The sequence below is a fragment of the Microcaecilia unicolor genome, chromosome 1, assembly GCF_901765095.1.
Source record: "Microcaecilia unicolor chromosome 1, aMicUni1.1, whole genome shotgun sequence".
In the NCBI taxonomy this organism is placed as follows: Eukaryota; Metazoa; Chordata; class Amphibia; order Gymnophiona; family Siphonopidae; genus Microcaecilia; species Microcaecilia unicolor.
The window spans coordinates 497,999,253-498,143,431 of record NC_044031.1 but is presented as its reverse complement, the minus strand read 5'-3'; the positions used below and the strand labels follow the sequence as shown (position 1 = coordinate 498,143,431).

At 42.1% G+C, this 144,179-nt stretch overlaps 1 protein-coding gene across 1 annotated transcript; it reads right to left on the bottom strand.

The window, feature by feature from the left end:
- Positions 1-63,662: 63,662 nt before the first annotated feature.
- On the bottom strand, positions 63,663-129,243 carry UBXN2B (UBX domain protein 2B). The gene is made up of 8 exons (XM_030189488.1): positions 129,115-129,243; positions 118,812-118,900; positions 109,156-109,321; positions 99,189-99,281; positions 95,253-95,362; positions 80,912-81,049; positions 74,377-74,538; positions 63,663-64,046 (listed from the first exon to the last, which is right to left on the bottom strand). The coding sequence occupies exons 1-8, from the start codon at positions 129,241-129,243 to the stop codon at positions 63,884-63,886; spliced, it is 1,050 nt and encodes a 349-aa protein (XP_030045348.1). The 3' UTR covers positions 63,663-63,883.
- Positions 129,244-144,179: the final 14,936 nt, after the last annotated feature.

Here is a 144,179-nt window from a genome sequence, read left to right as displayed (position 1 = left end):
ACATTGAATTGACATGGAGAGAACAACTGAACACTTTGACCCCCTTTAACCATGCTGCGGTAAAAGAGGGCCTGCGACGGCGTCGGTATGTGGGTTTGCTGTGTGCCGAGGCTTCTTTTTACCACAGCGGGTACAAGCCATTAACTACTTGCTGCATGATCATTTTCTAGGGAAGCCCTTACCACCACCTATTTAGGAGGTGGTAAGGGCTCCCATGCTAACCCGGTGCTAATTAGGGCAGCGTGTGGAGCTGCCCGATTACAGCCAAGTAAGCCCCAGCACAGAAATTATTTTTTTAATGGTGCACTGGAAATGGCACATGTAGGGGGCAGGCACTACCTCTGGGCTACTGCGGTAGCCTGGTGGTAGTGCTTGATTGGCATGCACCAATGCCGCGGTAGATGTATTGCGGTGTTGTAAAGGGTCCCTTCATGCACTAATGGGTGCTGAAGGTTTGGAAATGTTTTCATGAGCCTAAACGATTTGAAGTCCATTCATGTTATTTTTAAATAGTTTAAGAACTACATTAGAGGCACTTGAACTCCTATTTCTCTGTGCAATAACATCTAAGCACTACATCATATAGTATTTTACCATTCAGTAATGAAAATTTCTGCAAACTGAATTCTACTGTTTTAACATCTCTTAGAGGCCTACTGAAACTGAAAGTTCACCAAAACTGTCTGAAAGCTTTTGGCTGAATCTGAAACTGCAGCTGAAACTAATTACCTGGTTTCTGCTGAAACCAAAACCAAAACTAAAAACTCAAGGTTGGTTATGTGAATGTGAACCAGTGCGGGTAGCTGGGGATTGTCAGAGTTTATGGTCTGCATTCCTCTGCTAAATCCACAGTATCTAAGCCAGGACATTTATTTTACCTCCAAGCAAAATAGCCTCCATACTCGAGGACCACAGCTAATGAAGATTGAAACTGAAAGCCACAGTGCTTCGACAGAGTCTGACTTTGTACCACACTCAGAGTGACAGCGGTCAACATAACTCCACAGAGAGGTTAATTTCCTAAGGAACTTATCATCCTAAATGTACACCCTTAAATTCCTGCTAATGTTTTGGGCTAATGACATTTACTTTTTTGCATTGGGGACAGGTCTGTGGTCATTGGTTTCACACTATCTCAATTCCAGCGCTCGATTTACACAGGCACGGCTACCACACTCCTCTACTTACACAGGCACAAAATAAACTGATGCATTCAGTGACAGCATATGCTCTGACTTCAGAAGCAACTCTTCACACAAGTTACTCTGCCCCATGATTCGCTTTAATCATCATTGGTCTGCTTTTCTTTTATCAAAATTGTTTCTTTTTTTTATTATCAATTTTTATACTATAAATTTATTAAGAACCCAGGCAGTCATGGGCCATGTTTCACACTGCTGCGTCAGAGCTGGTCCTTAAAATTTTGCTATAGCCTTTCACAGTGACTGCATCTCTCTTCCCTTCAGTCCTCCCCCACTCCGGGGACTGATGGCAGGACCTCACAAGGGAACTGGGACTGAAGGTTGGAGCTCATGAGAGGGAGGGGACCAGGAATGAAGGCTTGACTTCAAGGGGGGGGGGGAGGAGAAGGGGACCAGGAGGATGATGGATGGCTGGACTTCATGGGAGGGGGGAAGAGGACTGGAACCAATAGCTTACTTATGCGTGGCAGGCAGGTGGGCAGGCAGCAATAGCAGCAATGGGTGGACGGGCAGCAGCAGCGATGGCAGGCAGCAGCAGCAGCGATGGTAGGCAGCAGCAGCAGCAGCCACTATAGCAGGCCAGGCAGGCAGACAGCAGCAGCAACGATGGCAGGCCGGGAAGATAGGCAGCAACAGCAGTGATGGCATGCCGGGAAGGCAGCTACAGCAGTAGAAGTAGAAGGGGTGCCTCAGGGGAGCATGCTGATATTAAGCAGGTTCTCCAATAATGGCACTCCTCATTGGCTTCACAGCAGACAGCCAATCAGGAGAGCTCACCAAACAGCCAATCAAAGGAAGGGATTGAAAAGAGAGGAAGGGAAGAGAAGAGAAGGAGAAGGTGATGGTGGCCCCATGTGAGGAAAAGAAAATATAGAATACCAGGGTCAATTAATTTTATTAATCATGATTAATAAATAGCATGCTAATCACAATGTTAATCGCAATTAATGTGCAACCATATTCGAAACGTAGAAACATGATGGCAGATAAGGGCCAAATGGCCAATCCACTCTGCCCATCCTCAGTAACCACTATCTCCCTCTTTCCCTAAGAGATCCCATGTGCCTGTCCCATGCTTTCTTGAATTCAGACACAGTCCTTGTCTCCATGACCTCTACTGGGAGGCCATGCCACATGTCCACCACCTTCTCCATGAAAAGTATTTCCTTAGATTACTCCTGAGCCTATAACCTCTTAACTTCATACTATGCCCTTTCATTCTAGAGTTTTCTTTCATTTGAAAAAGGCTCACTTCCTGTACATTAATGCTACGGAAGTATTTAAACCCATCTCTCCCGTCTTTCTTCCAGAGTATACATATTGTGGTCTATAAGTCTGTCCTCATATTTTTCACAACAGAGACCACTGATCAATTTTGTAGTCACCCTCTGCACTGACTCCATCCTATTTATATCTTTTTGTAGGTGCGGTCTCCAGAATTTCTCTTTGGCTGCTGAAGAGGTAGCACTGCTACTGACCTGAATTAGGTGTTAATGAAGAAAGTAGAAGATTTGCAAAGGTTATTAAGGGAAATCTGATTACTGAATTAGCTTGAAAGGGTCTGTTTGAAGCAGCCCCCTTAGATTCAAAACTATATAAAGAGGAAAGGTCCCACTTAAATTTCTTTCTGAGAAGTTCTGAGAGAAGAGGACATTTCTCTGGTAAGTGAACATTATTTAGCTCTGTGCTTTGGGAACTTAAAGTTTAGGGTTTAAAGAGGAATTGTAGGTTATTGATAGGCAGAATAAAAATATTAAAAAACCAATCTTTATCAACTAGTCTCCATACTCTTTTCCCCCTAGTTTTAAAACTTGAACTTTGTACTACAGCTTTAAGAGATAGCCTCTAGCAGGCACAGCAGGGCCTAGTTTAGTCTTCAATCTCACCCACCCTCCCCAACACCCACCCACCTCTAGCACAACTCTTCATTTACAGTTATTCTAATTAGGATAACAAGGGAGGAGTGCTCTTACAGAGTTTTAATTACATTTCATTACTTTCTAAGAAGAATACATTAAATAAATCACACATTATACCATATAAGCTAAAGACTTTAAATATTAGACTTCATACCTTAGCAAGTTTTAAATTACTAAAAAACTGAAAAATACTAAGATGAAGACAGCAGTCCAGCAGTGAGAGGGATGTTATCTAGTCTTTTGCATTGAGTGTCACATGTATGATTATCTCCCAGTTGGTAATCAGTTATATGTGTGTGCCTGATGCAAATAGCTCCTAGCTCTCAAAGAATGGGTCTATTCTCTTGAGGCTAGAGTAACAGACTTGAAGGAGCTGAGGGAGACAGAAAGGTACATAGAGGAGACCGAAAGGGACGTTGTAGAGAAGTCTCATCTCTAGTCTGGCAGCCCCTGTGTTGCCTTGGAGGAGGGAGGTCTTCTAGAAGGACAGCATCACCCTGGTGAAGTAGGAAGTACTCCTGTAGCTAGGAACTGCCCACCAGGGATGCACTATCCTCTCGCATTGAGGATATGTCTCTGAGAACTTCTGCCCAGGCGGAAAGGTTAGGTCAGCTGTTGAAGTTGGTGATTCGATCATTAGGCATGTAGATAGCTAGGTGGCTGGTGGATGTGAGGATCACCTGGTCACTTGCCTACCTGATGCAAAGGTGGTGGACCTCACGAGTCATATAGACAGGATCTTATATAGTGCTGGGGAGGAGCCGGCTAACTTGATATTTGTGGGTACCAATGACATATGAAAATGTGGGACAGAGGTTCTGGAAGCCAAATTTAGGCTCTTAGGTAGAAAGCTGAAGTCCAGATCCTCCAGGGTAGCATTTTCAGAGATGCTCCCCATTCCACGTGCAGGACCCAAAAGGCAGGCAGAGCTCCGAAGTCTTAATGCATGGTTGAGATGATGATGCAGGGGTGAGGGATTCAGATTAGAAAGGGGGAGACTGTTCCGAAAGGGTAGGCTCCACCTTTACCAGGATGGAACCAGGCTGCTGGTGCTAACTTTTAAAAAGGAGATAAAGCAGCTTTTAAACTAGAATGGGGGAGCCAATATTCACCCAGGAGCGCATGTTTCGGTGTGGATTATCCTTGAAGGATACTATTGAAACAGGACATTTAGGGAATCCCAGGAGAAACGTGTCAACAATGCTGCAAGTAAGCCAGGTGTGTTTAAAGAGGGAGCAGGATAAAGGATGCACATTATCCTCTTCAACTTCTAAGCAGCTTGTAGATCAAAGGAAAAAAACACAATTTGAAGTGCCTGTATACAAATGCTAGAAGCCTAAAAAATAAGATGGGAGAGTTAGAGTATACAGCACTAAATGATGAGATAGATATAGTAGGCATCTCAGAGACTTGGTGGAAAGAGGACAATCAATGCAACACTGTTTAATTGTATCGCAATGATAGGATCAAATTGGATGGGGGGGGGAGGGGATTCCACTATTCGTTAAAGAGGGAATTGAGTCAAATAAAATAATCATTCCACATGAAACAGATAGCAGCATGGAATCACTATGGATAGAAATTCCATGTGTAAAGGGAAGGAGTATTCTTGTAGGGCTGTACTATCGTCCGCCGGGACAGAATGGACAGATAAATGAAGAAATGTTTACATAAGTACATAAGTATAGCCATACTGGGAAAGAACAAAGGTCCATCAAGCCCAGCATCCTGTTTCCAACAATGGCTATTCCAGGTCACAAATACCTGGCAAGATCCCAAAAAAGTACAAAACATTCTATACTGCTTATCCCAGAAATAGTGCATTTTCCCCAAGTCCATTTAATAATGGTCTATGGACTTTTCCTTTAGGAAGCCGTCCAAACCTTTTTAAAACTCCGCTAAGCTAATCACCTTTACCACATTCTCTGGCAACAAATTCCAGAGTTTAATTACACGTTGAGTGAAGAAACATTTTCTCCAATTCGTTTTAAATTTACTACATTGTAGATTCATCACATGCCTCCTAGTCCTAGTATTTTTGGAAAGCGCAAACAGACGCTTCACATCTACCCGTTCCACTCCACTCATTATTTTATAGACCTCTATCATATCTCCCCTCAGCTGCCTTTTCTCCAAGCTGAAGAGCCCTAGCCGCTTTAGCCTTTCCTCATAGAGAAGTCGTCCCATCCACTCTATCATTTTCGTTGCCCTTCTCTGCACCTTTTCTAATTCCACTATATCTTTTTTGAGATACGGCGACCAGAACTGAACACAATATTTGAGGTGCGGTCACACATGGTGCGATAAAAAAGGCATTATAACATCCTCATTTTTGTTTTTCATGCCTTTCCTAATAATGCCTAACATTCTATTTGCTTTCTTAGCCGCAGCAGTACACTGAGCAGAAGGTTTCAACGTGTCATCAACGACACCTAGATCCCTTTCTTGGTCTGTGATTCCTAACGTGGAACCTTGCATGACGTAGCTATAATTTGGGTTCCTCTTTCCCACATGCATCACTTTGCACTTGCTCACATTAAACGTCATCTGCCATTTAGATGCCCAGTCTCCCAGTCTCATAAAATCCTCTTGTAATTTTTCACACTCCTCTCGTGATTTAACGACTTTGAATAACTTTGTGTCGTCAGCAAATTTAATTACCTCACTAGTTACTCTCATCTCTAGGCCATTTATAAATATGTTAAAAAGCAGCGGTCTCAGCACAGACATTGCTGCACGCTGCCCGATTAATGCATGAGTAGCGTTTGACCCTTACTGCCTCCTAAATAGGTGGCAGAAATGGCTCAAGCAGTAATGGCCGTGCACTAACTTGGAAATTAGCACATGGCCGCTAATGACATCAATTGAAATTTAGCCCTTTTATGCCTACTGCGTGGGAAATCCACACGATAAAAGTAGCACAGGCCACTTTTTAGCGCACCTTAGAAAAAGGACCCTGTTGAGGGGGTTTATAGAACTCAGTCCCTCACCCTTACGAATAGTCCCATGGACAGCCTGAGCCACCTTAAGAGCTCTAGTTCCACCTGAGAGGAAGTGAGCCAGGAGGAGGGGTGGAACTGGAACCAGGAAGTATATAAGACGGGGCCTGACTGAGGTTAAGGAGGCCCAGGGAAGAAAGACTAGAAGCCCAGCAGATGGTGCTGCAGTTCCTGTGTACTAATTGTGACCTGGCTGAGGTAAGCCAATGTTACTGCTTATATAAGACTTGCAAGTCTTAAACTTACAGGCTGTGTTTGGGGTGTGGCAGCCCCACTAGCCTCAGACTGTTTGGCCTGCCAGCCAGAGGCCTGCTCAAGACTGATTACTGAACCGTAGAGACTTTTGCACCTGGCCAGTGAAGTAACAGGTCTCAGGGCTCAGCTAAATAAACCAGTTATTTCACATTTATATATCTGTCTGGCTGTGTTATTCACAGGGCCACCCCGCAACCCTCGCCCGAGGTATCACAGACCCCAATGTGAGTAAATAGCTATTCCACCTGTGCTCTATCCAAACTCTGCCCCTAAAAACACACGGGTCACATAAAAGTATGACCCTTCTTGGCACTTTACATACTTCTACATACGTAGCCTCTGGGGATAATTTTATAAAAGCCCTTTAACACACAGAAAAAGGCCTTTGTTTGGAAAAATCCTCTGTAATGCTACCCCCATCATTTCTAAAGGATAGTGCTGTATAGATACATATAAGATAGACAATCTTTGCTCCACAGAGCTTACAGGTTATCAAGAAAACATACAAAACAAAGAAAAAAGTCTAGGAGACTGTGGGGCCCTTTTATCAAGCTGCAGGATAAAGGGCCCTGCACTGGTGGTGGGGTCCGTTTTTCTCACGCGCAAGGGCCTTTTTTACCATAGCAGGTAAAAAGACCACAGGCACACATGGTCATGCAGTAAGAGAACTCTTACCACATGGCCATATGATGGGGAGCTCTTACTGCCACCCATTGAAGGGACGATAAGGTGACAGTAACCAGGAAGTGCGCATCGATGCCCAATTACTGCCGGGTTATTATTATTACTTGTTACATTTGTATCCCACATTTTCCCACCTATTTGCAGGCTCAATGTGGCTTACATAATACATAGTAACATAACATAGTAGATGACGGCAGAAAAAGACCTGTACGGTCCATCTAGTCTGCCAAACAAGATAAACTCATATGTGCTACTTCTTGTGCATACCTTACCTTGATTTGTAACTGCCATTTTCAGGACACAGACCGTAGAAGTCTTGCCCAGAACTAGCCCCACCACCCAAACACCAGCCCCGCCTCCCAATCTCGGCTAAGCTTCTGATGATCCGTTCCTTCTGCACAGGATTCCTTTAAGTTTATCCCACGCATGCTTGAATTCCGCTACCGTTTTCATCTCCACCACCTCCCGCGGGAGGGCATTCCAAGTATCTACCACTCTCTCCGTGAAAAAATACTTCCTGACATTTTTCTTGAGTCTGCCCCCCTTCACTCTCATATCATGTCCTCTCGTTCTATCGCCCTCCCATCTCCGGAAAAGGTTCATTGGCGGATTAATACCTTTCAAATATTTGAACGTCTGTATCATATCACCCCTGTTTCTCCTTTCCTCCAGGGTATACATGTTCAGGTCCGCAAGTCTCTCCTTATATGTCTTGTAACGCAAATCCCATACCATTCTCGTAGCTTTTCTTTGCACCGCTTCCATTTTTTTTACATCCTTAGCAAGGTACAGCCTCCAGAACTGAACACAATACTCCAGGTGGGGCCTCACCAACGACATATACAGGGGCATCAACACCTCTTTTCTTCTGCTGGTCACACCTCTCTCTATACAGCCTAGCAAACTTCTGGCTATGGCCACCGCCTTGTCACACTGTTTCGTCGCCTTCAGATCCTCAGATACTATCACCCCAAGATCCCTCTCCCCGTCTGTAACTATCAGACTCTCCCCGCCTAACACATACTTCTCCCGTGGATTTCTACTCCCTAAGTGCATCACTTTGCATTTCTTCGCATTGAATTTTAATTGCCAAACCTTAGACCATTCTTCTAGTTTCCGCAGATCCTTTTTCATGTTTTCCACTCCCTCCCCGGTGTCCACTCTGTTACAAATCTTAGTATTGTCCGCAAAAAGGCAAACTTTACCTTCTAACCCTTCGGCAATGTCACTCACAAATATATTGAACAGAATCGGTCCCAGCACCGATCCCTAAGGCACTCCACTACTCACCTTCCCCTCCTCCGAGCGAATTCCATTCACCACCACACTCTGGTTTCTGTCCGTCAACCAGTTCCTAATCCAGTTCACCACTTCAGGTCCTATCTTCAGCCTGTCCAGTTTATTCAAGAGCCTCCTGTGGGGATCCGTGTCAAAAGCTTTGCTGAAATCTAAGTAGATTATTTCCATAGCACGTCCTTGATTCAATTCTCCAGTCACCCTGTCAAAGAATTCAATGAGATTCGTTTGACACGATTTCCCTTTGGTAAAACCATGTTGTTTCGGATCTTGCAACTTATTGGCTTCCAGAAAATTCACTATCCTGTCCTTTAGCATCGCTTCCATTACTTTTCCAATAACCGAAGTGAGGCTTATTGGCCTGTAGTTTCCAGCTTCTTGTTGTGGATGAATAAGGTTCATGTGTTATAGACACATTGGGGAATCGTACAGAGGAAAAGTTGTGTAGAGTCTATTACGATCTTTGGTTTCATTGTGTTGCGAGGTTTAGGCACTTAGGTTGGGTCAGTTGGGTATGCCTTTTTGATTAGGTTGGTTTTTAGTGATTTCCAGAAGTTCAGGTGGTCGTACATTGTTTTCACAGCTTTTGGTAGTGTGTTCCACAGTTGTGTGCTAATGTAGGAGAAGCTGGATGCATAGGTTGATTTGTATTTGAGTCCTTTACAGCTTGGGTAGTGGAGGTTTAGGTATGTTCATGTTGATCTGATTGTGTTTCTTATTGGTAGGTCTATGAGGTCTATCATGTATCCCTGGGCTTCACCATAGATGATTTTATGGACCAAGGTGCAGATTTTGAAAGCGATATGTTCTTTGATTGGTAGCCAGTGTAGTTTTTCCCTGAGGGGTTTGGCGCTTTCGAATTTTGTTTTTCCAAATATAAGCCAGGCTGCTGTATTTTGAGCGGTCTGAAGTTTCTTTATGAGTTGTTCTTTGCATCCTGTGTAGATTCCATTGCTGTAATATGCATGGCTTAGTACCATTGATTGTATCAGGCTGCAAAATGTTTCCCTCGGGAAGAAAGGTTTCACGCGTTTGAGTTTCCACATTGAGTTGAACATTTTCTTAGTTGTAGATTTAACTTGGTTCTCAAGTGTAAGGTTACGGTCGATAGTAACGCTGAGGATTTTCAGGCTGTCTGCTATAGGGAGGGTGTAGTCTGGGGTGTGTATATTAGTGGGTTTGTTCGTGTTGTATTGGGATGAGAGGATGAGGCAGTGTGTTTTATCTGTATTGAGTTTTAGTTGAAATGCGTTTGCCCTTGAGTCCATGATGTTTAGGCTGAATTTGATTTTGTTGGTGATTTCTGTCAGGTCATTTTTGTATGGTATATATATTGTGACGTCGTCTGCGTAGATGAATGGATTGAGGCCATGGTTGGATAAGGGCTAGTGGCGTCATCATTAGGTTGAAGAGAGTCGGTGATAGTGGTGATTCTTGAGGTACTCCGCAGTCGAATTTCCATGGTGATGAAATGTTTGAGTTTGATTTCACGTGGTACGTTCTAGTGGTTAGGAAACTCTTGATCCAACTAAGTATGTTTCCACCAATACCGAAGTAGTCTAGGAGTCTTAGTAGTATGTTATGGTTTACCATGTCGCATGCACTGGACATGTCGAATTGAAGGAGGAGTATGCTTTTACCTGTTGCTATTTCCTGTTTGAATTTGGCCATGAGTGTAACGAGTACTGTCTCAGTGCTATGGAGGAGGTGAAATCCTGATTGCGATTCATGTAGGATTGAGAATTTATTTATGTAATCACCGAGTTGCTTGGTTACCATGCTTTCCATCAGTTTGACTGCTAGCGGGATAGATGCTACTGGGCGGTAATTGGTGAGTTCGCTTGTCTTTTTCTTGGTGTCTTTAGGGATTGGGGCGAGTAGGATGTTGCCATTTTCCTTAGGGAAGAGACCTTGTTGGAGTAAGTAGTTTAGGTGGGATGTGAGGTCTGCTATGAAGCGGTCACCATGTAAGCCATTTCCGGGGGTTTCTTTTTCCCCCGGAAATGGCGCACACTCGGGGCGGGACTACTACTACTATAAATCATTTGTATAGCGCTACCAGTCGTACGCAGCACTTCACAATTTAACATGAAGAAAGACAGTCCCTGCTCAAAAGAGCTTACAATCTGAATCAAGACAGACAGACAGGACAAATAAGGGATAATCAAGACAGGCAGACAGGACAAATAAGGAATAAGGTAGGACAGACAGATAGGACATAAGGGGAAAGGGACAACTGAAGAGAGGAAGACAAGATAAAGGTTACGAGCAGGTGGCAAGTTAGGAATTAAAAGCAGCATCAAACAGGTAGGCCTTTAGCCCGGATTTGAAGGCGGCCAGGAACTACTGCCAGTGGCTGCATTGGGCCGGCCGTATTCCTGAAAGAGTGAGCAATAAAAGGGCCTCTGTATTTTGATAGAGAAGTGGTAAAGGGCCAAATTGCCACTGGGTCATATCTCTTCACAAATGTTTCCTTATAGCTTACCCCTTTTAGTCTTAGAATCCTTAGGTTGCCTGGTATCTATCTGCAAAGGTTAGTCTCTTAATGGACCTGAACAGTATAGGCAGAAGAAAAGTTTTATCAGGAAGCTGTTAAGGACTGGAAACATTTTTGAGATGGAACTTGCCAAGAATACATAAAAGTGGATTAGAAAATTCTGCTTTTCATATTTTTACCTCTCTAGTAAGTTTTTTTCCTCTAAATTGCTTCCCACTCAGCTCCTTAAAAAGCTTCACATGCATCACTTTTTCTAGGACAAAAATTTAAAAAAATAATTTAAAATGGATTTTTAAACTGTGTTCTTTTTCTACCTTCCAACTGATTTTATTAACCAATGTTTTGGCAGTAGTTCTGCGTTCCACTTCTTTTCATTATCTTTTCTGCTATTTTGACAATCTGATCTCTAGTAGTCCCGACTGAAAGGTAACAAAGAGGCAATGACATTAGATATCCCCCTTTCAAATAATTTATTGTATTCATTTTATTTTATTATTTTATAAAACTTTTCACCTGCTGGATCATCCATATAATGTTTCTGGTGAGATAACAGCAAATAAAAGCATCACAATATACAATAAAAATATAGCAACAGATATAATTCTATGACATAATTAATTTTAGACTACCAGACCATTAGCATAACATAAACCAGAGTAGCAATAATGCCAGATTCATCATTACAGAACAATAACCAGTGGCTACTCAGTCTGTCATGAAAATATTATTTTTTAAATATCATTTTTGTAATTCACATATCACATCATCAATGCTTTTTTTTTGTTTTATGCTAACCTGCACATTACGAAATAATTTCAAAAGCACACTACAAACAAAAGTAACCTCTCATAACAGACAGAATAACCTTTTGTTTTGATCTGATTTTTTTTAGGGCACGTTGACTTAAGTTTCGACCTTCTTGTAGTAGAGTAGGATGTTCATACTACATCTTTATAGATAGGTTTTTTAAAAAGTACTCTTATTCCTGTAGAAATTTTATTTTATTTATTTATTGAGATTTATTAACTGCCTTTATTAAGAGATTCACCCAAGGCGGTATACAGCAGGTACAGTTTATATAAAACTTACAATTCTGATACAGCATAACAATTTTGTATGCGTTCTTGAATCCTGCTATTATCCAAAAACTAGTTTTGGTTCAAAGTGGCTTACAACTACATTTTGGTGGCGTTACATTTGAGTGAAAGGAGATCTGTAGTTTGTGTAGTTAATTCAGTAGGGTTTGTGAAGAGATAGGTTTGGGGACGTAATTGGTAGTTTTATAGTTAGCTGTAGAATTTTTTGAAGAAATAGGTTTTCATTTCTTTCCCGAACTGGAGGAGGTTTGTGATGCTTCTTATGGCTTCTGGTATTGAGTTCCATCATTTGGAGCCCAGGTAGCTAAAGCCTGCTGTGTATATTTTTTTGTAGGTAGTGTTTCTACCAGGGGCATAGCCAGAACTTACGGTGGGAGGGGGCCAGAGCCCAAGGTTGGGGGGTACATTTTGAGTGCCGCCCTGCTGCCCCCCCCACCGCCACGCCTCACCTTGCTTTGACTCACCTCCCCCTCTGCCACCGCCTCGCGCCTCCTTGCACCCCCTCGCCTTCTTGTACCCCCCTTGCCTTGCAAATACCTTTGCTGGCAGGGTCCCCAACCCCCGCCAGCCGAAGCCTTCTTCAGCACTGTCTCCGATGCAGCCGCGTTCCTGCCCTGCTCTTCTTGTCCTCCTGTCCTGTGCACGCTGACACTCCTTCTCAGTTTCACGTAAAGGAGCGTCAGCATGCACAAGACAGGAGGAGCAAGAAGAGAAGGGCAGGAATGCGGCTGCGCCGGAGACGGCACTGAAGAAGGCTTCGGCTGGCGGGGGTTGGGGACCCCCACCAGCCAAACCAGGGGCCCAGACATAATTTGTGGGGGCCCAGGCCCCCGTGGCCCCCTGTAGCTATGCCCCTGGTTTCTACTCCTGGTTTCTGGGCTTACGTTTCATGGGGATAACTCGATCATGTCCAGCATATATTCAGATGCCATTCCAAATACTATTTTGAAGATTAGGGTGCTCGCTTTGAAAAGTAGCCTTGCCTTGATTGGTAGCTGGGGTAGTTTTTCTAGCAGTGGGGTCGCTCTCTCGCATTTTGATTTCTTGAAGATCAGTCTTGTTTGTATAGATTTTAGTGTGTTTTCCTTGCATCCTACATATGCTGCATTACAGTAATCTAGTTGTGTTAATATCATTGATTGGACTAGTAACCTGAATGGGAGCATAGTCTCCCATTAGAATGATTATGGTGCTCTTTTCATCTACACAGGGCCGGTCTAACCCGGTAAGCAGGGTAAGCACTGCAGGGGGGCGCCTGCCTTCAAAGGCGCTGCTTTGCAAGCAATCAAGCTCTGCTGAGGCTTTTGTTTTTCAGTATCTAATCTCTGCTGCTCATCTCAGTCTGGCTCCAAAGCTGTCAGCTCTCTGTCCTGTCCCCTCCCACCTCCCAAGCAGAGAACTATCCTCCTTGTGTTTGTCAGAGGACGTCACTGCTCCAACTGAATCTGGCTCTGAAATAACTTGTGGGAGCTCAGCTAACCTCTACCCAGAGAGGGTTCAGACAGAGACAGCACAGCAGAGCCTGGACCCTTGTTTTGTCAGAGACTGCTGTTTAGTGCTGCACCTGACCCATCCTTTTCCACCCTCACCCCCCCACCCCCAACACAGCAACTCACAGGACAGGAGGGCTAGATGCCTGCTTTCAATTCCTAACCATCACCTATCTCTCATTCCCACTTCAGTAACTCCTGTTAGTCTGTCCAACTGAGATTGTAGAATATGTTAGTTTATGCTGATTAAGTCTGTCCTAGCTAGATCCTAAACTGTGTTTGATGGGAAGGCTATTGTGCTGCATGCAGAGTCTAACTTCTTAGGATTTCAGGTTAATTTTTGAAGAATTTGAAGAGGGGCTATCTCTGTTCTACATGTGTGACTGCAATTCTGAAATTTTGATAACACCTTGTTTTTCAGAGTTGGCAAGACTGTCTGTTCTCCTAATTCCTGGTCTGTGTGCTAAGTTATTTTTCTTCTATACTGGTGTAATATTTTCAATGATGCCATGGCTGGTAAAAGGGGTGTGTCTACTGTGGGGGTGGAGCCATAGTGATCCCGCCTCTGGATGGGTAGGGGCACCGACTAATAGACTGCAGGAGGGCGCTAGAAACCCTAGGGCCGGCCCTTCATCTACAGGCATACACATTAGACCACTACTTCTAGAAACAATACAGAATTTTCCCCAGATTCTATATAAGGTACAACAAGTTTCATGCATTAGATTGGGCGCATGCCCAATTTACGTGTTCAACTTAATTGAGTAATGAGCCATTCAGCACTGATAACTGGCTGATAACCAATTAGCACTAATTGGCAATAATTGGAATTTACACAAATATTTTTAGGTGTATTCTAAAAATTGGCGCGCATAAATTCTAACACGCATAACTGAAAAGGGGGTGTGGCCATGGGAGGAGTGTGGGCATATCAGGGGGCGTATCAGGGCTGTTCCTCAAATTTGTGCGCATGGCTAGAGATTTCCAGGGAACCACTCCTAACTTAGGCGCAGGTATTTACACCTGGGTTTTAGTGCCATAATTAGCCACACCATTCCGCAGCCCTATGTGCTACTCTATAAACTACTACTACTACTACTTAACATTTCTAGAGCGCTACTAGGGTTACACAGCACTGTACAATTTAACAAAGAGAGACAAGTGCTACTTTTGGATGTGCCTTTTTTTTTAGATGCCATTTACAGAATCTGAATCCACAATATCAATATCTCTGGTAACATCCAATAACATATACACACATACCAGGACTATTGAGAAAAAAAGAATGAGGAAGAAAAGAATTATGCAGCCTTAACCCTTGTCCCTGAGGAAAGTGATTGAAACCCCGCGGAGTCGGGTGGTTTCAGGGGAAGGCAAATGAATTGTTTCAGCGAGGCAAGATAGTTCTGTCAGCGAGGCAAGAATTTGTCAAGATAAGTGCACAGTTTTCACCTAGTATATATATTTTTAAAAGTGATAAGCGATTTTATAGCACTGAGGTGATTGGGAAGCATGAAAAAATGAGCATATGCTGCTCCCCAAAAAAATTTGTTAGAGTTACTCGATGAAAGAAATGCTATGCCACTTTGTAGCAGCATTATTGACTGCAGTAATAGTGGAAAATATCTGAGGGTACTCTACATACACAAAAATTTCTATTATATTATACTGGTGTGAACTGTTTCAAGCATTCTCTTTGAGTTGGCGGCTAATAGTCCTGGTTTGTGTGTATATGTCATTTACAGAATATGGCCTTTTGCTCATTTCCTGCTACCTCCCTACAGGTCCCCCCCCAAGTCTTCAGGAAGATGAACAACTGAAAGAATTCCTAGGGGTAACCAGTCTTTTACAACTTGTAGTAAGAGAGAAGTAAAATAAACTATGTCACAACAAAGACACCCATGATTGTTAAAAAATATTAGAAAGTTAAATGAATAAGGTCAAAATAAAAGATGTTTTCTTTCCAGATCACATTGACAATGACGGTAATGAGCAGAACACTGGTGTTTCCAAGCTAAAGGATGCCACAGTTACTGCCCGGCTACTGCATGGCCCTTGCGGTAATTTCATTTTTGATACGCATCCACTACGCGTGTCGGAAAATAATTTTTATTTTTTGGCGCACGGCAGAAACCGGGTGGTAATCGTCATTCTACGCACATAGATGATTACACAGTTAACGTGTGGACGGTATAATTGAAACCCAATTTTGGACGTCCCTGGGAGCTGGATGTCTATGTTCCAATTTATGTCGAAAGATGGATGTCCATCTCTTTCGAAAATGAGCCTGCAAGTGGAAGAAAGTATACCTGATTGTTTCAGTTGATACGACCTAGATCTTAAGAAGCCAGAAAACCATTTCAGGACAACTCCACAGATTCCGTAATAGTCAAGAATATTTAGAAGAATATTATGATCAACAGTATCAAAGGCACTGGACAGATAAAATTGAGGTATCAATATTTTATTGCCACCATTCTCTCCTAAAGTAAGCTAAGAGAGTGGTAAGCACAGTTTCTGTACTGTAAAAAGGCCTAAAATCAGATTGTGAACTTTGCAAAATGGCATGAAGCTGGAGATACTCCATAAGTTGGCGCATGACAAGTCCTTCCATTACTTTAACAAGAAGAGTATGTCCAGAAGGAGAATGTCAAAATAAATCTTCTATTACCTCCTAACTAACCTAAATTCTTATTATTCATGAAACATTGTTTTGAAGAACAGGTTTATCTTTAAGAAAATTCTCTAAGGGTTCCAAAAACACATATTCACTATTCCCATATGTGATCAAACATTTACATGGAAATCGAAGAAAAAAAAGAGGTGCCCACAGCCAAAACTTTGGGCTATAACAAAAGAAAAGCCTTCTGTCTCTTTGGCATCTACCTAGCCACATCAGGAAAAATAATTATAGTTTGACCATAAAATGAGAATATTTTCTTTGAAAAAGCAATTCCAAAATCTTTCTCTTTTCTGCCTCAGTCTGGAAAGAAACCAGCAGAGTGACTCTTGTAGAGATAACATTTTGAGATGACTGCAAAAATTGAGTTATGTCAAGACTATCTGGATTAGATAACTGATCATATTGACCCTCTTCACCAGCAATATGAGATCCTTTAGGCAAATAAAATATATTAGCCAATGAAATAATGTCATTTTGAGAGTGCTGAAGGATATCCTGCAAATACATCTTGAATAATTCCATGGGTCTAAATAATGCGTAATTGGAAAGTTCAAGATTCTCAAGTTCCTTGCTTGTGAAATATTTTCAATTGCCTCCAGATGAGAGTAAATCACCAGACTATTCTTAACACCCAGTGCAACAGCTTAAAGCAAATTAGCAACCAACAATTCAGGCTTACTGATCTGAGTATTAGCCATACCTTCATACTCTGATAATTTCAATATTGTATCCACAGAAAACTTACAGAGTGCAGATGTAGTTACTTGTAAAGTCTTCTGTATTTGGGACACAACTTGACATACATTTTGCATGGTTGCCTGTCTTTCCTACGAGGCAGACTCTGAGTTTATTTTTAAGGCAAAGTCTGTAACAATTTGCACTGCTGGGAATAGATACTTTAGAATGACTATTAGTTCCCACTAGGAATAACTCAACATTACAAGATAACTCTTATGGAGCATTGAGGTCATCATTAAAGAGGACACCGCACTATCCAGTGGACGCCTATCAGGCTGGGGATGCAGAGTTTGTGCATGAGGAGATAAAGATGATTCAAACGACTAAGTACTCACTGTGGTAATAGGGGTTGCAGCCACTAACAGCTGCATAGGCTGGTCCATCAGGCCTCTCACAGATGGTACATTAGACTGTCCTCCTTGTTTCCTCCTCTTCCCCATAAGTTTTTATTTTATTTTATTTATTGCATTTGTATCCCACATTATCCCACTTCTTTGCAGGCTCAATGTGGCTTACAATTCATCGTGGATATTGGAAATAGAAAATAGAAAATATACATTTGGTTTATAGAGGGTTTGGGTTACATGGTGGTGAAGTACATGGTTGTATTACAGCAAAGACGTTATAAGACATTCCTATCTATATTAAAGATTGTGTAGTTACATGTGTTGATCTTTGTGATATATCTTTTTGAAGAGATAAGTTTTCAGTAGTTTGCGGAACTTGGCCAGTTCATGGACCGTTTTCAGGTTGCGTGGTAGTGCGCTCCATAGCTGCGTGCCCATATAGGAAAAGGTAGACGCATGCAACAATTTATATTTCAGACCTTTACAATTGGGAGGATGAAGATTAAGGAATGTGCGAGAAGATTTTATTGCGTTCCTGTGAGGTAGTTCTATTAGGTCTGACTTGTAGGCTGGGGTGTCTCCATGGATGATCTTGTGGACTAGGGTACAAAGTTTGAACGTGATGCGTTCTTTAAGTGGGAGCCAGTGTAGTGTTTCTCGTAGTGGTGTCGCGCATTCATATTTTGATTTGCCGAATATTAATCTGGCTGCTGTGCTTTGGGCTGTCTGGAGTTTTTTAAGTATTTGCTCTTTGCAACCAGCGTATAGTGAATTACAGTAGTCCAGATGACTGAGTACTAGTGATTGTACCAGATTGCGGAAGACGGACCTTGGAAAAAATGGTTTAATTCTTTTTAGTTTCCACATTGAGTGGAACATCTTCTTGGTTATGTTTGTAGCATGATTCTCAAGTGTTAGGTGTCGATCAATGGTGACTCCAAGAATTTTTAGTTCAGTAACAGATACCGACAGATGAACAGAGTACCTCGCCTCTCACTCCTCAGTGTTTCTCAGTGCTCCAAAGGCTTCCAAAGGGGTGTGTTGTGCCCCTTTAATCATGCCCTCTTGGGCACATGCCCACAGCCATATGTTCATGGCCACATACCATGGAAAAGCATACGCTAAGAAGCACTTCAGTACAGCTCAGCTGATGACACACACCGAAAAAGTATCCATGGGGATACCTGCTCCAATCCAGCACACTAGGGAAACTTCATTGCAGTGTACTGACTCCACTTACACCACAGAAGAGCATGTGCTAAGAAGCACCTCAGGACTGCTCAGCTAATGTCACACACCGGAAAGGTATCCATGGGGATGCCTACTCCATTCCGGCACATCAGGGAAACTTCACTGCAGCATTTGGACTCCCAGGCATCCCTCTTCTGGCCTATGCAAAATAGGACTTTATATCTACTACAGATGTACATTCAATTTCCGATTTTGGTTCAAAATATTTTATGCACATAAAGATCATGCAAAAAATAGACTTTGCATTCATAAAACTTCCAGATTAATGATCTTAGAAGATAATTGTATAAGGAGCCACCTACAATTAGGCAGCAAGTATGAAGGTAGATGTCAGTTATTTTTAAGTATATGTTTTTTTTTAATTTAATTTAATTTTGAATATATTATACTTTGAACTTGAAAGTCTTAGTTGAAGGACCTGGACCATAATTTGTCCCTGGTTCACAAAACCATATTAATGAACTTTCATTGCTTGTGCAGTGTTCTCATGATAATGCTCAACAATCATCATAGACTTTCTGGTATTTAAAATAATCCCTATGTGAATATAAATAATGTACACTATCAGTCCAATATCAAAGTTTATGTGTAGCTCCTGAATCTCATGTGTGATTCTTCAGCAACAGTCCGCATTAAAAATAATTTTAAACTACATCGGCAGCCTTGTGCAATAAAGAATAATGTCTTCCAATTTCACAATTGTGTGTGTTTTTTTTAAATGGAACTTATCTGTGCGCAGAAGTCTCCTCTGAGACTTTCCAGTTCAAAGTATAATATATTCAAAATTAAATTAAACATATACTTAAAATTTTTCCATGGAGAGGTGTGACCCATTCCAAGGTTTAACGTTGGTGGAATTTTTTGAGGGAACTTTATTATTTTTTTCTGCCATTTGTGGATTCTTTAGTTGTGTCATGTATTCATATCTTTGATTGTGCATACTTTGGAGATGGGCATTCACTCAGATGGAGTCTGAGCATGGGTTGGGGTGCACACTTACATGCATAACTTAAGAATACTATGCGCTATGTATGTATCTCTCAAATCTCAGTTCAAGTATTTACACCAGCTCTATGGCTGGCGTAAGTGCCCACACCTAAACACTTCTGCTCATATATATCCGGTTACACTGGTATTCTATAAAGGAAAGTAAGCATCTATTTTCTTTACAGACAAGGCTCCCAAAAGGCTCTTTCTAGGTACCTTCTAGGTCCCAAAATACAGGCACCCTTTTGTAGAATTCCCTCATAAAGCTGATTTATGTGTGTTAACATTTTTTTTAACAAGAATTAATTTCTGAAACAAACTGGACTATGTCCAAAACCAACCAAAAAGTCAAACAATGTACCATTTTTTTCCATGTACACTACTAATATTTACATACCTTCCTGTGTAAAACATGAGTTTTTCACATATTCAGTCACTGCACAGTAAAATGCAGTGAGCTCAATTTATTCCAGAGATCTGGACATCCTCTGGGCAAACAGGGAATAAGGCCAGCCTGCATCTACACCAAGACCCGCTAAGTACCCACATAGCTGAGGAAGCATAAGGAGTAAGGCGTGAAGACTTAGGCACCAGGAACACATGTAAATGAACAAATAACTGCTTATCCATGCATATTTGGGTACATACAGACATTAATGGCAATATTCTGGCTACTTGCTATTCTATAAAAGGGCACCAAAATACAATGCTCAGAAAACTACAAGGCAAAAGGTTCATGATATCCAAGATGGAAACAACGGAGAAGTAGACCTTATACGTTCCTCAGCCTGACTCTTTTTCAAACAAACCCAGGCTGAGAAGCTGTTTTTATCAGTTTTGGTGGAACCTGAGACTTTACACCAGCTGATTTTTATTGCCCTTGACGCAGTCATCTGGCGAAACATGGACATGTCGGGCAACGCTGTTTGATACCTGGGAGTATTAAAGAGTTAATAAAGACTATTTTCTTACAAGGCCTGCTTCTCTTTTGTTTCCATCTAAATGCAATGGCAAATGGTTTATAGGTGGGCATACACACGGGCGAAGTTTAGGCAGAGTGTGGGCAGGGTGCACATTTATGTACATAGATTATGTGAGGTCTTTTGCAGTTTAGGTATGATCATTTACATCTTCTCTACCCCAAATACATTTACTTCAGCTTAGATAACAAACAGTCCCAATGGCCTCCTTTTCACCTATATAGCTTCTATTATTGCAATAAAGGGATTTTGGGAAATGATTACCAGATATTCTTCAAATATTTGGGGACAGACATGGCACTGTGATTTGGCACTTTTGTTTGGACATCCTAGTTTGGGACCTTCCCCGAAGAGGGGATATACCGCATTCGCTAAGAGGGCAATAATTGTGGGTAAACAGTCAATATTAGCAGAATGGATATCTTACAAACATCCCACGTGGCAGCAGTGGCGCACCCGAATGATATCTTTATTGCATATGGAACGTATGGAAGTGAAGAATATGGACTCTGCCCCAGGGAAGCAATTTCAGCAGAGGTGGAGTAAGTTTTGGGACACTATGAGCCCGAAGACAAGAAGTTATTTGATAAATGTTTAAACCTGACTGGACTATATTACTCAAGTAAAGCTGCAGAGGATCGCGGGAATGGAAGGGGGGGTTACATGTTGGGTTGTATAGTTGAGATTACGAAGGGGAGGAAGAAGACACCTTGTTACTGTAAAACTTTTATATGTAAAGTAGTAGGTTGCATTCATTAGAAAAGACACTGAAAGGTTCTTGCTGTTTATTGTTGGAAAGTATATATCTAATTGTAGTACCAAGGATGGTTATTAATAAAATACACAATGGTAACAATAGGGGAAGAGGGGGGGGGGGGGGGGGGGGAAGGGAAGGGGAAAGGGAAAGGGGGGGGAGAAATAATAAGAAAAATTGGTGATTTGAAATGAATCAAACTGTTGATTTAAGAACTGATATCTGTACTGAAGTTTTAAAAAATTGTTTGACTTTTATTACCAATAAAACAGAATTAAACATAGCTTCTATTATTGCTTCTTCTTCTCATGGCAAATCATGAAATCTGGCCCATGTAGCTTTCTTTTCCCCTAAGTAATTTTATTGGAATAGAATTGAAAATAACTCTCAGGAAAAAACAAAACAAAAAATGGAACACTGAGTCAGAAAAAAATGCCCTGTTCCAGAGATTTGTCTTACTGCTTTTAGGGGTCCTAAACTAGCCTTAGCATGCCCTTGCATTGCTTTTTTTTTCCAGCATGCTAAGGCCATTTTTACCATAGCAGGAAAATGGCCAATTTTCCACTTTTGGATTAATGGCCATGTGCTAATATTAAAACACAAAAAAGTACCAAGAACCTTCACGAACGGTACAAGTCCTTTTATTCCACAACATAAAGGACTTGTCCCGTTTTTGAAGGCTCTTGTACCTTTTTTTGGTGTTTTGGATTGTGTTCTGTACTTTGAACCCTCTCTGTGTTGTTCATGTACTAATGTTGCCATTAGCGCAAGGCCAATAAAAATAAAATTACCGCAATCTGTACAAAAAAACGGCTGTGAGATTAATTTTTTTCCTTTGCGTAAACATGACCCTATTACCCAGTTTTATTTACAGTTGCATTTGTTGCTGATAGAGGCTAGGGTTTTCTTTAAATTCATAGGTAACCTGTCTACAATTTTAACTGGGGATTGTCCAACTTATTAAATAACTTGGACAAGTGGAGTTTAAAGATTTTTGAAGAAATAAAAGATCATATTATTCCTACCCATTTGCAGTTTGCTCTCCCAAGGGGATAAAAAGATTTGTTTCATCTAAGGAGTAGCCTGGTGTGTGCAAATATTTTTTCATGTGAGCAACAAGTTTTAAAAAAACAATTTTGGAGCAAAGTATTTATTTTATTATTTATTTGTTACATTTGTACCCCACATTTTCCCACAGTATTAACAATACACTTCTATATATAGCACAAAAAAAAAAACATTTTTCTGTGAGCAACCATGTAAAATCTGTGAGCAACACACCTAAAATGTATGAGCAATCTCTCATGCGCTCTGCAATAGAGGGAACACTGGTGCTGGACACCGATTTATTTCAGCACCTTTTACTGAATCCAGCCCATTATGTTAAGCCCGTTGCTGTCTTCCTGATATCTTGTGGCCACAATGCCATCACATCAGATACTTACCTGATCTGAGTGATCACAGCACAACATCTAGGGCTTGTGCTATCTAACCTTGTTACAGAACACACAGTCATCTGTTAAATGCAAAGGTCAGCTGTCACTTGTTAAATACCCATTTGGAGCTGTAAATAAAGCATGTAGACTTTTATTCTAAATGACACTAAGCACTGAACCCGAAATACCTATCATGAATCAAAGAGCACAGCTTGGAAAACAAACCAAACCTCTTACTACATCATTGGCAACCAGCAGCCCTTCATGCTGGCACAGATTCCATGTCAGGTCTCAACACAAAGAAAATCATTTTGCAAAGTATTTTCAATGCATAAAACATGCTTTATGTGTAGAAAAGGGCACTTATAGAATTGTGTGGCTAAATATGCATGTATAAGCATGCATGCTGATGAAATGGGATGTATTTATATTTAGTGCATACGTGTTCCCGGGAACATGGCTTGGGTGGAGCTGGGATGGGGATGCAATGTACATACACATTAAAAAAAACATATGGGTGCACGTGTACACACGTGTACACATTACAGAGCAGGTGTAAATTTATATGAGAGCATTTGTGCAAGGTTAGAGTTCATTTTAGGAGCCTATTTTATAAGGCAATTTAAGTGCCCATGCAACACTCAGGACCAGCCCTAATAGCATGCAAATGCCTTTGCACAAATTTCCATCTGCTACAGAAAAGGTGTAAATGTGTTTTGGGGCCCTTTTACTAAAGCTTAGTGTGCGCTAATAGAGTTAGCATGCACTAAAAGCTAAGAAGCCTATTTTATGGAGGAGTAGCCTAGTGGTTAGTGTAGTAGACTTTGATCCTGGGGAACTGAGTTCGATTCCCACTGCAGCTCCTTGTGACTCTGGGCAAGTCACTTAATCCTCCATTGCCCCTGGTACAAAGTAAGTACCTGAATATATGTAAACCACTTTGAATGTAGTTGCAAAAACCTCAGAAAGGCGGTATATCAAGTCCCATATCCTTTTCCTTACTTGAGATTCTACATGGAATGTTGCTACTATTGAGATTCTGTTGCTACTATTTGAGATTCTACATGGAATGTTGAGATTCTATTGCTACTATTTGAGATTCTACATGGAATGTTGCTATTCTACTAGCAACATTCGATGTAGAAGCCTGCCCTTGCAGATCAGCAACGTGGCCGCATTGCTGATCTGCAAGGGCAGGCTTCTACATGGAATGTTGCTAGTGGAGGAGTAGCCTAGTGGTTAGTGCAGTGGACTTTGATCTTGGGGAACTGAGTTCAATTCCCACTGCAGCTCCTTGTGACACTGGGCATGTCACTTAACCCTCCATTGCCCCTGGTACAAATTAAGTACCTGAATATATGTAAACCGCTTTGAATGTAGTTGTGAAAACCTCAGAAAGGCAATATATCAAGTCCCATTTCCCTTCCCTTATTCCTATGGGTTTCTTAGCATTTAGATCGCATTAATTTGGTTACTGCACGCTAAGGGCCGGATTCTATATATGGTGCCTGAAAACTCTGCACTGAAAACATTTCCACCTAAGCATGTTCTGTAAGCAGCACCTAGATTTAGGCATGGTATATAAAATATGCTTACTTGATATCACAGTGCCCATAACTATGCGCATCCATTTACACCACGGGAAACATGGCATAAATGCCTGTGCATAGATTTTGGTGCACCGGGGCATATTCTATAACAGTGCGTGTAAATTTTAGAAAACCCACGCAATGCTCATTTCCCCACCCATAACCATGCCCCTTTTTGGCTGCATGCATTAGAATTTAGGCTCAGTGCATTATAGAATATGCTTAGCAAGTTGTGCGTGTAAATTGTAATTATTATCAGTTAGTGCTTATTATTGCTCATTAAGACCTGTTATCAATGTTGATTGGCTTGTTAAGCCAATTAAGTTATGCGCGTTGTTATAGAATACGCTTGGATTTCAGCATGGAACGCTAGGTGCGTTATATAGAATCTGGGTGTAAGTTTTAGTAAAAGGGCCCCTTTATATAAAATATGTGGCCACATATTATTTTTTGAACTTGCTGATTCTCTTCAGTAGTCCCTATAATAACTCAAGAGTTCACATGGGTGTTCTAGGTAAGTCTAAAAATACATCTCAGGTTCAGGTTCAGATACCACAAAATGTTCAAAAAGAAATCTAAGAGGTGTACAAACTAAAAACATAGGGGTCCTTTTTCTAAGGTGTGCCAAAACATGGGCTGTGCTAGTGTAGGCGCATGTTTTGGGTGTGCCCAGATCCATTTTTCAGTGCCTATAAAAAAGGCCTTTTTTTATTTTTGCTGAAAATGGACATGTGGCAAAATGAAAATTGTTGCGCGTCCATTTTGAGTTAACATCGCAAGGACGTCCAAATTTCAAGGGGGCAAGTCGGAGGTGTGGTGAAGGTGGAACTTGGGCGTGCCTAAGACTTGGACGTCTTTGAGCCATAATCGAAAAAAGCAAGAACTTCCTAAAGTAAAACTTGGATGTTTTCATCCGGACGTGTTTTTTTACGAATAAGACACAAAAAGGTGCACGAAATGACCAGATGACCACCGAAGGGAATCGGGGATAACCTCCCGTTACTCCACCAGTGGTCACTAACCCCTCCCACCCTCAAAAAACATCATTAAAACTATTACTTGCCAGCCTCTATGCCAGCCTCAGATGTCATACTCAGATCCATGACAGCACATGCAGGTCCCTGGAGCAGTTTTAGTGGGTACTGCAGTGCACTTCAGATAAGCGGACCCAGACCCATACCCCCCTACCTGTTACATTTGTGGAGGAAACAGTGAGCCCTCCAAAATCCACCACAAACAGTTGTGGGTAATGGGTTTTGAGGGCTCAGCACACAAGGTGTAGAAATATACTGTCACTTGCTTTCAGTAAAATACAAGCCAATGGCTCAGGTTAAGAGCTAGGCCTCTTAGAATCAAAAATCATCTCTGATACAAAATACATTTCACTGCAGCACAAGCTGAAGTGAGTTCCCAGAGAGCTGACAAGGGAGAGGGACTTTGCTCTTGTCAACAATGCTGGGACTGGCACCTGCAAGAAGTCATGAGCGAAGATGTTTTTGCTAATGCAAGTTAGTAGTGGGTCAGGTGCAAGTAGAGGGAGGGGGAGCTGAGGAGGGCAAAACGACCTGTGAAGTCATTTCTTTGCAGATGTTGTCCTAAACATAATTTGTTTATACTTAGAGTTTGGGAACATGTGAAGTCATTCTTATCAACTGATAAGAGCCAAGAGCTCTGGTGAGAAAGCTAGGGTCCATTGAAATGAACAGGGTCAAAATGGTATAAAAAGGGCAGCCTAGAGGGTATTAGATTAGAAGACTGCAGAAAGGGAAGAGAGAGACAGAAGACCCCAGAAGGCTGTAGACGTGTCGTGAATTGCTGTTCTACCATGTGACTGCCTGATTTGCCTGTACCACTTTTGGGTAAGATACCAATGCTAATAAACTATATTACTATATCTACTGATTACTGGGTTTCTTTCCTATTGAGAATCCTGCTACTGCTCTGTCTGTGTAAAACCGTCATGAGCAGATACAAGGTTGGGGTAATTAAGTATTTGGAGGGAACATGCAATCCTTTACAGGATAGTAGAAAGCCCATGGCTTCCGCTGCCCAAACGGTTCTGGCAGACCTAATTATTTTCAAAGGTAAGGGAGCTAATTACCTGGGAGCATTTTATGAAGTCCACTGTAGTGCCCCCTAGGGTGCCTGGTTGGTGTTCTGGTATGTCAGGGGGACCAGTGCACTAGAAATGCTGGCTCATCCCACATCCAAATGGCTTGCATTTGGATGTTTTTGACATGGATGTCTTTGGTTTTGAAAATCACCGAAAGTCAAAGACGTCCATGTCTGAGGATGTCCAAATTCAAGGATGTCTTTGGTATTTTCAAAACGAAAGATGGACGTCCATCTTTTTTCGAAAATATGGTTTTCCCTGCCCCCGGATTTGGACGTTTTACAAAGACATCCAAATCCAAACATAGACGTTTCTTTTGAAAATGCCCCTCTATTTGTACCAACTGAAACGCAGTGCAAATGTACGTGCCTAAATTAGGTGCATATCCCTGTTATTCCAGAACAATACATGTTAATTTTAGGAATGAACCTGTTCCATCCATGCCCCCCCCCCCCCCATTTCTGTACCCTCTTTTTCAGATCATGCATAAATTTTGGGCACAGATCCTGCTCCTAAATTTACACATGTAAATGCCAATTAAATCTAATTAGAAACATAGAAACATGACGGCAGATAAAGGCCATATGACCCATCCAGTCTGTCCATCCTCTGTAACCCCTAATTCTTCCTGTTCCTGAGCGATCCCACATGCTTATCCCATGCCTTTTTAAATTCTGGAACAGTCCTCGACTCCAGCACCTCCATCGGGAGGCCATTCCACGCCTCCACCACCCTTTCTGTGAAATAATAATTCCTCAGGTTACTCCTAAGCCTATTCCCTCTTAACGTTGTCATATGCCCCCTCATTCCAGAGCTCTCCTTCATTTGGAGAATTAATTAATGGCATTTGCTTGTTAAAAAGCCAATTATTGGTGCTAATTAGCTCATTATTCAATTAAATTGTGTGTGCAAATTGGGCATGTGGGATCTTGGCGGGGTCTTGGGGGAGGGGGGGGGGGGTTAGGGCTACCTGCTCTGTGTCACACACATGCTTTTATCCCTTCCAAACCCCAACCCCATTGCATAAGAACTCTGTCAATCTTATTTTCTTAACACCCACAACTGTATTCATCACCCAACTTCACCCACACCGTAAGGGAGACACTTTTTCTGATGTCTGCTGGGTCCACCACCCCAGAAGCCTGGTATTCCCTCTATTTCCTCCTGTCTGTCTTCTGTGACAGGCTTCACCCTTTTAATCCCCCAGGGGGTTACATAAGTAATTCAGTTAAAACATTATTCCCTAAACTGGCAAATTGACCTTGATGTCTATTTCTTAGGAGGAGGAGGAATGGCTGCACATGGAAATAAAACACTGGTTCAAAAATATATATGGCATTGTGCTAAAGTAACTTTGCACTTAAATGTTGCATTTGGCTTAGGGCACAGTAGAGGTTACATATTATTAAATAAATCAAAACCAAAGTACACCTGTAATTTCTCTATTGACACTAGATCACACTGTCACCGGAGAAAACCCCGGTGAATTAGTAATTGTCAATCTTGCCTGATCTGACTCATGTTTGGATTTTGCTCTAATTTGATTATTTAACCCTGACCTACTCACGCGAAGAGTCTAAACTAAAGCAGACCTTGATTGCATGGTGCTTTGTAAATTCCTTTACTAACAAGAGTGATGATAGCTGTGGTCTACAGTACAATCTTCTCAGTGGGGAAACAAAGTGGGAGTGTGGTGACCTCACTCTACATGCCACATCTAAATTATGCTAAATTACCTATAAGGGATCATTGCTCAATGTGCATTTATTCACATATTACCGACACAAAATCCGCTATAGATTTGCTACCACACTGTTATTTCTGCTGATTCCACCGCCCCCCTATGGATGTGAGCTATCCTGTGCCTTGGTGAAATAATCCGCACTAGATTGTTGTCAGCGTTTTCACTCCCACGCTGTACCACGTTCCCTTGAATGTGGCCAAGTTTCACTAAGTTTTTTCAAAAGAGAACAAATTCAAATTTACAATGATTTTCAGTCAACATCCCAGTGAGATTCCAAAGCCCCACCTACTCTGTAACCAAATTGATTGGACTAAGTCACTTGGCACAGGTTCAAAACAAGAACACCTTTAAGACAATTCCAGCATAAAAATATGAAATCACTGGCAAAGAAGTTCAAAACACAGTTCAATAAAAGCATCTTTAAGACAGTACCAGCATAAAAAATGAAATCACATATTTCATATTGAAATATGAAATATGTGCTATTTTTTGATTTATTTGTAGTTGTTAATTTGTAACAAAGTGAATGGAATATTTGAAATATTTTTGGTTTTCTGGTGTTATCCTATATGCCAGAGTCAGGTTTTGGGGGGTTTCAGCTGATTTTTTGTCTACTTATTTTATTAGCTTATGGTCAATCTTAGGGGTTCTTTTGTTGGTCCTAGGGACTTGTGTACAATAGGGACACAAAGAGGGAAGATGAATGGTGGATATAGAGACAGAAGAAATGTCAAACAGACAAGGGATCCTGCACAAGCAGGAAAAACAGAAAAAAGCAGAAAATAGTCACTGGACCAATGTGATAGAAAAATACAATACTCAAACAACAAAAGTAGAAAAAAGTTTTTTATTCTGAATTTACTAATTGGAATATTTCAGCTTTTGTAAATATTTGTAGAAGTAATTGAAGAAAAAGCCAAAAAAGCAAAATAATTTTAAAAATAACATAAAAACATCAAAATATTAAATGGAGATTTTTGACCCATGAAAAATATCCACAGCCGATTTGTGACGCTTAATCATATGGTGTCCTCTGGCATCTGAGGTCTTTTTTTCCTCCATTTGTAATATTGGGGTTAACTGGATTATTATTAGTAGAGTTCAAGAGTCTTTCCTTGTACAGTTTTGGGAGCTTTTGGAAATGCACATCTCTGATACCTTGCATTGTAGTGTTTATTTCTTTACTATTGCTGTACATGCAAAGTCTGACTTCTTGAGGTTTTCAGTTCACTGTTTTGCCTTCATGTCTCTATTATGAAATTATTTCATTTAGTAAGCAAGTTACTAGATACCTCTCAAATCACAACAAATAACACAGACATCCCATATGCAGATGAAATTGCCAATAACTTTAGGGAAAAAAAAAATAAATTTATGTAATAAACTTCCTTAACACACCACTGATTTTGATATCTTCATCAATGATCTGAATCCAACCTATGAAGAATACCCAGCTGACCGTTGTTGTACTAAATTTGTTCCGATCACTGTTGAATCTGTTACCCAAGCGATTCGGAAATTCTCCAATAAACATTGTAAATTGGACGCTTGACCCAGCTTTCTACTGAAATCTGCCCCCAATTGCTTCATTGAAGACCTTACATCTTATCTAAATTACATGCTCCAACAGGGTCTCTTCCCCGAAGAACATGGCAACATCCTACTTACCCCAATACCTAAAGACGCAAAGAAAAAATCGAACAACTTTACCAATTGTCGCCCAGTTGCATCCATCCCACTAGTAGTAAAATTGATGGAGAGCATGGTGTCCAAACAACTAATTAAATATATGGACAAGTTCTCATTATTACATGAATCACAGTCAGGATTCTGCCCCTTCCATAGTACGGAAACTGTATTAGTCACTCTTCTAGCTAAATTCAAACATGAAATTGCCATAGGTAGAAGTATATTCCTCCTCCAATTCAACATGTCGAGCGTATTCGACATGATAAACCACAGTATATATTTGGGTTTACTTGAACACCTTGGGATTGGAGGTAATATACTTAATTGGATCAAGGGTTTCTTAACCACCAGAACATACCAAGTTAAATCAAAAACAAACATTTCATCACCATGGAATGCATATTACGGAGTACCTCAAGGTTCCCCATTATCACTAATACTCTTCAATATAATGATGTCCTCTTTGGCCAATTTCTTATCCAGTCAAAGACTTCACTCGTTCATTTATGCAGACGATGTTACAATTTATATCCCCTTCATATATAACCTTTCTGAAATCTCCAATGAAATCATGTGCTGTCTGAACATAATGGATTCTTGGGCTAACTCATTTCAACTAAAACTAAACACCGAAAAACACATTGTTTTATCCTTTCATCCCCATACAATAATTATAAACCCACAACCCTAAGCACTCCTGTTTATTCTCTTCCTATTTCTGATAACCTCAAAATCTTAGGTGTTATTATTGATAGCCATCTTCCACTTGAGAGCCAAGTTAACTCCATTATAAAGAAGACCTTACTTCCCGAGGGAAATTTTCCATAACTTGATACAATCAATGGTTCTGAGCCATGCAGATTACTGCAATGGATTATATGCGGGATGTAAAGTACAGCTTATGAAGAAACTCCAGACAGCCCAAAACACAGCTGCCAGGCTGATATTCGATAAAACACGATTCGATAGCGCTAAACCTCTCCGATTAAAATTGCACTGGCTCCCAATCAAGGATCGCTTTACCTTCAAAATCTGCTCTTTGGTCCACAAGATTGTCTACGGTGATGCTCCAGGATATATGATTGACTTGATAGATCTTCCGACCAGAAACAGAACCAGAGCGTCATGTACCTATTTGAACCTCCACTATCCAAGCTGTATTGGACTCAGATACAAATCAACATATGCATTGAATTTTTCTTACTTAAGTACACAAATGTGGAATGCACTACCAAAGAGTGTGAAAACAATTCACGACCATCAAATCTTCAGGCGATCATTAAAGACCTATCTGTTTTGCAAGGCCTATCCTACGGGCCCTACTTCAATGCCTCAACTCTGCAATGCATCAATACCTTACATCGCATTGGACATTATATATTCCTTTATTTCCTTGTCCCTTTTTGTACCTGTTTACTCTAACCTTACCTGACCCTTATTTTAAACTGTATTTGTTTAACATGTACTGGACTTGGCGATCGCCTTTACGGTATAATGTAAGCCACATTGAGCCTGCTAATGGGTGGGAAAATGTGGGATACAAATGTTACAAATAAATATATAAATAAATTATTGGCAGTGCTTTTTTTGTAGGAAAAAAGGTACAGATACTCATACAGTGCCAGCCTTAAGGGCAGGATCACTATCTATGGCTCCACCCCTACAGTAGCCACACCCATTTTACCAGCCATGGAGCATATAAAAAGGCATAATTTCAAATGGGCCAGAATACTTAAAGAACGTTAGCTTTCCACATGCCTCTAAGGTCCTCTCAAGGAGCATCACTGTCATGTATTAAAGACTAGGGAGAAAAACTTTGCTTTCATCTTCTTCCTCAAGTAGAGATAGTCTTCAGTTTGGCAGAGCCCCTTGGGGAATAAATTATAGAGTGTGGAAGCTACTCCTGAGAAGGCTCGCTGGCAGGTATCACATCATACAATTTCTTTTAACAAGTGTACAGTAGCCACTTACTCTGCACCTAGGCCAGTTTGCTGCACACTCTGTATTGCCGACCAGTTCATCACATCTTATTCAACTGTACATATAATTTGCCTTCAGTTCACCCATCTATTTATCCCATGACTTCGTACTACCCATCATGACCCATCTACATATCTCAACTGCACTTGCTGTCTCGGTTACCTATTAAGATGTTTACCAACAGCATTAGCATCATTTCTATGGATAGCCATGTTATTTCTGATCTGAAGAAGGTATTGCTTTCAAAAGCTAATCAAAATTGTATTGTTAGTCCAATAAAGAAGGTATCATCTTATTTTCTTTTTTTGTTGTGTTTATTTCTATTTATTACATCATATCTATGTTATTTGAATATTTTAATGTGTGTCTATTGAGATGTTTCATTTGTATCGTGCTGACATCATGAGTATCATATCTGTGTTCTATGAATGTGTTTTTCTTGCTGCCTATTATGGTATCATTCGTATTCTGCTGACATTTACCATACATACTTCTTTCATAAGATTGTTTTATAATGCTGTTAAATGTTTATATTTCTGATTCTGCATCATGTTAGTCCTATTACTAGGATTCATTTTGCCATCGCCCTCATTGACTGTATTTATGCTTATATTTGACCATTTTACTAATGTATGCTGTTAACAAAATTGTAAGTTTTATGTCAAGCTATACCTGCTATACACAATTTTGGGTGAATCTCTTCATAAAAGTGTTTAATAAGTCCCAATAAATAAATAAATAAATAAATAAATAAATATAATATCATCTTCTAACTACACTCCTCAATATGTCTGCTGTGAAAATGACACATTGCTTAGTAAGGAATCCTAGGGGTCATTAAACTTGCAATTACATTTAGTAAGCATTTAATTTGATTTAAGGAAAAACTAACTGTCAGAATGATTACACCATAAAATCTACTGAAATTGTATATGAAGCATCATTAGGCAAATTCAAGAAATAAAAAGGATAATCTATTAGCACAAGATATATTAATGAATGTGTTATATAGTGTGTGATGTCTAGTTGCAAAATCAAACCCCAAAAAGATAGATAAAGTCACAAAAAAATCTTTGGATATGAGAATGTGAGGGTGAAACCTACTGGGTAAGCTCACCAATACTGCATGAGGAATGGGCAGACTAAATGAGCTTTTATTTCTGTTTGTTACAGGTGTCCCAAGGAGGCTAATTACATGCAGCACCTCAGTATTAAGGGGTAGTGTGTGGCACACTCTGATTTCTGTTCCTAGGTCCTGGTGTACAGAGACCAGTGTCTTACGGAGGCATTCCCATATTAACTCTGTGTTAGCCAGAGTGCTTCATGTATAATGCATTAGCTTGTTAACACTTCCATGTCCATGACACAGTCTTCACTGAGGGAGATATAAAGGAGTTTCCCATGCCAGAAATGATGTTTATTAGTGATGATTTTGGAGAAACTGAACCATATCTCGGTGAACCTGGAAAATATAATAGAGCAAAATGACAAACTAAAGAATAATAATTTACACAAGGAGTAAGCTCAGTAACTAGACTCTCATTGATACAAAAGCTTGCTAATTTAAGAGGAATATTCAATGAAAACAAAACCTCAAAGCTCCAAACTACACCCGATCACATCTAGTGCTTAATAGTGTTGTTATTAAAGGTGTCCCCTCATGCACTATCATCGGTTTCAAAAATAAGTGAAACCGATGATAGCACTTGGGACTCCTATAATAACAACAATATTAAACACTAGAGACTCTGTTTACAAAGGTGTGCTAGCATTCTTTAGCGCGCGCTGTGTAGGTGCTCACAATATTCCTATAGGCACCTACACAATTAGCATACTCTAAAGAACACTAGCGAGCCTTTTGTAGATGTGATCAGGTTTTGTTTGGAGCTTTGAGATTTCGTTCACAATGAATATAAATGTAATTGACACCTTTGTGCCTTTTCTCTTTAATTAGCAAACTTTTGTATCAATGAGAAACTAAAGAGTAACAAACTACTTGGGCTGGATGGTATATACCTCAGAGTACTGAAAAACTAAAGAACTGAAAATTCAGATCTAGTATCACTAATTTGTAACCTATCATTAAAATAGTCCATGGCACCTGATGATTGGAGGGTGGCCAATGTAATGCCAGTTTTTTAAAAAAAGGGTTCTAGGGTTGATCCAGCAAACAGAAATTCTGTGTGTGAATGGAAAGAGGTAGGGCTGTACTACAGTCCACCAGGACAGAACTAACAGAGAGATAAAGAAATGTTTACAGAAATTAGGAAAGCTGGCAAATTGGACAACATTGGCGTGGAGGAGTGACCTAGTGGTTACAGTGGTGGACTTTGGTCCTGGGGAACTGGGTTCGATTCCCACTGCAGGCACAGGCAGCTCCTTGTGACTCTGGGCAAGTCACTTACCCCTCCATTGCCCCAGGTACAAATAAGTACCTGTATATAATATGTAAGCAGCATTGAACCTGCTATGAGTGGGAAAGCGTGGGATACAAATGTAAGAAAAAAAAAAAGAAAAATAATGGGTGATTTCAATTACCAGTATAACCCCCCCAATATAAGGAATCTGTAGAATTCAAAATCACAAAGAACAGCTACAATGTTATTCTGTATCTCAAGGAACGTCATATAATTTAATAATAAAAAGTAGAAAGTGGAGAAAAAAGACCAGAATAAACAAGAGACACACCTACTTGTAAGGAAAGACCTTTATAAGCATAGGAGGCTCTTCATAATCATAAGGATTTTTGTCATTTTGATATATTTTCATACATAAGTGAAGTTTATTTATGACTAATGATTATGAAGAGCCTCCTACGCTTATGAAGGTCTTGCCTTACAAGTAGGTGTGTCTCTTGTTTATTCTGAAGTCTTTTTTCTCCACTTTCTACCTTTTATTATTAAACTATATAATGTTCCTTGAGATACAGAATAACATTGTAGAAGTTCTTTGTGATTTCAATTACCCCAACGTTGACTGGATAAATGCTACATCAGAGAGCGCTAGGGAGGTAAAATTCTTAGATGTAATAAATGACTGCTTCTTGGAGCAACTTTTCCAAGAACCAACAAGAGGGGGAGTTATTTTAGATCTAGTCCTTAGTGCAATGCAGGGTATGGTATGAGAGGTAACGGTGTTGGATCCTCTGGGAAATAGCAATCAAATCTGAGCAGATATCTGGAGTGAAGTCACTAAAGAAATCTACTGTAGCAGCATTTAATTTTCGAAAGGGCGACTATGACAAAATAAGGAAAATAGAAAGAAGCTGAAAAGTGTCAGTCGCAAAAGTTAGGACTTTAAATCAGGCGTGGACATTGTTTAAAAATACCATCATGGAAGCTAAGACCAGATGTATTCCATTTATTAACAAAAGTGGAAAGAAGAGCAAATGACAGCTAGCATAGTTAAAAGGTGAAGTGAAAGAGGCTATTAGAGCCAAAAGAGCATCCTTCAAAGAATGGAAAAAGGATCTGGATGAAGGAAATAAGAATCAAAATAAGCAGTTTAAAGCTAGATGCAAAGCACTGATAAAGAAGACTAAAAGCGAATATGAAGAACAATTTGCCGTGGAGTCAAAAACTCATAGTAACACCTTTTTCAGGTACATCAGAAGCAGAAAGCCAATGAGGGAATCCATGGGACCATTAGATCACAAAGAAGGAAAAGGAGCACTCAGGGAGAACAAGGCCAAAGCAGAAAGATTGAATGAATTCTTTGCTTCGGTCTTTATGGAAGAAGATGTAAGAGATCTACCTGTACCGGAAATGGTTTTCAAGGGTGATGATGCGGAGGAACTGAAAGAAATCTTGGTGAACCTGGAAGATGTACTGAGCCAAATTGACAAGTTAAAGAGTGATAAATCACCTGGATCAGTTGGCATACACCCAAAAGTACTGAAAGAAGTCAAACATGAAATTGCTGATCTGTTGTTAGTGATCTCTAAACAACTGTCATTAAAATCATCTTTAGTACCTGACGTTTGGAGGGTGGCCAATGTAACACCAATTTTTAAAAAGGGTTCCAGGGGTGATCCGGGAAATTACAGACAAGTGAGCCTGACTTCAGTGCCAGGGAAAATAGTGGAAATTATTATAAAGAATAAAATTACGGAACACAGAGACAAATATGGTTTAGTGGAACAGAGTCAGCATGGATTCAGCCAAGGGAAGTCTTGCCTCACCAATTTGTTTCATATCTTTGAATGTGTAAATAAGCATGTGGCTAAAGATGAGCCGGTTGATGTAGTGTATAGAGATTTTCAGAAAAAGTCAGGTTTAATGGGTATGAGTAACTGCACATCATCCGCGTAGATGTAGAACTGAGTGTCCATTGACCAAATCAGCTCAGCTAGTGGCTTGAGGTAGATATTAAGCAGAATAGGTGACAGTATTGATCCTTGTGGTACTCCACAGGTCAGTGCCCATGATGGCGATGAGTTCCTGCCAAACATTATGGATTGTTGCCTGTCTGATAGATAGGATCTGAACCATGCAAGTACTGTTCCATTGATACCTGTTTCTGTCAGTCGTGCTAGCGTATCATGATCCACAGTATCAAAAGCTGCTGAGAAATCTAGCAGTACTAACACCGAGGTGAATCCCTGTCTTGATTTCTGTGAAGATCATCTAGTAGGGCTACGAGGACCGTTTCTGTTCCATATCTGGGTCTGAATCCAGACTGACATGGATCTATCCAGTTTCTCTCTTCTAACCAGTCACGGAGTTCAACACAGACTGTTCTATAAGCTTCCCTAAAAATGGGATGTTGGATAATGGCTGGTAACTTTAAAGTTTGTCCTGGTCAAGGTTGTTTTTCTTAAGCAAAGGGTGAACCACTTCCCTTTTTAATGCTGTTGGTAGTTGCCCATTAGAAAGAGAGGAATTCATAATTATTGTGGCGCCTTCTATGAGGTCCATACTTGCCTGCTGCACTATTTTTGATGGGCAGGGGTCAAGGGAACAGGTAGTTGGTCAAAAGTCTCTTAGGATTTTGTCAAGGCTCTCCTCTGTCATTGGGTTAAAAGTGTCCCATCTGTCTCTGTCAGGAGGGGGTGAGTTTGTGCACTCCTGGTTAACTTAGCTTAGCTGAAATTGGGTGGCGGAGCAGGTGGGGGGAAGAGGGGGTGGTGGTTGGGAGGCGAGGATAGGGGAGGGCAGACTTATACGGTCTGTACCAGAGCCGGTGATGGGAGGCGGGACTGGTGGTTGGGAGATGGGAAATACTGCTGGGCAGACTTATATGGTCTGTGCCCTGAAAAGGACAGGTACAAATTCAAGGTAAGGTATACACATATGAGTTTGTCTTGGGCAGACTGGATGGACCATGCAGGTCTTTTTCTGCCGTCATCTACTATGTTACTATATGTAATTGGAGACTGGGTGGGATTGCCTGTGAATCCTGGTGGAGACTTTTAATTTTGAGGCAAAGTATGCAGCAAAATCATTGCAGTTCAGTTTAGACTGGGCAGACTGGTTCAAAGTCGTTAAATTGCAACAGGATTGTGAAAAATTACAAGAGGACCTTACGAGACTGGGAGGCTAAATGGCAGATGACGTTTTATGTGAGCATGTGCAAGGTGATGCATGTGGGAAAAAAGAACCCGAATTATAGCTACGTCATGCAAGGTTCCAAGTTAGGAGTTACGGACCAAGAAAGGGATCTGGGTGTCGTCGTCGATAATACACTGAAACCTTCTCCTCAGTGTGCTGCTGCGGCTCGGAAAGCAAATAGAATGTTGGGTATTATTAGGAAAGGTATGGAAAACAGGTGTGAGGATGTTATAATGCCGTTGTATCGCTCCATGGTGCGACCGCACCTTGAGTATTGTGTTCAATTCTGGTCACCGCATCTCAAGAAAGATATAGTAGAATTGGAAAAGGTGCAGCGAAGGGCGACTAAAATGATAGCGGGGATGGGATGACTTCCCTATGAAGAAAGATTAAGGAGGTTAGGGCTATTCAGCTTGGAGAAGAGACGGCTGAGGGGAGACATGATAGAGGTATATAAAATAATGAGTGGAGTGGAACAGGTGGATGTGATGCATCTGTTCACGCTTTCCAAAAATACTAGGACTAGGGAGCATGCGATGAAACTACAGTGTAGTAAATTTAAAACAAATCAGAGAAATTTTTTCTTCACCCAACGTATAATTAAACTCTGGAATTCGTTGCCGGAGAAAGTGGTGAAGGCGGTTAGCTTAGCAGAGTTTAAAAAGGGGTTGGACGGTTTCCTAAAGGACAAGTCCATAAACCGCTACTAAATGGACTTGGGAAAAATCCAAAATTCCAGGAATAACATGTATAGAATGTTTGTACATTTGGGAAGCTTGCCAGGTGCCCGGCCTGGATTGGCCGCTGTCGTGGACAGGATGCTGGGCTCGATGGACCCTTGGTCTTTTCCCAGTATGGCATTAATTATGTATTTATGTACTTACTTATGTTGCAGTAGGCTGTTTACTATACTGAACAACTGCTTGGTTGAAATGGCAGCCTGTGCAATGCATTAAGAGAAATATTGTTTTTTGGTTGCTATTAAGGCTTGGCGGCACTTTGTCATGTGCTTCCTACAGTTTAGTCTGTCTTCATCCTTTTTTTAGTGGTGCCGTTTTCTCTAAGGTCTTGGCTAAGTGTGTATTCCAAATGTCAACCTGTTCTGAAACTGTAGTTGTCTTTTCATCCACATGTGGATAGTAGTAGAAACATACTTGTCCAATAATTCTCATTTATTACAGGAAGCATGTAATGCCACATTTTGCTCATCTATTGCCCCTTCATATTTCCTATATAATCAAACTAGATACCACCAATAATTCAGATATAGCAGCATATTCCTTCCAATTTAACAATGTAATTCTAGGAGCTATCACTATAAGGAAGTCAAATGACTTTCAAGACTTATGAGAGAGAGCAGCAGTCAATCCTTTTGATTTCCATATCAACACTCTATATGTAATAGGTTCCTGAAGGTGAAAAATGGAAGATATGGAAGATATGAGTTGCCAGACTCGGTCCAGTATGGATGAAGCAAGGAACAATCAAACAACATATGGCCTAGAGTTCTAACATCTTTTTTTACTTTGCCAATAGGGATTATCAGATACAGATTTCAATCCGGAAAGTTTAAATGGTGTCCAATATGCTCGATGCATGAGAAAATATGACATTTGTCGTAACATCACTAATGTTGTAATATGAGTAGAAGCTCACCATATATCTTCCAATTTTTGTGGATCCAACCTTCGTCCAAATTCATGCTTCCATACCAGTTTAATACCTATTACTTGGCCCCATGGTACTCATTTAAGTATTTTATAAAAGTGGAATCCTGATTTGGGAAGAGATTCTTGCTTCTGTATAAACTCTTGTAATATCCAGGTTTCACTCACTTCTAAGAGCAGTATAGAACTGTTTTTCACTGCATGTGCCAACTGCATTCAATGAAAAAATTAAGAATTCAGTAAGGCGTATTCCTGTTGTAAATTTTAAAATGATTTGATTTTACAATCAGATACAAGTTGTCTCACAGACCAGATATTATGCCTTTGCCAAAGTCTCCTAATGATTTTTTAAAAATTGATTTATATGATGTCATTATTCCAGAGAGGCAATTGTAATGAGTAACGATCTTCTGTCTCTAAACTGTCATTGAAGTCCCGAAAAGACTGTAATGTAGCTGGCAAAATAGGATGGTCTAAGGCCATCGCAGACAGACATACCCAATAGTCTGTGTAGGGGGTATGGATGAATTAACTGACTCTCCAAAGATAACCAGCACAGTTGGGTATTCAGGTTTGCTGTTCGAACCCAGTTACTAGCCTGTCTTAAAAGGAAGGCTGTATGATAATTATATAGATCCAGGAAATTAATACAACCCTGACAAGAAAGAAGCATCAATGTCCATAGAGAGATATGAGATGGTTTACCCTGCCAGAGAAATTTGACTATATCCTTTTCAATTCCTTTATAAAACGCAATAGGAAAGTAAATTGGAAGCATCTGCAAAATATATATGGTCTTCAGGGTTAACACCATATGGATAGCATCCAGATGTCCCCACCAGGTAAGGAATAGTGGTGACCAGCCAGCAAGTATCATGAACTATTTTTGAAATGTAGTCCATATTTTGCTGTATTTTGTTATATATTTATTTAAAAAAGATAAATGACCATTTACTAAAAGACGGGCCAAGAATAAACTAACTTAATATGATGTAAGAAACCAGAGCCTACTCCAAACCATTGTAATACTTGAAATAAAATGTCCCAATGAATATTATCAACTGCCTTCTTCGCATCTAATGCAAGTGCAAGGATTGGAACATCAAGATCTTGGGCCACATGCTTTAGATTTACTATGTAAGCCGCATTGAACCCGCTATGTGCGGGAAAGCGTGGGGTACAAATGTAATTAAAGCGAATGCTACATACCTGTAGAAGGTATTCTCCGAGGACAGCAGGCTGATTGTTCTCACTGATGGGTGACGTCCACGGCAGCCCCTCCAATCGGAATCTTCACTAGCAAAGTCCTTTGCTAGCCCTCGCGCGCCTGCGCGGCCGTCTTCCCGCCCGAAACCGGCTCGAGCCGGCCAGTCTCATATGTAGCAAAAGAGATACAAGGGAAGACACAACTCCAAAGGGGAGGCGGGCGGGTTTATGAGAACAATCAGCCTGCTGTCCTCGGAGAATACCTTCTACAGGTATGTAGCATTCGCTTTCTCCGAGGACAAGCAGGCTGCTTGTTCTCACTGATGGGGTATCCCTAGCCCCCAGGCTCACTCAAAACAACAACCATGGTCAATTGGGCCTCGCAACGGCGAGGACATAACTGAGATTGACCTAAAAAAATTTACCAACTAACTGAGAGTGCAGCCTGGAACAGAACAAACAGGGCCCTCGGGGGGTGGAGTTGGATCCTAAAGCCCAAACAGGTTCTGAAGAACTGACTGCCCGAATCGACTGTCGCGTCGGGTATCCTGCTGCAGGCAGTAATGAGATGTGAATGTGTGGACAGATGACCACGTCGCAGCTTTGCAAATTTCTTCAATAGAGGCTGACTTCAAGTGGGCTACCGACGCTGCCATGGCTCTAACATTATGAGCCGTGACATGACCCTCAAGAGCCAGCCCAGCCTGGGCGTAAGTGAAGGAAATGCAATCTGCTAGCCAACTGGATATGGTGCGTTTCCCCACAGCCACTCCCCTCCTATTGGGATCAAAAGAAACAAACAATTGGGCGGACTGTCTGTTGGGCTGTGTCCGCTCCAGATAGAAGGCCAATGCTCTCTTGCAGTCCAATGTGTGCAGCTGATGTTCAGCAGGGCAGGAATGAGGACGGGGAAAGAATGTTGGCAAGACAATTGACTGGTTCAGATGGAACTCCGACACGACCTTTGGCAAGAACTTAGGGTGAGTGCGGAGGACTACTCTGTTATGATGAAATTTGGTGTAAGGGGCCTGGGCTACCAGGGCCTGAAGCTCACTGACTCTACGAGCTGAAGTAACTGCCACCAAGAAAATGACCTTCCAGGTCAAGTACTTCAGATGGCAGGAGTTCAGTGGCTCAAAAGGAGGTTTCATCAGCTGGGTGAGAACGACATTGAGATCCCATGACACTGTAGGAGGCTTGACAGGGGGCTTTGACAAAAGCAAACCTCTCATGAAGCGAACAACTAAAGGCTGTCCCGAGATCGGCTTACCTTCCACATGGTAATGGTATGCACTGATTGCACTAAGGTGAACCCTTACAGAGTTGGTCTTGAGACCAGACTCAGACAAGTGCAGAAGGTATTCAAGCAGGGTCTGTGTAGGACAAGAGCGAGGATCTAGGGCCTTGCTGTCACACCAGATGGCAAACCTCCTCCATAGAAAGAAATAACTCCTCTTAGTGGAATCTTTCCTGGAAGCAAGCAAGATACGGGAGACACCCTCTGACAGACCCAAAGAGGCAAAGTCTACGCTCTCAACATCCAGGCCGTGAGAGCCAGGGACCGGAGGCTGGGATGCAGAAGAGCCCCTTCGTCCTGCGTGATGAGGGTCGGAAAACACTCCAATCTCCACGGTTCTTCGGAGGATAACTCCAGAAGAAGAGGGAACCAGATCTGACGCGGCCAAAAAGGAGCAATCAGAATCATGGTGCCTCGGTCTTGCTTGAGTTTCAACAAAGTCTTCCCCACCAGAGGAATGGGAGGATAAGCATACAGCAGGCCCTCCCCCCAATCCAGGAGGAAGGCATCCGATGCCAGTCTGCCGTGGGCCTGAAGCCTGGAACAGAACTGAGGGACTTTGTGGTTTGCTCGAGATGCGAAGAGATCCACCAAGGGGGTGCCCCACGCTTGGAAGATCTGGCGCACCACTCGGGAGTTGAGCGACCACTCGTGAGGTTGCATAATCCTGCTCAGTCTGTCGGCCAGACTGTTGTTTACGCCTGCCAGATATGTGGCTTGGAGCACCATGCCGTGACGGCGAGCCCACAGCCACATGCTGACGGCTTCCTGACACAGGGGGCGAGATCCGGTGCCCCCCTGCTTGTTGACGTAGTACATGGCAACCTGGTTGTCTGTCTGAATTTGGATAATTTGGTGGGACAGCCGATCTCTGAAAGCCTTCAGAGCGTTCCAGATCGCTCGCAACTCCAGAAGATTGATCTGTAGATCGCGTTCCTGGAGGGACCAGCTTCCTTGGGTGTGAAGCCCATCGACATGAGCTCCCCATCCCAGGAGAGACGCATCCGTGGTCAGCACTTTTTGTGGCTGAGGAATTTGGAAAGGACGTCCCAGAGTCAAATTGGACCAAATCGTCCACCAATACAGGGATTCGAGAAAACTCGTGGACAGGTGGATCACGTCTTCTAGATCCCCAGCAGCCTGAAACCACTGGGAAGCTAGGGTCCATTGGGCAGATCTCATGTGAAGGCGGGCCATGGGAGTCACATGAACTGTGGAGGCCATGTGGCCCAGCAATCTCAACATCTGCCGAGCTGTGATCTGCTGGGACGCTCGCACCCGCGAGACGAGGGACAACAAGTTGTTGGCTCTCGCCTCTGGGAGATAGGCGCGAGCCGTCCGAGAATCCAGCAGAGCTCCTATGAATTCGAGTCTCTGTGCCGGGAGAAGATGGGACTTTGGGTAATTTATCACAAACCCCAGTAGCTCCAGGAGGCGAATAGTCATCTGCATGGACTGCAGGGCTCCTGCCTCGGACGTGTTCTTCACCAGCCAATCGTCGAGATATGGGAACACGTGCACCCCCAGCCTGCGAAGTGCTGCTGCTACTACAGCCAAGCACTTTGTGAACACCCTGGGCGCAGAGGCGAGCCCAAAGGGTAGCACACAGTACTGGAAGTGACGTGTGCCCAGCTGAAATTGCAGATACTGTCTGTGAGCTGGCAGTATCGGGATGTGTGTGTAGGCATCCTTCAAGTCCAGAGAGCATAGCCAATCGTTTTCCTGAATCATGGGAAGTAGGGTGCCCAGGGAAAGCATCCTGAACTTTTCTTTGACCAGATATTTGTTCAGGGCCCTTAGGTCTAGGATGGGACGCATCCCCCCTGTTTTCTTTTCCACAAGGAAGTACCTGGAATAGAATCCCAGCCCTTCTTGCCCGGATGGCACGGGCTCGACCGCATTGGCGCTGAGAAGGGCGGAGAGTTCCTCTGCAAGTACCTGCTTGTGCTGGAAGCTGTAAGACTGAGCTCCCGGTGGACAATTTGGAGGTTTCGAGGCCAAATTGAGGGTGTATCCTTGCCGGACTATTTGGAGAACCCACTGATCGGAGGTTATGAGAGGCCACCTTTGGTGAAAAGCTTTCAACCTCCCTCCGACTGGCAGGTCGCCCGGCACTGACACTTGGATGTCGACTATGCTCTGCTGGAGCCAGTCAAAAGCTCGCCCCTTGCTTTTGCTGGGGAGCCGAGGGGCCTTGCTGAGTCGCACGCTGCTGACGAGAGCGAGCGCACTGGGGCTTAGCCTGGGCCGCAGGCTGTCGAGAAGGAGGATTGTACCTACGCTTGCCAGAAGAGTAGGGAACAGTCTTCCTTCCCCCAAAAAATCTTCTACCTGTAGAGGTAGAGGCTGAAGGCTGCCGGCGGGAGAACTTGTCGAATGCGGTGTCCCGCTGGTGGAGCTGCTCTATCACCTGCTCGACTTTCTCTCCAAAAATGTTATCCGCAGGCAAGGCGAGTCCGCAATACGCTGCTGGATTCTATTCTCCAGGTCGGAGGCATGCAGCCATGAGAGCCTGCGCATCACCACACCTTGAGCAGCGGCCCTGGACGCAACACAAAGGTGTCATACACCCCTCTGGCCAGGAATTTTCTGCACGCCTTCAGCTGCCTGACCACCTCCTGAAAAGGCTTGGCTTGCTCAGGGGGGAGAGCATCAACCAAGCCCGCCAACTGCCGCACATTGTTCCGCATGTGTATGCTCGTGTAGAGCTGGTAAGACTGAATTTTGGCCACGAGCATAGAAGAATGGTAGGCCTTCCTCCCAAAGGAGTCTAAGGTTCTAGAGTCCTTGCCCGGGGGCGCCGAAGCATGCTCCCTAGAACTCTTAGCCTTCTTTAGGGCCAGATCCACAACTCCAGAATCATGAGGCAACTGAGTGCGCATCAGATCTGGGTCCCCATGGATCCGGTACTGGGACTCGATCTTCTTGGGGATGTGGGGATTAGTTAAGGGTTTTGTCCAGTTCGCAAGCAATGTCTTTTTTAGGACATGGTGCAAGGGAACAGTGGACGCTTCCTTAGGTGGAGAAGGATAGTCCAGGAGCTCAAACATTTCAGCCCTGGGCTCGTCCTCCACAACCACCGGGAAGGGGATGGCCGTAGACATCTCCCGGACAAAGGAAGCGAAAGACAGACTCTCAGGAGGAGAAAGCTGTCTTTCAGGAGAGGGAGTGGGATCGGAAGGAAGACCCTCAGACTCCTCGTCAGAGAAATATCTGGGGTCTTCTTCCTCTTCCCACGAGGCCTCACCCTCGGTGTCAGACACGTTCACGGACCTGTGTCTGCAACCGTGCCCGACTCGACTCCGTGGAGCCACGTCCACGATGGGGGCGTCGAGAGGTAGACTCCCTCGCCCGCATCGGCGAAGCTCCCTCCGCCGACGTAGTCGGGGAGCCTTCCTGGGAGGCGACGGCAGCCGGCACCGCACGCGGCACCGACGCCGGAGACCTCACCTCGGGCGATGGACCAGCCGGCGCCACGCTCGACGGTACCGGTGGCGCAAGCACCGCCGGTACCGGAGGGGTAGGGCGCAATAGCTCTCCCAGGATCTCTGGGAGAACGGCCCGGAGGCTCTCGTTCAGAGCGGCTGCGGAGAAAGGCATGGAAGTCGATGCAGGCGTCGACGTCAGAACCTGTTCCGGGCGTGGAGGCTGTTCCGGGCTGTCCAGAGTGGAGCGCATCGACACCTCCTGAACAGAGGGTGAGCGGTCCTCTCGGTGCCGATGCCTACTGGGTGCCGACTCCCTCGGCGACCCAGAGCTCTCGGTACCGACACGGGAAGGGGACCGGTGACGATGCTTCTTCGATTTCTTGGAACGAAGCATGTCACCGGAGCTTCCCGGTACCGATGAGGAGGACATAGAATCCAGCCATCGCTTCCTCGGGGCCGAGGCCGAAGGAGGTCGGTCTCGGGGGGGCTGTACCGCAGGAGCCCTCAGGGTAGGGGGAGACCCACCCGAAGGCTCACCGCCACCAGCAGGGGAATGGACAGCCCTCACCTGCACTCCCGACGATGCACCACCGTCCGACAACATCAGCAGACGAGGTCCCGGTACCACCGACGTCGATGCAGCTATCCGATGTCTCGGCGCCGATGCAGAGGGCCGATGCCTCGATGCACTCGATGCACTGGCGGCCGAGAATGAAGCTCTGGACGCTGAAGACGTCGATGCACTCGATACCCCCGGTGCCGATGCCGACGAAGAGCCCGAGAACAAAACGTTCCACTGGGCCAATCTCGCTACCTGAGTCCGCTTTTGCAAAAGGGAACACAGACTACAGGCCTGAGGGCGGTGCTCGGCCCCCAGACACTGAAGACACGACGCGTGCCTGTCAGTGAGCGAGATAACCCGGGCGCACTGGGTGCACTTCTTGAAGCCGCTGGAAGGCTTCGATGTCATGGGCGGAAAAATCACGCCGGCGAAATCAAAATCCGAAATGACGAAAATGAGCACCAAAACTTTGAGGGAGAAAAATCTCGACCGAGGCCGAAAAGAGGCCTACCCCGACGACGAAAGAAAACTTACCGGGGCAAAGTCTGAAAATACGGGAAGGGGAAAACGAAACCCGAGGGGGCTTCCGGAGCACTTCCCAACAATTTTGAAAGATTTTCCGAAGAAAAAACAACACGTCGAAGACAAAGGACGCGCGAGGTCGACTTTCCGGGGCTCGACACGGCGAAAACACGACTGTACCGAGTGCGGACAAAAGAAGACTGGCCGGCTCGAGCCGGTTTCGGGCGGGAAGACGGCCGCGCGGGCGCGCGAGGGCTAGCAAAGGACTTTGCTAGTGAAGATTCCGATTGGAGGGGCTGCCGTGGACGTCACCCATCAGTGAGAACAAGCAGCCTGCTTGTCCTCGGAGAATAATAATTAATAATAATAATAATAATAATAATAATAATAATAAATAGATGACAGAAAAGTCTAGAATTATCCGCAGATAAACACTTTCTTACAAATCCAGCTTGTGAGGTATTCACTAAGGAGGGTAAAACCCTTGCTAAATGTTTGGCTAATATCTTAGTGTAAATCTTATAATCTACATTTAATAATGAGTTTGGACGACAATTAGCCACGTATCTGTGGTCTCTACCTGGTTTGTCATGTACTACTATGATAGCTTCATACAAGGAGCCCTCTATCATATCACTATTTGTTATTGAATTAAACAGTGTCAATAAATGAGGACCTACTACTGAACTAAAAGCACAATAAAACTCTATAGGGATCCCATCTGAGCCTGGGGCCTTTTTTGAGGTAGTTGTTTTATGGCATCCGCTATCTCCTGTTCTGTATAGTTTTATCCAAACCATCTTTCTGTGAACTAGTAAGACTAGAATGAGACAAATATGTATTTATCCTCTCTGCCTCTTCTACTGGTGGAGAATTATACAATTGTTCATAAAATAACTTAAATTGTTTTGCAATATCCACATCCTCTGTATAGACCTTATTTCCTTCCCCAATAATTGATAATTTTTTTAACTCTTAGATTCTGAGCCAAAGGATGACCTGTTCTATTTGCAGCTTCATAGTAAGAAGTAGTTTGTTGAGGCTTGAGCTTGTTGATAACATAATTGGCATAGCCACTGTTGGGCTACTAGATTATTGCCTTGTAACATAATAGTCTCCAAAGATGTAATTTCTAACTCTAGGTTTAAAAGGGCAGTCTCTCTTTGTCTCTTTTTTCTTAATCACTTATGATATAATAACACCCCTAATTGTGGCCTTAAAAGCATCCCACCAAGTATATAGGGAAGTATGATGAATTTGATTTTCTTGAAAATAAAGAGTAATAGAAGCTTTAATTAACATACAAACATCAACATTCACCATGAAACCAGTATTAAAGCACCACTCCCTACTAGGGGGTATTATACTTCCCATACCTAATACTAATTTAATTAAAGCATGGTCAGACAGTAGTAGCCTCAATATTTGTTTGATGAACTTTTGATAAAAAGCATTTGGAGACTAAAAAATAATCAATATGGGAAAACGTATTTTGTGGAATGGAGTGAAAAGTGTTTTCATGCTCTAATGGATGCTGCTTCCTCCAGAGATCTATTAAAGCAGCATCACACATTAAATCCTGGAGCACCAATCTCATTTTTTGTTTCTGGTGACGTTAGTCACCTTTTCCCAGAGATGGTCATATTTGTGTATTTCCATTGGAAAATAGGAAATATGCATGTTGTGAAGAGTACGGGAGCATGGAGTGGGAAACAGCTAAGGCAAGAGGGAGAAAGTCTCCTTTAGGGTGTCCTAAACCTGCATGGGAGGGCAGAGTCCGAAGATTCCGGTTCCCAAAAATCAGAGAAAGCAGCTTATCACCTTCCTCAGAGAAAACAGTGAGATCCAAAGACTATAATTCCCAGCAGCCTTTGAGGGAGACACAGGGTAGATCCAGGAAGAGTTCTCTACACTACCAGTCCCAGAATGCTAAGGGGAGGGAGGAGGATCTGAGGAGGATTAATCAGGAGGATGAGGGACAGCTAGAGGAGAGGGTTGTAGAAGAGCCTATGGATTGGCAGCCGGTAGAGAGTGGGGCTGGAGAGAGCATGGAAGAGGAGCCTATGGACATTTCTGCTTTGGCACGAATAAAAGGTAGAGAGTTAAAAAGGGCTGATGGCAGCATGGTTCTCAGGTCTGGTGAAGGGAGGGACAAGGTGGCTACGTCAGCTGGGAATTAATAAATGAAGGTTTCAACCTGGGTCAAGTGGGAGGTTGTAAGGAGTTGGTGCTGACAAAGAAAGGGTGGGACCCTCTCATTCCCTAATCTGGTAGTGGGAAGCGAGTGAAGCAAGGATTGAAGCCTAACAGGCTGTGTTGTATATATTGGGACCATGGGCGTAGTTTGACTGTTTCATTCGGGGGGGGGGGGGGCATATTAGCATATTCATTTGCATATATATATATATATATATATATATATACAGTGGTGGAAATAAGTATTTGATCCCTTGCTGATTTTGTAAGTTTGCCCACTGACAAAGACATGAGCAGCCCATAATTGAAGGGTAGGTTATTGGTAACAGTGAGAGATAGCACATCACAAATTAAATCCGGAAAATCACATTGTGGAAAGTATATGAATTTATTTGCATTCTGCAGAGGGAAATAAGTATTTAATCCCTCTGGCAAACAAGACCTAATACTTGGTGGCAAAACCCTTGTTGGCAAGCACAGCGGTCAGACGTCTTCTGTAGTTGATGATGAGGTTTGCACACATGTCAGCAGGAATTTTGGTCCACTCCTCTTTGCAGATCATCTCTAAATCATTAAGAGTTCTGGGCTGTCGCTTGGCAACTCGCAGCTTCAGCTCCCTCCATAAGTTTTCAATGGGATTAAGGTCTGGTGACTGGCTAGGCCACTCCATGACCCTAATGTGCTTCTTCCTGAGCCACTCCTTTGTTGCCTTGGCTGTATGTTTTGGGTCATTGTCGTGCTGGAAGACCCAGCCACGACCCATTTTTAAGGCCCTGGCGGAGGGAAGGAGGTTGTCACTCAGAATTGTACGGTACATGGCCCCATCCATTCTCCCATTGATGCGGTGAAGTAGTCCTGTGCCCTTAGCAGAGAAACACCCCCAAAACATAACATTTCCACCTCCATGCTTGACAGTGGGGACGGTGTTCTTTGGGTCATAGGCAGCATTTCTCTTCCTCCAAACACGGCGAGTTGAGTTCATGCCAAAGAGCTCAATTTTTGTCTCATCTGACCACAGCACCTTCTCCCAATCACTCTCGGCATCATCCAGGTGTTCACTGGCAAACTTCAGACGGGCCGTCACATGTGCCTTCCGGAGCAGGGGGACCTTGCGGGCACTGCAGGATTGCAATCCGTTATGTTGTAATGTGTTACCAATGGTTTTCGTGGTGACAGTGGTCCCAGCTGCCTTGAGATCATTGACAAGTTCCCCCCTTGTAGTTGTAGGCTGATTTCTAACCTTCCTCATGATCAAGGATACCCCACGAGGTGAGATTTTGCGTGGAGCCCCAGATCTTTGTCGATTGACAGTCATTTTGTACTTCTTCCATTTTCTTACTATGGCACCAACAGTTGTCTCCTTCTCGCCCAGCGTCTTACTGATGGTTTTGTAGCCCATTCCAGCCTTGTGCAGGTGTATGATCTTGTCCCTGACATCCTTAGACAGCTCCTTGCTCTTGGCCATTTTGTAGAGGTTAGAGTCTGACTGATTCACTGAGTCTGTGGACAGGTGTCTTTCATACAGGTGACCATTGCCGACAGCTGTCTGTCATGCAGGTAACGAGTTGATTTGGAGCATCTACCTGGTCTGTAGGGGCCAGATCTCTTACTGGTTGGTGGGGGATCAAATACTTATTTCCCTCTGCAGAATGCAAATAAATTCATATACTTTCCACAATGTGATTTTCCGGATTTAATTTGTGATGTGCTATCTCTCACTGTTACCAATAACCTACCCTTCAATTATGGGCTGCTCATGTCTTTGTCAGTGGGCAAACTTACAAAATCAGCAAGGGATCAAATACTTATTTCCACCACTGTATATACACACACAAATGAATATGCTAATATGGAGGAAGGAAGAAAGAGCTGGCTTTTTAGTGAATAACCATAATGAAGATGTATGAGATATCTCATACATATTCATTATGGTTATTCCCAAAAAAGCCAGCTCTTTCTCCCTTCCTTCTTTCCTCCTTATCCAGAACTCCCTCTTCCTCTCCAGTAGTATTTCCCCACCCCCTTTCCCATATCATGCCAGTGTAGACCTTAGAAATGCATAAGCTCTATATGTAGATCCTTCAAGAGGTAGTGTCTCATGATTTAGGCTCTACTCCCTTTCTGATGTTTTGGTGCCACCTCAGTAAGGCCAACACACAATCTCTCCCCTGCAAAACACTATACACAAACTTGTGCAAAAACCCACTCATAAACCTTACCAAACCATAACAGCACTAATTCCAAGGACAGGACGAGCTACAACCTTATGCGTGGAAAGGCAGCACTGTAATTACACTGGGCTCTAAAACACCAGTACACTACCTAGTGTCAAAAAAACAAAACAAAAAGGGCTGCAAATACTACACACTAGCAGATTACTGCACCTTGATTACACATGAAAAACACATGACACAACAGATATGACACAAGGAACTAGAAATAAAAAAAATATGAAGGCAAAATACTGAACTGGAAAGTTACCTCAAGAAGTCAGACTCGGCATGCAGCAATACTAGAGAAATTGAAACTTACATGCAAGATATCACAGATGCACATTTCCAAAAGCTGACTTATTCCAATTAATAAATTCTGAATAAAATACTTTTTTCTACCGTTGTTGTCAGATCATTTAGTTTTTCTATTTGCTTTAGTCCCATTGTCTTCTGTTTTATGCAGTGTCTACTTTCTATTTGATATTTTTCTCTCACCATGTCCACCATCCTCCTGTGTCCTTACGCGTCCTGTCTACCATCTGTAGCCCTGTCCCTATCCTTCCTCGAGTTTCAGAATCTGCCCTCAAAGTGTTCCGATCCAGCCCTTAAATTCAGCAATTTTCCCTCCATCCATATCCAGCATTTCTCCTCCCTCCCCTCCCCTCCATCCATGTGCATCTACTTCCTCTGTCTTCCCTCCCCTCCATCCATATCCAGAATTTCTCCTCTCTCCCTTCCCCTCCATCCGTGTGCATCTCCTTTCTTTGTCTTTCCTTCTCTCCATCTTTGTCCAACATTTCTCCTCTCTTCCCTGCCCTCCACTCTATCCATGTCCAGCATTTCTCCTCTCTTCCCTGCCCTCCACTCCATCCATGTCCAGCATTTCTCCTCTCTTCCCTCCCCTCCATTCATGTGCATCTCCTTCCTAACTTCCCTCCCCTCCATCCATCCATGTCCAGCAACTCTCCATTCTCCCCTGCCCTCTCCTCCATTCACCCATATCCAGAAAATTTCCTCTCTCCCCTGCCCCCATTCATCCATCCATGTCCAGCAATTCTCTTCCCTGCCCTCCCCTTCATCCATCCATGTCCAGCAACTCTTCACTCTCCCCTGCCCTCTCCTCCATCCATCCATATCCTGAAAATTTCCTCTCTCACCTGCCCCCTCCATTCATCCATCCATGTCCAGCAATTCTCCTTTCTCCCCTCCTTGCCCTCCCCTCCATCCATCCATGTCCAGCAATTCTCTTCTCTCCCCTGCCCTCCCCTCCTCGTCTAGTGATCTCTTCTCTCCCCCTGCCCTCCCCTTCCATCCATGTCCAGCGATTCTCTCTGACCTCCCTCAGCTCCCCACCAGCCCTCCTCTCCGTTCCTTCCTGCCCCCCGCGTTTAACCCTTTTACTTTCAGTCGCAGCGAAGGCACGGCAGTGAAGAAGACAACGCAGCATTTCAGCTAAATCTTCTAATGGCTTTGAGCTTTAAAGCATCTTTAGTCAAAAACATATTGCTATTCAAGCAACACTCTCTGGGCCAATGGGACCCGTTTTGCTATTTTAAAATGGCGCCAGAATGATGGTCATTTGCAGTAATATGAAAGATTGTCTTCTTCCCTTCTGATCCTGATGAAGCCAAATTGAATGGTAAAACGGGTCCTGTTGGCCCAGGGAGTGTCACTTGAATAGCGATGTTTTTGACTGAAGACGCTTTAAGGCTCAAAGCTGTTAGAAGATTTGGCTGAAATGCTGGAAGTTTGGTGTTTTGTGAAATCGTGAGAGAATAGTTCTTTAAAAAATTTTGGACTGTTTGCACTGAAAGATTTTGAATTTTTGTATTATAATCAATATATGTGTTTAATTTTTACTGTTTTTTGAGAGAGATGTTTTTGAACTGTTCAAAAACTGTGGGTGGCACTTGACACAGTGCTCTCTCGTTTCATCCTTTCAGTTTGTAAATCGCTTTGAATACCAACTCGCTAATTCTTTTTTGTTTCTGCTTTGTTTTCTAGTAGAATGAAAACCAAAAATTAAAACTGAAATCAAATATCCATGAAGGTAACTGTTGATGACAGTTTCAGAATTTGTTGGCAGTGGAAGAGTTACAGAATTCAAGTATGCTTGGAAAGGACACAAATGTTGGAGGGAATGAAAAGATCTGTGACAGAATTACAGACAGGCTCAGATGGGCAGGATTTGTGTTGCTTATCTGCTATGGTATTCTCTTTCTGTTTTTATGCTTAACCACCAAATAGCTCAGTCTAGCTTTATTGCTGTTATCACATATAATTCCAGGAACGTTAGTAAAACAAAACTTCTGTTTGCACTTGGCCTTGGTCTCTTATGAAGGCCATTTAAAAATCAGTAAGCCAAAATAATCGCTACCTGTACTGCTTGCGTGGAAGATTGGGTAATAGAACCAATTTAGACAGCTCAGGCAAACAAACTTTGCAAAGTCAGCACATTTCTATAACTTTGAAACAAATACTTTCATAAAATCTTCATACCTTGAAAATAGATATTGTTAGGAAAGATGTAGCAGAACACTAGAAGGTCAATTCATAAATCCACATTTATATACCCCTTTCATGTATAAATGTATAGAATACTAGCAATTATGCATATAACTGGGCACGAACATACCCATGAAAGTGCCAGGAGGGTGCCTAAGCATTATTCTATAAAAGCGCACATAAGTAGCATAGCATGCAAATGCAAGGGGGCTATACATGGGCAGAGCATGGGTGGGGCTACCACTTATGGGCATAACTTACAGAATATTTTAAGTTACATACATCCCTGCCACATTTACACACCCACAGTTGCATCAGATATGTGGCTGGAGTAATTGCAGGCATGTACTGTAAATGCAAGACATGCTGATACTAGGCAATGCTAGTATTAGATGCGTCTGGTATAACCTGCTGCATACCCTGATGCAGTGCTGTTAGAAGGACCATTTTGGCTTTTATTTACTATCAAAGAGAATATTGTTTGACCACACGGCCCATGTCGGGTCTTTTGCATTAAAGGTTTCTCCGTTGTTCCAGTCTTGAGGACTCTATTGTGCTTATTCTGCTGCCTTGGTTCATGTACTTTTGAACCCTCTTTTTTGCTACTATAATGAGCAGAGTGACCACCAGTGCTGGCCTTCTGACAGCCACCCAACTTAACACAAACTAGTGAGAAGCAAGCTCCTGATAGAAACTCAAAAAGAAGAGAGTGGTATGCATCCTTGCAATAAATCCAGCTGCAAACTATGGCAAAACATTTCACAGGATCTCACAAAGGAAAAATATTCAGCATAAAAGAATCCTTCACATGCTCATCTTCCAATGTGGTGCATATCGTTCAATGTAAAAAAATGTGACGAAGGGTGCTATATTGGAGAAACAAGCCAGATGCTAAAGAAGAGATTTAATTTACATCTTAAGAAAAATGCCAGTGCCAACCAGGATGTTACCGCTGTGGGACAGCACTTTACAAAACCAGAACACTGTATCAATGATTTTATGGTGAGAATACTAAAAGGAAACTTTTAAGACAATACGGGAACGTAAGACCTTTGAAGTCAGACTGATTAAATATTTTGACACCCACCAGACAGGACTTAACAAAGATCTGTGTTTTCTATCCCATTATAAACCATAAAATTCTCCTGCTTTGTCACCCTCTTATCACCATGCATCTTTCCCTGTCTCTCATCCACCCAGCTCCCATGTTTCTTACCTTACCTATCCCACACTCTTTGATGTTTCACTTATCTATAATGTTATCAACTTTTGCTTATCTCTGATCTGATGAAGAAGGGTCACCTTTGAAGGCTAAGCCAAAAAATGAAAGGCCAATTAAAAAGGTATTATCTTATTTTCTTTTCTCTAATTTATTTTATTTCTATTGGATACTATAATGGAATCTGGGCACCCAGATGCTGTTATAAAATAGGCTCCCACAGTGAGTCATTACAACACCTACATCAGGGATGGGCAACCTCAGTCCTTGAGGGCTGCAGCTCAGTCAGGGTTTCAAGTTTCCAAGTTTATTGACAGGCTTGATATACCACTCACGAGAGATCTGGCTTACAATACAAATTCAATAGCTAATAATAAAATTGGAAAGGAATTTCATTAAAGATAGGAGAGAGAAGACTAGTGTAAAAGAGAGAGGAATAGGAGAAATAAGCCATGGAAGGTAAGAGAGGACACCATCATGGTGGCAGCAATCGGGCCAGCAGGCGGTGAAACACAGCAGGAATCAAAGGCCTTACCAAACAGGCAGTCCTTAAGTTGTGCTTTAAAAGTAGGTAGAGAAATTTCCAGCTGAAGGACTAGAGGAACGGCATTCCAGAGTTGTGGGTCTATCACACAAATAATTTGTTTGTGCACAGAGGAGAGGTGAATGTGATGAAGTGAGGGGACCTGAAATAGATGTGCCTGGAGTAGGAGCGAAGGTCCTGGGACAGACAGTAGGAATTTAGATATTGAGATGGATAAAGAGGTTGACCTGAGTGGTAAACTTTGTGAACAGGAATAATTTGTACGAAATTTGAAAAGAGATAGGTAACCAATGCTGTTTACAGTGGAGAGGAGTGACATGATCATCAAACTATGTTGCACCTTTGAGGAGGTGTATGGCTGCATTTTGAACCAGTTGCAAGTGCTGGATGTCTTTTCTTAGAGATTCGCTGGAGTAAATTAGTGGAGGAGTGGCCTAGTGGTTAGAGTGGTGGACTTTGGTCCTGGGGAACTGGGTTCGATTCCTACTGCAGGCACAGGCAGCTCCTTGTGACTCTTTTGCTATGTTCTTACAGCCAAACGGCTCTCTTCTCAATTTCCATATTCTTTAGTTCAATCTTTAAAGCTAGTGTCAAACCTGACACAGTCGCTGCATTTCACCAAAGTCCATCATCAGGGGTTTAACTAAATATAAAAATAACACAGCATGGAGAAAACCACATACTCACACAATACCTCTGCTTGGCTGTAAGAACACAGCAAAAGATTCAAGTTAGTGTGCACAAGATTCTCACAAGGTTTCAGAAGGCCATAAGGACTTTGGATATTCTGATGGACATACATGCTACAAGTGTCGATTAGGCTGGTCATCAGAACTTTTAGTTCATCATGTAATGTATCATTCAGACCTCTGTGCTTATCTCAACAGGGATGTTTTCAATCGCTTTAAGACTGGAAAGCATACTGTGCTCTGCTTTGTCTTTGCAGGACCTAAATTATGGAATAATAATCTTTAATGACACCTGATGTGAGGATCACTTCTTTTAGTGTAGATAAAAATTAGACACTTGGCTGTTTACTCAGCTTAACTAGGGAAATATTTACAATATTAAATACTGAACCAAACCCACCTCCTCGCTCCCCCCGTTTTCTATTTCTGTTGATGGCTCTCTCATTCTCCCTGTCTCCTCAGCTCGAAACCTTGGGGTCATCTTTGACTCTTCTCTCTCCTTCTCTGCTCATATCCAGCAGATAGCCAAGACCTGTCATTTCTTTCTTTACAACATCCGTAAAATCCGCCCCTTTCTTTCCGAGCACTCTACCAAAACCCTCATCCACACCCTTGTCACCTCTCGTTTAGACTACTGCAATCTGCTTCTTGCTGGCCTCCCACTTAGTCACCTCTCCCCTCTCCAGTCGGTTCAAAACTCTGCTGCCCGTCTCATCTTCCGCCAGGGTCGCTTTACTCATACTACCCCTCTCCTCAAGACCCTTCACTGGCTCTCTATCCATTTTCGCATCCTGTTCAACCTTCTTTTACTAACCTATAAATGTACTCACTCTGCTGCTCCCCAGTATCTCTCCACACTCGTCCATCCCTACACCCCTTCCCGTGCACTCCGCTCCATGGATAAATCCTTCTTATCTGTTCCCTTCTCCACTACTGCCAACTCCAGACTTCGCGCCTTCTGTCTCGCTGCACCCTACGCCTGGAATAAACTTCCTGAGCCCCTACGTCTTGCCCCATCCTTGGCCACCTTTAAATCTAGACTGAAAGCCCACCTCTTTAACATTGCTTTTGACTCGTAACCACTTATAACCACTCGCCTCCACCTACCCTCCTCTCTTCCTTCCCGTTCACATTAATTGATTTGATTTGCTTACTTTATTTATTTTTTTGTCTATTAGATTGTAAGCTCTTTGAGCAGGGACTGTCTTTCTTCTATGTTTGTGCAGGGCTGCGTAAGCCTTGTAGCGCTATAGAAATGCTAAATAGTAGTAGTAGTAGTATATTTGTTTCATATTATACAGTTGCATTGTTTTAGGATTTTATAATATAATTCACTTTGAGATCTTTGGATTAAATAAAAAAATTAAATTAAAAACCAAACTTGACTGTCTTCTAACAAGTGCAGACCCCCCACTTGACCCATATCTATGGACCCAGCTGACAGGACATGCTCCCATATATGTCTACTACATCACATATTTTAAGCCTTCTCCAAATTTTTAAAGTTATGATCATTTAATAAAATATGGCTGCATCCTTTTGCACTTCTAACTTATTTGGAAATATGGCTGTGATTTGTCAGCATGATCCCATCATGTGCAACTACTCAGAGAGTTTTCCACATTTTGTACTTTACATTGTTTCCAACATAGTTAGGGGTCCTTTTTACTAAGCTGCACTAAAAGGGGCCCAAGTCATAAGAATTAATAAAGCTCAATGCATCCTATTTAAGGTCAAATATGTGTTAATAGTTTCACATATTGTTACATTCTCCACAAAATTATTGGTCGTTTTTATGGTTAAATTCAGAAAGATGATAGCTCTTCTCAGTTCCACACATTCACCAACCGACACAAACACATGAATCATGTCATAATTTTATTTTATAATTTATCTTTCCGTAAACAATAGTCCATGAAGCTCAAAATGATTTACAACCATTCCAAAAAAAAAAAAAAAGCAGAGCACAGGCTAATACCTTGAATCAATATACAACAAAGGTTCATATCAAACATTTCAACCTTGCCCCATATAGCATATGGTAGATAACCCACCTCCAACTCACACTGCCCCTTGCACCTAATCCATAATCTTCATGTAAGAAGTCCACCAAGAATTACTGAAACATGTGCACATGATCTACAGCAGTTCTTCCATTGACTCCTCCATCACACAAAATTCACTGTGGGGTCCTTTCACTAAGGTGTGCTGAAAAATGGCCTGCGGTAGTGTAGACGCGTGTTTTTGGCACACGCAGAATCATTTTTCAGTGCACCTGCAAAAAATGGCTTTTAAAATTTTTTGCCAAAAATAGACGTGCGGCAAAATGAAAATTGCCGCACGTACATTTTGGGTCTAACACCTTACCGCCAGCCATTCACCTAGTGGTAAAGTCTCACGTGGTAACCGGGCGGTAATAACCTACACTCGCCAAATGCCACTTGGTGTGCTTATGTGACGTGCGCCACAAAATATTTTTTGGGGGCGCGTAGCGGACGCGTACCAAAAATGAAATTACAAGGGCCACGCAGTAGCTGTGTAGTAACTCCATTTTGGCGCATGCTGGGGGCACACAGATGCTCAAGTGACTTAGTAAAAGGGCCCCTATATCTCTCCTGTACAATTTCCCTCCTTGCTACGAGTGTAAATACTGAGCCTCTAAAATAGCTTACTCCTATTAAGATTGTCGCTTTTACTTACTTTTTTTTTACACCCTTTACAATATAAGAACAGATTCTCACACATGATCTGCATTACTTCTTGCCTTCTCATAACTTTATCTTCATATTTCCTATTAAGTTATAGCATACTATCATTGGCTAAAATTTAAGGCTAAATGATGTACTGGCACATATCTGTAATATTTCCATATAGACCTGGACATTGCATTCTCCACATGTCCATTATGTTTCACAGGAAGTTAATAGAAGATTTTTCACATTGCACTGAAATGCTATAGAATTCACATTTATTTCTATGGTAAATTCTTTCATACTATCATACTTCACAGTTCTGCCTGCAGACCTGAAACTATCAAACAATATAAATTCCACACAAATCAACTCACAGTTTTCTAAGTCTCTTAGGTACTTACAGGTTTTCACAGTTAGTGCAATTGTAATCAATAGTCTTCACTAAACAGATTCTTGTTTGTGATTACAATAACAATATATTAAAAAAAATCAAGCTGTGAAGGTCAATTTTAGATAGGATATGGAGAGGGAGGTTAAGATGACCTATTTAAAACTAACCTTCTCAGTCGCACCTGTTCTTGCAGAGCCCTGTGGGTTCAAAATGGCACTCGTGACTCTTAGTAGGAATCTCATGGTACTATTTCTAGGGGGTCAGTCTGCCACATAAGGGCAAAATACTAGGGATCAAGGACATCATTTTGCTTGGGCCTAAGTGAAGGAAATGCAGTCTGTTAGCCAATTGGATAGTGTATATTTAGTAACAGCAGTTCCCAGCATATTGGGGTCTAAAGAAACAAAATGCTCTTCTAAGGGTTTTAATACACTCCAAGGAGAAGGCTAAGGCTCATTTGCAGTTCAATGTAAAACGCTTTCATCTTGAAAGGCATGGGGCCAAGGGAAAAATATTGGTAGGAGAAATAACTGATTAAGACAGAAATCCAACACTACCTTAGGAAGGAACTTTGGATGAATATAAGGTGGATCAGACGTTGTAGCCTGGAGCTCACTTACTCTGTGCACTGAACTACAAGGTCAGTTACTTCATATCATAAGTGTCCAGTGGTTCAAAGGGAGCTTTCATCAGCTGAGTTAAAATAACATTGAGGGCCCATGACACTGTGGGAGACTTGATTGGAGACTTTAATAGAAGTATGCCCTGCATAAAAAAACAACTAGAGAGGCTGTACAGAGATGGGCTAATCTTCTACATGACGGTGATATTTCCCAACTGCACCTCTATGGCATTTTTGTGTGGGACAGGAAAAGGGGTCTATGAACCCCTTCCATTTAATGCTGTAAGACCTAGTGAAGTCTCTCATGGAAGTTAGTATCACTTCTTATACATTATCAGGCAGATTCAGGGAAACTAAGGTTTCTGTCTCAACATCTAAGCTGAAAGGGCAAGTGACACAATGTTGGAATGCAAAGAATCCCTTGAGTTTGTTTAATCAGTTTGGAATATTCCCCAGTTTATAGGTCTTTTAAGGAAATTCCAGAAGAAGAGGGATCAACTCTTGTTTTGAACAAAAGGGAGCTATGAGGATCATGGTAACCTGATCCTATTTGAGATTCAGGAGGGTCTTCACTATTAAAGGTATTGGTAGGCATGTGTGTAGAAGACCTTCCTCCAATCCAGGAAGAAGGCATACAAGGCTAACATGCCATGTCTCCCTATTCTGCAACAGAACTGAGGTGCCTTTCTGTTCTGAGTGGTAAATAGATTTATCAAGGAGGTGGGGGGGGGGGGGGGGCGCACTCCCGGAAGCTCTTCTGAGCATGATCAGTTGTGGAGTTGAAGTACATGATTCAGTTTGCTTGCCAGACTGGGATTCTTCCCTGCTAGGTACATATTGCTGAGGGCCATCTCATGAGAGACGGTCCACTTTTCCAACAGGAGGTAGGATCCAGTTCCTCCCAGCGTCTTGATTTATTTGTGACATTTATATCCCACATTATCCGAAACAAGTTTGAGTTCAATGTGGCTTACAATAAACAGTATAGGATACATAACAAAGAATAAAGCATAAGAAAGTAATTTGTTGTAATGCATGGCCACCAGATTGTCTGTCTGTATTATTTTGTGGCCAAGCAATCTCTGGAAGCTTTCACAGTGTTCCAAACTGCCCTTAGTTCCAGGAAATTTATTTGGTGAAGTTTTTCCTAGGCAGCCCATAAGCCATAAATGTAAAGTCCTTCTATATGTGTTCCCCATAGCAAATGTGGACATTTTTCTAGTGACAACTTGAACTGGAGGAATTTGGAAGGGTAGTCCTTTGGCCAAAATGGTCCATTCACCATGACCCATAGAGAATGACTGAAACTGATGACATCTCAATCTTTCACAGGCTTTGACTCCATTGCATACTTCAGGTTCATTGGGCCTGTCTCATTCTGATGGTATTGCTGTGCTCTTTGAGTAGATATGCAATCTACTTAGCTTTATCTCCAAAGAGATTCTCCCACTGGCATTGCACATCTGCAAGCTTTTCTTACACTTCATTCTTTAGGTATGAGGCTCAGCACTATGAAAGTCCACAGGTACCAATACCCATGTTCTTCCATACCTCTTCCCTTTGCTCACTAGTAAACTAAGCTGTGCAGTCTTGCCTTGAGAGATGGTGGGGATCATTTTCAAAGTACTTAGACATACAAAGTACCATGTATTTTATGTGTCTAAGTGCTTTGAAAATTTGCCGTCTGTCTGTAATTCCTCCATCTTCTGCAAAACATTTTACATTTACATGTCCATGAAGAGCTGGTAAGAAGCTATGCAAGAAGTAAGCATAACATTCTGAAAAAAATTTTCCTCCCAAAAAACTCCAATATCTGAGCCTCCCTCCCCAGGGATACCAAAGAATGAGTTCTGGAGTTTTTTGCATTTTTCAGCGTGGATTCAACTAGCATGCAATGGTAGTGGGCTACCGCTTCTTGAAACCAGGAGCCTTCTGATCTTTGTACATAGAATCAACCTTCTTATTTATAGGCTGAAAAGAAAGTGGGGTCTCCAACATTTTCATCTGTGAATGGGCTTCCTTGGGAAGATTGAGGAATAGGAGGATGTTCAATATTTCTACCCTGGGTTCCTCCTCCATCTCTAACTTAAATTGAATGACTTCTGCTATTTCCTTAATAAAATGAATAAGGAGAATTTCTTAGGTGGGAACTTTCTCCTTTTGTTGAGTGGAGTAGGATCTGACAGTAAACCAGTCACACCCTCCTGTTCAGAGAATCTGGCCAGTTTGTAAACAAAATCCCAGGAGTGCTCAGATTCAGACCCTGAGAAATACTCCAAGAGAGATGTCTAGGTTTCTGCATGGCTCAATCTTTTGTACATTCAAGTAGGTAGAGAGTACTGAGCTCCCCCCCCCCCCATGCACTGAAGATAGACACTATGCAGTAGATACATTCGAGGTTCTTTGATGTCTTGGCATCAGTGTCTCTTCCCTAGACAACACATAAGTCTCAAGGCCTGGCTGGCTCAACATCAACAAAACCGAAGCTGCTGTGTTATGACAGGCAAATATGCACTCCAGTCCCTCATTGATCTTTCTGTTGAGTTCCTCCTTGAAAACTGCTGAAGTCAAGGCATTGTGAAGTTAGTAGGAGTGACCATGTTCTCCTGAATTACTTGGGGAATATTGGTGGCTTGGTATCAGATCCTTTGAGGTGGTTGAACCCCTGTAAGTAATGAGGAAGATGAGTAATGCCCCTATACAGCCCAGTTCCAAAATGGCTCGTTAGTGTTGATATCCAGTGGCACTGCTCAGTTAAGTACTAGAGTGCGTTCAATATGGCCAACTGAAAGGTTCAAGTTATAGAAGAATTGGAGATTGGAAGTTTTTGTTTTAATGTTTATGCTTTTGTGAGTTAAGGTATATTATGGTATGATAATATAATTGTTGTTACATATGATTATTTTGTATGTATGGTGTTAACCACTTAGAATTGTAGATTATGTGGTCTATAAGTTTTAATAAATAAATAAATAATCTTTTCACAGGAAGATGGCTGTAGAGACAAATTTTGATTGGCAGGCTTGCTGAATGTTTTGAACCCAAACAAAAAAGAAAAATAGGGGAAGGATAAAGAGAGGGAGGCAATAAACTTATAAATGCTCATAAAAACTAGCCAAATGAATGAAACACAGAAACAGTCTGATTTGACTGATGATGAAAAATAAAACTTGAAAGTAGCTGTTGGGCTGCTGCAGTGCAGGAAGTCCCACTCATGTTCTCTAAAGACTTTATCTGGTCAATATTCAGCTGGCAGTGGTAAGCGTTTTTTTAAGTACTTACTGTCACAGGCTAAGTTAGTCTGGGATAATCAACACTGGGCCTAGCTTATGCAGGCCTCAGCTGATATTCAGTTGGGCACTCACATTAGAGTTTCTAGTCAGATCCTTTCCTCCCGAATCTGATCTCCCCTCCCTCTGCCCCCCAAAAGCAAAGAGTAATACTGAGAGGCTGCCACAAGAGATTGTAGCAGTCATTTTGAATCTAGAGCCATGATGGGCAGGAGCAACTGGGAACTGTTCCTGCTCCTTGGACCCTAGACCACCAGATATTTGAAAGGTAGGCCCAGGGGAGACCACCAGATATTTTAAAGGTAGGCCCAGGGGAGGTGAGGGGTCCATTTTGAGAGCAACACAGCTCTTGAGGAGGAAAGAGGGAGGAGGATAAGATCTAATGAGGGTCTTTGCTCATCGGGAACTGGGGAGAGGGGCAACAGAACTTCTCAGACCACCACCAGGAAGTTTATCTGGGCACCGGCTGATATTCAGTGTCAGTGCTTGGATAGTAACAGGGTACATTATGCAGGTGTCTTATCTGCCCAGTTAGCACTGAATTAGCACTGAATACTGCCAGTGCTCAGATAACTGCTGGCTCGATCCAGACTCTGTCCTCAGACCACCCCAGCACTACCCGGATAGTGTGGGGCAGCACTACACAGTTAAGTGCCGCTGAATATCAGCAGTTAGCTGGTCCCAAGTTATTTAACTGGCAGGAGCCTCTCCTGTCCGGTTAAATTGCTTTGAATATTGACTCCTTAAGCTTAGAATATATTCTGATGGAAATGTGCAGTAATGTAGCCCAGTTCTGTGACAGGAGAATTACTTGTCTTCAGGGAACATGTACTTGTATTTAAGAATATTTTCTCAAATGTTTTTCTTAGCAAAATGGGTCTAGTTCAATAAGTCATTCTTTACAGTGAAATCCCTAAATCCCTCTAGTTGCTCTGCTTCTATTTCTCTAATATTCTTCTTAACATGTGGAGTTCAGAATTGCATACCATGATCTAGTGTGGTATAGCAAATGCTTTACATAATGGTTACTTTCTTATCACTTGATTTCACCTCACTCTCACTTACACGCTTTAATTGCTGCTGCCTGACTTGAATGTTTACACCTAGCTACCTTGTCTACTATAATTTCCAACTGTTTACCTAAGTTAGCAGAAAAAATGTTTAAACTCATGAAAGCTCCACTCAACTTTTCAGTATATACTGTAATCATGTAATATGTATCCAAGAGTAAAACAGAACTCATAAGCTATATACTGTATTTGGCTACCTACAATAGAGTGATAGATTATCATCATCCTGGTGTTGTTGCTCTAAGTTAGTTCTATTATTACAGATCTGCTGTAAAATTCTACTTGGAATTCTCATTCATATGTATTACATAACTTGGACAATAATCCTTGGTTCACAGACATTCTACATATGGAAGAACAGTAGACTGCGATAAATTGATCTGTGGAAATAAGAGGTCATATTGGTTTTAGTTTGTCCCATTGCTGGTTGGAAGAAACATTATCCTTTAACAACATGGCACATATTTCAAGTCAGAGCCCTGACAAAAGGTTACTTTAGTCGCTGAAGAACCACAGTGTTTAGTAAATCAGCTTCTTGTATTGTCTGATTTTCATCTGTTAGTTCAAGGTTTGGGAATGTAGTCACAAGAACAAAATCCTCTGTAGCAAATTCAGGCCGTGATTCAATAATAAAGTGTCGGACATCCATAATCCTAAAGAAAAATGATGTAAATCAACATACGGCATAAAAGAGGAGCATCAACTTTAGATCTAGTACCGAATAAAGAGATGCTTCAAAGTATGCAATATTAATATTTGGAAAATAAGCTCTGCATTTGCTGTGATCTGATTGGTTCAGGGTGCAGTGTTATAAAATAAAACAAGAGTCATATCTCTTATTATATATGTTATATAACATCTCTCTGAAAAAAATTAGGATGGATTACATATCTATTAATAAGAAACCAAAACTGAATATGCTAATAAAAGAGAAAATTCAGGTGCCAACATTGTAAATATATTAATCAGACAGCATGGCATTTTTAAAAGCAAGATAATATTTTTATCATACTCCCAAGGAGATTCCGAAATAATGTTTGGATGCAACATTGTAATGCTATGGTATTTGTATTGGATAGAACTACTGGTGAGAGAACACCAAAGTCCCATGGAGAAAAACACAGAAAGATGAGCATCAGGCTCTTCAAAACAGACCAAGGACTCTCAATATGAGATTAAAAACTTTTACTGAGGATGACTCGACATGGTACCATGTTTCGGCACATGTGTGCCTGCTTCAGGAGTCTTGATGAATATGTTTGACAGTCACAAGTAAATGTTATTTACAAGCGACATAGCTCCTCACACCCATGAACGCCATTTTTAAAGACCAATATATGATTATACTCTAAAAGATACATCACTGAAAATATTTGTGACTGTCAAACATATTCATCAAGACTCCTGAAGCAGGCACGCGTGTGCTGAAACATGGTACCGTATTGAGTCATCCTCAATAAAAAGGTTTTAATCTCATATTGGGAGTCCTTGGTCTGTTTTGAAGAGCCTGATCCAGTTCCCACTCTTTGTCTTGCCATAGAGCTACTGAAAGCAGATAACTATGGAATAAGCAGAGTTTAATTTCAACTTTTTAAAGTGAAACAGTGTAAACCAAGGGACTGTGTGTTAACATTGGTTGTTAAATGTCCCAAACAGAAGAAAAAGAGAGTACTCGATATGATGCTAAACAAAAATCTCTCATTTACAATAATGGCAAGAAACTGATACTTTTTCAAACAACTATAATTCTGTGGAGTGCATCAAACCATAGGAAATGAAATAAATGGGGGAAAAAGCCTCTGAATCTAGCCCAGCCTCCAACCCAAACAGTTAATGTTAGTAACCAAGGTTGAGAAAAATTTTTTCTGGGTGTTTTATCTTCATCGGGACCAGTGAGCAGGAAGCATGCCTGTGTTTGAATGTTTTGGTTACTCACGCATTGAGACAGTGACTTCTAGCAAAACTCTGGCCAAAGTCGGTGTGTTGGACCGTTGACTTACACGTTGTTTTGCATCTGCACCTGCACTCGAAAGTCAAGTTTTCAAGCTTTCATAATTTTTGGATCCCTAGATATTCTGTGGAGTTTTAGCACTTTCTATACTTCGGAAATGTGGGGTTTTTTATGCCGATGAAGATAAAACACCCAGAAAAATCAGATAATGAAAAGAACTACAATTCTGGATACAAAAGAAACCACTCATACAAAGAAAATAGAAAACAGTTTAAGAATCCATGGGGGGAGGGGGATAGAAAGGTAGGGAAGGAAGTGAGAAATAGTGGAAAAAAACAAAACCTAGGTAGAATCAAATGCTTGGTGGAAAAGCCAGGTTCAATGTGGCTTACATATTGCTAAAAAGGCGGTTACAAAATTTAGATTTGTAGAAGTCTAGTACATAATACAGAAGCACAATACGCGCTTAGGTTGATATATTAGCATTTTGTGAGAGAGGTTAATATTATTGTTTTCCATTTCTGAACTTTTCATGATGGATGTTGGTGTTGGATTAGGCAGATCCAGGGGGGAAAGACTTCTTGAAAAGATGTGTTTTCAGGTTTTTTCTGAATTGTAGGTAGTATTCTGTGAGTTTCAGGTCTTTGGGTAGTGTTCCAAAGTTGTGTGCCTATAAAGGAGAGGCTGGTGGCATGTGAAGATTTGTATTTTATACCTTTGCAATTGGGGTAGTGAAGGGTTAGGTAGGTTCTTGCTGTTCTCGTCACATTTCTTAATGGGAGATCAATAAGTTCCGTCATGTAATCTGGGGCGAGTCCGTAGATGATTCTGTGGACTATTGTGCATATTTTGAAAGTTATGAGTGTTAATAGGAAGCCAATGTAAGCTTCTTAGGAGAGGTTTGACCATGATTGACCATGAGTTTTTGTTTAATCTGTTAAGCTCTACTGGTATTGTGGGTAGAGTTTTTACTTGGTTTGAGGGTATGACGGGGTTTATAGAACACTACTCGAGCAGTTGCAGGGTGGAGAGAACTGGGCCCTGGTTACATAAGGCTGATTTATCTTATGGTCTACAGAGAACAACTGTTAAAAGTAAGCAACTTAGCTTTCTCCATCAACAAGTATGAAGAAATCAGTCACACATGAGGCTTTTCAAGCTAAAGATTACTAAGAGAATACATCTAAAGAGACATTAGTATAGAATTAGAGATATTTGACCTTCAGCAAGTAACCTGGGAAGGAAAATTGGAATGGTAGATTGAATTGAAGCCCTTATTTAAAAAAAAAAAAAAAAAGGCTTTGCAGGATTGTGTGACCAAAAATACTGTTTCTTCTGGATATATTGTTCAAACAGTAATGTGATGTGAAAATATGAATTTAAGACCAAATCAGAGTCTTACTGATCTCTTCTACAGAAGCTGACCTTTAATGAGTCACTGATGTGAGTCACTGATGTTGTCATAGCTCTGAACTGATATGCTTTTACTTTGTCTAAGTCTAAGCCTACTGAAGCATAAGAGAAATAAATGTGTTCCACTATGTATTTATTCAGACTTATTAACCACATCTCTTTTGCAGTTTCACATAATGCACAATTTACAGTACTAATATACCCATAGGAGCCAACTTTTCAAAATTATTGGGGGTGCTATGGCCAGTGGAAATAACCCCTCCCTGGCCACATGCAAGGAATGTTCTCATACTGGGGGTTCAAGCACCTACAGCACTCACAGAGTCGGCTCCTACGAATATACACATGAAATCCAAAATAACAATAAAGCATAGTAACTTGGAAGGAGATTGAAAAAAAAAAAACATCCAAGTTAGAATTGGGACGCCCCACTCATTACGTCCAAAAATCTCACGGCCATTTTCGACCAGGAAAATCATAGGGATTTTCTGTTTGAAAATACGTGAGGACATTCTTGTGCTGAAAACATCTAAAATGAACAGTCATTTTCCAAACTAAAATGTCCACAATATGAACGCCAAAAAAGCAGGCACAAAAACATCTGCCTGGCATCATTTGTACCAAAATGGTCACACAGATGTCCCTGCAGAGCAGAGGGGCTGCCTAGTGGTCAGTGCAGTGGACTTTAACAAATGAGACCCAGGTACAAATTGCACCTTAACTCCTTTATTATGTATTGTGAGACCTCCAAGCACAGAAAAAAAAAACCTACTGTACCTAACTGTACACCACTACAATAAACTTCAAGCCTGCCGGTGTCTCCTATATGTAGGTACAGTAAGCATTTTGTTGTACTTGGAGGGCTCACAATTTCCACCAAAAAAGAACTAGTTAGAGTAGGATCTGGTCCTGGAAACATGCCTCCAAAATTTCCCCTTTGCTATTTGGATGAACTCAGTGAAAAAGGTCCAAATTCTACCTTTTTGAAAACCATGATTTGTATGTTTTTAGCAAAATAACTTTTTTTTTTTTTTAGCCTTTTCTAGACATCCATCTGTTTCACAAATGAGTGCCGTGGAGGGGCATAATTGAATGCGAACGCCTATCTCCATGGGCGTCTATGTCCGAAAACGGGTACGTGAAGAGGCGGGACAGACCGTATTTTCGAAAAAATGGACGTTTTTCAGCTGGGTGTTTTTTTTTTTTTAGCGATAATGGAAACTAAAAACGCCCAGCTCAAAAACGTCCTAATCCGAGCCATTTGGTCGTGGGAGGGGCCACGATTCGTAGTACACTCGCCCCCCTGACATGCCAGGACACCAACTGGGCACCCTAGAGGTCAGTGCGGTGGACTTCAGACAACGCTCCCACATGCATAGCTCCCTTACCACGGGTGCTGAGCCCCCAATCCCCTCCCCCAAAACCCACTACCCACAAATGTACAACACTACCATAGCTCTTAGGGGTGAAGGGGGCACCTACATGTGGGTACAGTGGGTTTTGCAGGCCTCCCATTTAAGGCACAAGTGTTAAAGGTAGGGGGGGATGGGCCTGGGTCTGCCTGGCTGAAGTGCACTGCGGTACCCACTAAAAGTGCTCCAGGGACCTGCATACACGCAGGCCTCTAGGACTGGTTGCTGCTATATAACATTGGCACACCAGTTGACACCTGAAGACTAATCTCTCCGAAAACGTCCTTTATTGGAATAAGCACGCTTACTCACAGTTAACTGCAGATCAGAGGTTGTGCCCCACTGGCAACGAGTCTCCCTGGTACTGAGATGAGCAGTAGGTCAGAGCTGGCAGAATGCTGTACAATGCCCTCTTTCAGCCACATTCAAGGGAAGAACTAAGTTCTGTAACGTGGCTAACACGTGAAAGGGATCTAAAACTGGCTTACAAAAATTGTCACTACCTCATGGACTACCGGAAACAAAACAGGGCACACTCTGACCCAGTAAGCAGAGGGAAAAGCACCATGGGAGTAGAGCCTACCAACTACCAACATCGTGAGCATTTAACACAAGCTAGTGGAATCACGGAGCCCACTACCCTACACCCACCACAATGCGTTGCTGATGTGACTCTGCAGTGCCCTTAACAGAAAAGGTGTCACACTCACCCGAGAGCCACATCAGAACCAGGGAAATGCTGTCACAGGATAGAACACATTCTGCTGTCATGGAGGTGGGTACGGCATTTGAGGCTGGCATAGAGGCTGGAAAAAAAGTTTTTAAAGTGGATCTTTTTTTGGTGGGAGGGGGTTAGTGACCACTGGGGGAATCCGGGGAGGTCATCCCCGATTCCCTCCAGTGGTCATCTGGTCAGTTGGGGCACTTTTTTGGGACCTGTTCGTGAAAAAAAAAGGGTAAAAAAAAAATTGACCCAAAATCGCGGTAAAAACGTCTTTTCTTTTTTCCGATTATCAGCTAAAGACGCCCATCTCTCCTCAGCTGATAACCAAGCCCCAGTTCCGCCTTCACCACGCCTCCAACACGCCCCCATCAACTTTACCTGTTTCCGCGACGTATTGCAGTTGGAAACGCCCAAATCGGCTTTCGATTATACCGATTTGGGCGCCCACTGGAGAAAGACGCCCATCTCCCGATTTGGGTCGCAATATAGGCGTTTTTCTCTTTCGATTATAAGCTGGATAGTAACATATGGCATCTAGTCTGCTCTTTTGAAGGAGTCCAGAGAAACAAAGTAATTCAGGCTCAGTTGACCATGGTGGAAATATCTAGGAGCCAATCGGTAAAGGAAATGGAGGACCTTCATAAGAAGCCAGAGAAGACGTCTCAATCAAAGTTCACTCTGGAGGTATGGAACTCTATCTTGGTGGACCAACTTAGTGAAGCTCAGACAGAGGCAGAGGAGAGGCTATGCCTAATTACTGAGTTCATAACTCAAAAGGGTCAGGTCCGGAGGATGTAGTAATAGTGGTTAGCGTATCTGCGTTTAAAAAATGGTTGGACAAGTTCCTGGAGGAAAAGTCCATAGTCTGCTATTGAACAGACATGAGGAAGCTACTGCTTGCCCTGGGATTGGTAGCAAGGAATGTTGCCACTATTTGGGTTCTGTCAGATTCTTGTGACCTGGCTTGGTCACTGTTGGAAACAGGAAACTGGCTAGATGAACCATTGGTCTGACCCAGTATGGCTATTTTTATGTTTATGTATCTTATATTCTAAGAATGACTTGATAGATGCCTTACAAGTGCCAGCCATGATCCTGATATACTCTAGCAGTAACAGCCAGTTACATGACCAGCTAAGACAGCAGAAACGTCTAGTGAAAGAGCTATATGAGGAGAAAAGAATTTGTGACAGTGATAAGAAGGTAACCTGCATACTGCAGGAACTACAGGGATGGCTGAAGGAGAGTGTCGCAGTTGACCATTTTGAGACATGAAGAATGGGTCTGAACAATGAAGTGAATGAAACAGCTAAGCAGCTGGTAGCCATAGAAGGGGTGCTGCAGCAGCAGCAAGAGGTCTAGTTGCTTAAGGACCAAATTTATCTGCTAACAGTCCAGATACAGGGCTAGCAGGCAACAGCAGAGGCCGCAAGAACAGAAACAGAGCAGCTGCAACAGGAGTTGGCAGCAACAGTACCACTGCAGTAGTACACTGAGCTGTAGGGGCAACTAAATGAATTTATGTAGAACCAAGCACTGGAGACCAGTAATGCCAAGCTACAGACTCAAGTGCAGGAAGAAATCCTCAGGGAGGGCAGAACACAAGAAATAGAAAAGGCAGCCTGGCAGGAATGTGCAAAGCTGGATGCAGCAAATGGGGCCCTAAAACAAAATCAGCAGACAGCATGTCACTATACATGAGCATGGGAAGATTTACAGATACTGTACAAGCAGCTGGCACAGATTCAAGTGTAACAGAGTGTCAGAACCAGACCAGCTGGAGTCAGTAGGGCAGTAGAACTCAGGAGTTGGACTGCTTAGACCCTGAACAGAGAAACAGGACCTCCAAATTCACGTGTTCCATCCTAGTTGGAAAGAGAAAACCAGCCGAGAGCCACTTGGTACAAGGACTTGAGGAATATGGACTGTGAATCCAAAGGTTAAATGGCTTGAAAGAGAACAAATCTAAAAGTGTCTAAATGAATGAAATAAAGAGAGTCTACAAATCAGTTTTGACCATTTGGGAAATCAGTGATGATGTAATTTCCAGCATAGCTGTTCTGTCCTCTGCTTTGATTCAAAAAGATGTGCCACCAGAACCTCTAGGTCTGTTTTAATTTTCTTAGTTTGTTTTTCAGTTCTGTTTTCAATATTTGTTTAAGGTTTTGAAATTCCTTTATAATCAACTCACTCAATCCTGGCGTTGTTGACGCCTTTTTCTCTGGAGTAGGTGGATACATTTTAAAGTCGAGATCAGAAACTGAACATCATGTTGGCTATTTTGTTGCTAGACATCAAAATCCATATGATATTAATATCTTCAAGGCAGAAAAAATGCTAGTGTAAGAGTAAATGTCTTCTTTTTCACAGTTGTTCCTCAGGAGAGGTTCATCCTAAGCAGCTATCTTGGCTGTGCTCTGGAGTGCTCCCTCAGGAGCTTGGAGAGTTGAAATAACTTCTTATCCTATGTCTGGAGCTCAATGCATATGTAATGGTGCAAAAGGGATCACTTGCACAGTTGCTGCCATTTGTAACAAGAGTTTCATTGTCAACAGAAGAAAAGACTTTATTTTGTTGCTGACAAATTGCACCATTTACCTTATTTCTTTCCTTTTTCTTGAGGAAAAGAAAAGTTTTCCTTGCGTCTGACTGCTCCTACAAATAGATCCTCTAAGAAACATTTAGATCACATTTCTGGTAACTGATACAAATCCCAAAGACTCCACAGTCTAAATTGTGCACAGTGGGGCAGAATGAGCACTCTGACAGGCCTGAGCTCTTTATTGACCATTTGTCTGAGTATGAGGAAAACATTATAAAGATGATCTACTACCATTATAATACATTTAGAAAATATCCTTGACGCTGCAGAGAATCCAAATGGTAGTAGAACGCTAACCTAATAACTTCCTGAGGGTAGAATAAAGCGGGGGAAACATTTTTCTATGTTCTGGATCAATCATGATGTCTATATATGCATCTTTGAAATCTAGAGCGTATAGTCAATCATTTTTGTTTAGAAATGGAAAAATCTTGAATTTGTATTTTCCAAGGAACTTGCTTAGATCTCTGAGATGAAAACCTCCTAGCTCTTCTGGAAGTCTAGCTGATTTTAGTGTTCTGTGATCAGTCCTGGAACCAGTAGAGAATGAAACTAAAATTACTTGCACAGCAGATGACTGTACAGGTTTTTGCAGCAGCACAATGTTACCTGCTACCTCCAAAGAGCTTCCAAAATAGGTTCCACTCATTCCTGAGGCACTGGCATATCAACAAAGTAGGTCTTTATAAACTCCCAGAATATTGTCTTGAGGTGATCCTTCTGACACAAGGTAAAAAAAAAATCATCTACTCTCTTGCTGAATAGGCAGTCTTGATGCCTGGCTCCTATATTATATCTTTGTACATTTCACTAATCAGCTTAGTCGAACTGTGACAGCACCAATGGCACCAGACAGAGACCGTGGTGTCTTGCCAGCATGGAAATACTTATGTTTGCCTCTAGTACCATTTGTTTTCTGTGCTAACACTTTGGCATCCTCAGGCTTTTCTCCTCAGTACTAACTTCACCTTTTCTAATGCTAAGAAAATCCCTTTTTTGATGCCCATAATTTCTGATGCCATAGAGAGCAACTTCCTTCATGCCTTTATTTTGGGGCAGTCTTCAACTATCCTAATGTGGATCTTGGAAAGTCACTACATAAAAGAGGTTTTGCTTCCTATATAATAATTCTCACCTCCAACAGGATGTGCTTGGGACCGTGCCTGCCGGAAGTGGTCTGCTAGGCAGGCACGCACTGACATCAGTGACAGACAATTTGGCAAAGCAAAACAATCTGAGTGCTGGCCATTAGGACACAGGGTTGATAGGAGAGTTTTAAAAGACTGAAGGAACAGAAAGTGTTAAATGGGGGGAGGGTGGAGTTCTGAACGACTGAAAGACATGAACATTTGGGAAAGGAAAACAATCTGAATGCTGGCCATTAGGACACAGGGTAGATAGGAGAGTTTTAAAAGACTGAAGGAAACGAAAGTGTTCGGGGGGGGGGGGGGGGGGGGGGAGGGGGGGAGGGGGGGGGAGAGAGAGAGTTGTGAATGACTGAAAGACATGCAAATTTGGGACAGGAAAACAATCTCAATGCTGGCCATTAGCACACAGGGTACATAGGAGAGTTTTAAAAGACTGAAGGAACCAAAAGTGTTCGGGGGGGGGGGGGGGGGGGGGAGTTCTGAATGAATGAAATAAATGAAAATTTACGAGAGGAACACAATCTGAATGCCAGGCATTTTGTACACAGGGTAGATATGGACACTTTTTTAAAAAAATGAAGGTACATGAAAGTATTACCTCTTGGGGGAGGGGTGAGGAGGAAAGCAGTGGGGTATCCGGATACTGGGTGTTAGGGCCACGGGGGTACATAGACTTTTGAAAGCCTTAAGGAACCAAAGTGTGGGAAGGAAGAGGAACAAGGAGGGGAGGAAACGGGGGTGAGGTGCATTAGGAACAGGGGAGGGGGCCCTGTCACATACTCTCATTCTCACACACACACTGTCACACAGACAGTCTCACTCTGTCACACACCCACACATTCACTCTGGCTCTCTCTCTCAAACATACACACTCCCAGGAAAACCTTGCTAGCGCCCGTTTCATTCGTTCCAGAAACGGGCCTTTTTTACTAGTTTTTTAATGAAAGAGACCTCATACCAGATCTACTTATGCCTTTTTAAGCTGACCGCGCAGATCTACTTGATTTGCTTATTATAACTACTTTCTCCCCAGTCTGGCATGGTGAAGTGGCAAGCTTGACTCAGGACTAGGACAACAGCTCTCTTAGCTTCATGCTCCCATTTCTTGCTCTAGGATACATTTTAGCACATGCTAACAATTTGGTACATCACACAATTACCCAAATACATTAAAAAGGAATCATAGAAATACACTACTGACATATTCCTTCTGCATTCTGGACACCTTTTAAAACTACTTGTGGATTTTTCTGCCATTACAAATACAAAGGAGGTAAAGTTGGAATCCATTTTGAAGGCAGGATAGGAGGAAAATAGAAAACAGGAAAGTGGAGAAAGCTTTTTTTTTTTTTTAAACAACTTTGCAGGGGTGGGTAAAAGAGAGATTGTGTGAAAGAAGAAGACAAAAAGTAACTGAAGTAGTTTTCAAAAGGGGCAGCTCTGACAGAATTCTTGTGCATATACAGTAATTTTCTAGTGATTTCTCAGCTCTGAGGCTCCTCAGTTTCAGCTACTTTTATGGAAATAAACTTGCATATGTGCATTGGGCTGTCTCTTTTTCAAAGGCGAAGAGGCTCTGACAGCCCAAACTTAAAGAACGTTACTACATGGGAATATTAACACAGTAGAATCAAACAAACCACAGGGACACATATCAGAAGCAGAAACAGATGATGAACTGCTGTATCACAAACATACCTTAAGTATGACATTTTCTCTTCACATGTACATACCTGTGGGTAAGATTAAATCTCTGTATTAGACGACTCCCATCTGCTAACCTTATCAGAATTTTAGTTGTGGGTACTAATTCATCAACCATAACCTCTGCATTAAGAAACGACTTGTGCTCTTCTTCTGGAGAAGAAGGTGTACTGACAATTTCAGGGGTCAGACTGCCACAAAAATTATTAAACAAATCCAATTACAAGGCTGAAAAATACTTTGAAAAACAAAATATGGATTTATGTAGCAGTAAAGTACTTGCAAACTACAAACCTGAAGCCAGTGTAAGGTGTGGCATCATAGCCAATTGTTAAATCTGTTAAGAACCCACAAGTTTGTTGTGCACACAACAGCAATCTGTATCAGGGGCCTTAAGAATTGCAAGGAAGCCTAGTTTTCATGACACCCATAATGAGTGTTCATCACACAATGGGGCAGATTCAAGAAAGGGCACCCAAAATATTTTTTATTTTATTTATTTATTAGGATTTTTTTACCGCTTTTTTGAAGGAATTCACTCAAGGCGGTGTACAGCAAGATATGAGAACTATGCGTCAATTCTATAACAGCAACTGAGTGTGAAATTGCCAATATAGAATAGAGTGTAAGTTGGCATAAGCATGCCTAAATTTAGGCGAGAGCCCTTATGCCATGTAATCAGCTGGTGTAAACACCAGCACCTACAGTTGGCAGTTGTACACACAAGCGATAGCATTCTATAACTTACCATGTAACCGCTATACAGTGGTGGAAATAAGTATTTGATCCCTTGCTGATTTTGTAAGTTTGCCCACTGACAAAGACATGAGCAGCCCATAATTGAAGGGTAGGTTATTGGTAACAGTGAGAGATAGCACATCACAAATTAAATCCTGAAAATACATTGTGGAAAGTATATGAATTTATTTGCATTCTGCAGAGGGAAATAAGTATTGATCCCCCACCAACCAGTAAGAGATCTGGCCCCTACAGACCAGGTAGATGCTCCAAATCAACTCGTTACCTGCATGACAGACAGCTGTCGGCAATGGTCACCTGTATGAAAGACACCTGTCCACCGACTCAGTGAATCAGTCAGACTCTAACCTCTACAAATGGCCAAGAGCAAGGAGCTGTCTAAGGATGTCAGGGACAAGATCATACACCTGCACAAGGCTGGAATGGGCTACAAAACCAACGGTAAGACGCTGGGCGAGAAGGAGGACAACTGTTGGTGCCATAGTAGAAAATGGAAGAAGTACAAAATGACTGTCAATCGACAAGATCTGGGGCTCCACGCAAATCTCACCTCGTGGGGTATCCTTGATCATGAGGAAGGTTAGAAATCAGCCTACAACTACAAGGGGGGAACTTGTCAATGATCTCAAGGCAGCTGGGACCACTGTCACCACGAAAACCATTGGTAACACATTACGACATAACGGATTGCAATCCTGCAGTGCCCGCAAGGTCCCCCTGCTCCGGAAGGCACATGTGACGGCCCGTCTGAAGTTTGCCAGTGAACACCTGGATGATGCCGAGAGTGATGGGAGAAGGTGCTGTGGTCAGATGAGACAAAAATTGAGCTCTTTGGCATGAACTCAACTCGCCGTGTTTGGAGGAAGAGAAATGCTGCCTATGACCCAAAGAACACCGTCCCCACTGTCAAGCATGGAGGTGGAAATGTTATGTTTTGGGGGTGTTTCTCTGCTAAGGGCACAGGACTACTTCACCGCAACACTGGGAGAATGGATGGGGCCATGTACCGTACAATTCTGAGTGACAACCTCCTTCCCTCCGCCAGGGCCTTAAAAATGGGTCGTGGCTGGGTCTTCCAGCACGACAATGACCCAAAACATACAGCCAAGGCAACAAAGGAGTGGCTCAGGAAGAAGCACATTAGGGTCATGGAGTGGCCTAGCCAGTCACCAGACCTTTAATCCCATTTGAAAACTTATGGAGGGAGCTGAAGCTGCGAGTTGCCAAGCGACCAGCCCCAGAACTCTTAATGATTTAGAGATGATCTGCAAAGAGGAGTGGACCAAATTCCTTCCTGACATGTGTGCCAAACCTCATCATCAACTACAGAAGACGTAGACGCTGTGCTTGCCAACAAGGGTTTTGCCACCAAGTATTAGGTCTTGTTTGCCAGAGGGATAATACTTATTTCCCTCTGCAGAATGCAATATAAATTCATATACTTTCCACATGTGATTTTCGGATTTAATTTGTGATGTGCTATCTCTCACTTTTACCAATAACCTACCCTTCAATTATGGGCTGCTCATGTCTTTGTCAGTGGGCAAACTTACAAAATCAGCAAGGGATCAAATACTTATTTCCACCACTGTACATGCCCCTGATTCTGACCATTAGCACGCCCCCTTTGTAGTTCTGCACTATGGCAGTTATGGCGCATAACTACAAATTAGTGCCAATTAGCTGTGATAATGCCACATAAGGACTATTATTGCTACTTAAAGCCAATTGGCACCTAATTTAACAATTAAGGGGCCCTTTTACTAAGCTGCGTAAGCATCTATGTGTGCCCAACGCGCGCCAAAATGGAGTTACCGCCAGACTACCGCATGGCTCTTGAGGTAATTTCATTTTTGGCGCTCGTCCGATACGTGCATCTGAAAAATATTTTTTATTTTCGGGTGCACGTAACGGACGCGTGCCAAGTGGTACTTGGCACGCGTTGAGTCATTACCACCCGGTTACTGCATCCTTACCACCAGGTCGATGGCTGGTGGTAAGGTCTCAGACCCAAAATGGATGCGCGACAATTTTTCATTTTGCCGCACGTCCATTTTCGGCCAAAAAAAAAAAAAAAGAAGCCTTTTTTACAGGCGCACTAAAAAATGGATTGGCCCACGCCTACACTACGCAAGCCATTTTCAGCGTGTCTTTGTAAAAGGACCCCTAAGTTAGATGCACAAAAGGCACTATTTTATAGCTTGGATGCCTAAATTTGCATGCTAGTCAGAAATTCCAGGCATGCAACTTTATAGAATCTGGGGGAATATGTAGACATATGGTTTGAGAAACCAAATTAATTTGAACAGCTTGATCACTTGGAAATAGATCAGTCTGTGGCCCTCAAAACCAGTACTGCATACCTTAGATCTATATAACACTGTACACTTTCTATTGTTATTTTTCTTTTTCTTTAGGGGGTCTTAGCTTCGCTCGAGTTATCTGCAGCAGGGCTCATTTGATTCCTATGGGCCCTGCTGCAGATAATTCGAGGCTAAGCTTTAGTAAAAGACCCCCCTTACTGTGTTTCTCCATGCAATAGTTAAACTGGGCAAACCAACAGAACCTGCTAGATTACAGCTACACAATTCATAGAACATAAGAATTTACCTATTAGTTCAGACCAATGGCCCATCTAGCCCAGTATCCTGCTTTCCAACAGTGGCCAAACCAGGTCGCAAGTACCTGGCAGTATCCCAAAGAGTAGCAACATCCCATGCTACCAATTCCTAGGGATAAGCAGTGGTTTTCCCCAGGTCTACCTTAATAATGGTTGTAGAAGTTTACTCTATAGTATGAAGCTGTTTTCCATATTTCCCCCAATGCACCCAATAGCTGAAGCTAGGTGCTACAAATCTAAGTTGAATAACATTTCAGTTGAACATTTTAGTTTAAATGTAAACATCATAAATAATTCAAAATTTAGATTTTCAATCCACTTTTCATGTCAGAGTACAAAGCACATGCTTTTTAAGAAAACTCATTTTGGTTCGATTAACAGTACTAGAACTAGGACAAAACAAATGTTGGAATTTAAATCCTTTTTTCACACTCAGCTGCTGCAGGTAAACATACTACAAAGCTCAGAATGTACAGTTTCTCTTGTTAATTTATTTATTTTTGATACATTTGTACCCCGCGCTTTCCCACTCATGGTAGGCTCAATGCGGCTTACATGGGGCAATGGAGGGTTAAGTGACTTGCCCAGAGTCACAAGCAGCTACCTGTGCCTGAAGTGGGAATTGAACTCAGTTCCTCAGGACCAAAGTCCAACCACCCCTAACCACTAGGCCACTCCTCCACTGCAAAGACGTCATGAGAAAATAAGAACTATAGCGGTCTTTTTACTATGCTGCGGAAAAAAGGGGGCAGCACGTGTTTTTGACAGGCGCTGAGGCCCCCTTTTACCGCAGCAGGTAGAAGGCTGTGTTTTTAAAAATGAAATGGCCATGCAGCAAGTAAAGCACTTGCCATGCGGTCATTTGTGGGGGGGGAGCACTTACCGCCACTCAGGTGACAGTAAGGGCTCTCACACTAACCTGGCAGTAACTGGGCAGTGTGCAGCACTGCCCTATTACTGCCAGGTAAACACCAGTGCTACAAAATATTTTTGTAGTGCCGGAAATGGTATGCGCTGGGGTGGGAACGACCGGCTGGGCTGCTGCAGTAACCCGGCGTTACTTCCGGTTTAGTGAGTGCTAAGCCCATGTTGGGCTTACCGCTGCCTAGTAAAAGACCCCCATACTTATTAATGAAATCACACAAGGTTTAATTCACTGAAAAAATATTTTTATCTAAGGAAAGAATAAATATTGGCAGATACTCTGAATCTGCCAAGTAGCATTGCAAAAGTGAATATCTGCCTGACAATGAGTCAAGAGAAAAATATGTTTATACAAATTTGAAAAAAGAAATGTATGCAGGAGAGAAGTGACTACTATGGGGGGAAGTTATCAACGTGGGCTACTGTTAAGACTGGTTATTTTACCACAAGTTGTGCTAGTTTAGCAAAGGTTCCATTTTATGCAATGAGACCCTAGACTAAAATAACACAATTTGTGGTAAAACAACCCATCTTAGGGGGAAAGTTATTAACGTGGGTTACACCCATCTTAGGGGGAAAGTTATTAACGTGGGTTACTGTTAAGTCGGGTTATTTTAGCACAGGGCCTCACTGAGGTGTCCTTTTTATTAAGCTGCGGGAAAAAGGCCCCTGCGGTAGCGGCTGTTTTTCCATGCGCTAGGGCCCTTTTTTACTGCAGTCAGTATAATGCTCCCCCCCCCCCCCATAAATGTCCACGAAACAAAGTAGATGATGGCAGAGAAAAACCTGCACGGTCCATCCAGTCTGCCCAACAAGATAAACTCATATGTGTTACTTTTTGTATCTGCCATTTTCATGGCACAGACCATAGAAGTCTGCCCAGCACTAGCCCCGCCTCCCCCACCGACTCTGCCAACCAATCTCTGCTAAGCTTCTGTGGCCATGTGGCAGGGAGCACTTACTGCCACCCACTGTGGTGGTGGTAAGGGCTCCCGCAGTAACCGGGCAGCATATAGCGATGCCCGATTACTGCCGGGTTAGTGCCGTGCTATGCAGTGGCATAGCCACAGGTGGGCCTGGGTGGGCCCATCCACTTAGGGCTCTGGCCCACCCAACAGGATCCCAAGCTCCGCCAGCTGAAGAACTCCCCCTGATGGTGCTGAAAACACTGCTCTCCACTTCAGCAGTCTAAGCTTCCTAAGCTGCTGATACTGGCCTGATTGCATTGGGGGGGGGGGGGGGGGGGGGAGGAGAAAACTTGGTGCCCACCCACTTCTTGACTAGGCCCCACCCAAAATCTGCTGTCTGGCTACGCCTCTGGTGTTATGGGAAAAACAATTTGCCAGTGCGCCAGAAATGGGGTATGCTCCAGCCAGAACTACCACCCGCAACATATTGGGCTGGTGGTAGGTCCGTTTTAGCATGCGGTAAGCCCTTGTTGGGCTTACTGCCACTTTGTAAAAGACCCCCCTGAATAACATGAAACCCTGTGGTAAAATAAGCCGACTAGGTTTTGCTGCTGAACAATGGCTGAAACTCCATTCTTCCTCCACCCCAAGGGATATGAATGCTGACCAATGTTCCCTCTAAGCAGAGTGCATAAGCAATTGCTCATACATTATAGGAGCATTGCTCATACATTTTACATGGTTACTCACAAAAATGTTTTTTTTTTTGTGTGCTACATCCAGAAATGCACTGCTAATACTGGTGCTCAAAAATTGTTGTTTCTTAAAAACTTCTTGCTCACATGAAAAACAAAATTTCCACACATCAGGCCACTCCTTAGAGGAAAACACTGATGCTGACTCTGTAGTTTCCCCAGATTACTTGGGAACAGAAGTCAGATCTTCTGCAAGGCACTAAGCATTTGCTACTCAGCTATTTTTCAGTGTATTACCATGTCTTTAATAACTGTTATGTATTGCTATACATTCAAACATGATAAATAATGAAATAGATTACTGATGACAAATGCATGTAAAACATGTAGATGTGTTTAGAGCTGGTGAGAATTAAAAAAGTGATAAGAAAGCAAGAAGATTGGGTGAAGATATCTTATAAAAATGTCATTGTTCCAATTCAAAATGTTGTTTACGGTCTTGTATAAATATCACATAATGAAGCTATAACACACAGTCCTTAGGCTCAAAGGCGATTAATAATAAACTGGCATGCTCTGTGGAAAGTATGAATATAAAATGGAAAAGATGAAATTCTGATGGAATGGTCTACAACAAAATGTACTTTTCAATCTTTACCTTCCAAGTTTTTGTCCTTCTCCACTAAATGCTTTGAATTTCAATCTAGGCTTTATATATTCCTGATCCTGATGGTCTTCCATATCTAAGTTAACCTGACCACGATGGACCAATCGCTGAAGTTCCAAAGGGATCTCTCTTAGTGGTAAAAATAAAATAGATCATTTTTTAAGTAAATTATTTGCAGTTTTACTTACGCAAACAAAAAGCTTATGGTCATCTACTGTAAGTGAAATTTTAATAAAAGTTTTTAAAAAATTTGTCATATCATTTTCATCGTATTTCCCTTTTTTTAACTGCAGTTTGTTCATTTGGCCAAACTGCCTTGCAGCTAGGTTCACATAAATCTTGTGGTTAATTACAAAGAGAAATTACTCAAGTAGTTTCTCTTTGAAAATTAATTTCAGTTTGCACCTGATATTTCTGTGGGCAAACAACTGGAGTCAAAATATATGCATACACTTGGAAATGTCAATGCATGCACATTGTGTTCACTTTCCTAATCCAAATATGCCTATAAGATAACTCTTTTTAAAGCCAGTTAAAAGTTTGCACTCTGTGGGAATCCATGTATACTTTTATTTAGACTGTGAAGGGCAATTTTCAGCCATGCTAACTTACCCATGGTAAGTTGCTTTAAATTATCCTTTAAGGGTGTAATTTTATAAAGCATGGTGTATATATGGAAAAGAGCTCTTATAAATGTACTGCATAGGTATTACCAGAGGTATGATTTTGGTGAAGTTGAGATGTAGGTGCATATTTTATAAAACAAACAATTGCACATAGAGTACACAAACACGTGTTCATCTTCTTTGGAGTGGGTGTAAATTTGTGTGCTATTTGAGGTCATTGCAGGAGTCTATTTTATAAAGGCACATAGATGCCTGCTTCCTTTATAAAATGTAATCTAGGTGCCATTTTGAATGTATCTGGGGCTAGAATCTATATATGGCGCCTGAAAAATCGGCACTGAAAATATTTCCGCTTAGGCATATTCTCTAAACCACATTTAGATTTAGGTGCGGTTTATAGAATAAACTCTGGCAGCACACATAAGAATTTATGTGCACCACTTTACAGAATACGCCTAGCGAGTTGTGCACGTAAATTCTAATTCATGCCAATTAGTGACAATAATTGCTTGTTAAGTGGCAATTGTTGACGCTGACTGGCTTGTTAAGTAATTACATTGTGTGCGCAAATCCAGAATACGACCAGATTTGTACGTGCAATTTTGGTCACACTATATAGAATCCAGGGGTTGATGCCTTGAATGATAAATAAGAAAAACTGAAGATTTAAATATCCTGTTGCACAGCAATGCTTGAAACACGATCATGTTGGTGATGACAGACATATAACTTTCCTTTTGGATGTAATATCAGCATAAGACTAGCCTTTAAATATGAATATGACCGCAAATATAAAAATTTTCTTCTGTGGACATAACTTCAGCACAATACCAGTTTTGAAATTTGAAATGACAGCAGCACCAAGCTGAGTATCTGGTTAGATTTACATGCTATTGACATAAATTAATCTACAGTATACAAGGACATTTGGATACAGTAAAGGTTTTAGTTTGTTCAACATACAATTAGAAAATAAGAACATAAGACTACATTTGACTGATTATAATTATGAGTGATAGTTCAATGGCCATGAAGTAAGGTTCATTATACCCCAAATATGGTGGTCCTTTTTCACCTATAATAAGACATTTTTGAAAAAGATTGTTTTGTAAGAAGTGAGGTAGTTTTCGAAGATATAAATGCATTCTGGTCAAGATTACAAAACCTATCACCTGATATCAAATCATATTATGATAGAAAACTGTTGGCACTGTTTTTATTCAGAGGCAAAATGATAATACTTAAGGTATGCAAGAATGTTTATGGAAGCAAAGTCAGTCCTCATTTAGGGGTCCTTTTACCAAGCTGCGGTAAAAGGGGGCCTGCAGTGGCATCGGCGACAAGGCCCCCCTTTTACTGCAGCGGTAATAGGGTTTTTTCAAAGGGGAAGTAAATAGCCATGCACTAATTCAGCACACTGGAACATAGTCATTTATTCCTGGAGCCCTTACCGCCTCCCATGCTAACCTGGTGGTAACCTGGGATAAGTAGCATAAAATCTGTTTTACTGTTCTGGAGTCTTGCTAGGTACTTGGGCTAGATGGACTTTCGGTCTGTCCCAGTATGGCAACACTTTTGTTCTTAACTGGGCAGCGCTGAGTACCACCAGGTAAGCCCCCAGTGCTAGAAAAAAATAAACATGTTCCTAGTGCCGGAAATGGGCATGGCGGAAGATGGAACTACCACCAGGCTCCTGAACGAGCCCAGCAGTAGGGCCAATTTGCCACACACCACTGCTGTGGTAGCCCTACCATGGCCTGCTAAAAGGGTCCCTTAATGTTTGGAAACATCCTAAACATTTATATAGAAAACCTATGTATGTATATGTGTGTGTGTGTCTATATATATATATATATATATATATATATATAAATATATATATATATATATAGACACACACACACACACACATTAGTGGAACCAAGCCCGTTTCCTCAACGGGCCCTAGGAAGGCTGTCTTGTAAGCGATTTTTTTTCTCTCTCCCCTGCCCTCCCCTCCATGTCCAGCGATTCTTCCCTCCCCTCCCCTCCCATCGATTCTCCTCTGCTCTGCTCTCCCCTCCCTGCCCGCGATGTCCTGCGATTCTGTTCTTCTTTGTACCTGAACGTTCTCTGGCTGGCTGGCTTTGTTCAGTTCCGTTCGTAACATCCCCAGACATCAGCTCGCCTCCAGTGTTCCCTTCCCTCTCACTGTTACCTTCCCTCTCACTGTTCCGCCCTCTGACATCATTATGTCTTCACGCGAGGTTGGGACAATGAGGGGGAATGGAACGCTGGAGGCTGGGTGACGTCAGGAGATGTTACGAACCCAGACAGACAGACAGCCATGGAACGTTGGAGATACAAATTATTATATAGGATAAACAGTTGCAAATAAGAAAACAAGATGTGCCCTTGTGATTCAGAGCAATGGTCTAACAAGCCCAGAATCCAATCTCCAACAGTGGCCAATATTGCTCACTACCAGAAGGGGTGGCAACTCCCAACTCTACCTTGAACTGTCTTCTAGGTGTTTGCTAAGCTTTAATTAAAGCCAGCTACATTAATTGCCTTGATCACATCTTCTGACAGCAAATTCCACAACTTAATGGACCACATTCTCTGGCAACAAATTCCACAGCTTAATTATGCATTGACTGACCCCCCCCCCCCCCCCCCCAATAAAGTTACCTGTAAGAGGTGCTATACAAGGACAAGATGATACCAGCCCTGGCAGCTGGGTGGCATCATCAGACTGACCCTGGGTCAGAGAAATGTACAAAAAGCTTGACAGGTTTTGAGAATGCTCTGCTGAGCATGTATGGGAGTTCCTACATCTGTATCATTATGTGAGACTACTTCAGTATGGCACAAATCAAGTACTAGAAGCCAACTCCTACAAAAGACAGATGGATTTTGTAAAGACTGATATTCTGCTGTCTTCAGAGAACATCTGCTGACATCGCTTTCTCTGAGGATAAGCAGGATAACATGCCTCACAGAGGGGAATACCTAGCTATAGGTTGCCTTTAAATAAAAAAGAAATGGAAAAAATGTAATTTCAACAGATAAAACATTACATTATTTTGTGGAATGGGGCCATTTTTTGTACGTTTCTTATTACTTTATTAAACCAAAGCAGTCTGGAAATAACAAAATATGCGCAAGAGGAAGAGATGTTGAAATTGGATTCTAAACCTTAAAGAAACTCTACAGGGCAGATTAACCAACCCTACTATCGCATCAGAAGTCCCCATCAAAACAACAATGTGATGTGAATATGTGGACAAAAGTCCACATCACAGCCTTGCAGATCTCTTTCATGTAGGCCGATCTGAAGCTGGTGACTAATGCTGCTATAGCTATGACATTATGAACTTGGACATATCCTTATAGAGTCAAATCTACTTGGGCATTTCTGAAAGAGATACAATCCGCTATCTAATTGGATAGTGTGAGTTTAGCAATGACAGTACCAGGTTTATTGGGGTCAAAAGAAACAAACGTTTGTGTGGACTTTCTAAGGGCTTTAGTCCATTCCACATAGAAAGCTAATGGGCTCATTTTCGAAAGAGAAGCACGTCCATCTTTCAACATAAATTGGAAGATGGATTTCCTTCTCATGTCCAAATCGGTATAATCAAAATCCGATTTTGCACATCTCCTACTGCAGTCCATCGCAAGGACAGCCAAAGTTCAAGGAGGTGTGTCGGAAGTGTAGCGAAGGCGGGACTTGGGCATGCCTAACACGTGCCTAACTTAACTATGGACGTCTTTGACCCATAATTGAAAAAAACAAGGACGTCCCTGATGAACACTTGGATATTTTCACCCGGATGTGTTTTTCTTACGAATAAGGCACAAAAAGGTACCCAAAATGACCAGATGACCACCGGAGGGAATCGGGGATCACCTCCCGTTACTCCCCCAGTGGTCACTAACCCCCTCACACCCTCAAAAAACATCTTTAAAAATATGTCATGCTAGACTCTATGCCAGCCTCAGCTGCCATACTCAGGTCCATGACAGCGCATGCAGGTCCCTGGAGCAGTTTTAGTGGGTGCAGTGCACTTCAGACAGGCGGACCCAGCCCCATCCCCCCCCCCCAACCTGTTACGTTTGTGGAGGAAACAGCGAGCCCTCCAAAGCCCACCACAAACCCACTGTACCCACATCTAGGTGCCCCCCTTCACCCGTAAGGGCTATGGTAGTGGTGTATAGATGGGGAGGAGTTGGGGGGCTCAGCACACAAGGTAAGGGAGCTAAGTACCTGAGAGCAATTTATGAAGTCCACTGCAGTGCCCCCTAGGGTGCCTGGTTGGTGTCCTGGCATGTCAGAGGGACCAGTACACTACAAATGCTGGCTCCTCCCACAACCAAATGGCTTCCATTTGGCCGTTTTTGACATGGATGTCTTTGGTTTCGAAAATTTCCGAAAGTCAGAAACGTCCATGTCTAGGGACGTCCAAATCTAGAGACGGCCAAATTTAAGGATTTGGACGTCTCTGGCGGTATTTTCGAAACGAAAGATGGACGTCCATCTTTTTTTTCGAAAACACAGGTTTCCCACCCCTGGATTTCTTCGTTTTGCAAGGACGTCCAAATCACAACTTTCAAAAATGCCCCTCCAAGACACTTCTGCAATCCATACTGAAAACTTTCAGGTACCATCAAAGACCCAAATAGTCAGTGCCGGTGTCTGTTTAAAGAAATACTGACTGCCACTGGCTACATTTTGTACCCATTTAAAATTTTGCATCAAAAGGGAGAAAAAGGAGCTAAAATTCAAAGAGATTTAAGCGGGCAGGAGTCTCTCCTGCCCACTTGAATCGCTTTCTGCCACCTAAGAGGGGATATTCAGCAGCAAATAATCGTGAGAGTGCCACTGAATATCCCCTCAGACCGCCCAACTAAAAAGTGGGCAGGTCAGGGGTGACGCTGGTGAGACACTAGGGAGGAGCCCCAGGTTATGTGGTGCTGCCGTCCTAAATAAGGTTACTTAGCTATGCAGGTGCTGGCTCTGAATATCAGGCCGGCACCCACATAACTTCTTTTTACTCTTAAAAAAAATAAGCCCAGAGCCCCCTCCTGCCCCCCAACAATGTCCCCTCTTTTCCTCACCCCTCCGCTCAGCCCACATCATGACACCCCCCCCCCCCGGAAGACCCTCTGCACCCCCCAGCCATGCATGTAGACCCTGGGCCTACCTGTATCCCTGACAGTCCAGTGGAGTCATTGGGGGCAGGAACGCAGTCCCCTTGCTCCTGTCCCTTGCGGAACTGATCTAAAATGGCTGCCATGACCTTTTGCAGCAGTTCGCGGTACTTCATGTAGAACTACAAGCTGCCATGAGAGGTCACAGAAGTCATTTTAGAGAGGCGCTGCAAGGGGCAGGAGCAAGGGGGCTGACCTCCTGCCCCCAACAACCCCAATGGACCACCAGCCCCTAACACAGCCCTTGTGGGCGAAACACAGTCTGTGTCGGGCGAATCTCTGAAAATAAAGTTTTGAACCATATCACTGATTGATGTGCTTTGTTTGTCTCCACGTTGGATTTTGCGGATCGCTTGCCATCTTGTTTCTTAGGACCACCAGGGATACAGGCAGGCCTGGGGGAAGGCCTATTTGCACAGTTGGGGGGCAGGGGTCTTCTGCGGAGGTCTTCATGCAGGCTGGAGGGAGGGGGAAAGGAAAGAGGAGAAACTGCCAGGGAGGGGCTTAGGTGCTTTTTTTTTTTTAACACAAAAAAAAGTTATGCGGGCCTGGCCCAATATTCAGCCGGGGCTGCATAACTGTTATGCGGCCCTGGTTGAATATTGGCAGGATCTGCATAGACCAGCGCCCAGCCCGCCAAAAATTATCCCTCGATTCAGTGCCAGTACCCAGACATGGCCCGTCACTGAATATTGGGGCATACTCTAGCCAGGGATGATCAGCGCTTAAAAAAATTCTGACTGAATATCAGGGCGACAGTACCTCCCTTCTGTTCACTTTGGAATTCAACAAAAACATACAATTTGACAAATTTGACGTAAACATTTACACACAACTGTATCTTTATTTTAAAGGCTGCTCTCACAATTATTTTTAAATGTATTTAAATTTATGAGAAATCCTATTTAACAGCTAATCGTTGGTTGACATTTTACTGTTCCATCTAGAAGTAATCAATGTGTGATGCTGTACAGGGTTTCTACCAAAGAATGTCTTGAAAGAGATGCTTGCTAGCACATTTCCTTGGATCCTTTATCTCTTTTACTGTTTCTTCAGACATAAAACACATGAGTCCACGTTCAGGCTCCAAAACAGCAACATTACTATATTGCACTAGCATGAAAGAAGATTTAAATTAATCCATTTTGAACCATCACAATATGGCTAGAATTCTCTCCTGCCCTTTAAGAATGAAAAGTATGTGTGCCTATGAAAGTAGATGACCAGGCTTGGGATGGGGGTAGGGGGTGCAAGATGCCAAAAATCGAATCTGAGTTACACTCAAAACTGTTCCAGAGCTCTTACTTATGTATCTGCTTGCAAAAATCAGTTCCTTAATCATTTGTGCTGGAATGCCTGTACAGCAACAAAGCTCTCAAGCAGCTTAATTTCAAATATACACTCATAAGATTTGATGCTCAACAACTGTTCAATATACTATTGCATGATGGTGTTAACACTTCTTTCCTACCTTTCTTATAACCCTAACACTAAGGGGTCAATGGCTATTTAAAACTGGCCCTAGAGAAGATATACAATGGCACTAGTGCTGCTGAACATCTCCTCTGACCGCTGTAGCACTATCTGGTTAGTGCCAGGATGGTCTGGTGCAGAATCAGGCTGGAACCAAAACAGCATAAGAATAGCCATACTGGGTCAGACCAATGGTCCATCTAGCCCAGTATCCTGCTTCCAACAGTGGCCAATCCAGGTCACAAGTAATTAGTAGCAACATTTCATGCAGAATCCCAAAGAAAAGCACAATTCCAGAATCCCAAAGAGTAACAACATTCCATGCAGAATCCAAAAGAGCAGCAACATTCCATACAGAATCCCAAAGAATAACAGATTCTGGAATCCCAAAGAGCAACAAGAGTCCATACAGAATCCCAAAGAGTAGCAGCATTTCATGCTACCAATCCCAGGGCAAGCAGTGGCTTCCCCCATGTCCATCTCAATAACAGACTATGAACATTTCCTCTAGGAACTCATTCAAACCTTTTTTTTAAGCCCAGATACGCTAACCACATGTCCTGGTAATGTTTTCCCTTTGCACAGACAATTTTAGGTTATTCAGAAGAAATGTATGTATATATGTCTGTATTTTATTCATTTAAAATTTTCATATACTCTCTTCTTGGGAAAACCCAGTCAAGATGGTGTGCAGATAATCTACTATAATAAAACTCACCCTCAACGTTCTGAAGACAACGTTCTGAAGTCACTCAGTCACTCCCTGAAGGGTTCATGGATTCATGGTGGTGAAGCCACAACACTGACCATGTCTCTCTGCCCCGCCCTCGCATGACGGACCAATCAGAAAAAACACCCTCAACATTCTGAAACACAAAGGACCATCACAACACCGTTCCCAGGCAACACTAGGCAATGTAAGACGGACCAATCAGAGGAAACTACGTGACAATAAGGGAGGAGCATTCCCTAGCAGAATGGCTCATTATCTGTGCAGCATGGAGAGCACAGAACCACCGCTGGAACGAGAGAAGAATATTCCTGCTGTGGGTACGTGCAAAAATAGACCGGGAGGGGGGGGGGGGGAGAAATTTTAAAATGCCTAATGCCAGTACTGAAGAGTGCCAGAGGGCCTATAGCACAGACTATATTTGGGATTGCTTGACATGGAGTCAGAGGAGCCGGAAAACAACGTGCCCGTCACCATCTGGGATGTGGGCGAACAGGACAAGCTGCGGCCCAGCTGGAAGGATTACCCGCGACCCAGCCAGCAGCAAACAGCGACCAAGGACAGCACAGCACATCCCCCAACCCCCAAGCAAAAAAACAAACAAAAAAAGCCACACATCAACAACCTGCACACACACCACACCCTCACACACAAAATAACTCTGTGACACATACACACACACACAAAAAAAGCCACATGCTAGCGCCCGTTTCATTGGTTTCGGAAACGGGCCTTTTTTACTAGTAAAGAAAATAAAACAGTTCATTAAGAATAATCACAGCACGAAGCCTATTTCAACTGAAGAGAACTGAAACTGCTTTAAACCTTTTCTACAAGACAATAAAGGAATCTTCCTTTTTAACACCTCAGAAACTTATTCCACATCAAAGTGCTTTCTTCTACCATATCTTCTCATTTATGACATCTCTACCAGGATACAGTAACTGTTGTTTTTAGTGATCCTCTCCTTTTTCATAGGGGATTTTTTTATCCGAGCACCTCAGATATTCAGTGCCAGTGCTCAGATAGCTAACCAGGCATATTTATCTTGTTGGGCAGACTGGATTAACCATACAGGTACTTTACCTGCCATCATCTACTATGTAACTATATATTAGATTCCATATAAAGCTGTCCTAACATAAGAACATAAGAATAGCCATACTGGGTCAGATCAATGGTATATTTAGCCCAGTATCCTGCCTCCAACAGTGCTCAATCCAGGTCACAAGTACCTGGCAGAAACCCAATTAGCAGCAACATTCCATGCTACCAATCCCAGGAAAAGCAGCAGCTTCCTTGTGTCTATCTCAATAACAGACCATAGACTTTCCCTGCAGGAACTTGTCCAAACCTTTTTTAAACCCAGATACACTAACCGCTGTTACTACATCCTTCGGCAAAGAGTTCCAGAGCTTAACTATTCTTTGAGTGAAAAAATATTTCCTCCTATTTGTTTTAAAAGTATTTCCATGTAACTTCATTGAGTGTCCCCTAGTCTTTGTACTTTTTGAAAGAATAAAAAATCGATTCACTTCTACCTATTCTACACCACTCAGGATTTTGTAGATCTCAATCATATCCCCCCTTAGCCGTTTCTTTTCCAAGCTGAAGAACCCTAACCTCTTTAGCCTTTCCTCTTATGGGAGGAGTTCCATCTCCTTTATCATTTTGGTCGCTCTTCTTTGAACCTTTTCTAATTCCACTATATCTTTTTTGAGATATGGCAACTAGAACGGAACGCAATACTCAAGGTGAGGTTGGCTATATGGGTAAAGCACTGATTATTGGCCATACTTGGGCAACATCAGGTGCCATCAAACATGTGGATCTTCAGTGTCAGCACCCAGATGGGGGCCAGCATTGAATATTCAGGTCTAATTTAGTGGATGGTGGTCAGCATTTAAACAAACACTGACTGCTGCCGGCTGAATACTGATTGCCCTGTAAGTTCCTAGTATTTAAAACAATAAGTTCAACAACCTACAATAACTGTGGTTTATTCTCTACTAGCACTAACCTTTTCGTATCTTCTGCCAGAAGTAAACATCAGTTTATACTCTTACAAGGCAAACTGCTGCATTTCAGGTATGAGAATATGCACTGAGTCATCCTGTCAACAATAAGTAAGGTAGGGGCTTAATCAAATAGGAACATAAATGCACCTGGTTTTTGTAAGCCACCATGGAGTCAGAGCAGATCTTGAAAAGTAAGAAACAATACAAAAATTCTGAGCCATGGGTCTGTATGCCAGGATTCTCATTTGCTTGCTTTTTTGGGAGGAGTGGCAATTCAGAGAAGGAGGATTATTTAATTGGAATTGTTCAACCGCGAAGTTCAAAACAAATGAGTTATAATTTGATTGCACATTTTTTTTTTACTACAATTCTGTACTTGGAGGACTAGATTCAATAAATGGCACATAAAAATTGGTGCCCCCCCAAAAACTTCAGTGCTCAATGCTATTCTGTAATGGGCACTCAAAAATGAGCATCGATAATAGCATAGCATTGTGTGCCGATTTTGGCGCCCAAATTTGAGCACCAAGATTTACGTTTGCTGAAACCAGGTGCAATTCCAGATGCCCAGTTTGGGTGCACATATTTTTGGGCTGCAAACTATGAGATTTAAGCGTAGGTTATAGAATAGTGCAGAGCAAGATGTGCATGCAAATTCAAACTGGTGCCAATTAGTGCGCCCGTATATAGAATCTGGAGGAAAATGTATGTTTCATGCCCTATCGATACAGGGGAAGCAATCAATGAAGTCAGCTGGTTCAAGAATAAATAAGTGTAACAAATTATAAAATGGCTTTAGATTTCCACCAATTTTCTATAAGAACTGGTAGATTTGAAATTTTGTTCTTTATGAAGAAGATTTTTTTTCCTTAAATAGCTGGAGGTTGTATAGTCAGATAACTTTACCTATTCTATAATATACTTTTCCCATAACTTAATGGACCTTTTTATTAATGGAAAGGTATGTTGAAATATAAACTCTGGGGTCAATTTTGAGTGACAGTAGTGACTAGATTAATTTAAATGCAGGTGCTGGCGTTTAAATCAATGTGTATATTCGGCAGTGATGAATATATATGTAATACAGTCATTGCTGCAACCACAAACCATTTAGTTTAGGATTGCTATTTTTGTAGCCTGTTCTCCTTCTGTCCCTTTACTAAATGGATAGTATTGGGCCAGTTAGACAGATTTTTGGCCCAAAACTATCCGTACAGCAGCTGAAAATCTCAGGGTAGGCAAGTTATAAGTTCACTGAGTCACTATCTGCTAACAAATGACTGACAAATATTTTTGGAAAAAAATAACTATGTAACAGTAACACCTTGTACTAAACCGCATTAAGCACTAATGAGCGCTTTACACAGGAAAAATGACAATCATTTTGAATCAGTTTTGCCATTTGTATGCGCTAACTGCAAAGTATTTTTAAAAAATGTTTTTTGGAAGTAAGTATGCCAGGGGAAAATGGACATGAAAGTGCTATTCAGCTAGCGTGTTGACATTAGCCTGTGCTAACTGAATAACGCTGATTTAATGTTGGAGTCCTTAGCGCTTGCTAAATAGCAGGTGGTAAGGGCTACTGCGTTAATTTTTTTCAGTGGTCTTATGCTAATGCTGATTTTAAAAAACAGAAATAAAAAGAAATAATTGAAAAAGGCCAAACTGACAGCCATGATATAAATGGTCTTAGTATGCAGCAAAGCCCCATGTAAGAATAATGCACTAATACCATTTACTTGTCAGCTTAGTATAAGGACACTATACTAAATGATAGCAGATGAAGACCACCATGACCCATCCAGTCTGCCCAGAAAGGCACACTCAAAGGAAATACTGCCTGGAGTGGCTGCTCTAGGAGGACCAGTGACAAAGACGCTAGCATACACCAGTATGGCAAGCAGGATAAAATTTATTTACACATCAACCCAACGTGGTCATGTTTTGGCATCAGTCTGCAGCAGGGATAATAAATCTTACTGGACAATAACGAAGTGCACCGCTGACTACAAGAAACTTGCCGACTGAGACTCTTCTGATCTCAAGTGGTGTGCAGTAGAGTCTCAGTCGGCAAGTTTCATGTAGTCAGCGATGCACTTTGCTATTGTCCAGTAAGATTTATTATCCCTGATGCAGACTGATGCCAAAACAGATATGGCATGAAGACAGAGTAACAGTATAGAGTGGAAATTTTCTATACCTTTACTCTATCTCCATGCCATATAGTAACCTCCATGTTTATCCCACACCTTTCTGAATTACAACATAAGCAAAGGGAAGCAAATTCAAATACACATCTAGGTCCTTATTCTCAAATTACTGGCAATTACACATGTATATCGAACAAATGTTGAAAACCCAATTTTAGAAAGCTGGGATTTAAATGAAGGACTGAAGCAGAACCAAAAAATGCAAATATATTTCCCATTTGAGAAGGGGACCACATATCTATGATCATCATAATCAAAGCCAGGATTCAGAGCTGCTCCCAGGTACGTATAGGTTTTGTAAAAGCGCTCATTTTGTGCAGCGCTCTACATGATGGATTAGGGGAGATTGCCCTTTAATCCCCCGTGGTTTCCCGACCCCCTCAAAATCAATTGTACTGAATGATTGCGGACTCTACATAATTGGGAGTGAATAGATGTGTAAGTTTTCAAAATGAAAAAACGAAGGAGGAGGAGGAAAGTCCCTCACGTAAATGTAAGCACAGAAGAATAAAGCGAGGAGAACTCAAGGAAGATGTACACTGAGTCTTTAATTCTGACAACACGGACAATGAGTCTTTAATCCATGTCGGGTCGTTTTTATGCTTGTCAGAATTAAAGACTCATTGTACATCCTCCTTGAGCTCTCCTCACTAAGGTTTCAAAATGGCACACATACATGTCGGCACTTATACATCTAGGTTCTAAAATACCAACTTAGTGGCCCTTTTACAATGCCGAAGGAGGGCTAATGTGCAGGTAGCGCACTCCAAATCGGCACTACCGCCGGAGTAGCACTTGTATCCAGCGGTAATTCTGAGTTTGGCGCATGCTGAATCCTACGGTAGAAAATATTTTTCTATTTTCGACCGCGGGGAATATTCCCGGCGGTAACCAGCAGCGCAGCCATGTTGGCGCACGCTGCATGGTTACTGCGCGAGTAGTGTGTGAGCCCTTACCGCTTAGTCAATGGCTGGCAGTAAGGGCTCAGGCCATATATAGGTGCATGCTACTTTAACTTTTTTGCACGCCCATTTCCCGGCCCATTAAAAAATGGCCTTTTTCCCAGATGCAGTAAAATGTGGCCCAGCACACACTCAAAAGAAGCACCCAAACTACCGCAGGCCACATTTTACTGCAGCTTTGTAAAAGGACCCCTAAATGTGTAAGCTCTGAGATGTGTTATATTGATTAGCTGCCTCCATAAAGGTTTCAGATGTTGACAGTTGTAAAATAGATGCTCCTGCTGTGCGTAACTGGTTCATACATATGCATTCCTGCCTGTTTTTTTTTTTTTAGAAAAGGCACTATGCTGGCAGATCCTTAAAAAAAAATACTATTATAATTTGACACTTCCTAATTTGGACATCTCATATTTCAATGTTTCATTTAAAATGGGGCTGCCAGGTCTCCCTTAATTATGACAATCAGAAGTGTACAAAACGTTATGCAGATTAATTTCTGAGAGACAAAGCTAAATATCCCTAAAGTGAACCTAAATATTTTTACATTAAGTGAAAACATGCTGTTGCCTGAGTAGTTAAAAAATTCTTCAGAACTAAGACTTTTCTGAATTTTAAAAAAATTTAAAAAACAGGTGGCATGGCCTGCATTCATCTTTCCTCAGATCATATCCAAATCTATATCATGAATTATTACTAGAGGCAGTGTTACATAATGCATTCAGAGTATTTTTACAAAGGTGCACTAGAATTTTTAGCGTGCGCTAATCATTAGTGTGAGCTAAATGCTAGAGACGCCCATAACAGTATATAGGCATCTTTAAAATTTAGCGTATGCTTATTTTTAGCACGCACTAAAAATGCTAGCGTGCCTTTGTAAAAGGCCCCTCGTTGTGTTAACCCTGAAGAAGGTGCAACATCTGTCCATAAAAGTTTTACCTAGTATACATCAATGTAAAAAAAAAAAAAAAAATCTGCTTGTATACAGCACAACATATTTTGAAGGTATTTCAGATTGTTTCTAACTACTGAATTATTTATAGTAATCACCATATCACAAAATATATAGATGGCAGATGTCAAGATATTCTCAGTGGCAGTCTGCAACTTTCCATAAACTTACCCTCTTTTTATGGACTCCAGAAATTGAGAATTCCTTGGGTCTGTGTAAGATCTCAACTCTCCATCATCTAAACTGAAACCATTTCTCCAAAGCTTAAGAACAATTTGAACCTGAAGGGAGAAAATAGACTCATTAATATAAATATGTTTTATAAATATGTGGTAACTGCAAAACCTCTGCATCTACTGCCAAGGATGCAGTTTCCTCATTCAGTTAATGGAGACATAGTATTACTGCACATTACCTACATGCAGGTAACACAATGGAGTTAGCTACACTTAGGGCCTCTTTTACTAAACTAAGCTAGCGATTCCTGACAAAGCAAATAAGAGGAAGCTCATACGAACTGAATGGGCTTCTTTTATTTGCCGTGCAAGAATCACTAGAGCGGTTTAGTAAAAGAGGCCCTGACTGAGGTGGCACAATTTGCCACATTAACTGTAAGGCACAGTCCCCACCGATTCTCCAGCCATTCTCCACCCAATTTCACATTATTAGTTAATACCAGAAATTACTGTACATTAACTGTTAAAAGTGCTCCATTAAGTACTACTGTGTGCTAATTATATTGTCTGTGCAATTAAAAATTGTAATTATGATTAATCAAAATCTGGGGCCAGCACTGCTCCTCTGACATCCCCCCCCCCCCCCCCCCCCCCCCGAGGGTCCAACAGTTCTCTCTCTCTCCCTTCCCTCCTCCTTTTCTGGTTGTTTTCTAAACTTGCCTGGGTTGTGGACAGCATCTGCAATGCAAAAAGACTTCCTCCACCAGACCTGATAGCCAATCTGTATTCACATCCCACCATCTTGGAAACAGGAAGTTGCATCAGAGGAGGTGGGATATAGCTGAAAGAAAGCTCATGGGGTTGGCAGAGGAAGCCTGCTTGCACTGTAGATGCTGTCCACAACTCAGGCAAGTATAATGGCTGGAGGGGGAGGATAAAAGGAAAAGAAAGAGATGCCAGACCACTGGGGAAAGTGGGTGTCGGAGGTATAATTAACTCAAGATTAATTTTTTTTAATTGTGAGATTGATCATGACTAAAATCTGGATCATCCAACAGACCACATTACCTCATTAATAGCTAATGCAGCTTAACAAATATGATTCTTAACAAAGTTAAAGACAGCAATTTATTATGTTTTGCATTTTAACAGATAATTTTACTACAGTGTAACAAATCAGTATGTTAGAAAGCAAAGAAAGCAGACAGAGGAAACAGAAAGCAGGATAGTATTGTTAAACAAGGGAGGAGGGTAAGTACAGTACAAATAAACACTGTTTTTTGTTGTTTCTCGACTTTCCCAAATTCCCCAGAAAGATGGAATGGTTCAAGGACACCCACTAATATCAGCTGAGCTACAAAGGGATTATCAACTCAGTGGCCTTGAGACACACTACTGCTCTTGAAATGAACAATTAGCCTTGACTATATAATCAATAGCAAATAACATGGATCAATGAAGGGCAAATTAAAGAGAAAGCAAAAAGTACACAAGGCTAAACATGTTCTGCAATATACATTTGTAATTGTAAGCACATTTTCTATCAGAATATAGTCCAAGTTAGAACAGCATTATCTCCAAGCAGAGGTACCTAGAATATGAAGTAATGCATTTTAATTTATATAAATTTGGATTTAAAAGCACTAATTTACCTTTAAAAGCAATTATGAAGTCTTGTGGGGACAAAGGAAGGTGAGCAGTGGAGTTCCTCAGGGGTCAGTGCTGGGGCCTACTCTGTTTAATATATTTGTGGGAGATATTGCTGAAGGGTTGGAAGGAAAGGTTTGCCTTGTTGCGGATGACATGAAAATAGCCAATAAAGTGGATACCCTGGAGGGAGTAGAACCAATGAGAAGGGATCTACGAACGTTAGAAGAATGGTCATCGGTCTGGCAGTTAAAATTTAATTGTAATTCACTTCCTGGGGTACAATTATCCGTTCGATTTTTATTTTTATTGTTAGATACTACATGAAAAAACCTCTATGCCATATTACACCTAAAAAACCTTCTGGTGCTAAGTGCGTGCTTTTTTCCCTTTTTTTTGTTTACTATTGTGCTCAGTGATGGGGAAAACCGGCTGAACCTTCTCACAGCAATAAGCTGTAGTTATTCCCGTTGTGACATCATCGCACCCCTACCGCCTCCTTATCTTAATTGTTGTCTAAAATTTAAAGCTGTTTTCTAAATTACTGATGTTAAATGGATATACCATATAGCACTTATCTCAATGAGGGGTGATCGCGATACCAGCGAATTACTGGACTGGTGCGCTCGGAGTCCCGACTCCAACTAGTGCTGACTTGACTGCAGTTTACAAATTATATTCATTTTTCACACATGGTTTGGATGTTCTGCTTTTTGCTTTTCTCATTATAGATACATTTTATTTCTTTCATTTAATTTCACATTTGCCATATATAGGGCCCTGTTTACTAAGCCGCACTAGAGGAAAAATTAGCGCGCGCTAACCATGTAGGTTCCCATCTTATTCCTACACGGTTAGTGCGAGCAAATTTTTAGCACCTGCTAAAAACGCTAGTGCACCTTAGTAAACAGGGCCCATAGTTTCTACACAAATTTTGCACTAAATATATGATCATCGCCTCACGTTTTGTTATTATTCTCCATTTATTTATTTGGGGGAGGGGGGTGTTCTGATCTTTCCCTTTCTTCTCCTTTTTCATTTATAAGTTCACATGTGCCATCTAATTTTTTTATCCGATTCATGTTTTTTATTTCATCCGTGTTTTCCGTAAGAACCCATGATGAAGGCATTCTTTGCCGAAACAATACTGTGTTGGGATTCCTTTCCTTGAAATATCTTCTGTATACCACTGTACAAGACTACTTTTTATGTTATTCCACTGGAAAACTGTTTTTTTTTTTTGTATTTGTTTTGATTTCTGAATAAATTGAGCTGTTTTGTTATTCTGGCTTGATGCTTTGGCGCCTTCTACCCTTTTTTGTTTTCTTTATATAGACTTGTGGAAGGTTTGTTTTCCTTCTTCTTTTTTTTTTTTTTTGGTAAATCACATTCAGACTGTATGAAATTGCAGTCCTTGGGAGGCTGAATCACTGAACACCCAAATGGCAAATGAATGTGGACAAGTGCAAAGTGATACACATTAGGAAAATTAACCCAAATTATAGCTACATGATACTAGATTCCAAAGTAGGAATCGCTACCAAAGGAAAGGATTTAGGGGTCATCATGGACAATACATTAAAATCTTCTGCTCAGTGTGCTGCAGTGGCTAAAAAAGCAAACAGAATTTTAGAAGTTATTAGGAAAGGAAACCAGAATAAATCATAATGCCTCTGTATCGCTCCATGGTGAGACCACACCTTGAGTATTGTGCGCAATTTCGGTTGCCACATCTCAAAAAAGATATAGTGGCACTGGAAAAGGTACAGAGAAGGGTGACCAGAATGACTTAGGGGATGCAAGGCCTGCCATATGAGGAAAGGATAATAGGGTAGGGCTCTTCAGCTTGGAGAACAGACGCATGAAGGGAGATGTGATTGAGGTGTATAAAATCCTAAATGACATTTGAAGTCATAGAATTTAATGAAGCAGCCAACTGGTGAAACTAGCTGGTGGGATCATCGATGTTTAACATGCTTGACACATAAGTCACTTTTTTCTGGGTCTCCAATAACTGTTTGCATTGCATAGTGCCAATACAGTGATTAGGGAGGGTTTTTTTTTATGACAGTGAGGCTCCTACCCATAAAAATCCTTCTTTTGTACATACAGAAGGTGGGGCTCAAAGGCTTTTTTCCTCCCTTTTACTGTTTGCCTCTAGGCACTTACGAGTTTTGTATAAACCAGTAGGTTTATCTTGCTATCATTTCAGGAAAGTATTTGTGACAGTATTTTGCTTCCCTCATCTCTACAATTTGAGTTACTTTGTATTATTACTACTTACATCATGTGCATGCCCCAGCTGTTGTTCTCCATATATATATTCTGATCGAGCCTGGGATGAATCACCCAGTTTGTATCCACCACCAGAAAAGGACTGCCAAAATAAGAGACCTACAACATTAGAAAATCAACTGAAATTGCATTTTTTTCATACAAAGTCCAAGTGCCATATTTGAGAATGATATAAAAGTGGTCTATTGCACATACTTTAGGAGAAAACAATACTTAAGCATGCAATGGTAGATATCAATGCACACTATACACAGCCCAATCGCTATCATGAACTTTAAAAGTTTAATAAAAAAACTGTGTCCGCCACAATCCTGCAACATTTCAAAAGATTCACAAAGGTACAGTAAGTCTTAATATGTGTTATACTGAAGGTCACATTTTCACTGACATCTGTTCACTAACGATATATTTGAGCATGTTAATGATTAATGCATCTTAACATCCCAATAGTGGGTTTGAAAGTTAATTGCTGAAGTGAACTTCCCATGGTAGAATCCAATGCCATCCATAAAAGAGTTACACAATACAACACAGCAAATTCAACACAAACCAACACACTCCCAACATGTTGTATGACGAATGATGACAAAAAAAAAGAAAAAACATTTTAAACATATTTTTGGGTTTCTGCATTGTTTTTCTAAAGATAAGGCAATCCTGCCAGCTTGAAAACAGAAGTTTAATGGATAGGATGTACAGTGCAATCTGCTTAAGTGCAAGGGTCTGGGACCAAAGAAATACATGCAGTTAACCGGAGTGTGACCCAAAGAAGCTTGACATCTGATAAACATATGTACAGTACTGTTTATTATACGTACAGTATACAGTCTCTGTTAACTGACGTTTTACAGTCTTCTTAACTGACGTTAGGCTTACTTGAAGTAATTAGTCATAGTCCTCTGTACACTATTGTGTCTGTGAGTTCCATACACTACGTCAGCCAGACGGTAAAAACTGTCATAGTACTGGCATCCAGTGGCCTCCAGACAGGCCCGCAAGGTGTTGAGACTCTCCAGCGCTCTTGCAAAAGTGACAGGTTGTTGAATTTCATCAGCATGTGCCTCACTGCTCATTTCATCATCTGTTTCATCATCAGCCGTTGCCTGCGTGTAGGCGCATATCTCGACATCAATGCTGTCGTCAGCTGTTTGTAGATCGTAATCAACAGCTACGTAGTGATGAAACTCCTCTTCAGTAACACCGGCTGGGATGTCAATAGCCTGTTCATCTGACGCATTTGCAACAACTGAATCTGTTTCGTCCCTCTCCACATCCTTAACAAAGCTTGCCCACTTGTAGCAGTTCACAATGGTTGCCTGTGTAACATGATTCCAGGCTTCTTTCTGCATATGTAGGGAATTCAACAGTGATAGATTACGAGCCAGTTCAACAGCATGTTTATCCTTGCCAGTCTGGTCATCCATAACGCTCATCAGACGACGTAGCACAAGAGCCCGATAATGTTTTTTGAAATTGGCTATTATGCCCTGATCCATAGGTTGGATCAGAGATGTAGTGTTTGGTGGCAGAAAGACCACCTTGATGTTAGACAGCCTGGCATCACTGTATACAGCACAATTATCACAAAGCAACAAAATCTGACGCTTTTGTACCCCCATTCTAGTGTCTAACTTCTTTAGCCACTGCTTCCAAATTTCCCCAGTCATCCATGAATTTGCATTAGCCTCATATGACACAGGAAGTCACTTAATATTCTTGAAGCAATGGGGCTGTTTGCTCTTTCCAATGACGAGTGGTTCCAACTTCTCACTCTCATCTATATTGCCGCAAAGAAGGATCATCAGTCGGTCCTTCGACGTTTTACTTCCTGTAGTTTCGGCTTGTTTGAACGCAAGTATTCCATCAGGAATTGCTCACCAGTAGAGACCGTTTTCGTCAGCATTGAAAATGTCATGAGGTGCAAACTCATTCAAGATGGTAGAAAGAACTGAAACAACCCAATTTTCAGCACCAAAGTCATCAGCGTCTTGTTTTTCACCATGCTGTTTCTTGACTATGTTGTTCCTCTCCTTCCATCTTTCCATCCATCCGTGGCTTTGAATTCAGTTAGTCCAAGACTTTCAGCTAGCTGATTAGCTTTCTCCATAAGCAGTGGACCACTGACAGGAAACTGTCTGCTCTTGACTTGAGAAAACCACCTTCTACATCCTCCGCTTTTCCCGCCCGTTTTCGTTTCCTGTGTGGATTTGTATTGTTTTGCCAGTCTTCCAGAAGCTGATCTTTCTGCTTCAAGATATATGAATGGGATTGACACCATATTCTTTAGCAATAGATGTTTGACTTTGTTTGTTTTCTAATTTTTTAAGAACTTCTATTCGTTCAGCCAGTGTTAAAGTCTTACAGTTGCGTGATGACGACGATGACTCCAGTGTACACTCTTACAACTTTCTTTCGCTTAGTCTGTCTGTGGCAGTTAACCAATGAGATTTCAAATTTACCGCCCCTTTGTCACGTGCCAATTGGCTTCCATACTCCATGTGTGCACTTATGCAGAGTCTTTCCTGCAGAGAAGCGGTCTTAAACCATGCATATAAGTGAATCTTGCACTTTTCAGTGGTGTGCTAAACTGAAGTTTGTCCTCATAGAAACTGATGGCGCCAAAAACAGGACCGAAGTACGGCATGCAGTTAAACAGAATATGTGCTTATCCGACGTGCACTAAAATGGAGTGCACTGTACTTCTAAGAAATTTGGTACATTTAAATATCTCTATTTCTGCCTTGCACTCTGGAATAGCATAGCAGCAGGATTCAGCAGCTTGATCTCTAGTACTTTAAGACTACCACTAGATACCCAATCATCAGAAGTGTCTGGAGATTGCTAAAGCTCCATCCACACTAGACACCAGAACCACCCCATAGGTGCAGAGGGACTTGTTGGGGGATAGGGGGTGTGTGAGTGCATTGTTTTTCTACAAAAAGACTAGAGGAGAGTTCCCTGTAAAAAATAAGATGAAAGAAAGGGTGACAACCAATGGGAGGGATGATAAATGACTCTGGAGTCCACCAGGTTTGAAGATTTATTATAAGTCCCAATAGAATAACAAATAATTCATGGCGCATGTTTTCCATGGACACAGAATATAGGCCTTCACATATGAGTGATGTCATCCAACAGAGCACTTGTAGGAAAAAGATTCTCCAGCGTGTCACTTTCCTCCTGCCACTGTCCCACAGAGACCAGCTCTGTCTTTATTAAACTCCTTGGGGAGTATGCCCCTCCTTCGCATCATAGTAACAGTAGCAGCTGCAGCTTCTTGAGCACGTGGCCCCATGTTTATATTCACTGCTCCATCTGATTGGCATGAGGTGGCCAATGAAATATGCTTTGGATAAATAATCCCTAACTACTGCAATCAGGGAAAATATATGGAGCTTGGCTATACTTTTTCCATCTGGCCCCAAATTCTACCCATGCTTTACTCAGACAGGTGCATATGACATGGAGTGACTAACCCTGGCTGCCAGTTAGCTTTCATTTGTGCAGAGCTCAAGCTATATTTTTGTTTTCCCTGGATCAATTTTGGGTGAGCACTAGCCTTCCCTGCTGTTTGTTTCCTGATCAACATCTAATGCAACACTGGCTCTTCACCAGCATAGTTCTGTACTTCTAGGATTGCTGCCACAATCATGGACTCCCCCTGAAAAGCAAATAGCTTTGAGAGCAATTAAATATTATTTTGCTGTTTCTTCGTGCCCGGCATTGTTGCTTCTTTCACCACTAATGACAGCAACCATCCCCAAGACTTTCCTACTTTTCAGGATCATCACTGTCTTAACAGCAAAACACTATATAACAACCAAGGTGGATGTAGAGTCAACTGAACAGCAAAACAGCCAGAATCTGACAATGTTGCCCCTATACTCCCTTCCGCAAATAGCAGTGTCATTCTCCTGCTGCCTCTGTGTCTGCAGTGGCTTGAGATACTATAAAGAATGGGCAATACTCAAAACAAGTAAAAAAAAATAGCCTTCATTTAAAATTATCTCTCTCTGCTTACACAGGAAACAGAAATGCAGATGCACCAAAAAGAAGTGAGATTGGCAGTGTTGGAAATTACCAATGGCAGGTGAATAGTACTGGAGAGTAGACCAGGTGTCAAAGGGCTAGATGAAAACGTTCTGTAGTTTATAGTCTGCCTAACTCTGAGCCATAGAGTGACATACTGAAAACTACTGCATAAAGGGGCCCTTTTACAAAACCATGTGTCTACGTGCGCCCAATGCGTGCCAAAATGGAGTTACCATCCGGCTACCGTGTAGCTCTTGTGATAATTTCATTTTTGGCGCACGTCCGATACAGGAATCCAAAAATTTATTTTCAGACATGTGTATTGGACACACAGTCAATACCGCCTGGTTACCTCGTGAGACTTTACCACTAGGTCAATGGCTGATGGTAAGGTCTCAGACCCAAAATGGATGCGTGGCAATTTTCTGCTGCATGTCCATTTTCTGCAAATATTTAAAAAAGGCATTTTTGCAGGTGCGGTGATAAATGATTCTGAATGAGCCCAAAACATGCATCTACACTAGCGCTGGCCATTTTTCAGCGCACCTTAGTAAAAGGACCCCATAGAGAATGACACGAGGACAAAGTTTGTCCCCATTCCCACCCTGTCTACGAGGGCTCTGACCCCATCCCCAAGGGATCTGTCCTCATCTGCACAAGCTTCAGAACGTATGATTTTATATTTAAATCTTTTTATTAAAGTATAAAAAGGAACAATATTTTGTATAACTGTTGTTTATAAATCATAAATAGACAACAATAACAACAACAAGCAACTGAAATACCCCTCCCTCCAAGTCCAACAATAGCTAACTTCTACTACTCCAAGGAATCTTAATCCACCCAGAAGTACAAAATACTTAATTTTATCATGTCATCCTATTCTCTATGTAACACCAACTTAACTTGTACTCTGGAATGGCGAATACCATAACAGAACATTGTAAGCCACATTGAGCCTGCAAATAGGTGGGAAAATGTGGGATACAAATGCAACAAAAAAATAAATAAAATACAACCTGCTCTATATGCCCTAATTTGGGGGGGGGGGGGGGGGGATATGCCTTATAAAGCACTGTTATGATTTTTAAAATCTGTGGATGAATAATAAGTCATCAGAAATCTGAGGATTCAGTCTAGCTCTCCTGTCTTCCACAGTCCTTCCCACAACAGAAAATATCCTCTTAGACATGCTGGTAGCAGGAATGCACAGGAGCCCCCGTGCAAGTTTTGCCAGTTTTGGCTAGTGTTCTTGCTCGTTTTTCCAAAATATCATTGTCTGCATTAGAGAATGACACGGGGATGGGGACAAAGTTTGTCCCTATCACTGTGGGCTCTGTCCCCATCCCCACGGGCTCTGACCGCATCTCTATCCCCACAGTTCCCATGTGTCCCCGTACCATTCTCTAGCTGCAGGTCCAGGAGGGTTCAAGAATGTCTGCAGAAATCACCCATTTTCTCTTTCCCCCTAGCATCATCCACCCAATTTCTCTCTCCTCTTTCTGTGATAAAAATATAAATGGATTAAATTGTTGAACAAGAATTAATACTGTTATTTAAAGATGGCTAGATAAATCTATCTAGCTAGACATCCCCAAACCAATGCTTTTATGATTGATCACATATAAATATATTTCAATGTACTTGTAATATCATCATTATTCAGTGTTTAAGGCTTTTATTCTGCTATAAAACTGTGTTATGATAATTGTGTAATATCTTTTGATAGTTTAAGACTCTGAATATGATATCATGTGAGCTGATGATGTTTTATCCATGCTATCTTTGACCATGACGGTACATTGTTTTTGGATTGATTAAGAGCAAGTGATACATAAATTTACATTAATAAATAAACAAACAACATGACTCGTCAATATGGATTCTATACCTATCATCAGAGAATATTCATGGCATTCTTGCAAGCTATCAATACTAATAAATGATGGTAAGTATATTATTTTCTGAAAGAATCAGAAATTAAAGTAGATGGGAAGAACAATTCTTTTTAAGTGGTGAGGATGATGTTGGGTTATGGAGCTGTATTTGCTGTTTTAATTTACTACCGTTTGTAAGGTAGAAGCAGTGGCATAGCTACGGGCCCCTCAGGGGCCCAGGTCCCCCATCCCTCTCTCAGTCTCTGGCATCTGCTCCTGTGGCCTGGACATGTTGGCTCCTGCCTACCGGCACCATGTTGAATCATGAGTCAAGTGTTGCCGGTAGGCAGGAGCGAGCACCAGAGTCATTGGCAGCGTCAGAGCCCATGAACTTCACTGAGGAGAAAGAGCACGGACTTTGCTGAGGAGAATGGATCCTGGCATGAACTTCCCTGAAGAGCTGCAAAGAGAGCCTGAACATCGTCCTCAAAGAGAGCCTGAGGAGCTGAAGAGCCACCTGAGCCCAGAAGCCAGCATTCAACTTGGGCCTCTTCTCCACCAATGCCAGTGCCCACTGCCCAGATAAATAAAAGTTTAAGATTTTATGCTGGGCTGTGTGGTGTAGAGAAGCAAAATTTATGCTGGGCTGTGGGAGCAGAGAAGGGCAGGGGAGATGCCACGTTATGAGGAAAGGTGGGTATGGAAGGGCAGGGAGAGATGTTTTAAAAGGAGGGGGTTAGAGGGGTATGGAAGATACCAGGCTTTATATGAGGGGATTTTGGGGGGGGGGGGGGGGGGGGGGAAGCAGAGAGGATTCCAGGAGGTTAGGGGGAATGGAAGGGTAGAGGATATGCTGGGCTTTATATGAAAGGAAAGGGAGATAGGATTTGATATACTGCTTTTCTGTGGTTACAATCTAAGTAATTTACATATTATATATTGGTACTTATTTTGTACCTGAGGCAATGAAGGGTTAAGTTACTTGCCCGGAGACAAAAAGAGCTGCAGTGGGAACTGAACCCAGTTTGCTAGGTTCTCAGCCCACTGCACTAACCATTAGGCTACTCCTCTCTACCATGATGGGTAAGGAGGGGCAAGGGGGTATAGGAGGGCAGGGCACATGCTGGGCTTTATATGCAGGGGTTGGGGGGATACGGAAGGCCAGGGGAGATGCTGGGCTATGGGATAATTTCATTATATTTCTGCTACCTTTTTTCGGTTTCTTATTGAATATGTGTGACTGCTCAGGTCTCTGAAGAGCACCCCCTCTGCTGTCGGGTGCTGTATTTAGAGACTGGGTAAAAGCCAGATCTCCTGGATCTGCCTGATCCAGTCTATAAAACCAGTCTATATGGAGAATCCGGCTTTATCCCAGTCCTCTGCTTAGCTGTTATGGCCTGCTTTGTGCTGGCTTTTCCTGCTCAGGAACATAAGCATTTTCTTCACATTAAAATTGGATCTGGAGGTCTCTAGATCCTGCTTTGGACTGCCTCTGAACACCCCCAGGAAGGTTGAGTCTTAGTAATAAAAGTGAGATCTGGAGACTTTCAGATCAACCTTTAATGTGATGAAACAAAATGCCAAGATTCCTGGGCAGGATAAGCCGGTGCATAGCAGAGGATCCAGGGATGTGGCTGACTGGTTAAAAGCCTGATCCTTTATTTAAGCCTGATTTAAGGTGATACAGGAGCTCATTTTCAAAAGAGAAAAACGTCCAAAAAGTGGCATAAATCTGCATTTGGACGTTTTTCTCACAAAAAGTCCACAATGGTATTTTCAAAACCAATTTTTAGAAGTGCATTCAAATCATAAGGGGATGTGTTAAAGGTGGGATCTGGGTGTTCCTAACACCTGGATGTTTAAAAAAACTAAAACTAAGACATTTTGAGCTAGACTTGTTTTTATAACGAATAAGGCATATAAAAGTGCCCTAAATGACCAGATGATAGCTGAAGAAAATCAGGGATGACCCCCCTTACTCCCCCAGTGGTCACCAACCCCCTCCCACACCCCAAAAATGTGATAAAAAAACATTACTTGCCAGTCTCTATGCCAGCCTCAGATGTTATACTTAGGTCCATTCCCTGGAATGGTCTAGTGGTGGATGCAGTGCACTGCAAACTGTGAGCCCTCCAAAACTCATCAGAAACCCACTTTACCCACATATAGGTGCCTCATTCACCCGTAAGGGCTATGGTAGTGGTGTACAGTTGGGGGCAGTGGGTTTTAGGTGGGTTTTGGGGGGGGCTCAGAAGACAAGATAAGGGAGCAATGGTGAGATGTGTACCTGGGAGCATTTTATGAAGTCCACTGCAGTGCCCCCTAGGGTGCCTTACTGCTTTCCTGGGATGTTTGGGGGACCTGTCTACTAAAAATGCTGGCTCCTCCTACATCCTAATAGCTTGATTTTGTGCATTTTGCACTTTGACTTTTTTTTTTCAAAAATGGACCAAAGAACAAAAAGTCCAAATCACAAAACCTTGTTCAAAACAGTATTTTGGGGGGGGGAAAAAAAGATAGACGGTTTTCTTTTTTGAAAATGACCTTCTTTTTCCTATTCAGATTTTGGACATTTTTTGCAAAACTTGCAAAGTCGGACTTAGATGTCATATCAAAAATGCCCCTCATAGACTGGATCTAATGGATCTGTGATATCTGGATTTTATCTATGTCCCTATATTCATGTTTCATTGGTGTTGATGCTAAGGGAGAGAAGGGGTAACATTGATTGGCACTATTCTGTTCCCCCACCCTTCCCTTGACTTAGTCGGATACATATAGATGGACCTGGTTGGGCAAGAGGTGCTTTATTTTTGTTATAGGTGAAAATATTTGGAATATTAGCATATAGATGCGTATGTGTCCACTTACACGCAAGTATGCTGTGTCTGCTATTTAGCAAATGCCAGCAAAACTTACACGGCATGTCTTTGTGGAATACATTTAAACAATGTGGCTGGAGAAACTGTATCCCACAATTTTTTACCATTTCATGGGTATCAAGATAATTTATTTATTTGTAGGTTTTATATTGGGGGAGAAAGTGATCTTGCATTTTGCTCCTTGCAGTAGATAATGCCTTTTTATTTCTCCTGTGTTGTTCTGCTTATAGAGAATGTGATTTCTCAGTGTTTCCTGTTTGGTCCTTTATTCTGTAATTAGAGAGGGTTGATCTGTGTTCTGAATGTGACCATAGTGAGAGATTCTGCTGGTATATAGTTTGTGTGGGGATCCATTCGAGTCTGATTTGTCTGGTTTTTCCAATTGGAAACATATTGCTGTTCTATATTTTTACTGCTGCCTTTTGTGCAGAGTCACAAAGAGCTGTAATGGGAATTGAACCCAGCTCCCCAGCATCAAAGTCTGCTGTACTAACCACTAGGCTATTCCTCCACACCAATAAATCAAACATAAGAAATAGACAATTACAGCAGTACAAATATTCAAATAAATGCAAAGTACGGCATAGTATACTTACTTACACAATATGTAATAGAACATTTTAATAGATAGCGTAGGGTATAAGCAAAGATGGAACATACAGATAGGTAAGAGAGTAAGAGCAGTTAGAAAATAAGGGGATTAATTTAAAGAAAGTTGCCCATGAGGTCAGAAAGATAATTAAATATTACCCCACCCACAAAAAATAAACCCTTTACAAACTACCGCTCACCTAAAAAACCACCCTTTCCAGAACTGACATAATACCCCACAAACTGTCCTACCCCCAAAACTACCCCTACATTTTCTATGGCACTGATATAGAAACATAGAAAACATTATTGAGCCCAGGGAGTGTCGTACATCCATTTGAACAACATTTTGGCACAGTGATATCAGAAGCACCCATATTTTTCGTTTAATGTTTGATTTTGAAGAAAAAAAAAGCTATGCTGGCTCTCATACACGCAGGTTGTCTGCGTGTATAACAGCCATCTGTAGCATGCGCAGAGCAGCCATGCTTAGTCATGGAACAAGCAGCAAGGTCAGTTTTATTGAGTTTTTGTTTTTTTACCACATACATGAAAATTTATGTATAACACTTACTTTAGCTTTGTCCAAATCATCTGAGGTTCTTAAGGCTTCATCTAAAGGAACTGCTCCAAGTTCTCTTGCCTGCTTGAAAAGCTCATTTACAATTTTCCCAGGACCACTATTCTTTGAATGGGCAGCCATCGGTAGGCCAATGGAATCTGGGTTTTCTGTGTAAAATCTTCAAAAAATGATATTCATGAGTAATGTGCTCTTCAAGAAATAACTGAAGGAATTAGCTTTTCAATAAATAATCCTTGCATAGTTTGTAAAATGTTTTCCCTCTATGACAATAGCAAAAATACTTATGAAAATAACACACAGGAAGATCAAAACTAAGTTTGTTTTCTGCTTGTCTATGAAAAAGCATTATTATTTTAGAAGACATATTTCCCACGTGTGGTCTAGAATAATGGGATCTAAATCCTCTATTGTGCTTTAATATACTGCATCTTTACTATTGGCCAAAACAGATTTCTTACAGTCCCATTGAATTTTCAGATAATTATTATAAGACAGTGGCATTAATTGGCACTAATTTGGAGTCGTATGCACAGCAACCTTTGCACTCTATAAAGAACTGTGCCTACATCTTCTTGCACACAACCCAAGATGGGGTGGGGCCATGGGATGGCAATGGGTGGGTCAAGGGCACCCATATGAGGAAAGGCTAAAGAGGTCAGGGCTCTTCAACTTCGAAAAGAGACAGCTGAGGGGGGATATGATTAAGGTCTATAAAATCCTTAGTGGTTTAGAATGAATTTTCCATTCTTTCAAAAAGTACAAAGACCAGGGGGACACAATAAAATTACATGGAAATACTTTTAAAACAAATAGGAGGAAATATATTTTTCACTCAAAGAATAGTTAAACTCTGGAACTCGCTGCCTGAGGATGTGGTAACAGCAGTTAGCGTATCCGGGTTTAAAAAAGGTTTAGACAAGTTCCTGGAAGCAATGTCCCCAGTCTGTTATTGAGATGGACATGGGGAAAGCCACTGCTTGTCCAGGGATTGGTAGCATGGAATGTTGCTACTAATTGGATTTTTGCCAGGTACTTGTGACCTGGATTGGCTACTGTTGGAGGCAGGATACTGGCTACATGGACCTTTGGTCTGACCCAGTATGGCTACTCTTCTGTTGTTATGTTCTTAGGACACACATAGAGACAGTTTATTTAAAAGTGAAGATTTTAGGCTTTAAAATCTAACTTTGTTAAGATGGGGGAATACTTCAGAAAATTGTTAGCTGGATGGGAACATCTGGGGAAATTAGAAAAACAGTATTAAATGAAATCAGATATTTTAAGGGCAACAAACTGTTTAGTTAGGAAAATAAATAAAAGTAAGAGGAAAACAAGGTCACTTTGGTTCTCAAAAGTAGTAGCTGAAGAAGTAAGGCAAAAGAAGTTAGCCTTCATAAACTACAAAACATTGAAGAAAAAGGAAGACAGAGAAAAATATTTGGAAAAGCTAAGAGAGTCAAAGTAGTAGTAAAGTAAAAAAAGCAAAGATGGATATGGAAGAAAAAGTAGCCAATGGGGGGGGGGGGGGGGGGGGGGGGAATATGTCTTTTTTTCTCTCTTTTTGTTTGTTTTACATATGTTAGTGATAGGAATTGCAAAAGTGATATTGTGAGGCTCAAGGGTGAAGGGGAGGAATATGTAGAAGCTGAGAATGATAAAACAGAATTACTTAACAAATATATCTGTTCTGTGTTCACTCAAGGGCTGGGAAAAGGAACACCGAAGACAAATAAGACAGAAGTCTGGTAGACATTGATCAATTCTGGCAGCTCTACTGTCCAATCTTTTCAATGCTTCCTTAGAGTTGGGAGTGATCCAGGAGGACTGGAGAAGGGTGGATGTGGTCCACAGAAGTAGACATAAGGAGAGGGTTGGGAATACAGACTGGTTAGTCTCATCTTTGCACTATGTAAATTAATAAAAACACTTCTAAAACAGAGGATAGTGAGACTTCTGTAATCCAATGGTTTGCAGGATCTGAGGCAGCATGGTTTTAATACAAGTGCATACTGTCAGTCAAACCTGATTAATGTCTGACTGGGTGGCCAGATAATTGGATTATGAGATAAGCTAGATGTGGTGCACTTAGATTTTAGCACAGCCTTTGCCAGGTTCCTCACAGACCACTGAGTGCCCTTGGTATGGGCCCTAAAGCGACTGTTTTAGAAACTGGTTGAGTGGAAGGAAGCAAATGGCAGTGATAAATGTAGTTCACTCTGAGGAAAGGGATGACACAAGTGGTGTGCCTTGAATTTCAGTTCTTGGATGGTACTTTTTAACATTTTTGTAAGCATTATCATGGAAAGGCTGACTGGTAAGGTTTGTCTAGCTGCGGATAATACCAAAATCTGCAATAGGATAGACACCTCTGATTGTGTGGATAACATGACAAGGGATCTGGTGAACCTTGAAGAACGGTCTAGAATTTGGCAGCTAAGATTTTTTTTTAATTTGCATTTTAGTAATATTAACAAGTATCACACTTGAAACAGAAAAACACCCTTAGAAATAACACATCAAGGTAAATTATCAAAGATAACATAAAAGGAACAGTTTACCATATAGAAGGAGATCAAAGACGAAAGAAAATAGATCCCTGAAGCAAGGGGTAATAAAGATAATAAATACTAAGAACACTAAGAGCTACAATACACCATTATGACAAGTTACTAAACGTCTCCAGTAGTTGGTACAGGAAGTTCTAGCCTCTTTGCATCTATAAACAATTTCAACTGAACTGGGTCAAAGAAAGTGTACTTAAAAGTGAAACAGGTCACACAACATTTATATGGAAACCATAACAAAAATTTGGCTCTACATGACTTTTACTAAGCCACGCTAGTGATTTCATCGCAGCAAATGCGACGAAGCCCAATCAATTCCTATGGGCTTCGTCGCATTTGCCATGCTGGGAATCACTAGTGTTGCTTAGTAAAAGAAGCCCTAAATCTTTAGCCCATAAAGAGCTTTTGTTTATGGAGAAAGTAGTTTCATGGAGTACAGGATGATTCACGACTCTCAAGACGGGAGTAGCAGTAAAAATGTATTTATAAAGGCACCAAAGTGAGACTCGACACAGCTCCATGTTTCGGTGGACTAGCCACCTGCTTCAGGGGTCACAGAATTGTATAAAACCATACAAAATATGTACAAAGCAAATTAAATAACATGCATTTCTGAACAAAAACTTGAATATAGAATAAGAAAGAAAATATAAAGCATAGAATGCATGAAACTGAGAACATGGACTGCATTACAAAAATGTGGTCATTAAAACATCATACAATAAGAATATCATAATAAAAATAAAACAGCAATGCATAACATATGATCAATATAGATTCTAAGGTTTACTGTGGGCATTTAATAAAACATATCGGGCTGTAAGTCAAGAAATAGCTAAAAGATGTTTACAAGTTCTTAAGAATACTGTTAGACAAAATATACAGGAACCTTCCGTGGTTAAGGCACTGTTAAACGTACGGTGTAGGCTAACAAACATTTGAAGCACCTGAGCACGGTGAGGAGTAAATTACACAGTAACCCACTTCGGTTAAGTCACTGCTCTATGTATAGTACTTTACGTATCATGCGTGTGTATGTGTACACAGTGAATGCACTGCCAGCTGTGAAAGAAAAATAGTCCCCATTTGCTTACTTGGAAGCATTGCAGTGCAAAAAAAAAAAACAGAAAAACAAAGAGACATATCAAAAGGTACTTGGGGCTAAAAAAAAATATACCAGAAATGACCGGTTACGAAAACCGCTAAGTTATAAATAACCGGTTAAGAAATACCCAGTTACAAATGACCGCTAAGGGCTAAAGAAGGGAAGACACCGCTACCATAAAGATAAAAGTGCACCAAAACCGACGCTCTAAGTTATGTACAGCTTGGTGGTACAGTTTAAACATAACAAACACCATGTTAAAGTATAATGTGAAAAATAAAAATTATCATTTAAAATAATAATAACCAGCACTAACAGGTTAAAATAATAACCAGTTATCACTAAACACTAAACCGATAAGAACCGGTTACCTTACTGAAGAGCAGTATTGTCAGAGGGATGCAAAGTCTACTACTACTAATACTACTTATCATTTCTATAGTGCTACTAGATATACGCAGCACTGTACACTTGAACGTGAAGAGACAGTTCCTGCTCGACAGAGCTAACAATCTAATCAGGACAAACAGGACAAATAAGGGAGAAGGGAATTATTAAGGTGGGAATGATAAAACAGATATGGGTACTGAACAAGTGAATAGGGGTTAAGAGTTAAAAGCAGCCTCAAAAACGTGGGGTTTGGCCAGAGATGGAGCCTAATGTACTGGCTCAGGAAGTCTATTCCAGGCATATGATGCAGCAAGATAAAAGCAACGGCGTCTGGATTTGAAGTAGAGAAGGGTACAGATACAAGAGATTTACCTAATGAACGGAGTTCCCGGGGAGGAGTGTAGGGAGAGATAACAGTTGAGAGGTACTAAGGAGCTGCAGCGTGAATGCACTTGTAAGTCAGTAAGAGGAGTTTGAATTGTATGCGGAAATGGATAGGGAACCAATGAAGTGACTTGAGAAGAGGACTAATATGAGCATAGCGACACTGGCAGAATATAAGTCATGCAGCAGAATTTTGAACAGATTGAAGAGGAGAGAGCTGGCTTGGTAGGAGACCTGTGAGAAGCAAGTTGCAGTAGTCTAAACAAGAGGTGATAAGAGTGTGGATAAGGGTTTTAGCAGTGTGCTCAGAAAGGAAGGGATGAATTTTGGTGATATTATAGAGAAAGATATGACAGGTTTTAGCAGTCTGTTGGATATGTGCAGAGAAAGAGAGAGGAGTCAAAGATGACCCCAAGGTTACGAGCTGATAAGACAGGGATGATGAGAGTGTTATCCACAGAGATAGAGAATGAGGGAAGAGGAGAGGTTGGTTTAGGGGGAAAAATAAGAAGCTCAGTCTTGGTCATGTTTAGTTTCAGATGGCAGTGAGACATCCAGGCAGCAATGTCAGCTGATTTCTTAAAACAACCGTTGGCACTCTGCTAAAACAAAGTAAGATGCAGAGTCCTGAGAGGCACTCATGGCGCCATTTCTCATGCAGGAGAGAGAAGGCCCCATCACTGCAGTTGTCGTGTCCTGAGCCCCAGCACACGCTGAATAATGCCTCAACGCTGATTTCTGTGCTCCACAGCAGGAGCACTGCTTCACGAGTTCAGCCACCATGCCAGACCAAAACCCAAAACAACTGTGACTGCAAACCTCAACAGACATTAAATATTTAAAAGTATACTCACTGCCACCGGTGCTAAAAACTGGGAAACCAAAAGGAGCCCTTCTCTGCAGAGAACTGAGAGGACTGGAAAAGACACTTGATCGCCTCCTCAGGGCATCAGCTGTTGATCACACCAACTGTGGCACAATAGCCTCTGAGGCTCTTTTTTTTTGTCAGGGAAAGGCGAAGACTGCAGAAGGGGGAGGGGGAAGAACCTGGCACCAACAGGTGTACCCCAAATTGGCACCAGCAAAGCCTGAACCAAGCTCTACTGAATCACACAAATGGAACAGGAGCAGAGTTATCCCAAAGAATCCAGGAGCTGATGATGGAGATAGAGAAATACTAAACCACCATGAGCTTCACCATCTTATAAGATATAGTTCATTTCTGAACTCTATCTCCACCTGCTGGTTGATGGGCATAACCCATTAGTTCATGGATTCATCTGCTCTGATGCTAAGGAATAGAAAACTATGGACTTTTTTCCTCCAAGAACTTGTCCAAATCTTTCTTAAACCCAGATACGCTAACCATAACTAGTCTTTAATTATTCATTGAGTGAAAAAATATTTCCTCCTATTAATTTAAACAGTATTACCATGTAACTTAATTGAGTGTGCCCCAGTCTTAGTACGTTTTGAAAGAATAAACAATTGATTCATGGTTACCTGTTCTATATCACTCAAGATTTTGTAGATCTCTATCACATCCCCCTCCCCCTCAGCTGTCTCTTTTCCAAGCTGAAGAGCCCTAAACTCTTAAGCCTTTCCTTATATGAAAGGAGTTCAATCCCCTTAATCATTTGGCCATCCATCTTTGAACCTTTTCTAATTCCACTATATCTTTTTTGAGATACAGTGACCAGAATTATACACAATACTCAAGTTGTGGTCATACCATGGAGCAATACAGAGGCATTATATTATTCTTGTCTTATATTCTCTCCCTTTCCTAATAATTCCTAGCATTCTGTTTGCTTTTTTGGCTGCCATGGCACACTGGGCAGAAAATTTCAGTATATTATCTATGATGACCCCTATGATGGAACCTAACATCAGGTAACTATGATTTCGATTATATTTCTCCAATGTGCATCGATTGCATTTGTCCACATTGAATTTCATCTGCCATTTGGATGACCAGTCTTCCAATTTCCTAAGGCCTTACTGTAATTTTTCATAGTCTACACACTTTTACAAAAGTTTATAGTTTTGTGTCATCTGCAAATTTAATCACCTCACTCATCGTTTTGAATTCCATATCATTTATAAATAGGTTAAATAGCGTTGGTCCCAGTACTGATCCCTGTGGCACTTCACTATTCACCCTCCTCCATTGAGAGAAATGGACATTTAACCCTACCTTCTGTTTTCTGTCTAATATCCAATTCCAAATCCATACCAGAACATTGCCTCCTATCCCATGACTCTTTAATTTTCTCAGGAGTCTCTCATGAGGAACTTTATCAAAAGCTTTCAGAAAATCTAGATACACTACATCAACCAGCTCATCTTTATCCACATGTTTATTCATGCCTTCAAAGAAATGAAGCAAATTGGCAAGGCAAGACTTCCCTTGGCTAAATCCAAATTAAACTATATTTGTTTATAATAGTTTCCACTATTTTGCCCCGCGCTGACATCAGGCTTACCCATCTGTAATTTCCCAGATCACCCCAGGAACTCCTGCATATTTCAGCCAATAACTTTTATGTTAACCCTGCATTAACCATGTAGTTAACCTCATAGTAGCGTTCTTCACTGGCCCCTTTGCAAGAACTCGCAGTCCACACAGCAGCTCTAACCTTCCTCCTGCAGGTTTTCTATATGAAAATGAAATTCATGAGAGGAGGGATATAGTTGCCAATTTATGGTTTTGACTACAAAAAAGAAGAGGGAAATGCTATCTTGTCTGTGTTATGGATGAAAAGAAATGATGCAAGTTGGTCCACGGAAGGATCGGGAACCAAAGGCAGTCTATGAAAACTGAGAGTTCTGTATTTATTAAAGTAAGCAGTAGTTGTTTATTTTTCCATTAAACAAAAACAGAACTATCCAAGAGGAAATTGGCCCTTGCATCTCTGCTCCCACCATATAGCAGTGTTGTCTCCATGTTTCTGCTTTCAATGCTCCACTCTACTGGGTCAGTCACAAGAGGCTGTGTTAATCTGAGACCTATCACCACTGGATCTCAGTACCAAAGGAAAAGACTGTATGAGGCTCATTTTCAAAGCGCTTAGACTTACAAAAAGTTATGTGTGGGGGGGGGGGGGGGGGCATTTTTGATATGACATTATGTCTGATTTAGGACGTTTTGCACAAAACTTCCAAAATCCGAATAGGAAAGAAGGTCATTTTCAAAAAAAGAAAAACGTCTATCTTTTTTTTTTTAAATACTGTTTAGAAAAAGGTTTTGTGCTTTGGACGTTTTGCTTTTTGGTCCATTAAAAAAAAAAAAGTGCAAAACGTAGACATTCATGCCATTGGGATATAGGAGGAGCTAGCATTTTTAGTAGACTGGTCCCCCAAACATCCCAGGAGAGCAATGGGGCACCCTAGAGAGCACTTCTGTGCACATCATAAAAATGCTCCCAGGTACACATCTCACCTTTGCTCCATTATCTTGCCCTCTGAGCCCTCCAAAGCCCCACTGTCCCCAACTGTACACCACTACAATAGCCCTTATGGGTGAAGGGGCACCTATATATGGGTACAGTAGGGTTTTGGTGACCTTGGGAGGGATCACAGTTTGCACCACAAGTGTAACAGGTAGAAGGAGATAGGGACCTGGGTTCCCCACTGTGTAATGCACTGACCACTACACTACTCGAGAGACCTGCATGCTGCTCTAACAGACCTGACTTTAACATCTGTAGCTGACATAGAGGCTGGTAAGTCATATTTTTATTCACATTTTGGGGGGGAGGGAGGGGGTCAGTGACCACTTGGTGGGTATTGGGGGGGTCACCCCCGATTCCCTCCAGTGGTCATCTAGTCATGTTTTAGTGCCTTATTCATTCTGAAAACAGATCAAAACCAAAACATCTTAGTCCTGGACATTTTTGTTTTGTTTCATTATGGCTGTAAAATGTCCACGTGTTAGGCCCGCCCTAATCCCGCCTTTCAAATGCCCCTGACATGTCCCCTTGTGATTTGCATGCACTTCTGACGGACTTCATAGAAAAATGTCTAAAAATAGGTTTCAAAAATACTGATTTGGACGTTTTTGTGAGAAAAACGTCCAAATGCTGCTTTATGCCACATTTTAGACGTTTTTCTCTTTCGAAAATGATCCCCAAAGTGACCTATGGAACTTTGTATGTCTAAGTGCTTTGAAAATGAGCCCCTATGTCATTAACCTGTCTGTACAGCTACAACAACAAAATAAAAATTAGAATAGTGGAACTCAGTTGTACCTAAACGTTTTGTTTGCCAAGTTACATTGATGGAAGAATCCAATAGAGTACCATTAAAGCTAGAAATGTACAGTTTGTATTTACTGTAATTTATCTTAGCTATTATTGCACACACACATATATATATATATATATATATATATATATATATATATATATATAAGTTGAAACTTCCATCATAAATCATGGCCATTTAACACTACCAGGACTGAATCACCCTGAGTCTGAAAGTTATTGCATATTGCAGATTCCACAGCTGAAAGCTTTACTAAAAGTTGGCACTGCCTTGGGGCTGCATTTTCTAGCTGTGACGGGCTGGGGGTCTGTCAGGTAGGCACACTGAGAATCAGTGATAAGGAGGGAGTAGAGCAGGGAGTTCATAGGAGACAGGCACTTTATTAAACATCCGTCTTATATTTTTCTTCTATTAAGTGCTGAAAAATAGATTTTTACCCAACATTTTGAAACACAAATAATGTTTTGCTGTTCATTATTTCATGCTCTCTGCATACCTGTAAAGATCAAACAAAAGCTTGTGGATGTGGTACAAGTACCTACACCCTGTAAAGATGGTGCAGAACAGACAAATCCCTCTGGAAAAAGCTCTGTGTGGAAAAACACAAGCTCTGTAAGCATAACTCATGCCCAAAGAGTGCATGGGGGAAAATACAGTTTATAATCATACTAAGCCCAACTATTCTTTTCTTAAAACATTAACTAAAAATATATATTAAGGAAAAAATGATTGGCAAAGCATATCTAGCAGATTTTTTTCACTCATCAGACACTGAAACAAGATCACTTGGAAAAACATTACCTTTGTATGGCAGGACACAATTCTGGATCTAGAATTTGCCCTCCAAGTGCTAAGTATGAAATCTGGTTTTTAAGATACAGATTTCTATAGTAAAACAAAAATGAACTGTAACAGTAAATATAGGCATAGTGTCTTACCTTTCATTAGGATGCTCAGTTCCTGCTGGAATGCCAGACTCTGAAGGTTGATGGTTACCTTCGCCCTCATATAAACGAGCCAGAGCCAACTACAGGAAAGCATACTATTTTAATAAGTTCAGAACAGAGTAATTTAAAAATTAAAACTGAACATGAAATTCTTAAATATACAGTAAATCTCAATGGTACCGTGCCTTAGAAAAAGTCTTGCTACTATGATAGTGAGGTTAAGGTTATGGGTACGAATGCTAGTTTTAGGCTAAAAAGAAACTCTCCCTCACACAACCAATAAGACATATTTCTTTGTAAAAGTAATGTAAGCAGCATTTTGCTAAAACAGATCTGAATGTTCATGCTGATAAGATGCATCACTGTTGCATAAATTGTAATCTTTTATAGTGCTAAGATAAAAAAAAAAGGTTTTAGAACGTAAAGTTTCAAAGGTCCATGGGCTAATATACTAAACTAGGCTAGGTTTAGCACGGCTTAGTATTTCCACCATAAAGCCAAGTTACTCACTTGTTGCAGGTGTCCTCAGAGGACCGCAGAATGAATACTCTCATAATGGGTGACGTCACTGATGGAGCCCCAGCACAGAGATGCTCCCTAGCATTTTTTCCTAGAAACTTTTGGATGCACCTCACTGCACTTGCGTGCATCTTCCCCCTGCCATCGTCACACAGGACCAGGTCAGTCTTAATATAATAGCTGACAGAATACAACTCCAAGGGGAGAAGGTGGGGTAGTGAGGCTATTCATCCTGCTATCATTAGAGAATACCTGCTACCAGTGAGTAGTTTAGGGAACAACAGAGACCTGCAACAGTGAACAAAGCACTGTAACTGACATTGGTTTATTTTATTGTTGTTGTTGGAACAGCCTGAAATAGAAACAAATGGGCCTGGGGGGGGGGGGGGGGGATCAGGGGGTAGAATTGTAGACCCCACAAAGATTCTAAAAAGCTATTTGACTGAGTCAGCTGTTTCACTGGATTCTTGTTCTACACAGTATTGTGATGTGAATGTGTGGACTGAAGACCACACTGCAACTGAAGACTGGGTTCAATTCCCACTGCAGCTCCTTGTGACTCTGGGCAAGTCATTTAATCCTCCATTGCCACAGGTACAAAATAAGTACCTGGTTATAATATGTAAGTCATTTTAACTGTAACCACAGAAAGGGAGCACAACAAATTCCCATCAACCCTCTATGACGGCTGACCTCAGGTGGACAACCAACGCAGTCATGGCTCTGATGCTGTGAGCCATGACATGACCCTTTAGAGTACGTCCAGCCTGGGCATTAAAGGAGATGTAGTCCGTGAGCCAATTAGAAGTTTTGTGCTAATGGCAGCCCCCATCCTATTGGGGCCAAAAGAAATAAAAAGCTGGGTGGACCTTCTAATGGCAGTGATTCCCAAACCTACCCTGGGTGAACTCCAGCCTGCCAGGTTTTCAGGACATCCACTATGAATATTCTGTTCTAAGGGCTGTAGTCCGTTCTTGAAAAAAAGGCCAAAGCTTTCTTGTAATGCCAAAGCTTTCTTGTAATTCCAAAGTGTGCAGTACACTTCCACCATAATAGGCACAAGGTTTGGGAAAAAATGTTGGCAGAACAAGTGACTGATTGAGATGGAACTCCGACACTACTGTAAAAAAGGAACTTAGGATGTCTGCACAGTACCACTCAGTTAAAATAAAATTTGGTGTAAGGAAAATCAACGACTAAGGCCTGGAGCACACTGACCCTGCAGGCTGAACTGACCACCACCAAAAACAAGACCTTCCAGGTCAAGTACTTCAGGGAACAGGTATCAAATGCCTCAAATAGAGCTTCCATTGGCTGAGTAAGGACAATTTTAAGATTCCATGACTGAGCAGCGGGGCTTGATGTGAGGTTTCAGTAATATCAAGCTCCTCAAGAAGCAAACAACTATAGGCTGAGCAGACTTGGTCTTACTCGCTACACAGAGATAAGCTCTAATTACACTAAGGTGAACCCTTACAGAGACTCAACTTTGTAGAAGGTATTCAAGCAGTTTTTATGTAGGACAGGAAAAAGGATCTAGGGTCCTGCCCTCACACTAGATGGCAAACCTCCTCCATTTGAAATTGTTGGGCCTCCTAGTCAAATTTCTCCTGGAAGCAAGAAGAATTTGAGAGATACCCTGTAGATAGAATGTATTTGGATACAGGCAGCAGATGATGTTTTGTATATTCCTGAGAATCTAGCATGTGATGTTTTTGTTCTTTCCTGAGAAAGTAGCAGAATAGCAGGTGATGTTTGTACATTCCTGAGCAGGTTCACGAGCTGTTCATGTAGAGTTGTTCTTGTAAGCAATGCATGATCATGGTTGTGTAAGCAAAATGTAACCAATAGTAATGATAATACATGTAATATCCATGAATATTCATAGAGTATATAAGAAGGGGATTGACTCCCAAATAAAGAGTTTTTTGCCCAGACACACGAGAGGAGAGTTATTTTGCAACATCTGGTGATCCCCGACGTGATCGGTGAAAACGTGACGTACTTACTACGACTGGAACAGTCAGCGCGCCATTCCTTCTACGGAACACTGTAAGTATGGGGGGAAATTTAACATCATCACATAAACAACATGCACAGGAGCTATATACTATAACGCAAAGATATGGTTCCTCCCGAAATCCAATAACTCTTAAAGATATAGAGCGTTTAATTGAGGAAATAGTTTGTCAATGTCCCTGGTATCCAGAGAAGGGATCATTCGATCCTCAAACATGGGAAAAGATAGGGCAGCAGTTTCGTTTAGAGCCTAGAGTTTCGACTCCTATATTATTGACTTGGAGAGAGATATATTCTACTATAGTAATTCTCTCTTCTGGATTGACAGGCATTACTAACGAAAATATATCCAACAAATTGCCAGGCAAGACCTGGTCTCTTTTACCTCCCGCGACTCTTGGACCTACACCTTCTCCTCCTTCTTGTCGGCTGGCCACCGATATGGGAAGGGAAGAGCAAAACAAAACTCCTGACTTTACTACTACTACCCCTAATAAACCAATTGAAAATATCCAAAACAACAACGCTAATGATAGCGTTATTATTACCAAAACACCAAAGAGCGTAGAACGACCTAGTTTAATTCAATTAGGTATACAGCAAGCACGAAAAAATGGTGAATTCATTTGGAACGATGATCTATGGGATAATTCGGAACCTAATCCTAATTTATACCCAGTTACTAGAACTACAACAATAGAGGCAGGGAACGAAACACATCATGCAGAATGGACTGCTCTACCTTATCAAGTTTTGAGAGAATTACGTAGAGCTATCGTAGAATCAGGTTTAAAAAGTTCATTTGTTCAAGGCATGATAGAAGGGATTAGTAACGGTTACTTAATGACTCCAAAAGATTGGAAAGACCTTTTCCGTATGCTGTTAACTCCTGCGCAATATGTAGTGTGGGATAATGAATATAAGCAAGCAGCACAACTTATCACTGGGACTAATTTGGTGCCTGATCAAATTTATGGATCGGGACCATTTTCAACCCTTGATATGCAAATTCAACAAAACGATACCTGTTTTCAAGCCATAGGCACTTGTATCTTGCGAGCATTTAAAAGAACACCAGAAGGGAATAAACCAACAAAATCTTTTGCATCAATTAAACAGGGTGCAACCGAATCTTACCTTCAATTTGTTAATCGATTGCAGGAAGCTGTAACTAGGCAAATTGATAATCTTGATGCGCAAACAGAGTTATTGATTAAATTAGCCCAAGAAAATGCAAATTCAGATTGCAAAAAGGCATTGCAGACTGTAGCTCATCGCCCAGGAATTACTTTAGCAGATTTATTGAGCGCATGTGCAGATGTGGGGACTCATGGTTATTCTATGAATTTGTTAGCAGGAGCTATACAAAAAGGTAATAAGCCACAGGGGACGTGTTTTAATTGTAAGAAACCAGGACATTTTCGAGCTCAGTGTAGAGCCCCAGGAGGGGGTGCCAACTTTGCAAAAGGACCTTCTCGACCTTCTCGAAAATGTCCTCGATGTCAAAAAGGATATCATTGGGCCAATCAATGTCGCTCTAATCCAATTAATTCCACACCGCCACCCCCAAAAAACTTTGCTCCGGGTTAACTCCTAACCTCGGTCCAAAGGGAGTGCAAGGGTCTTTTGCTCATAGTACTACTGCTACACAAGGTAGTGCAGGAATTGACCTTATTGCAGCGGAATGTAAAACTGCCATCTTACCTCATGAAGTTTTGGTATATAATACTACCTTTAAAGGACCCATTCCAGCGGCTACTGTAGGTTTAGTATTACCTCGCTCCTCTGCATCGAAGGCAGGTATTCATGTTATCCCTGGAGTTATTGATGCTGATTACACAGGCATTGTTAAAATTCAAGTATGGTCCTCATCACCTTTAACAATTTCTCCCGGGGACTCGTGGGCACAATTAATTATTTTACCATATTTTACAGCACCTATTCCTTCTACTGTCTCTCGTACAGGGGGCTTTGGATCTACGCGACAGGTAAGTGCAGTTTTAAAACCGGTTTCTAATGCACGACCCACTGCTCAATTTTTATTGCAACAAAAGCCCTTTGTTGGTATATTAGATACCGGGGCGGATGTTTCTGTCATAGCTTATAAACAATGGCCTGGGGAATGGCCCATTGAAGATACTTCACATGTGACAGGAATAGGGGGAACTCAGTCAGCCTCCCAAAGTTCTCAATGGTTATCTATTACATATCCTAACGATACCAAGGTTCTAGGACATATTAAGCCCTGTATTTTACAAGTACCCTTTAATTTATGGGGTCGTGACCTTTTGGAACAATTAGATGCATCATTGATCCTACCTGATTAACAGTTCATAAATATGTCTTTTTCTCTTCCTTTGGAATGGAAAACTGACAAACCTGTTTGGGTAGAGCAGTGGCCGATTACCAGAGAAAAACTGTTGATTTTACATCAATTGGTGGAAGAACAATTACAATTAAATCACATTGAGCCTACCAATTCTCCATATAATACTCCGGTATTTGTGATCAAGAAAAAATCCGGAAAATGGAGATTTTTACATGACCTACGAGCTATTAATGCGATTTTAGAACCAATGGGCCCGTTACAATGTGGTATTCCAAATCCTAATTTGATTCCTTATGATTATCAATTAGCTATTATAGATCTGAAGGATTGTTTTTTTTCAATTCCTCTCCAGGAAAAAGATTATAAATACTTTGCTTTTACTGTACCTGTTTACAATAATGCACACCCTACTACTAGGTATTGTTGGAAAGTTTTGCCCCAGGGAATGTTAAATTCACCCACTATTTGTCAATACTATGTTCATCAAGCCTTGCAACCATTTCGTGCCTATTTCCCTCAACTTTTGGTATATCATTATATGGATGATATACTAATTGCAGGGATAACTCTTCCCCCTTCTTGGAAATCTACTTTAATTTCTATCTTGGCCTCCTCAGGATTAACAATTGCCTCAGAGAAGGTTCAAGAAAAGGAACCCTATTTATATCTAGGTTTCCGTATGACTAAAGCTGCAGCCCAACCTGTCGCTCCTCATCTCAATTTACAGTCTCCCACGACATTACATCAATTACAAGAGATTTTAGGAAATCTCAATTGGTTACGTCCCTACTTGAAACTTCCTACAGAATTTTTACAACCCCTGTTTCTCGCATTAAAAGGTCATAAAACACCTGCTGAATTAATTACACTCACTGCATCGCAACAAACAATTCTGTCACAATTGGATCAAATCTTACAAACAAAATGGACAGATAGACGAGATGCATTTGCCCTTTTTTGTTTTTGCGTTCTCAAAGACCCCACCCACCGACAACCGTTTGGTGTCTTATATCAAGATACAACTCCTCCGAAATTGATAGAATGGGTCTATTTACAGAATACTCTCCATTCTACTATTACACAATGGCCCCAGCAACTAGCCTTGCTGATTACTAAAGCTCGAGAGCGAGCAACATTCATGACTGGTTTCGACATTCTTAAACTCATCATTCCTCATTCTTTGTGGCAGTGGGAAAAAATGATTCAGTTCTCCGACGACTTGCAATTTATTTTAGCCACTTATGTTGGTATTATAGATTGCCACTATCCTAAAGACCCTCGCATACAGGGCACATCCATTTTGCCAATCACTCTTCATGATCCCATTTCTTTACGTCCACTCCCTACTGCTCTCACCGTCTTTACAGATGGTAGTCCCACTCGTGGGGTGGTTACTTGGTACAATCTGAACAAATGGCACGTCAAGTTTACCTCTCCACAAACCTCTGCTCAACGTTCAGAGCTTGCTGCCATCATCCTGGCTCTTTCTTTATTTTCAGATCAACCACTGAATCTTATTGTTGACAGTCAATATTGTGCTAATCTTGTCCGTCGCATGCCCGACAGTTATGTATCATTCAAAATGGATGCCTCTTTTTATGCTTTACTGTTAACCCTCCAAGGTTACTTGGAGAATCGCCTTTCTTCTCTCTTTATAGGTCATATCCGCAGTCATCAACCTTTTCCTGGTGGTCTGTCTGAAGGGAATGCTCGAGCGGATCGCCATCTTCATTTTTTCTCCACAGCACACTGCAGTCATGAACTTCATCATCAAAATGCACCTAGCCTAGCTCGCCAGTTTCAAATTTCTTTAGAAGAAGCTAGAGCTATTATCAAAAATTGTCCACAATGTTCCTTTTCAGCTCCTACTACCTTTTTTCCTGGAGTTAATCCTCGTGGTCTGGAAGTTAATAGCCTCTGGCAAATGGACGTTACTCACTTTCCCCCTTTTGGTCAATGGTCTAAGCTTCATGTGGTTGTTGATACTCATTCTGGATTTTTGTGGGTCACTGCACAAAAAGGGGAAACTACATCTCATGTCCGCTCTCATCTTCTCCAAACTTTTGCGGTCATGGGTGTTCCTAAAACTCTCAAGACAGACAATGCCCCTGCTTATACTTCCACCTCCTTACAGGAGTTCCTGACCCTCTGGCATATTGAGCACCTTTTTGGTATCCCCTATAACTCCACTGGTCAAGCTATTGTTGAACGTGCTATTCGCACACTGAAAACTGCTTTAAGTAATCTGACTACAAAAAAAGACGGTATTCTCCGTCATAGAGTAAGCATTGATGAATGCTTAGCACAAATCCTTTACACACTGAATCATCTCAATCTCATCAATAATCCTGCTACAAAAACTTTTTCTTCCAGATTTGAACAACATTTTCGTACTCCTGCCCCACCTTTATCTCGTCCTTTGGTCATATACCGACAACTACCTTCTGATCAGTGGAGTTCCCCTGTGCCTCTCCTTACCTGGGGTCGTGGTTACGCTGCTGTTCAAACAGATTCTGGCCCGGTGTGGATTCCAGCAAAGTGGGTGAAACCTCATGTCGTGGCATCAAGGTCTTCACAACCCAATTCCCAATTTCACACTCACCCTTCAAGGACCGCAGATGCAAACACGCAAACGGTCAGTGACTCGTCAACCTAATGCTCCTGTTACTTGGGGACAAATTAAAGCCTTGAGTCAACAAGCTACAGAGACTTTAGAAAAAGCTCATATTGAAAAGACTGATGATAACTTCGTAGTGGCTATTATTGCAGCGCTTAATGCTAATTCCATTACATTGCTTCTACTGTGTTGTTGTTTGTACATACCTTGTGGACAGTCACAATTACTTCCCACAAAAAATATTTGGGAAGCGTTTGCAATTTCACTGAACCAAACTGATTTCTGTCTTTCTCATCAAAAGGCAGTTGGAGAAGTTTTGGCAACTTGCCTGATTCCAGTATGTCATGATCCTAAAGATATGCAAAATGATACTTGGTTTTATTCACAGCTTCCTGTTAATTCATCCTATCGAAATGCTTCTTATGAATACCATAATTGGGGAACACAAACCCTGTTGCCGCCTACTTTGGCAATGCATGTGAGAACCAATCAAATAGCTAGTATCAATATGACATGTGCTCGTATGGTTAATTGTACCCGATCAAATTGTGTTAATTTTGGACCAACTTTGTTAAATTGTAGCTCCTACGAAAATGTTTCATATATTTATAAATTTACTCATTTACCCCCTGGCTGGTTTTGGTCATGTGGAATGTATACCTTTAATTATATTCCAGCTAATATATCTGATGGTACTACATGCTGTCTAAGTCGACTCACTATGGTACTTCCCAGTAAACATATTTTATTTTCTAACTCCTCACATATGCGATCCAAGCGTATGACCCTTGCTGCCAATTGCAATGATAATGTTAAATTTCTGAGTCAAACTGAATATCTGGCACTTGCATTTTCATTAATAGGTGTCCCTGCATTGGCAGCGGCAAATGCAAAAAATATTCGTGAATTAGCCTGTTGGGCAATTAAATCAATCAATGCAACCTCCACTGCTATTAGTTTACTTAATGCTGAGCAACAGCAATTACGTCATGGAGTTTTACAAAATCGAGCAGCCATTGATTATCTTTTATTACTTAACCATCATGGTTGCGAAGAGTTTCAGGACATGTGCTGTTTTAATTTATCTGACAATTCAAAGGCCATTGACAAACAATTAGCTTTCCTACGGAATTTAACTACTCATATTACTATTCATAATAACCTACTCTCTGATGTATGGGATCAATTGTGGCAATGGATCCCTTGGACCTGGCTCCGCCCTATTATCCAGTATTTAGTCATTGGTATTTTTGTTTTCACTATTTTTTGCTGTTGTATACAATGCATTCCTAACCTTTTTTCTTTATGTTTTCCTCGTCCATTCGCTCCAACACGTCACTCTGCTCAATATGTTTATAAGCTATTACAAACATCTCCACCTCCATCTCCAGCTGGCACACCACGGAGATTTCATTAAAAAAAAAAAAAAAAAAAAAAAAAAAAAAAAAAAAAAAAAAAGGTGGAGATGTAGATAGAATGTATTTGGATACAGGCAGCAGATGATGTTTTGTATATTCCTGAGAATCTAGCATGTGATGTTTTTGTTCTTTCCTGAGAAAGTAGCAGAATAGCAGGTGATGTTTGTACATTCCTGAGCAGGTTCACGAGCTGTTCATGTAGAGTTGTTCTTGTAAGCAATGCATGATCATGGTTGTGTAAGCAAAATGTAACCAATAGTAATGATAATACATGTAATATCCATGAATATTCATAGAGTATATAAGAAGGGGATTGACTCCCAAATAAAGAGTTTTTTGCCCAGACACACGAGAGGAGAGTTATTTTGCAACAATACCCTCAGAGAAATTCAAAGAGTATACCTCTAACCTTTCACCATCTAAGCCATAAGGGCTAGGAACAGGAGGTCAGGATGCATGAGGAATCTCTGGTTCTGAGTGATGAGGGTTGGAAAGCACTCCAGCCTCTGTGAGTCTTGTGAGGCTAGCTCCAGAAGTAAAGGGAACCATATCTGTCTTGGCCAGTACTGTGCAAAGCAGATCATGGTCCCTCAATCCTGCTTGAGCTTCAGGAGAGTTTTCACCCAGGGGTGTTAGAGAATATACATACAGAAGACCTCTTCCCCAGTTTAGGAGAAAGGCATCTGAGATTATGTTGAGGTGTAATCCTTTTATGGTGCAGAACTGAGGGGCTTTGGTATTGAGGAGAATGGCAAAAAGAACCACCAAGGGAGTGCCTCACTCTCAAAAGATCTTCAAGGCAACATTCATGTTGAGGCACCACTTGTGTGGTTGCTTGATCCTGCTTAGTCTGTCTGCCAGACAACTGTTTTTCTCTGCCAGGTAAGTGGCCTTGATAACCATCCCTTGAGAACTATCATCACATCCTGACTGCTTCCTGGCACAGGAGATATGAGCCGGTATCTCTCTGCTTGTTAATGAATGTGGATGTGTATTGCCATAACCAGTATAAATATTAAAACATTCTTAATGCCTTGTTACAAGGAATTTCTAACCAGAACATTACTGCACAGGTGCATGGGGTCAAAAACACCGCCTATGCGTGGGCTCGGTGCCTCGGTCCGATAGGTTTAGGGATAGGCTGCGTTTTCCCTCATGCGTGTGTAACAGCACCCTTCAGTACTTGGCACAAGGGCAACAGGCTTCCAAGGGCAGCTACACCCTGACACCTCCTGCTTTACACGTGCAGTACGCCCACTCAGCCTTTTCTGTTCTACATCCACTTGCAGTTCTCAGATTTAATACCTCCCCCACCCGGTGTTATTGCCCTGCCCAGGCTTAGTCTCGCTTTGCTCTCTTCAGATGACAGATGCACCGCGGGCTCCAGCTCACCTGTAAATCCAACACAGCTGGGCGCTGCACGGTTCCGTCTCCTGCGCCCCCCTCTTGCCCGCCACCGGGGGGTCCACACTTCTCTTCTGCCCACTGCTCTTCATTGTCGGACTCCCCGTTGTGCGCCATCTTCCGCCGGGAGCTTCAGCGCGAGAGTAGGGCCGGGGGTCTACTGTGAGCGAGCGCCGAGCACTTCCGGTAACCGGGTATCGGTTACCGTAGCAACGGGAGGCAGCGATGCAGGAGTGGGCGCGCGATGGCCTTGTGGGTAGCGCTGCGCTTGGATTTGGAAGGCGGAGGAGGTGCGCTCGTTTTCAGTTCGTATCTTGTTCGTTTGTTTTTTGGGAGGTGGGGGTGGGGGTATGCGGTGTTTCAGCTTTCAGGCAGTAAAATGAAAGCTAGCCATTAGAATTGTTATGCTAGAGTGCACCCTGGTCTCCGTGACGAATCTTGTGTCGCTTGCCTACATAACGGTTTATTAAATTGCCTCAGTGCTTAGGATGAGCTTTCAGAGCTATGCTCAGCATTAAAGACAAAACAGTAAAATGCAAACTGTATTTTCCAAGTTCAAAAGGGGGATATGTCTAAAAAAGGAGCTTACTCATATTTATAATGGCTTGTGAAGGCATCCTTGTTACTGCTGGCTAAGAAATACAATTTAAAACGCCTTAAAGTAGTTCATTTCACAGAGCTACACAAAATATTCCATACTTTAAATATAAAAAAAGCCAACAATAGAAATAGTCAAAGAGTTATTGAGAATACAAAACCAATAACATTACATTATGTAAGTCTTCATACCCTGAGTGGTAGCAAATGCAAATTAGCCCTGTTGCCCAGTGGTGTGCTGGTAAATGTTTGGCAACAGGCTCTCTCCCCGGTCCCCCCCCCCCCCCCAAAATTGCAGAGCTGGCTATAGCCAGGGGGGGGGGGGGGGGGCAATGCATTACTCTAGGAAAAAAAAATTAAATGATCCCAGGTTCCAATCTAATTCATGTATAATGTGTGTTAAAAAGGCCATAAATAAGTAAATAAATATAAAATTTTAATGTTGAGCACCTGATTCTCAAAGTGAACATATTCCAAACACTATAATGAAAATAGAATGATTTTTTTTCTACCTTTGTTGTCTGGTGACTTTTTCTGATCATGCTGGCCCAGTATCTGATTCTGCTGCTATCTGTCCTCTTAACTCCGTTTCCAAGGCTTCCTTTCCTTTTATTTCTTTCCTTTCCTCCTTTCTTCTTCATTTCTGGTCCTCCACAGACTTGACTGTCCAGTGGATCCAGCTTCTGCCTATTTTCTTCATCCATGTGCAGTTTTTCTCCTCTCTTCCTTTTCCCTCATCTCATCTCCTTCCTCACTCTTCCCTCCCCTCCATCCATGTCCAGCATTTCTTCTCTCTCCCCTCCTCTCTCTTGCCCTTCACCCATGTCCAGCGACCCTTCTCTCCCCATGCCCTGCCTTCCATCCACCCATGCCCAGCGACCCTTCTCTCCCCTGCCCTCCATGCACCCATACCCAGCGACCCTCCTATCTTCTCCCCTGCCCTCCATTCACAGCTCCTCTCCCCTGCCCTCCATCCATGTCCATCGACCCTTCTCTCCCCCTGCCCTCCCCACCAGCCACCCATGCCCAGCGACTCCCTTCTCTCCCTTGCCCCCCTCCTTCTCCTCCTCCAGCCACCCATGTCCAGCTACTCCCTTCTCTCCCCTGCCCCCTTCCTCCTCCAGCCACCCATATCCAGCGACTCCCTTCTCTCCCCTGCCCCCCTCCTCCAGCCCAGGGGCGTATCTGCGTGGGGCCACAGGGGCCTGGGCCCCCGCAGATTTCGCCCTGGCCCCCCTCCCCGCCGTCAACCCTCCCCCGCTGCTTACTTTTGCTGGCGGGGGGCCCCAACCCCCGCCAGCCGAGGTCCGACCCGCAATCTCCATATTTCGTCTTCCTCCGTGGCCATGTGCTTCAAGGAAGTAACGCTGCAGTGCTGATTGGTTGAATCCAGTTCGGCATCTGACGTCGCTGCGACGTCAGACGCCGAACTGGATTCAACCAATCAGCACTGCAGCGTTACTTCCTTGAAGCACATGGCCATGGAGGAAGACGAAATATGGAGATTGCGGGTTGGACCTCGGCTGGCGGGGGTTGGGGCCCCCCGCCAGCAAAAGTAAGCAACGGGGGAGGGTTGACGGCGGGGAGGGGGTGGAGAGAGGCGGCGGCGGGGGGGGGGGAAGGGAGGGAGGCAAAAATGTGCCCCCCTCTCTGGCTCTGGCCCCCCCTACCGCCAGATTCCAGATACGCCCCTGCTCCAGCCACCCATATCCAGCGACTCCCTTCTCTCCCCTGCCACCCCCTCACCGAGTTGTTCAGCGAATTCTTCGGGGCAGGCAGTTTTGCCCGCTGCCGGCGCTGACTCTCCCCGCTGCCGGATCGCTTTTCAAAATGGGCGGCCTCCAAGACTTCAGTCTCAGCGGCCATTTTTAAAGAGCGATCCGGCAGCGGGGGAGGGTCAGCGCCGGCAGCAGGCATGCAAGACTGCCTGCCCCGAAGAATTCTGGACAAGGGTGACTCAGCCAGGTGAGGGACCGGATCCGGAGGGAGGGAGGAGGAAGGAAGGAGAGTCGGCTCGCACTTAGGAACAACCGGCTCACAAGTCGGAACAAAATTTAACAACCGGCTCCAGCACACCACTGCTGTTACCAAAACTTAACCAGGAACTAAGGCAGTTGTTTTGCTCCTTCCCCCATACCACAGGGGGGTCACCAAACTTGCTTGAACCTGAAGAATGCACAGACTTTAGAGTCCCTTCTGAAATTTCTGCCCCATCATGACTAACACTAGCCTGGGCTTCATGACAAGATTCAATAATAAACTAAATGGCACCTACATATGTCTAATCCTTTTAACTGAGCTGATTCAAGTAGTCTTGGATAAAGAATTAAGTTGTCTTGTTGTATGAAATAAACTTGAAGCAAAGGTGTTAACAGGCCAACCATAGAATTGCCAAAATAACTTTAGCCTAAAATTATTGAAAGGTACAGACTGGGGGAAGAATTAAAGAAAATTTTGATGAATTTGAATATCCCTTTGGGGCATGGTCAGATCAGATCAGATCATCGTAATGTGGAAAGAGCTCGGTACCATCAAGATACTGATATGTGATTGGGATGAGATTGGCCGGTTACATAAAGCGTTAGTTCGGGCCGAGTTGCGCTCGGCCACATTGATTGAGTATTGTCATGTTCAACGCGTGCCGAGAGGGCTGCATATGAACAAAGAACCTAGATTTATTGGTAATGCACAATATGTGGCAAAGTGGAACACGGTCATATCCCAGTGCTCACTTGATCTTATGTTACCATCGATGCATTACAGGATGAGATCAAGGTGTGTAGGGAGGAATTGCAGACCAAACAGGACAGTATTAAAGCAATAATGGATAAAGGACTGTTTGAGAAGCAATTACAAGAACATAACGCTAAAATTGAACAGCATCGAGTAGAACAACGAATGATTAAAATAACAAAATTTAAACGGGATGAATATGTCTATACGAAAGGGTATGTGTATAGCTGGATGGACAAACGCGGCAGGGGACATAAGACGTGCTCTGGGGAGAGGCGTGTTAACTTTAAAATGTCATCTAGTGATTCCTCAGGGGAGGAAGATAATCAAAAAGGCAGGACAGTAGGAATGGGTGAGAAGATGGGGAATAGAGTACAGGAACCCGATAGTATCCTGTCTAACTCTTTTTTACGATTACCAGAGCAGGTACAGGAGGCCCAGGGGGACCCCAAAATAGATCCAAACAAAACTCTGGGCAAAATGAGGAAAGGCACCAAGAAAGGGGCAATGTAGTAAATATTTCCACTACTAAGTTGACACAGGTTGAGGAAGAGATTCTATCTAAGGGATTGTCTTTTGTCCCCTTGAGTAAATATGACGCCTTTGCTACCCACAGGGGCTTTTCAGATTTTTTCGGGATTTACGTCTTCGCCTGTTTTTTTGACGAGTGTAAATGCGACATTGGTAGTAAAGAATGGCTGCCCCCAACTGGATATAAATTTAGGTGGGTCCCACCGGGAACTGTTGACCCTTCGCTTTTGGCGTTTCAAAAGTTGGTATTAAATGAGCTGAGTAGGATTGAGCAATGTGAGTATCGGTCGGACAATAATATATCTAATTGCCAGCACAGGTGTATTCGAGATCTAGCAAATAATAAAAATATTACCATCATGAGGGCCGATAAAGGTGGGTCCACTGTGATTATGAACACTCATAAGTATGTACAGGAGGGGGATATGTCAATTGGGACAAAGTGAATATTATGAGAAGTTAGAGTTAGGTCCGACTAGTGAGTTGAAGAGGGACATTAATGAATATGTGCATAATGCAGTTATGGAAAGCATTATTACAATTAAAGAACAGAGGTTTTTATGCCACCCGTTTCCCAAAATTCCATATATTTACTTTGTCCCGAAGGTCCATAAAAATGTACATGACCCGCCTGGACATCCTATAGTGTCCACACATGATTCAGTTCTGGAGCCCCTGTCTAAATTTTTGGATAGATTCCTTAGATCCTTAGTGGGTTTGGCCAAATCTTACATTCGGGATTCCATACATTTTATACATATTTTGGAAAATATTGAGGTTGGTGATATACAGAAGGAGGAATTCTATATGGTTGGGCTTGATGTGACAGCATTGTATACCAATCTTCCACAGCAGAATGTTATGGATGTTGACTGTGATTATCTTGAGGTGGCTGGAGTGTCAGGTGATAGGCTACCTGTGTTACGTCAATTTCTGACTTGGATTATCTGTCAGAATTATTTTCAATTTCAGAATAAGTTTTATGTACAAAAATGTGGGGTAGCGATGGGGGCTACTGTTGCCCCATCGCTGGCCTGTTTGTACATGACCCGTGTTGAAGAACAGCACGTTTATGCATCCCCCTGGTACACTAACGTTCTGCTGTGGAAGAGGTATATTGACGATGTGGTCATGTTTTGGAAGGGGTCCAGATCTCATTTGGAGACATTTTTGGACTGGCTTAATAGTGTTGACAATACCACTCAATTAGGGACACAATAGAGCTGCTGGAACACACCTACTATTAATTACAAACTCGCTCCAGTCTATTAATTACAAAATATCTTTATTGAACACATATGCTTCAAAACAGCGCACATGCATTTAAAACCACCTATAACAAAAATACTCACTCATACCTTCCATACACATTCGTTCTTTCATAGTACCTGTCTAGTGAATCTATATATATAATACTCATATTGGTCTTACTTATACTTATTGTGCATTTATAATTTATTACAATCTCAAATTATTGATGTTTTCCTAAATTGCTTAACACCACGTAGCACATAAATACTTGCTGTTTCACAAGTCACAGATAATCTCCACAGAATTGGAAAAAAAACCGTCTCCAACACAGTTCTCTATGATCTCCCAATTCCACTATGATTTTCTGGAAGTTGTTATAATAGTCTCTAACACAGTTCTCAAAATGAGTAAAATAACTTTCAGTCGTCTTCAGGTACTTGATGAGCAGAATGAGTATGTCACTCCCACATATACTGTTAACTTGGTCCTTATACAAAACGTCGGTTCCTCTATGCAGGACCGCATTTCGTTCTCTTCATCAGGAGGAACCACCGCATCATCTTTCTGTCCGCTGAAAGCAGTGTACCAGGAAAGCGAGAGGAAGGCGCAGAAGCAAAAGACGAGCAGCGTCAGGAAGGTGCCATTGCGGAGCCTCATCTCCTCCTGCTCCTCAGCGGCGGCGGGGGCTGCATGTCCGGCCGGGCAGTCACTCCGTGTCTCCGGCCAAGTCCTGGGTGGGCGTGGTGGAGGGGAGGGAGAGAACAGGCGGCCGGGTTAACGCGGTGGCCTCGCTCCGTGCACGGGTTAACCCGGCCGCCTGTTCTCTCCCTCCCCTCCACCACGCCCACCCAGGACTTGGCCGGAGACACGGAGTGACTGCCCGGCCGGACATGCAGCCCCCGCCGCCGCTGAGGAGCAGGAGGAGATGAGGCTCCGCAATGGCACCTTCCTGACGCTGCTCGTCTTTTGCTTCTGCGCCTTCCTCTCGCTTTCCTGGTACACTGCTTTCAGCGGACAGAAAGATGATGCGGTGGTTCCTCCTGATGAAGAGAACGAAATGCGGTCCTGCATAGAGGAACCGACGTTTTGTATAAGGACCAAGTTAACAGTATATGTGGGAGTGACATACTCATTCTGCTCATCAAGTACCTGAAGACGACTGAAAGTTATTTTACTCATTTTGAGAACTGTGTTAGAGACTATTATAACAACTTCCAGAAAATCATAGTGGAATTGGGAGATCATAGAGAACTGTGTTGGAGACGTTTTTTTTTCCAATTCTGTGGAGATTATCTGTGACTTGTGAAACAGCAAGTATTTATGTGCTACGTGGTGTTAAGCAATTTAGGAAAACATCAATAATTTGAGATTGTAATAAATTATAAATGCACAATAAGTATAAGTAAGACCAATATGAGTATTATATATATAGATTCACTAGACAGGTACTATGAAAGAACGAATGTGTATGGAAGGTATGAGTGAGTATTTTTGTTATAGGTGGTTTTAAATGCATGTGCGCTGTTTTGAAGCATATGTGTTCAATAAAGATATTTTGTAATTAATAGACTGGAGCAAGTTTGTAATTATTAATAGTGTTGACCCACATATTAAGTTTACGGCCCGATTTGCTGATCAAGAAATAGAATTTTTAGATATCAAAATTCTGAAAACAGAACAAAATGAGTTTTGTACTACTATTTATAGGAAAAGTACTGATCGCAATACACTATTGCACTACTCTAGCTTTCATCATTGGGCGCTTAGGAGAGGAGTCCCGGTGGGACAGTTTTTAAGATTACGAAGGGTGTGTCGGAATTTAAAATTCAGGCTAAAAGTATGTCCCAAAGATTTGCTTCTAGAGGGTACCCGATTAACGTCATAAGGAAGGCTTATAAACGAGTGTTGTAGGCCCATAGGTCATGGTTACTGTTATCCAAACCAAAAACAACACAGAATAGAATAGCATGTATTCTCCCGTTTTCTAGGAGGGCTCCACACGTTGGGGCTTTCATACATAAATTTTGGCATGTACTAGCTGTGCATCTGGAATTTTAGTCAGCACCCCAAAATTGCTTATTCCCGCAGAGCCAACCAGGGTGAGTTATTGAAGTGACCTAGGTCTGAGATAAGGGCGGGATATCATGGCCCATGTGGGAAATGTGTTTATTGCAGCTATTCCCTGTACACCACGTGGGTTGGGATCCCTGGGACCACCGATAAGTTATATCTATGTAATATTACCTCTTGCACAAGTGAACGGGTTATCTATTGTATATGGTGCCCTTGTTCTTTGTATTATATTGGGCATACTAAGCGCCAGCTTAAACACAGACTGGCTGAGCATGCCAGTAATATAAGACGGGGAAAAATGGACGCCCCATTAGTTTTCCATTGGATTGAGTATAACCACACCGTTGAAGATCTACAGTGTGTGGTATTAATCCTATTGGCTTCTGTGGAGCGTGGCGGTGATATGAGCGCAGCGCTTTTGTCCATTGAGCAGAGATTTATATTTTCGTGGAACACGGTGGTCCCCGGGGGTCTCAATCTCGAGGTGGAATGGGTTTGAGTAGTTGTGATTACTGTCAGCTGCGAGCGCAGCTGCGTTAACATTTAACTTCCGGGAGCGGGATTAGTGGCATTCAGGTTCAGCGGTGTGATCTGAAAGGTGGCCGCCGGGGACAGTCTATCCCTATGAATGAGTAGCCAAATGGAGGGTGAAATGATTTGTGATAAAATGACTTGATGATTGTGATATGTTTGAGCATGGTGTTTAGTACATATTTATTTGTGCTATTTATTGTAGGGTTGGGATTGTAAATGGTTCCTCCTGATGACGAACACTCAAAATGCGATTTTGCATCGAGGAGCTAGAGGAGCTTGGGTGAATTTAAGTGAAGCCGGAAGGGGTTCACAGTGGGCGCCTATGGAAAGCCTTCGCCAAGCCATGATTTGTCCTTGAGGAAGCCGGGTGTCTTGTCATGTAAAATCGGCTCCATTGACTTATTGGACAACATAAGCCTCTACTGGTTGTAGTGGAGTAAGAGACTGCTTCGGGCTGCTCTGACACATTACAAGATCGCTATGAGTTTGGGTAAAAGGTTTAATGGAAGACTATGTTGGACCCTATCGGAGCATAATGGACACAGACCTTTAATGTTAATTTAATTATACTGATATTTTATCTGTATAAAAAGTTGATACAACAGTGCAATGTAATGAGGATAAAGGTCTAGGATGCATGGTGTGTGTGAGTGAGTACGTAGGCACCACAGAGTTTTATGGGTGTATGGGTATATTTAACTAAAGGATATTATTATTTAGTAGGAAGTAACAGGCTACTGTGGTTATTGTACCATCAAGATTATTATTATTATTTATTTATTTATTGCATTTGTATCCCACATTTTCCCACCTATTTGCAGGCTCAATGTGGCTTACAGAGTTTTATTATGACATAGTCATTCTAGAATATCAGATACAATTGGAATGTATAAAGATTGAATAAGGAGCGAGAGGAAGTTAGGCAGGTTAGTATAGAAGGTGGGTTTTTATAACTGGATGGATTGGGTGGTAGTCTTGTAAAGCTATGGGTTCTCTTTATAGGCCTTGTTGAAGAGGTGAGTCTTCAGAGATTTGCGAAAGTTAGTTATTTTGTCAATCGTTTTCAGGGCTGTAGGTAATGCATTCCACAACTGCTTGCTCATGTAAGAGAAGGTAGTGGCATGTGTCAGCTTGTATTTTAGTCCTTTACAGCTGGGGAAGTGCAGATTGAGATATTTGCGGGATGATCTTATAGCATTCCTGGGAGGTAGGTCCACGAGGTTTAGCATGTAGATTGGAGCGTCTGCGTGAATGATTTTGTGTACAATCGTGCAGATCTTGAACGCAGGGCATTCCTTGAGTGGGAGCCAGTGAAGTTTCTCTCTTAGGGGTTTTGCACTTTCATATTTAGTTTTTCCAAATATGAGTCTGGCGGCGGTATTCTGGGCTGTCTGGCGTTTCCTGATAGTTTGTTCCTTGCAGCCAGCGTACAGTGCGTTGCAGTAGTCCAGATGAGTTTTGAGTTTCCACATGGAGTAAAACATTTTTTTTCTCTTGTTCTTCACGTGGGTATCGAGTGTGAGGTTTCGATCGATGGTAACTCCAAGAATTTTCAGATTTTGTGAGACGGGAAGAGAGCAGTATGGTGTAGTTATGGTGGAGTAGTTGTTTGTGTTATGTTGTGAGGTGAGTACAAGACACTGTGTTTTTTCTGCGTTGAGTTTCAGCTGGGATGCCTTGATCATGCTATCCTTCCAAAATCAGTAGCCATGGGCTAAGGAAACTGCTGAGGAAGGTCTCTGTGAGGCCTAAGATTATTTTAAAAGAAATACAGATCTGGTGTTGAATGCAAAAATAGTTTACTATTCAACAATTTCAAAGATTAGTCCATAAACAGACTGAATGAGAAGGTGACCATAAGAACATAAGAATAGCCAAACTGGGTCAGACCAATGTTCCATCTAGCCTAGTATCCTGTTTCTAACAATGGCCAATCCAGATCACAAGTTCCTGGCAGAAATCCAAATATTAGCAAGATTCCATGCTATCCCAAGGCAAGCAGTGGCTCCCCATGTCTGCCTAAATAACAGGCTATGGACTTTTTCTCCAGGAACTTGTTCAAACCTCTTTTAAACCCAGACACATTAACCACCATTACCACATCCTCCAGCAACAAGTTCCAGACCTTAACTATTCACTGAGTGAAAAAAATATTTCCTCCTGTGTGTTTTAAAAGTATTTCCATGTAACTTCATTGAGTGACCCTAGTCTTTGTACTTTTTGAAAGAGTAAAAAATTGTTCACTTCTACTCATTCTACACCACTCAGGATTTTATAGACCTCAATCATATCTCCCCAAAGCCATCTATTTTCCAACCTGAAGAGCCCTAACCTCTTTAGTGTTTCCTTATATGAGAGGAGCTCCATCCCCCTTATCATTTTGGTCGCTCTTGTTTGAACAGTTTCTAATTCCGCTGTATCTTTTTTGAGACATGGCAACCAGAACCGAACACAATGCTCAAGGTGAAGTCGCACCATGGAGCAATACAGAGGCATGATAGTATTCTTTGTCCTATTTACCATCCCTTTCCTAATAATTCCTAGCATTCTGTGTACTTTTTTCGTTGCCACCACACACTGGGCAGAAAATTTCAGCATATTGTCTACAACAATATCTAGAATTTTTCTTAGGTTTTGACCCTTAAGGTGGACCCTAGCATCAGGTACATTTCTTTCGGATTATCTTTAGTGCATCACTTTGCATTTGTCTACTTTAAATTTCATCTGCCCAGTCTTCCAATTTCCTAAGATCTTCCTGCAGTTATTCACAGTCTGCTTGTATTTTGAGAACATTGAATAGGTTTGTGTCATCTGCAAACTTAATCACCTCACTTGTCACTCCGATTTCCAGACCAGTTATAAACATGTTAAAAGCACTGGTCCCAGTACAGATCTCCTTAGCACTTCACTATTCACCCTACTCCATTGAGAGACATGGCCATTTAACCCTACTCTCTGTTTTCTGTCCAACAACCACTACTACTACTACTACTACTATTTAGCATTTCTATAGCGCTACAAGGCATACGCAGCGCTGCACAAACATAGAATTCCTAATCCACAACAGAACATTGACTCCTATCCCATGACCGAATTTTCTCAGGAGTCTGTCATGAGGAACTTTGTCAAAAGCTTTCTGAAAATATAGATACACTATCAGGCTCATTTTCTAAAGAGATGGATATCCAAAAAGTAACATAAATCGGCACTTGGACATCCATCTCACAGAAACGTCCAAATCGGTATAATCGAAACCGCATTTTGGACGTCTTTCTCGGAAGTCCGTCGCAAGGACATCCAAATCTCAAGGGGGCATATCGAAGGCGTGTTCAAGGCGGGACTTGGGCATTCCTAAGACTTGGACGTCTTTGAGCCATAATGGAACAAAGCAAAAACGTCCAGCACTAAAACTTGGAGGTTTTGAGCTGGACCTGTTTTTTTTTACGAATAAGGCACAAAAAGGTGCCCCAAATGACCAGATGACCACTGGAGGGAATCAGGGATGACCTCCCCTTACTCCCCTAGTGGTCACTAACCCCTTCCCACCCCCAAAAAGTGTGGTGAAGAATATTACTTGCCAGCCTCTATGCCAGCCTCAGATGTCATATTCAGGTTCATGACAGCAGTATGCAGGTCCTTGGAGTATTTTAGTGCACTTCAGACAGGTGGACCCAGGCCCATCCCCCCACTACCTGTTACACTTGTGCAGGAAACTGTGAGCCTTCCAAAAGCCACCAGAAACCCACTGTACCCACATATAGGTGCAGGGCCGTGCCTAGGGTCTCTGGTGCCCCCCTGCAGACTATCAGTTGGCGCCCCCCCTCCGTATAGCAGAGCAGGAACAGAAGGGAGCGGGCAAGTAAGCCTGACCTCAGGAAAAAATAGCACTGTATGTATCCCTCATTGATAAGTCTCTGACTCTAAAGTTAGCAATTTCATTAAAGCAAATAACACTTCAAAGATTTCCAACTCAAAATAGGAATGCTAATTCAAAATGTGAGCAAAGTCCTCTTAGTTTCCAAAGATTCTTTTTCTAATCTCCTTTGCACCAAAGGATATAATTCAGATCAAACATTTATCTCTGATCAACTATCTCAGATCAAATATTTATTTCAGATCAAATATTAAGGTTTCCTTGCTTACAGTCACTTAAATCTACCAAGCCTTTATATAGCTTATAGGATTTAAACACTCTTAAACTGAAATTCACCCTTTTCTATTCTTCATAAACTTCAAGTAATCCTGAAATATTCAGATCCTTTTCTCACTAGAGAAACCTCAAACTTCAATCTCCACCAACCTCTTTTCATTCATATTTTCTCATTTACCACATAATCAGGCACTCTTTTATAATTTCAGTCAACACACACAGGAACTCACAGCTGCATGTCTCTCTTGGCCAAACCGACAGTCAGTTGCTGTCTCACGCCGTTCCCTTCCCGGCAGATTTCTAACAGAAGCTGATCATCCAATCAGAGAGCTCTATTTGAATGCAGATTAACATACAGACACTGTAATGGGAATTTTTAGTCAAAAACACTAGATAAACCCTTCGTTTTTAGATCAAACTTCACACTTTTGATCAGAGCCATGACCTAACATTAAGGCTGTAAACATTTCCATCATTTTTATCCATAAATATGCAAATGAGACCCTCCCAAAAACAGACTAATTTGCATATGATTTAAACAAATCTGAGCATATGACAACCAAGTACAAACTCCCAGCACCTGAATTCTGCAATTAGATTTAATGCAAATACTTTTAAAACTTATTTTTAGCACTTTTAAAATTTCAGGTTCTCTTTAATTTGAATGCTGATCAAGCTCTGAAGCTCACCCTGAGTGAGGAATTATCCCCAAACCAAAGCATATATAGCAATCTGGTTGCATTCTTTCAAATAAGTTATAAGCCTGCCTGCCTCAGTGAATACTGCTGTGTTGCTTTCACTTCCAGTTTGAAAGGAGGGCAGGGGAGATAGGAGAATCGCAACTTTAGGTAAAAGGTTTTGCAAGTGAGCGGACGGCAGGGCAGCGGCGCCCCCCTGCCTTGCTTACCCTGCTTACCGCATTGGCACGGCCCTGTATAGGTGCCCCCTTCACCCACAAGGTCTATGGTAGTGGTGTACAGTTGGGGGTAGGGGGTTTGGGGGCTCAGCACACAAGGTAAGGGAGCTGTGTACCTGGGAGCATTTTATGAAGTCCACTGCAGTACCCCCTAGGGTGCCCGATTGCTGTTCTAGCATGTCAGGGTGACCAGTCTACTAAAAATGCTGGCTCCTCCCACCGCCAAATGGCTTGACTTTGGACGTTTTAAACTTGGACGCCTTTGTTTTGAAAATGGACGAAAATCAAAGATGTTCAAATCACAAAACGTCCAAATCCAAGGACGTCCGTGGTATTTTCAAACAGAAAAGATGGACGTCCATCTTTTTCAAAAATGACCTTCTCCCCGCCTTGGAATTTGGACGTCTTTGAAAAACGTCCAAATTCCGACTTAGACGTTTCTTTTGAAAATGCCCCTCCACATAAACCGACTGACCTTTAGCAATATGTTTAGTCACACCTTCAAAGAAATGAAGCAAATTGGTAAGGTAAGACTGACCTTGGATGAATCCATGCTGATTCTGTCCCATTAAACCATGTTTATGTGTTCCATAATTTTATTCTTTATAATAGTTTCCACTGTTTTGCCTGGCTCTGACATCAGGTTTACCAGTCTGTAATTTCCCAGATCACCCCTGGAACCTTTTTTAAAAATCGACGTTACATTGGCCACCCTCTAATCTTCAAGTACTATGGATGATTTAATGACAGGCTACAGATCATTAACAGCCGATTAGCAGTTTCATGCTGAGTTCTTTCAGTATCTTGGATGCATGCCATCCGGTCCAGGTGATTTACTAGTATTTAATTTGTCGATTTGACTCAGTACGTCTTTCAGGTTCACCAAGATTTCTTTCAGTTTCTCCACATCATCACTTTTGAAAATTATTTCTGGTACAGATAGATCTCATACATCTTCTTCCGTAAAGACTGAAGCAAAGAATTAATTCAGTCTCTCTGCTATGCCCTCGGCCTCCCTCAGTGCCCCTTTTGCTCCTTCATGATCTAATGGTCCCACAGATTTCCTCACAAGCTTTCTCCTTCTGATGTACCTGATTAAGTTGTTACTGTAAAAGTTGTTCTCCGAGGACAAGCAGGCTGCTTGTTCTCACTGATGGGTGACGTCCACGGCAGCCCCTCCAATCAAAAACTTCACTAGCAAAGGCCTTTGCTAGTCCTCGCGCGCCCATGCGCACCGCGCATGCGCGGCCGTCTTCCCGCCCGAACCGGCTCGTGTTCGTCAGTCTTCTTTTGTCCGCGCTCGGTAAGGTCGTGTTTGCGCCGTTCGCGCCCCTTAAGTTGACCCTCGCGCGTCTTTTTGACTTTTCGCTAGTTAAAAAAAAAAAAAAAAGGGAATTTCGGAGAAAGGCCTTTACGGTCTTTTTCCCCTTCCCGTATTTCCAGTTTTTGCCCCGTTAAATTTCCTTTCGTTTTCGGGGTAGGCCCTTTTGAGGCCTCGGGTCGAGTTTTTTCTCTCCCTCTTTTTGGTGCCTTACCACAATTACGAGTTTTGATTTCGCCGGCGTGATTTTTCCGCCCATGTCATCGAAGTCTCCCAGCGGCTTCAAGAAGTGCACCCAGTGCGCCCGGGTAATCTCGCTCACTGATAGGCACACGTCATGTCTTCAGTGTCTGGGGGCTGGGCACCGCCCGCAGGCCTGTAGTCTTTGCGCCCTTTTACAAAAAAGGACTCAGGTAGTGAGATTGGCCCAGTGGAACGTGTTGTTCTCGGGCTCTTCGTCGACAACAGCACCGGGAGTATCGAGTGCATCGAAGTAGTCAGCATCAAGACCTCCGACCTCGGCATCGACTGTATCGACTGCATCGAGGCATCGACCCTCTGCATCGTCGGTACCGAGACATCGGAAGGCTGCGTCGGCTTCGGTGGTACCGGGACCTCCACTAGTGCTGATGTCGTCGGACGGTGGTGCTTCGACTGGAGTGCAGGTGAGGGCTGTCCATTCCCCTGCTGGTGGCGGTGAGCCTTCGGGTGGGTCTCCCCCTACCCTGAGGGCTCCTGTGGTACAGCCCCCCCGAGACCGACCTTCTTCGGCCTCGGCACCGAGGAAGCGACGGTTGGATTCTACGTCCTCCTCGTCGGTACTGGGAAGTTCCGGTGACATGCTTCGTTTGAAAAAGTCAAAGAAGCATCGACACCGGTCTCCTTCCCGCATCGGTACAGAGAGCTCTGGGTCACCGAGGGAGTCGGCACCCAGTAGGCATCGGCAC

Bases quoted from the DNA above. Each gene is read 5' to 3' on its own strand.
- UBXN2B (XM_030189488.1), bottom strand. From the start codon at position 129,243: ATGGCGCACAACGGGGAGTCCGACAATGAAGAGCAGTGGGCAGAAGAG. The intron at 81,050-95,252 runs GTAAGTTTATGG...TTTACCACTAAG, and splicing joins CTGGAGTCCATAAAAAGAGG to AGAGATCCCTTTGGAACTTC. The intron at 64,047-74,376 runs GTATGTACATGT...ATTTTTCTTTAG, and splicing joins AGATTTAATCTTACCCACAG to GATTATGGATGTCCGACACT.